This window comes from Urocampus carinirostris, chromosome 12 (genome assembly GCF_059441175.1).
Source record: "Urocampus carinirostris isolate Australia breed hairy pipefish chromosome 12, RoL_Ucar_1.0, whole genome shotgun sequence".
Lineage (NCBI taxonomy): Eukaryota > Metazoa > Chordata > Actinopteri > Syngnathiformes > Syngnathidae > Urocampus > Urocampus carinirostris.
Window position 1 is genome coordinate 29,720,028 of NC_142360.1, and position 105,102 is coordinate 29,825,129.

The 105,102-nt window shown below is 39.6% G+C and overlaps 4 protein-coding genes across 6 annotated transcripts; 3 read left to right on the forward strand and 1 right to left on the reverse strand.

Moving 5' to 3' along the window:
- Positions 1-3,128: 3,128 nt before the first annotated feature.
- On the forward strand, positions 3,129-25,969 carry acot11b (acyl-CoA thioesterase 11b). Of its 2 annotated transcripts, XM_088350302.1 has the most exons (16): positions 3,129-3,281; positions 7,861-8,044; positions 10,426-10,495; positions 10,695-10,755; positions 10,838-10,939; positions 12,685-12,820; positions 12,884-13,037; positions 13,580-13,699; positions 13,850-13,988; positions 14,102-14,157; positions 18,523-18,589; positions 18,661-18,744; positions 18,803-18,936; positions 19,008-19,139; positions 22,315-22,441; positions 25,377-25,969. In XM_088350302.1, exons 2-16 carry the CDS (start codon positions 7,870-7,872, stop codon positions 25,569-25,571), a joined length of 1,752 nt encoding a protein of 583 aa, XP_088206428.1. In that variant the 5' UTR covers positions 3,129-3,281; positions 7,861-7,869; the 3' UTR covers positions 25,572-25,969. The 2 variants fall into 2 exon arrangements, with proteins under 2 accessions (XP_088206428.1, XP_088206427.1); XM_088350301.1 differs by having other exon boundaries at positions 12,685-13,037.
- A 3,373-nt stretch (positions 25,970-29,342) lies between these two features.
- Positions 29,343-35,726, forward strand: fpgt (fucose-1-phosphate guanylyltransferase). Of its 2 annotated transcripts, XM_088349606.1 has the most exons (5): positions 29,343-29,479; positions 29,627-29,794; positions 30,966-31,058; positions 33,290-34,709; positions 35,346-35,726. In XM_088349606.1, the coding sequence occupies exons 1-4, from the start codon at positions 29,386-29,388 to the stop codon at positions 34,687-34,689; spliced, it is 1,755 nt and encodes a 584-aa protein (XP_088205732.1). In that variant the 5' UTR covers positions 29,343-29,385; the 3' UTR covers positions 34,690-34,709; positions 35,346-35,726. The 2 variants fall into 2 exon arrangements, with proteins under 2 accessions (XP_088205732.1, XP_088205731.1); XM_088349605.1 differs by lacking the exon at positions 35,346-35,726 and having other exon boundaries at positions 33,290-34,759.
- tnni3k (TNNI3 interacting kinase) lies at positions 34,877-67,695 on the forward strand. Its single transcript, XM_088349607.1, has 25 exons — positions 34,877-35,406; positions 39,209-39,317; positions 39,396-39,481; positions 40,801-40,898; positions 40,969-41,079; positions 41,139-41,237; positions 41,303-41,441; positions 44,316-44,460; positions 44,524-44,628; positions 44,691-44,785; positions 46,222-46,371; positions 48,190-48,273; positions 48,352-48,408; positions 49,901-49,993; positions 50,278-50,335; positions 50,411-50,605; positions 53,599-53,703; positions 53,772-53,824; positions 53,972-54,024; positions 56,322-56,454; positions 57,467-57,576; positions 63,663-63,722; positions 63,901-64,070; positions 64,175-64,254; positions 65,238-67,695. The coding sequence occupies exons 1-25, from the start codon at positions 35,367-35,369 to the stop codon at positions 65,315-65,317; spliced, it is 2,508 nt and encodes an 835-aa protein (XP_088205733.1). The 5' UTR covers positions 34,877-35,366; the 3' UTR covers positions 65,318-67,695.
- A 277-nt stretch (positions 67,696-67,972) lies between these two features.
- erich3 (glutamate-rich 3) lies at positions 67,973-91,795 on the reverse strand. Its single transcript, XM_088349516.1, has 14 exons — positions 91,653-91,795; positions 86,538-86,631; positions 82,863-82,988; positions 82,706-82,777; positions 79,826-79,951; positions 77,246-77,392; positions 76,943-77,164; positions 74,735-74,915; positions 74,456-74,642; positions 72,340-72,488; positions 72,133-72,273; positions 71,717-72,007; positions 71,244-71,381; positions 67,973-71,170 (listed from the first exon to the last, which is right to left on the reverse strand). Exons 1-14 carry the CDS (start codon positions 91,670-91,672, stop codon positions 68,121-68,123), a joined length of 4,944 nt encoding a protein of 1,647 aa, XP_088205642.1. The 5' UTR covers positions 91,673-91,795; the 3' UTR covers positions 67,973-68,120.
- Positions 91,796-105,102: the final 13,307 nt, after the last annotated feature.

Consider the following 105,102-nt stretch of genomic DNA (forward strand, 5'->3'; position numbering starts at 1 on the left):
ACTGAATGATTTATAGGAATTATAGGCTGATTAAAAATTTTTTTTAGGAAGAAATGATCATGTATTTGAAGTTAGAACTCAAATATCCTAGAAAATCCCAATGACCCATCATTAGTGAGCTATTTTCAGAACTGAGGGATAATCAGCTCTTCTTAAGGGCCTATTTACTACTTTGGTGACTACTGCTGTACCTTCTACTCAAATTGGTCTGAATAAAATGTGGTATCGAACATCCCTGTAAACTCACCGTCCCCTTGAATTAACCCACTGTACAAATATTTAAAGTGTGTGTCATTTAGCGCCTCCTAGTGGTAAAAAAACAATATTGATCTGAATAATAAGCAAATTATCATGTCGCATTTGTTTAAATACTCCATTGTTTGTATTCTTCCTTGTGTCTTTCAGCACGCATATTTGGTGGCACGACACAATACAATAACATTTAGTGGTCAAATAGTTCACAGTGTCCCTAAACACTGTACCTTAAAGGGACACTGTGTACTATTTGACTACCACATGTTGCTGTATTATGTAGTGCAATGGAAAAAGAATCATTTTTAAAGATACACGAGATGGTGTCTGTCCAGTGATTTTTTTTCCCCATTTTAGCGAGTTATCACTTGATAATCTTACTCAGCTGGTGAGTACCACCAAACCGAGTACTTGTCTGTTTGACCCACTTCTGTGCTCGCTGATTAAAGATCTTTTTGGGGTCTTTGGACCTTCAGTTATAAATTTTATCACCATATTGCTGTTCTCAGGTGTTGTTCCAGCGACTTTTAAGCCCACTGTCATCAAACCTACACTTAAATGACCCAACCTTGATCCGGAAAGCCTGTTATTACAAAACTTGGCCAAACTTATCGTTTCTTACTGAAGTTCTTAAAAAAGTTGTGGCACAACACCTTTATTAATCTTTTCGAATGTATTCAGTCAAGATTCCAGGCTAATCACTCTACTGAGACAGCCCTGGTTAAGGTAACCATTGATCTCCTCGTGGCAATGGACTCTGGCGTTTCATCAACGTTGCTCCCGCTGGACCTCAGTGCGGCCTTCGACACTGCAATAACATCTTACTGGATCGGCTGGAAAAATGGACTAGTCTCTCAGGAACTGTCCTCTCATGGTTCAGATCCTACCTCTCGGATAGGACGAATTGTGTTAGATATGGTGAAATGATATCTGAGCCCTTTAGTGTTACCTGTGACGTTCTATGTGGCTCAGTACTTAGTCCCCTTCTTTTCAGCATTTATATGCTTCCGTTAGGTGACAGTATTCGCAAGTATAGTATCAGTTTCCTTTGCTATGAAGATGACACTCAATTGTATCTTCTAATGGAGGAATCTACCCCACCTAATTTTCGAAATTTGGAGACCCACCTCACTGAGATGAAAAGATGGATGCCACCTGACTTCTTGCGCCTAAACCCTGAAAAGACTAAAATGTTAATTATCGGTTCATCTAAATGCTGTGACTTGTTCTCAAACACTGTTCTTAACATTGGCAAATGTATAATGGCCCAGAGTGACTCAGTCAAAAATCTAGGTGTCATATTTGACCCTAATCCGTCCTTCCAGTTGTATGTTAAGATGAGTACTAGAACAGCTTTCTTCCATCTTCGCAACATTGCTAAAATTCGCCTTATGCTGTCCCAGTCTGATGCTGCGATTATAATCCATGCTTTTGTTACCTACCGTCAGGATTACTGTAAAGTACTACTTTCCGGTCTCCCAAAGTCTAGCATCAAGAGCCAGCAGCTGGTACAAAATTCTGCAGCGAGGTGTTTAACTAAGACAAGAAAGTTTGATCACGTTACTCCAATTTTAGCTAACCTGCATTGGCTCCATGTTAGCTTAAAATGGGATTTTGAGGTTCGGTTGGTATTATACAAAAGATGCATGGACTTGCCCCCTCATATCTTTCAGATTTAATTTTTACCTATGTTCCTGCTCGGAAACTTCGTCTGGAAAATTCTGGTCTGCTAGTGGTCCAAAGAGCCGAGAAGAGATCCGCAGGTTCAAGAGCGTTTTCCATACTGGTCAGAGTGCTGTGGAATGCTCTGCCCTTTGAGATCCAATTTGCAACATCAGTGGAACTGTATAAATCTAGACTTAAAGCACAATTATATAAAAGTAACTAAGAAACGTAATTATTCTATAGTAAAACTAACTAGTTAACAGGAAAAGTAACTTTTCGTTATATAAAGAAAAAAGTGATTATATGTCACAGAATTTGAAATAATACTGAGAAGTATTTGAGTCAGTTGAATAAAGAACAGTTTTGGTTGTCTCTGCGACCGTAGTATAGATAAGCAGCGCAGAAAATGGATAGATGAAGTTTGGTTTCTGATGATGGAACCATGTGGGTGAGGCAGGAACTGCAGGCAGAGGTTCTCAAAAATGAGCATAGTAGTTCTTCACAAAACCAGGACAAGAGTACCAAGAAAACAAGTGAGCACTAAACAACAAAAGAAAAGAAAAGAAAAGAAAAGAAAAGAAAGCAAAACAAAACAAAACAAAGCAAAGCAAAGCAAAGCAAAGCAAAGCAAAGCAAAGCAAAGCAAAGCAAAACAAAACAAAACAAAACAAAACAAAATACAAAACAAAATACAAAACAAAACAGAAAATCAATGAAACAGCGCGCTGCTGAAAACGGCTTCAGATTTCGGCGGCATGCCGCCGTTGCCATTCTTCAGCCAAAGTAACGTACCACTCTTGACCGCCAGTAACGGTAACGGCGCTGTAACGGCGGAAAAGAAACATAGATTACCCCCTTATTAAAAAAAATGCCGTTACGTAAAGGCGTTATTTATAACAGTGTTATCCCCAACACTGTACAAATTTAAATATTTTACTTCAGATAAGATACATTTCATTATTATATTTTTTGAATAGTTTGGGTTTATAATCTTAATGTGGATGTTATTAAACGTAACAAAAAAAATTAACAAAAAGACCGTTGTCACTTTATTTTTTTGTGCAAAATTCCACCTTAAAAATGCTTGGAGCTGTTCGCAGTTAAAGAGATAGCCCCTCCCATTCCTGTTTTTCCTCCCCCTTTCTCTCTTTCTCTGTCTCTCTCTATGTCTCTCTATCTCCCTCTCCCTCTCTCTCCTCTGTCTCTCCTTGTGCGTGCTTGCATGTGGTGTTGTTACTTAAGAATGGGGAAATGAAGAACTCCGTTCCTGGTTGTCGCTATCTCTATCCTACTCGATTTTCCGCCCTTAATAGGACTGTCAACTCATTTTCCAAGACATATACTGCAGTCCACTTTGACTGTCGGTAAGTTGCTTTTTACTTCTCCGTGTCAAAAGTACTTTTTCCCTCCTCCTTACCAGCACGCTGAATGTTTACAAACAAACACCATTGTTAAGCCGGAATGACACCTGAATTCAGATGAAAGGTCATTGCTTAGGAGAACGGCGAATGCATGACCTCTCGAGTGCAATTTATGCTTTGTATTCAGCAAGTTGATGAAGTCACAACCTGCAAATGAGGTGACATTCCTTTGCACATGAATAACAATGAATGCGAACTCGAAACGACCTAGATCAGTTGCAAGGTTAAAAAATGTCTGGTTGTGAAGGCTCTCTGAAGTTTTACCGGAGACCTCTCAGACTTATAAAAAAAACGGAATAATTCCACGCACTTTTCCTTTAAACACTAGTTTAAAACAATTCCAAACATGCCCCAAAAAGTACTCAGGCTTGCCACAACAATGCGGGTGTTAATTGTGGTTTGAATGTTGCGGACATATTTGCATAACAAATGTTTTTTTTAGTTCAAGGCACTTCTATCTTCTCTCGGTTGGCCTGTTGCCTTAATATGGTAACAATTAAAATAATTACCGTAATTTCGGGACTGTAAGTCGCACTGACTTTAAGGCGAAACTTCAAAAATAGCACTTTTGCGAAATATATTTACCATATAAGGCCCACCTGACTATGAAGTGCATGAAATTAAAACTAACTTTTCCCAAAAGTGCAAACAAGTCAGAAAATAAAAAGTTATTTCAAATAATATGAAAAAAATGAATTCACCCCTAAAATAAAATGATTCATAAATGAATGGTTGCGATTATTAGTAGCATTTCATTGCACTGTTGCATTTTCAATTTGATTTAGGGATGATTCCTTTTTTTATTTTTCAATATTTCTTGTTTTTGTACTACTACCCTTAACTTATGATTTTAAATGGTGGACTTATATCTTGTGAATTTTCTTGCACCATCAGGATGAGACTTGTTAATTTTGTTGTGCTTTTGACATGTTACAGTAACAATTCTATTGACTGCACTTTCCGACAGCGCACCGGATTATAAAGTGCACTCTGAAATTCTTGCAATTTTTTTTTAGGTTTGACTTGTAGTCTGGAAAATATGTACCGTATTTTCCGCACTATAAGGCACACCTAAAAGCCTTTATTTCTTTCAAAAGCTGACCATGCGCCTTATAATACAGTGCGCCTTATATATGGATCAATATTAAGTCGCAAAGTCTTGCAACTAAGGCAAGCAGCCGCCGACTAGATTTTCCCCCGAAGGCGAAGTAGTCCGCGGTGTATGCTGGGATTTATATACCGGCGTTTCATTTCCTAACCAATGTGTCAATCATCATTTGAATCGATCACTATTGGCTAAAGTTATTCGGAGGTAAAGGGGGCGGATCCTTTTTATCATTTACAGGCTCGCATAGGCTAAAGGGGCAAAACAAACCCTTCAATTGGCCGAAAAAGATGTGTCAATCATCAGTTGAATCGATCACTATTGGCTAAAGTTATTCGGAGGTAAAGAGGGCGGATCCTTTTTATCATTTACAGGCTCGCATAGGCTAAAGGGCAAAACAAAGCCTGCAATTGGCCGAAAAAGATGAATGTGAATAGCATGTTGGGTTGACGGCATAGATAAAACAGTATTTTACTATTCTGTACTGTATTTGTAAATATTTTACTCTCATGGATTTACTACACTCACGGATATAAGAAGACCATGGTTGCACATTATTATTGAACACAACGACTTCGGTGAGCTACTCCGGCTATATATTTTCCCAGTATCTTGTTTCAGAGTGATATCGATGTTTCTGTGATGGGTCTTTTTTTAAATTAAACTCAATTCCAAGTGTTTATTGTCATATGCACAGTAAAGTTGCGAGCGAAAAAGAAAATAGAAACTAAGGAATGGTTGGCATTTCTTGAATCCCAAGACTTTAACCTTCCGAATGATATTTGGAACGATGCATTTGAGTGACATCGTACGGACACCGCATCCGCACGTGTCTACGACACGTATTTGCTTCTTTGCAAGCTTTGGGAATGTTAAGGGGGTAATAAGTTTGACTGAACTATCTGACTGTTTTGTCCACGTTCCCATTGTAGCACCTTATAATCCGGTGCGCCTTATGTATGAAAGATATAGGACCAAAACTATTTTTTGGGGGTGCGCCCTATAACCCGGTGCGCCCTATAGTGCAGAAAATACGGTAAGTTAAACAAATATTTGACTATCCCCCCAATTTTTTTTAATCATTCCGTTTTAGAAATACAGTATAAAAATTATTAAACCTAAAGACCGTTAGCAGGCTGTGTTTTCTGAAAGCAGTCGTATCAAATTAATGCATGCGTTAGCAACAGTGAGTGAACTGTTGTTTCAAATCAGATGCAATGAATAAGAGCATGTGACCAAGATGACATAATTGTGAATCATCTGGTTAAAATTAGAAGAAGAAGTTTGAGGAAAAAGTAGCAATAAGCTGCTCACACTTTGGAATCCCCAAAGCGGAACATATCCTGTTCCTCCTAATTGGTTAAGATAATTACAGAACAATTGTTGCTTTAGTTGATGAATATCATGTGAGATTTTTTTCATTATCAATTTGTTGCCAGTATGAAACATGTACACTCTGATAACTGTGAAAGGGAATTTTAACTATTATATAACCTGATCTCTGTTTTTAATTATACGATTTGCTCATGCAACAGACTATGTATCGCTTCTGTTCTGCTCAAGGCCTCCTCAAAAACAGCAAAAGTACGCTTTATTACATTTTTGGTGCTTGAAATCAATAACAAGCATTCTGCTCTTTATCGTGTATGTGCCTTACCCACCTAACACAAAGATGATCAAAATTGCTTTGTAAGCTACATTACTGTTATTACAGATAATCATTTTTGGGAGAGGATAAAGAATATATTCCTGAAAGTAATTTTACATGTGTCAGTCTAGTCTTCATATGAACCTTTAACATGACTTGCACTGGTGTGGTTGGTATCCTCTGAATACATCCACTTTTTCCAAGAGCGTGTGGATACTGACTGGGGGGTATTGCATGAGATTAGCGAATAAACCGGGATATGTTTAATAACAACATTTAGCCTCAGGTCTTTGTGGAAAAGCAAGTTAAATTTAGCTTGGCTCAGTTACTATGGTGATATATTTTCTACAATCAGACTAAGAGGATCTCCAGGGATACATTTGGCACTTCTACTGTCAGTCGTGTGAAGAATAATGGATTTTGTAGCATATCCATGGACTTTCTTAATTAGTTGCATTTTTAAAAATCATCTTGCATAAAATCTTACATTTAAGGCTATATAGTATTTTCATTCATCTCTGTTAACAGCAACATTCACTATCTAGTCATTTGTGTAATACTGTAAATATATTGCTGTCAGGCCAAATTACCATCAGAGCTATAATGAATAACTACAATATATTATAACTGTTGTTGTGAATTGTTTGCAATATTATCTCTCTCTCTCTTTCTACTATAGCCCCGATTCCCATTGAATGAATGAATGAATTTACTTTTATTGTCATTCTTTGTAACAATGCACACAGAACGAAATGTCGATACACCTGACCCGTACAGTTAAACTGTAGCGAGCCGATGCAGCCGCAGCCAAACAGGGCGCAGCCATTTTAGTCATTAGGTGACCAAACCTCCCAATTCTAACCCTTAATGCTGAGCGCCAAGCAGGGAGGCAATGAGTACCAATGTTGTAAGTCTTAGGTATGACTCGGCCGAGGCTTGAACCAGCGACCTCCCAGTCTCAGAGCGGGCGCCCTACCATCTAGGCTACCGAGCTGTTGTTCCTATGTCAAAGAGAGAGAAGTTTATTATATATGAAGGATTAATTAAATGAAGCAAACAAAAAACCTAAAAACAGATAAGAATTCAAATTAGAATAGCGTTTACTGTCATTGATAACCATCCACTCAAGAAAAATATGGAATAAAACACTTGAAAGAAGAAGAAAAAAATATGTTTTGATGCATTGATTGGGAATCAAACCCGGGCCTTCCGCGTGCCATGCAAAATCATACCTCGATACCACTAAGAAACTTTATTTTGACCCACAAATAGCATACATTTTGACTGAGCCGGTGTGCAACTGCTAGGCTTCCTCGATTTCTATAGTAACAGTGCCTGTGTAACCTTTTTTATCATAACTTTTGACATTTTCATAAAACACCTGGGGAGCTGTCATTCAGCAGATGCGAAAGACCGTGGGCGACACTTTTCCATTTTCTAATCCATAATCCTGGGGATCTATTTGAAGATGCTGTGAATGCGCAACTATCACAAATATCTAGAGCTGGCTTGACAAAGCCGTGCCATCTCATCCTGGCCCGGCAAATGTGCAACCGATTAAGCTAAAATGCGCCTGCGGACTAAATTAAACTGCGCTTTTTCAGTAAGCCTGGATTTATTGATTCCACTTTCGTGCAATCCCTCCAGGTTTTTTATTTATTTATCTTTAGTGTTTTTTTCCTTTACCCAAATCATCCACTGTAACAATTGCAGCAAGACATCAGGTGACTTCACTGTGACGCGCCGTCACACATTTCCTGTCTACGCAGGAGTGAGTCATGACGTCTGTGGAGGGAAACGGTGGCCGGGTAGCAGTAGAGATCGGCGAGGCGTACAGGAACCCAACAGAAGTGAAAATGAGTCAGATCGTGATGCCCTGCCACTCAAATCACTGCGGCGAACTGAGCGCCGGACAGCTGCTCAAGTGGATGGACTCTACCGCTTGCCTCTCAGGTGGGAAAGTCCGATTCGGGAGGCGATGCCTTACAAGAGAGCTGTGCTGATTCCCACAGAGTAAAATTAACAGTGTTACTTTAAGAGTGTAGATCAGGGTTCACCAACTTTCTTTTAGCTGAGAGCTACTTTTTGTTTCTGATCGGCGTGAAAGGATGTCCTTTTGATATGCTTTTCTAAAATTAGAGCTAGAAATAGAATTCACGAGAAAATTGCAATGACTCATTACTGGTAAACTTCTCAGAACCTGTCAGGTGTTCTGAGGGGGGCTACCTAGTGCCTGTGGGCACCACGTTGGAGAGCCTTGCTGTAATACCTTATTTTCACCGAGGTACTGTAAAAAGATCACTTATTTAAGTGTTGAATTAACAGTATTTCTGAGTACACCCAAAATAACCAGTGTCAAACCTTTTACACCACCAAAGTGTGTTAAATTAACACTGCTTATTTTACTGTGGATATTTGTCAGAAGAAGATTCTTATAACTCATTAATTTACCTTTTTTTTTTTAACTTGTGAGGTTCGTTAGATGCTTACAATAAGAGGTGCAAAAAAATCATTAGTAATTGACAACTAATTAATTATCCATATGATGTCTGAGTCCAAATATTTTTTTAATAATCAATTAGTCATTTGGAATTATATATACATTTAAGATTAGAATTATTCTTTCTTTTGAGTTTGTATTCAATGATAGGAGACCGATTATCTTCATAGAATTTAAAAAAAACACTGACAAAAAAGCCTTTAAGTGCCTGCACCTGAGCCAGTGACTCATTTACTTAAAAATATGACCAAGATTTCCCTGCATGTTAGTAGAAAAAAAAATCAAATAAATTATAGATGTTCTTCATTTTTATTCCTTTGAAATTGAAAAAAGGAACCATCTTCTATGGTGCGACCAAACCTTGTGCAACCTTCGTTACCAAATAAAAAATGTAGTCACACCAGTGCTACCATAGAAACCTCATTGATTACAATATGGTAAATTCTCATCTTTTAAAAAAAAATCTCAAATCTATACTAAAAAATCTTCCATATACAGTTGGTGGGCATGCGTCATTTGTATATGTTTGATCCCTGAGAATCTAAAATTATTTGTTGAACAAATACTCTTTTTTTCAGAGAGTGATTATTAAGGTTTAGTTGTGGCCAATCACAAACAATTGGTTTTATCTTTGGGACATAATGATTAAAATTGGTCCCCGGTTCGAGACCAGGTGGGAACATATGTTGGCCTCGAGGGATGAGCCCCACCAGGCTGTACTTGCCCAAGACCACCACAGGAAATGGTGCCCCTACTAACCTAGTCGTTAAGGGAACCAACCAACCAACCAACCAACCAGACTCTCAAAATAAGGAAAGGAGACATATATTGCATACCATATATTACAAGGAGAACAGGAGACGACTCAAATTTCAGATATGAAATGCCATCCTTTTCTAAAAGCTCCCCCTGAGCACTTTCTTTTAATAAATCTTGGTTACAAAAGCAGCTACACGCTTATGTGTGTGGAAATAAAAGAACAGCAACGTGTTTGGTCGATAGTGCCAATGATGTAAACAGTGCATAATAGTCAAAACAACAATAGTAAAATTTTTGAGCTGGCTTCCTATGCAATCTCCTTTGCTGGTGTCGAATATTAAAAACAGAATAAACTTAGCAAACTTTATGGTCATTATTTCAAAATCAAACCAGTAATCAAATTATGACTATTTTATATATTTTTTTGTATAATTTTCAGATAATGTTCATTTTTAATTAAAATAAGTCATTGACGTTTTCAAAAAGTCATTTATAAATCAGAAAATGAGTTTCAAGAAAAACATTTTAACAATCAGAATTCTTTACTCTGCTTCTTGGTGTTTTCAGAGAGAAAAATCAGTATTTTTGTCCTTGGTATTAAAGTGTCAACGGGTCAAAAAAGTCAAATACATACATAAGCAAAAATATAAATCTGTTGATTCTAAAAGGTACTATGTAAAATTATCGGAAGAGTACATATGTGTGAATGGTGAAAATAAACTGCAAAGAAAATGAATGAAAGCATATTAAAAGTACAAAACTGATAACACAATGAACAAATGTAACCTGTGTTTCTTTGTTATTTTCAGCGCACTGCTCAAAACGCATCATCCACGTGCAACTCTAAATTAGTCACCTCAGTATGCAGGCAAAGTCAATGTATGAAAAGCTACAACAAAAATCTAGATATATATAATATATTGATCCTGACTTAGCCTGCACCAATCCTATTAGAATAAATACGTTCTTCAAATTGCAACCTTCCCCTTGTAGAACATTTATTATTACTATAATGATAACTGTTCAGCTCTAGTTTGTGATGACTCACTCTGACCTAAAGTGACCTCTTTCTCAGCTGAGAGACATGCCGGCTGCTCCTGCGTCACCGCCTCTGTTGACGATATCCACTTTGAACACACCATCGGGTAGGAAACAAACTCTGCCTCACTTTCTTGTGGACAGCGGGGAAAATAACTGTTTTGGTTAAATGGGCTGTTACAAATTTATGACACTCTAGTTTTACTGTGCCTGGATACAAACAATGAATTTCGTACAGTCGGCAAATGCGTTTATCAATTTTTTTGATGGTATCACATCTTCAATGCGGTATGTTCTGTGTTGCAGGGTGGGAAATGTAGTCACCATCATAGCCAAGGTCAACAGAGCCTTTACATCCAGTATGGAGGTTGGTGGTATCACTGTTTTTACAATTGAGAATATTCAAATCAGCCAATGAATCATTTGATGTATTTTATTCTACATTTGAGGTTGGAATAATGGTGACATGTGAGGACCTCTATACTGATACCCACTGGAAGGTTTGTCAAGCATTCGCCACCTTTGTCGCCAGGAGAACGGAAACCGGCAAGGTACATAAGTATGCAGGGGAAAGAGAATATTGACTGAAATATTATGACTTATGCATTCATCCATGAGTGATTGAATTAACTAGTCAGATGTGGTACACACTTCATAATAATAACCCCCATGTGTATATTAGCACTATTTGTTAAAGTCTACTAAAATCAAATAAACCTAAAATTTAAAAACTGATAACTTTTAGGGATATATTCTTCCTCCTCCGCGAAGAATGCGCTTTTTTACCACTGTTTTATGGTCCTTCCCAGAGACATCTGCAATTTTTATTCTGAAGGCTAAGTGAAGAAAAATGATATAGATTTATTACTTCCCTAATTTTTATGAATTATTTTTGTATTTTCAGATCCTAAACTCTTTCACTGCCATTGACTAACATTGGCTATTAATGTCAAATATCTATTTTAACAGGTCTCGTAGTAAATGAGTTTAACCTGACTTGACTAAACCTGACTTAACCTAACATAACTTAACCTGACTTGACTTAAGTTGTACAATTTTGAGTTTCTTTTTCTAGTATATGCTGTGTGCTGCTGACAAATCCCAGGCTGTAAAACCCCCCAGGCCATAGTTTAGGAACCACTGGTCTATACCATAGCTATGGACTCTATAGCTAGATAGTTTCTTTTTTTTTTAATTTTTATGAGCATTTTTTTTGTTAGGCATATGAATAAGAATATAGGTTTTTTACACTGTTTACCCCCCAAGTAATACTGATAGATGCTCCTCTCTTGATCAGTCTTTATTGTTGATAACAGTGAATGATACCACTTATATTGATTATTACCACTTCTCCCCTAAACACTGATATAATAAAAGAGAAATACCTTAATAAAGCATTATGTTGATGCCATTTTGATATTAAAATTGTTTTTTCTTTCATATTGTAAATTAGCCACTAGAAGGCACCCTATACTGGTATGACTGGAAAAAAAGACAGTATAATTTTGTCCCCATTGTCCAATCAATGTTATAGGTGTGTGCTGTTACAAAATAATGTCACGTGATGTCGAACAGACCCAAATGTGGGACACAAGGAGACGAAAAAAAGGGGAAGTGATCAAACTCCACGGGTCGTTTATTCAGTAAATAAAATCTGAATTCACTAATGAGAAAGGAGAGTGGACTGCTGGGGAGGGGAGACCTGGGAGGGTGCTCTTGGAATGGCGAAAGTCTCGAAAAGAAGATTTGGGAGTACTTTGAAGAAAATGCCTGGAGAAGAACATCTTGGGATGAGGAACAGACTGCTAAAGAGGGGAGAATTGAGAGAGAAACTTTGGAAGGTGGTCTAGGGGGGGAGTCTTGAAAAAAAAGATTGGGGAGTACCTTGAAGAAAACGTCTGCAGAAGAATGTCTTTGGTGTAGGAGGAAACTGACGAAAAAGTAGCTTGTCGTCTTCGCGAGTGAATCTTGAGCAGGGTTCAAAGACAAATCAGCTAAGTAGAATGGGAGGCTGGAGTATTTATAGTAGAGATTGGCTAATTGGCTGATTGGGAGCACCTAGACAGGGGAGTTGAGAGGGCCACTGGGAAATGGGGTAATGCTGCCATCTCTTTGAGAAGCGGAGGGACTGCAGGCGCTGAACAATGACAAACAAAGCACAATAAAACACTTTTTTCCTGTTATGAAAAAGCTTATCCCTTGCTGAATCATAGTTACATGTAAGGGAGTCATCACATGTACCTACCTGTAGGTTCGACCTGAGTTGCGTTGTGAATGTGCTCGTGTGTGTGCACAGGTTCAACTGAAGCAGCTAATTCCTCAAACACAAATGGAGCAAATGGAGTATAGCCTGGCAGCGGAGAGAAGAAGAATGAGGCTCATCCATGCTGAAATAATCACAGACCTTCTGAGCAGCAGCACAGCACAGCTGGGTACACTGACTCCCTTCTCCCTTTTACTTGTTTTTTTTTTTTTAAAACTTTTTCTCACCACAGGAGAATGCCAGGAGTACAAGGACGCCGTGCCGGCCGAGCGCACCAGAGTGGAGAGCGTGGAGCTGGTGCTGCCGCCGCACGCTAACCACCAAGTCAGCACCTTCGGGGGCCAGATCATGGCGTGGATGGAGAATGTCGCCACCATTTCCGCAAGGTGGGCGCAGACCAAACCGTCGTTGAATGACGCAGATATCCTTTTTGGATTACAGAATAAGAAAAACGTTTTTACACATTGAATTTAACCTCTTCTCCAATAAAAATACATAAGGGAAAAAAAGCTTTTATACATGTGTTCCTGTCTTAAGGAATACTTTTGTATTTCACTTTGAGGCATTCACAAAGAAGACTCAAGCCAGTAGTTCTCAGAAATGAAAGGTCAAGTGAAACGTGAAAAGACATGCAACATTTTTCTTACCCTGTAAGTTTCATGTTCCGTTCCCAAAATCATAAATCTCGTTCATCCCACTTGAGTAGATATTTTTGGGTTATTTTGTTTGAAAATACGCTACAGTGTTTTGGAAAAGAAAACCCTAATAGCTGGCTAAATTATAATTAATTTGTGTTTTCCAATGTTTATTTTTAATTGTGTTTTTTTTTCAGTTTACCTGTTTATTTGACAAAACACACCTAACAATAACAATCATTTGCAGGTCTTTTGATAAAAAAAAACTATCCTCTCTTTCCTTGTGAATGTAGTCGCTTGTGCAATGCTCATCCCACCCTGAGGAGCATTGACATGTTCCATTTCCGTGGCCCGTCCCACATCGGCGACCGACTGGTACTGAAGTCCATCGTGAACAATGCCTTCAAGCACAGGTAATTCTTCCGCCGATATGACATCATAACAGTGACAAAATCTTTATTTCTTTTGTCGATTAGGAGCAAGTATGTTTACCCTCTTTAAACAGGGTGCGCACAATTTCGCAAAGTCATACTCTCACTCATATCATTTTTGTTATGTTGTAGCATGGAGGTGGGAGTGTGCGCCGAGGCCTACCAGGGAGGAGAGCCCCAACGTCACATCAATAGCGCCTTTATGACTTTTGAGGTACTGGACGCTGATCGGAAACCTCGCACGCTTCCTCGGATAAGACCTGAGCCTGTGGTGAGTTCAAGCCGTCATAGGGCGAACTTGACCTGACTTGATGCCCCTTTGTAGACTGTCACAATTAGTTGACAATTCCGTTGTTGTGTAAACATTTGAAAATATTTTTACAGGACGGGAAACGGCGTTATCAAGAAGCTATCGCTAGGAAGAAGATCCGCCTTGATAGGTGAGTTAAAATGCGGAAAAGAACTTCTCAAATTTATGATCAAAATTGTCCCTCAATGGCTTAACAAATAACTATTTAAAAAGTAACATTTTTCTGATCTGTCAATCTTATATTGATTGGTGCTTTCGTGTAAAGAAATCTCTCCAGAATTAATTTTTGGGGGAATTATATATGGCAGCGATGTAGTGTTTCTGAATCAGAATTATCCCAGCTCATGCTGCAATAAAGAAAGAAATACATTGATTATTTTTGTTAATACATATTGAAAACATTTTACTGTTTTTTCATTTATATAAGCCTTCTATCCATCATTTTCTGTCCCGCTTATCCTCTGTGGGGTCGCCGGGGTGCTGGAGCCCATCCCTGCCCTCTTTAGGCAGTGGTCAGGGGACACTCTAAATTGGTTTCCAGTCAGTTGCAGGGCTAATTTATATAATTTTTCTGTTTTTAACTTGTTACTTAGCCTTTGTTGAACCATTTAAAGGTTAAAAAGTGAACATATTTTAATTTTATTTTTTTATTGAAACAAATTGGATGCAAATATTTTTATCAAACTGATTATTGCTATAAATAATGCGTGAATTGATTATATCATCAATAATAATGATAATAATGATACTATACATATACATATAAATATCTAATTTTACAGAGGGAATAAAAAAGGAAAAAGTATAGTCTTTTATGTTATATTATTTTAACATTCATTTAATTATTATTGACAACGTAGGTTACATTGCCTTTGTGGAACAATTTAAAGGTAAATGTGAACAGAAAAGCATTTATAATGTGTAATTACCTTAAAATAAATGTAAATATTTGATTTAAACTCATTATTTTTGATAAGGAATGAATCAATTATCTGAGATAATATTATGAATATATATAATTTTTTTTTCTTATTATTTTCCTAAGAGAATTAAAGGTACAAATATTTTTTTAAATTTTACTTAATTATTATTTATATATTAAATTAAGGTTACATTGCCTTATTTAAGTGGGCAGCACGGCGGCTGATTTGTTAGTGCGTCCGCGGCACTATTCATAGGTCATGAGATCGAACTTTCCTGTGTAGTGTTTGCATGTTCTCCCCGTGATTGCGTGATTTTCTTCCGGGCACTTGGGTTTCCGCCCACATTCCAAAAACATGCATGTCAGCACCCCCGTGACCCTACTAAAGATAAGCGGTGAAGATAATGGATGGATGTATGGATGCCTTTGTTGAACAATTCAAAGATTAAAACGTGAACACAATAGTAGTAGTAATTTGTTTTTAAATACATTTAATGTCAACATTTTAAATACATGTATAATTATTAATAATGAAGGAATTACTAATTAATCAATAATATATATATATATATATATATATGTATATGTCGTATGCAAATGTCTGGGCACCCTTGATCATTTTCAAGATTTTCCTTTATAAATCATTGGTTGTTTGGATCAGCAAGTTCAGTTAAATATATCATATAGCAGACAAACACAGTGATAACTGAGAAGTGAAATGAAGTTCATAGGATTTACAGAAAATGTGCAATAATTACTTCAACAAAAGTAGGCGGGTGTATAAATCTGTGCACCCTTGTTGTTTTATTGATTTGAATACCTTTAGCACTAATTATTGTGCCACAAAATTTGTTTGGTAGGCTTATTGACCCTTGAGCTACATACACAGGTGAAGCCACTCATAAGAAAGGGTATTTAAGGCGGCCAGTTGCAAGTTGTTCTCCTCTTTGAATCTTCTCTGAAGAGTAGCAACATGGGAGCCTCAGAACAACTTTCAAGTGGCCTGAAAACAAACATTGTTCAACATCATGGTTTAAGGGAAGGATACAAAAAGTTAGCTCAGAGATTTCAGCTGTCAGTTTCCACTGTAAGGAACATAGTGAAGAAATGGAAGGCTACAGGCACAGTTCTAGTTAAGGCCCAGAATGTCAGGCCAAGACAAATCTTAGATAAGCAGAGGCAAAGGATGGTGAGAACAGTCAAACTCAACCCACAGACCAGCTCCAAAGACCTACAAAATGATCTTGCTGCAGATGGTGTCAATGCGCATCGTTCAACTATTCAGCGCACTTTGCACAAGGAGATGCTGTATGGCAGAGTAATGCGGCAGAAGCCTTTTTTGCGCACATGCCACAAACAGAGGTATGCTAAAGCACAATGTATATCTAATTTATTATTTCTGGCCTGCTTTCAATGAGGATTTAAACTGTTCCCCCTTTACACAATGTGTCGTTGCGATGCAGCCGAAGTCTTTTGTGGGGCACGCTCGTAACTGCATGCGACCCCCTTTTTTTCTTTTCTTTTTTCTTTTTGCAAGAAGTTGCCGCTGAGCAGAGCTCGTAAGGCATAATACGCACATTGTTCCATTGTCGAGCAACCGGTTCTAATCTTTATTCAGCGAAAACCGCTGCAAGAATGTTTAAATTGCTTTTCTTTTAAGAATGAACAGGCAGCAAACACAGTCTTGGTGTTTGAGTGGGGAACATTTTTGGTTTGAATGTGTGAGAGGGTTATTTTTGTTGTATGTGTTTGTCTCTAGGTTTTATGTTTTATGGAGGTATTTTGCTCTTAGGACTTTTTAAATAATTTTTAGGGTGAGTGAGTTTTTTTATTTTTTAATATTTTTTTTGGGGGGGGGGGGTTGGTTTGGGAGGGTTTTTCATTTTTTGGTTTGTTTATTTGTGTTTAAGTTTCTATGATAGTTTTGGGGGGATCTCTGTTAATTTTATAACCTCTTAATGACTTACGATGTCACCAGTCACATAAACACTTCATGCCACATTTTATTGGAAGACTTAAACTCTTGGGATTCAAGATATACCGTATGTATTTCAAAATCTACTCATCACAGAAACATCATGATCATTTAGAAACAAAATACCTAATAACTATAAAGCTTGGATGGCTCACCTATAACTCCCTTAGTAGTCAATTCATGAGATGATTCTCTGCAAACATGGACTTGTTACATCCAAGACCGTCCAGTGAATCCAACCGTGTAAAATATTTACTCCGAAATACACGATAATGCAGACAGATTAAAAAATCCGCCTAAAAGCATTTCTGCAACGTTGGATGTTCCTTGATGAAATCTACGACTTAAAAGCAACTGTAATTGGATTTGATGGGGATTTGTTTTTGAACATTAAAATCATCAATAGTTAAAACCACTGCTGGCATGCGTGCTATAGGTTGCCGACCACTGGTCTAGAGTATTCCCGTCTTTATGAGTGGGCACATGAACTATTTCATTAGAACCAAATGTATCAATGAGCGACTTAAAAGCAACTGTAATTGGATTAGATGGGGATTTATTTTTGAACATTAAAATCATCAATAGTTGAAACTTTATCTGCAAATGTTACTAAATCAGTTAACGGTTCCGAAGATCCATTCCAAAAATTTGAATATGGTCCAGGTGTGCGAAACACAACTACTACATAAATTGATGGAGACATAGAGGACCTCACAACAAGTGAGAGTTTCTTAAAGGTCTGTGTGGCTTTAAAACAAAATTCGAGGTTGATTTAGAGGTTTGTGAGATTTTTTTTTTAATTGATAAAATATATACACTTTTTTACTGAATGCTACAGAGCGTGAGATGTTTTGGAGATTTTTTTTGCATGCTAATTTAATAGTTTTATATTTCTGTGAAGTTACTGTATTCCCTCGTATGTGCGAAACAGAACCCGTCGTGATGTGCGAAAAACACGCGAAGTAGCCCCTTACACCTATTATTAAAGGAACATTGTGTATTATTTGATCATTAAATGTCGCTTTATTGTGTGGTGGAACTGAAAATTAGTACTAAAAAGCACAAAGAAAAATAAAAACTACTTCTTCTAATTTTTTTTCCTGCCTTTTACGAGGTTCTTGGCTTTTGGGGGTACCCTTAGCAGGAAGATAGTGGAAAATCACGTCAGCGTCCCTTAAATGAAGCCTCATATTATGTATATTAAATACACATTTCTAAACCTAAGAATATTTTTAAAAATGCATGTTTACATGCTGTACAGTAACAAAGTTTTTCCCCGTGTTTTTTTTCATGTTTCTATTTGTTAGTGTATCTTGAAAATGGTAAAAGTCATTAGAGGCCTTCATTAACCACAGTCCATAAGCCAACCCAAACCCCAAGAAATATGAAAAAAAAAGAGTTTATTTGAGCATGTCTAAAAATTGCATGCACGCGCTCGCATCATGAAGAGCTTACAGAGGCTGCAATGATGATACAATCCAGGAGATGGTGGCAGCGAGTAAAAACATCCCAAATTATACAGCTCCTTTAAGTATCCCAAAAATTCTACTGTATTTCTTTGTAGCGATGGCACAGTAAATACTTGAGCGTGTCCACAGGAAATACATCATCTCCTGCAAACAAAACGAGATGCCCCTGTCTCTACCCTGGGATCCGAGTAATCAGGTATTTGTAATTAATAAGGCACAGAAGACTCAATCCACCTCATAGATTTAGGGATATTCTTTCCTTTTTAGATGTACTTGAGCTACAATAACGTCTCCGCACTGAAACTGATGGATACTATCAACAACTGGGTGCTGACCTCGGAAAAAAACAAAGTGAGTTTTACTGCTCCATTTGCCACGATAACCCTGACTCACCAAATCCCAATTTTAGGTGAGACTGTACACACTGGAGGAGAACCAAACGCTGTGCTTCAAGGTGGAGATGAACGTGAGTGTCTCGGCCGAGCAGACGTTCCACCTGCTCTCCGACCTCACCAGGAGAAAAGAGTGGGACCGCCATTATCAGTCAGTTGCCGTCGCCCCTGTTGACTTTTTTCGTGTGTTCGGCTACGATCCAAATTGTCGGCCTCCTGCAGGGCCTGCGAGGTGATCACGCAGGCGGACGAGGAAGACACCATATATCGCGTCAAGACCCCCTCCGTCCGAAAAGGGGGCAAAGGACAAGACTTTATCTTGTTGGCCTCTTGTCGGAAGCCGTGTGATGTCAGGTACGTTGTGACACATGTCCAGCCATAAAAGCACACCTAGTAGTGGAATTCATGGACGGACTCAGTAGGCATGTCCAAGGTCCTGCTTGGCGGGCCAGTTAAGGGCCGTGATCATATTTTCACTGGCCCTTGGCCCAGGTCAAAAAAATGATATGTGGCCCGCTAGGAATGTTGACCGCAGGATGAAAAAAATTTGTACCAAACAAATTTCACAATTTTACCAGATGATGGCAGTGGCCCTTGACCACCTTGCCCTTGGCTTCCCGTGAAAATTTTAGCTCACGCCATGTTCCCACATGGCGACTGTAAATGACATAAGGAAAGTTGACTGTGAGGGCTGCTGCTTCCAGGAAAAGTGTGGAATAACTGACTACTCGATGTTGCTGTATTGTGTCGTGCAAACGAAAAAAGTGTATTTTTCTGCCGAACGAATTTTCACGCATCATCTCCAAACGGAAGAGCAGCTTTGGCGACAGACTGCTGTCACAGTCTTGTTCCACGGACAGACTGAGGAGATTATTTCTATCTCATGCAATGAGGCTCTTTAACTCCACCCAAGGGAGTAAAAGCCCACATTAAACCACACCCCCACATTGCATATTACCCTATTTTTATTACAGTGTGTATTTTATGTAGCACCATTTAATAATAATAATAATAATAATTTCCTTGTATTGTCATTCTGTGTAACAATGTACACAGAACGAAATGTCGATTGCACCTGACCCGTTGTAGCGAGCCGATGCAGCCGCAGCCAACAGAGGGCGCCGCCGACCACTTTTTAAGTCTTAGGAATGACTCGGCCGGGGCGCGAACCAATACTCTACATAGAATAGAATAGAATAGAAAATGCTTTTATTGTCGTTGTTACAACAAATTGGACGACTCTAGGTCCACATTTACAAATATCAACACGTTACATTGGGTATTTATGTATTATATTCCTTTTACTTTGTTATTGTTTTGTTTTCAACACGGTGATGCTGCTGGAAGTGTGAATTTCCCTACGGGGATGAATTAAGTATCTATCCATCTATCTCTCTATCTCTCGATCAATCTCTTTATCTCTCTATCTCTCTATCTATCAATCCTAAGGCGCACATAAAAGTTTCCGATTTTATTCATAATGCAGGGCGCGCCCTCTCATGCGGAGCGGAGCACGATCAGCTCGGTGGCTTTAGGATTAGGCACCAGCCTCCAAGACTAGGAGGTCACAAGTTCAAACCTTGGCCGAGTCAAGACTTATGACAAGTTTCGGTGAAATCCCATGTTTTTGTAAGATTGTTCACATTCCCAACTAAATGCAACTTTTTTGCGTCTCCTGTGACTTTCAGTGGTTTTTTGTTTAATTGCCATCATATCCGACTTGCGCAGAACAGAACGCATGACGTCACAATCAATGCATTGTTAGCGGAAGTGCTCATGGATGCTAATGCCAAAGCGTATCTACCAATTTGAAAGGTTTTGTGCCACCGGAGGCTAAAGAAAGTTGTCCGCCCAAATATGAATGAAATCCAAAATCTCACTATCCCTCCATTGAATGCTTTCTGTGTTTTTTTCCATTGTGGTGTGATTTCTACGCTACGCAAAAGAAAATGGAAACTGAGCAGCCGCCGCGAGTGAATTCAAGATTAATTAATCGAAAGTTCGCAAGTTGGAGTTTGCTAAAAAGACAAGCTTTGACAAGTTTTTATCCGTGTGTTTTACTTTGTAATCAATACTTAAAAAAACCACAACCAAATTCAGTTTCGCTACCACTGCTTTTTTTAATTAGCACACTTGTCTGCTTGTCTGCATGGTTGTAGGGCGGCCGCGCGGCAGTCGAATGAGTTGATGAAAACCGAAATAGAACCAGCTACAGAGAGTGTGCCTTTTAACACAGTGCTTAAACGGTAAATTTCCAAGAGACTGTGGCTGTTTTCAAATATCAAGAGGCACTGCCAGACCAAACATGCTGACTATACCAGCTCAGTAGCCTAGATGGTAAGGCGCCCGCTTTGAGACTGGGAGGTCGGTGGTTCGCGCCCCGGCCGAGTCATTCCTAAGACTTAAAAAGTGGTCGGCGGCGCCCTCTGTTGGCTGCGGCTGCATCGGCTCGCTACAACGGGTCAGATGCAATCGACATTTCGTTCTGTGTACATTGTTACACAGAATGACAATACAAGGAAATTATTATTATTATTATTAAAAGATAACTGAAAACAAATGTTGTGAAAAGGTAAAGCAACTGGAAACTGTTTTACCAGCACAGTAGCGCTTTTTCACAAGACTCTTGCAAGTCAAATGAAAATGCTACTAAGGTGAGCTCCAAGGTCACGACTCCGATCGCCAAGCTCTGCAAACCTTTCCCGGATGGTGAATTTATTAAAGATTGTTCAAAGAATGACAGGCTGAATAGTTGGCCCTCACACATTTTCAGCTGACCAAATCTGGCCCGCTTTCTCAAGAGTCTGGACAAATCTGGACTACATAGTTCTGATTGCCAGCATTGCTCAGTAAATTAATTGATAAGTTTTGAGGACACTCATTTCTACTCTGAATGAAAACAACTGTGAATCAATGGTTTGAATGTTTTTTCACCAATATATTTATGAGGAAATTTTAAAGACCATTTTCTTTTTCTATGTTGATATTTCCTTGAAATCCAGTCATTATTTTCATTTCAACTATTGAGTTATAATTATTGAAGTAGTATTTTTTTCTATTTACAAGTTTGTCCCCTCCACTTACTATATTCTGTGATTTATCAGGTTTTTATTATGTCCTTCTCATATTTTTGCCTGAATTGGACTGAATACAATTCAGGGGGAAAAAAAATCTAACCCATTTTTTTTGTGACTGTAAATCATCTCTATTCATGGAAGTAATATCGCTACAACCATAATAAAATACCCGAGAGAACGATAGAAAGAACAAAAGTAAATATTCTTCAGAAATAGTAAACTTTACTAGAGTATTAATTACAGTAGGTATGTGTAAAATTGGGGATTTTTATTATTATTTTTTGCTATTCTGATCTTAATTCATACTTTTCCTTTTTCATTGTATTCTTATTTTTTGACTGAGATTAAGGCATTTTCGGAATTCACATGAACGAGTGATGGATTATTTTTGTATTTTTATTCATTGCAATAGTTTGGACACCCCTGACATTTCCTGTTTTTGTCCCTTCTAGGGACCCGTATCTGATCGCCCTCCGCTCCGTGACACTCCCCACTCATCCTCCAACTGCGGACTACAACAGAGGGGAGGTTCTGTGTGCCGGCTTCACTATCTTGGAAGAGACTTGCGGTGCTACCAGGGTTTGTTATGGTTTATTTCCTGCATGGGAACTTCTGGAAATAGTGTTGAATAAAATTGTACCGGCAGAGTACTTATCTCAAGTGAAAAAGAGGTAAAACGGCAGTAAAACAAACCAAAACCTTTCCCTCACTGAAGGAAGCAAGTATTAATGGTACTGCTACTCTTACTATTATTATTTATTTGCATTATTTATTATGACTTATAATTATTTCATATTTATAGATCATATCCATCCATCCATTATCTGCACTGCATATCCTCAGTAGGGTCGCAGGGGAGCTTGAACCCATCTCAGCTATCTTCAGGCATGGGCAGGGGACACCCTGAACTGGTTGCCAGCCAGTTGCAGGGCACACAGAGACAGACAACTCACTTGCTCATTCACACCAAGGGACAATTTTGACCTGCCAATTAACCTGACATGCATGTTTTGGGGAATGTGGGAGGAAACTGGAGTGCCCGGAGGAAACCCACGCAAGCACGGGGAGAACATGCAAACTCCTCACAGGAAGCTTTGATCCCATGACCTCAGAACGGTGCCGCACATGTGAAAACCACTGCGCTGCCGTGTTGCCTTATAAATAATATCTGTCTATCTATCTACCATGGTCATATTCCTCGAGAGGGTTGACCCTCAAACACGTACACAAAAACAAAGAAAATAAGAAAAGGGAAAAAGTAGCGATAAACACACAAAACATTTTTTGGGACCATGGCCAACTCAAATACCCAAACACTCAAACAAGTTAAGCACCTCGGCACCCATGCTTTCGTCCCTCCAGGTGAAACGCGACACAAGAAAGCGGCCATGTAACTCGGGTCAGGGTGACACAACACATTCTTCTGATCAACAGCAGGGCCCGACAGCTTTCACTGGTTTACCCCTGCCGCATTATACAGGTGCCCTGCCCATCCCCTAGAACACGTCTAAACATCCCACTATCCTTTTACAACACCATTCCTATCACCAACAAGAGCTCGAGCTTCCACTACATTTAGACCTCTTTCCTCCAGTGCACTCATAACACCATCCATCCACATCAATCATGGCCTTCCTCTTGGTCACCTTAAATTTACTTCTGCTCTGTAGATCCTCTTCAACATTCGCTTCTCATCCACCCTCTCCGTGTGTCCAAACCAACCGAGTACTCTCTTATCCACACGCTTGCTCAGTTCCACTACTACTTCAGTTCTGTCTCTCACAATTTCATTTCTCAGTCTATCCAATCTTGTCACTCCTAACATACTCCTCAAACACTTCTCAAAAACATTCAACTTCCTTCTTAAATCTGCGTTCAGGCTCCAGGTCTCTGCACCATATAACACAGTCGGCACAATCACACTCTCATACAGTCCCCTCTTAACATCCATACTCATACTCTTTTTGCTCATCACTCTCCTCAGAGCACCCAAAACCTTGCTTCCTTGATCCACTCTGTGCAATACCTCGCACTCCATTCCACCAACTGCAGCCAGATCACAACCCAAGTACCTAAAGCTTTCAACTTCTTCCAGCACCTGTCCATGCAACCTTATTTCTAACACCATCCCCACTCCATCCAGTGAACACTTCATCACCTTACTCTTCCCAACATTCATACATAACTTACGCCTATCACACACTCTTCCAAACTCCATTACCAACCTTCTCAATGTTACATCAGAATCAGCCACAAGTGCTCTGTCATCTGCAAAAATAAAAAACATATTTAATATAATTATTTCTTACTTTTAATTCATCGGGATGAAATCACAACCTTAGTTACCATCTGCTTTCATCATTGCAATTAAAATCGTCTTTATTGTCTGTGACATGATTGTCCGACACCCTGCTGACACGCTGTGCCGTGTATCAATGACCCTTGCTTGTACGAGACAGTACAGTGCCATTTATCCATCCATTACCTGCACTGCTCATCCTCAGTAGGGTCACAGGGGTGCCGGAGCACACCCCAGTTGTCGTCGGGGAGGGGGTACCCCTAACTGGTTGCCAGCCAGTCACAGGGCAGACAACTCACTTTCTCATTCACACCTAGGGATAATTTTGACTGGCCAATTAACCTGACGTGCATGTTTTTGGAATGTGGGAGGAAACCGGAGTGCCCGGAGGAAACCCACGCAAGCACGGGGAGAACATGCAAACTCCACACAGGAAGGCTGGTAGCTGGATTTGACCTCGGAACTCTGCCGCTGACGCGCTAACCACTCTTTCGCCGTGCTGCCCGGTGCCATCTAGTGGTCAAATATGACAAATTGGGGCTTTACGCGATTATAAAAGGTATAAGTTGTTAAAGGGACGGTGTGAATTGTTTAACACCTCCTGGTGTCGAAATAACGTAATTCCCTTTTGTTTTTTTTTCCCTTTTTATTTTATTTTTCTGTTTCTTTCCTTTCTCTTTTTTTTCTTTTCATTATTCTTTCTTTCATTTTTCTTTTTCTCTTTTCCTGAACTTTTCATTTTTATTATTTTTTTCTTTCTATTTTCCATATTCTTTTTTTTCTTGCAAAAGGCTCTGGAAAACAGTTTGGGAAAAATTGTGCTTTTGGTCTCCATTGTTTGTATCCTTCCTTCTGCCTTGTAGCACTCGTTTTTCGGTTGCACGACACAATACAGCAACATCGAGTAGTCAGTTATTCCACACTGGCTATTTGAGAGTGTTTTTTAAATTTACCATATTTTTACTTAAAGGTGGACCTAAAAACCAAATATGTGGGAAAATTTTTAAAATGAACCTTAATATCCAGTGCGCCTTATAGCGAGGAAAACACAGTAAATACAATTTTCAGTATCAGGGCAATTAGAATACAGTATTTTCTGGGATTGTAAGGCGCACCTAAGGATTAAAATGAGTCAGAAATTCAAAAGTCTGCCTTCTGGAACGGAAAATACGGTAGTTGGTTACCTCTCACTCGGATCGCTGTTTTTGCTTTCAGGTGACCTATTACAATCAGGCGACTCCAGGAGTTGTCCCTTACATCTCAACAGACATTGTTGGACTGTCGTCCTCATTCTACAGCGCCTTTTCCGCCTGCAGTGACTTCCTTGAGGCCAATAAGGACAGCTTGACCGCGCCCACTCAACATGCTAAAAACGAAACCCATAGGCCCCCTCTTCAAAAAGAACCATAGTACTGTATTCTTTTTTTTGCCTTCAGATTGTGTGTGTATTTTTTAATATGAACTTAGGAAAAGTGGCACTTTTTTGTCGCTTTTCACCTCAGTTGCGGGCATTTGTCATAAAGGGCCAAGGAATTGCAAATCAGGTACTTGAGTTCAAGGACATAGGATAAACGGTTAGATTGCACAAGGATGTTAAGCCTCTTATGGTTTTATTACAACTGACTGGAAGTGTGGAAAACAGTGCAATATTTTATCATGCAGTAGATTCTATTTTCCTATGATTTTTTTTTTGTACTTTTAGACAACTGTTGTAAGGACTTTTTGCACTTTTTATTGACTATCTGTGCAATTTGCGCCAAGTCACGGTGTTGATTTGTCTGCAACAATAAATGCCGGGCAACCTCGTATTTTTGTTGTTTTTTTTGTACTATGAGAAATTGTTGACAGGAAGCAAAATGTGAGTCAAACTTTCAGGTATATAAATGAACAAAAAAATCTGTCTTTTGAGTTGAAATACCTCATATTCTTTAATAGACTAACTTAAATGCTTTTAACATGTTCATTCATTTCAAATGCTGATGCTAAATGAGCTCCGTTTATTTATATAATTATAGTGACGTTATACATTTGTTTTTTGTGTATTTAGAAAATATATCGTAGTTCATTCTGTAAATAAGATTGTAATTTAATTAGTCCAAATAAAATAATTTAACTAGGCATTTAAAAGCATTTCATACACGTTTCAAGTTCGTCAAAAGTGAATCTAAAATATCTCCTTTAAAAAAAAGTTACTATTTATATGTATTTTTATTAGGATTGAAAAAAACGTTTCTTTAAAATTTATTTAGTAATACTCTTTGTGTAGATCTTAATATGTAAAAGAGCTTAATAGAAATAATCACCATTTTGTTTTAATATTTTGATTAAAACCCATGATGAATTTAATTGTAAATAATAACATAATTGTTTAAATGTATTAATGAAATGAAGTGATCTGCATTTATATAGCGCTTTTCAAGTCAATGACTTCCCAAAGCGCTTTACATTGTGCTTCACATTTCCCAATAGCGGCCGTGATGTGTGCAGCCATGTAAGGCGCTAACCTGCTTATTGGGGGTATTGGGGGTTCAGTGTCTTACCCAAGGACACTTCGACATGTAATACAGACAAGCCGGGATTCGAACTGAGATCCCTTAATCCTAAAACGATCGCTCTACCTTCTGAGCTACTGCCGCCCCAACTTACTATACTTACTATTACTGCAACCGGCTGTTGCCATCCCCATCAGTAGGAATGAGTTTCCCTCCGGTCTCTTTGCTCACATGGTTAGTCTGTGTCTTGCCATCATTTTACTTTTTAATTTATTATTATTAATTTCATTTTTATTTTACAGTTGTTTGTACGTTCTCAGGATGGACAGTAGGCCAGATTTTTTTGTTCTTATTATACAGTTACTGCCTTTACACTGCACTTGAGTTCCAATTTGTTGCCTGAAAAGTGCCAAACTAATACATTTTTATTTGATTTTGAACATTGAAATACATTTTAAAATGGTTTAAAATAGGGAAAGTTGTTTGAGTGATAAAACTGTATTATACAGTACATGTATTCAAAAATGCATACTTGTTGATTTGAATGATGAAACTGTGTTTTTGAGGTGTTCATTCATTTCAATTAATCTGGTTTTAATCGTGTTTATACATTTTCAAATAGTTTTCAATAAATGTTGATTCATTTTGATGATGGTTAACGGAAATTTATTGACTTGTAATTTGTAAATTATGAAAGCCTCAGTAAATCGTGACAATATCTGTTACAATTGATTTAATTCCCTCCAGTGTCTTCACACACATATTCAATTCGACTTTTGTCTGGGTCCATCTTAGAGGTCGTGGGGCCCAAAATAGGTGTTTATTTACTCCAGATGAGCTGTACACAACAGTTGCATAAAACTGCATGCCTCCCGGTTTTATAGTAGTGCAAGTCAAAGCTTTAGGAAGCAGAGGCAAGACAAAGGAGGTGATCGGGAAAGTTAATTTGCCCTTGTCAGAATCAGAATGAGAATCACGTTGCTTATCTTTGTGTTTCCACTGTGAAATAGTTGGCCAAAAATACACAATCTAAAGACTGATTAATAGAGAGATGAATATACATATATATATATATATATATATATATATATATCATGTATACATACATGTGTGTGTGTTCACCTCTAGTCTCTGGTATAAAGTATTTACATCTCAATAAGAATTATACAAAGAATTATACACAACCAGTATATTGTACTTAAAACGGGTGAAATTGCACTCAAAACTGTAACAGTCAATGTGACAACTGAAAAATCTCCCATTGCACAGTTATGGAAAATGAAGTCAAATGTAAATAAGTAAACTACAATGTAAAAACTTTTTTCTTTTGTACTATTCAAGTTAAAAACGGGCAGCACGGCAGCGCAGTGGTTAGCGCGTGTGCGGCACAGTTTTGAGCTCATGAGATCAAACCTCCGGTGCTGAGTTTTCCACCGGGCACTCCGGTTTCCTCCCACATTCCGAAAACATGCATGTCAGGTTAATTGGCCGGTCCAAATTGTCCCTAGGTGTGAATGAGCAAGCGAATTGTCTGTCCCTGTGTGCCCTGTGATTGGCTGGCAACCATTTCAGGGTTTCCCCTGCCCACTGCCCGAAGATAGATGGGATGGGCTCCAGTGCCCCCTCAACCCTACTGAGGATAAGCGGTGCAGACAATGTATGGATGGATGGATGAAGTTAAGAACTTTTCTGCAATAAGATACTTGCTAAGCTAATAAAACACTTCTTACGCATAACTGTTTTAGAATTAAGTCAAGTGCATCTTAAGTTAAAAAACAAACAAACAAACAAAAACCATAACCAGGATATTGTACTTGAACTGGAATATTGCACTAAAAACTGTCACATCTGGAAAATCTTCCATGCACAAAGTTATGGAATTTAGGTAAAGTGTAAAAGAGTAGAAAGTACAATGTAAAACCTTTAAGAGTACAGGTCGTGGTTATTTGTATAGCCCTTCATCGCAAGAAGTCTCAAAGGGCTGTGCAGACGTCAGACTATTTTTACAGCATCCCTTGATCTAAAACCTACACACATGAGGACCACACATAAAGTAATCCCCCTTCCAGGATGACCAGGCTGCAATGGATGTTGCAATAAAAAGAGTTGAGAACTTTTCTGCAATAAGATACTTCTGTAAATAAAATACTTCTTCTGCATAACTGTCTTAGAATTAAGTCAAGAGCATTTAAAGTAAAAAAAAAACTACATAACGAGGATATTGCTCTTGAACCAGAATATTGCACTAAAACAGTAACAGCCAGTCACATCTGAATTATCTTCCATGCACAAAGTTATGGAAATGAAGTCAAGTGTAAATGGATAAACAGCACAATGTAAAGAGGACAAAAATAGATAGAGTAAAGAACTTTTCTTGTTGCTCTTTGACAGTGACCTGTTTTTTTTTTATATATATAGCACTCCGGTTTAGGCTCCTTCTGGGCTATTTAAGGAATGTTGGGTGCCTCTACAAGGAATCTTGCACATGTCAGCCCACTTCACATAAAACCGTGACATAGCACGGCACACATGCATTTTTATTTTGAAACAATAATGCATTGTACTGTTTTCAGTTAACATTAATTTAAAATACCCACAATATTTAATTCGCCAGTTTCTTTGTAACAATAGCTGACAGTCACGTGTATTGTATCAAAGTCACGTGACCAAAACAGGAAACACAATAAAGACTGAAACCAGATTCACCTCAACATAATTTACACTCGTAAAATATGCACTTTGGAGACAACAGCGCAAACCAAAATTATATTCTGAAGTTGCAAAGGGCAACTAAAGAAAAACTGAGAAAATTCAACGCTTTGCGTGGTACGTTTTTGACGAGCTATATCACAACGTGTTTCACTGCTGATGCTCGACTGCCAGATTAGTTCTCATAGGAACCAATATGATGCTGTAACAAAATAAAAGAAGAAATTCAAATGTATTGTCTAATTCTACCCTGCCCACTTGAAGGTCGAGAGGTTGTGCTTGGTGAATTTTGGGACGTGGTGGTCGTGACTGCCGCGGATGAGAAGCAGAAAGACGCCTACGAACTTCAGATCAGAGACAAATTGGATATGAAAGAGCTTCCACTTGGAGTGCACTATAAAGTTTTCTCAGATCCCCCTGGATGTAAAATCGGTGGGTATGCTGTATACGTTGGTGTTTTTATTTAGAACTTAAATTATTGGTCTACGGGCGGCACAGCACCGCAGTGGTTAGCGCGTGCGTAGCACAGTTCTGAGGTCAGGGGTTCAAATCCAGCTACCAGCCTTCCTGAGAGGGGTTTGCATGTTCTCCCTGTGCTTGCGTGGGTTTCCTCCGGGCACACCAGTTTCCTCCCACATTCCAAAAACATGCATGTCAGGTTAATTGGCTGGTCCAAATTGTCCCTAGGAGTGAATGAGCGAGCGTATTGTCTGTCCCTATGTGCCCTGCGACTGGCTGGCAATCAGTTCAGGGTGTCCCCTGCCCACTGCCCGGAGATAGCTGGGATGGGCTCTAGCACCCCCGCGACCCTACTGAGAATAAGCGGTGCAGATATAGATGGATGGATGGATTATTAGTCTATTGACTAAGTCAAGTCACATTCATTTGTATAGTCCCTTATCACAAAAACTCTTTTAAGGAATGCACAAAAAACCTGATCTGATACTGCTTTAGAGCAATGAAAAACTAAAAAAAACTCAGTATAAAATTGAGAAACTTTGAGAAGGGGTTGCGGGGTAATTCCCCTTCTACGATGACCACGCTGCATGTTGAAATGAAATGATCTGCATTTATATAGCGCTTCTCAAGTCAAGACTTCCCAAAGCGCTTTACAGTGTGTTTCACATTTCCCAATAGCGGCCGTGCAGCCATGTAAGGCGCTAACCTGCATATTGGGGGTATTAGGGGTTCAGTGTCTTACCCAAGGACACTTCTACATGTAACACGGCGGAGCCGGGATTTGAACTGCGATCTCTTGATCCCAAAAGATCCCAAGACGAGCGCTCTAACTCCTGAGACACTGCCGGACATCAACAAATAACACACAGTCAACATCAACAATAAACATAAGTAATAACTAGTTGCGCAAAATGTCCAATTGACAGCAATGTCAAACTACCTTTCTCAAAATCTTGGTCAATGCAGCAAATACTAGATGATGGCATGCAGCAGGGGGCGGTCTTATGGCACAGAATGCATGCACGATGCAACATCCTGGCTTGTGGTGACATTTATAAGAGGAACACATTTACAACACCGGCTCAGACATTTCTAATTTGTCTGTGTGTTTGGTGTTGATTATGGTATTATTTATGTTTTTTAGGCAATGGTGGCTCCACACTGCACGCTTTGCAGCATCTCAATGAAATCTACGGCAAGAATCTTTCCAGGATGAGAGTCATCCTGATCCATGCAGGTAGGGGATAATTTCCCGCAAAGGGTGGAAATTGCCGGTAGTTTTTCACATAACCAGTTTTGTAGTGTTGATTTTGGCAGCACTACTTACAATATTTCTAGAAAATTGTAATGTGTCCTGCTTCATGATTATATGAGTTCTTCATTTATAACAATTTTAAAATTTCAATTATTTATAACTTCTCCACTTATTTAGTCGTACTAATTATACTTTAATTCATGTATTTGAATGTAATTATTTACGTCTTGATACAAATTTTGACTTCTTGATGTATCCATTTATTCAGTAGTTATTTAGTCCCTATATTGTTTTAAGTAGTGTTTTTCAATTTGTATTTTCAGTTTTCAGTTAGGATAAGACCTTGAATTTTATCCGAACTTGCCATAATTGCTCGAACGTCTTTATTACTGCAATCCAAATAACTATCCAATCAAAAGTACTGGAACCAGAATTTGTCAAAAGCGCTCAATTCGTCTCCATTAAACTTTATTTTCAAATATGTTCGATCAAGAACACGGCATCAAAAGTACTCTTAAAATGTGTGTATTTCACTGCTCAGCGACGATTGATCTCTTGTAATGTAATGTAATTATCTGCATTTATAGCGCTTTCCAAGTCAATGAAGACCTCCCAAAGCGCTTTACAGTGTGCTTCACACTTTCCCTTTTACACACACTAAATAAGCGTCAGCCATGCAAGGCAACTACCTGTTAATCGGGGGAATTAGGGATTCATTGTCTTGCCCAAGGACACTTCGACATACACTGGAACCTCAGTTCTCAACCATAATCCGTTACAGAACCCTGTTCGAAAACCGATTTGTTTGATCACCGAAATCATTTTTCTCATTAAAAAAAATGTAAATCATCTTAATCCGTTCCAACACCCTGAATGTTTACCTTGAATGTTTAACGTAAACATAAAAATCAGGTCGTGTACAAGTCATTTAGCACCCGGGTCTCCACAACAAGTGGTGAGCGGTTCATTGGAAAGGGGGCTCCGTTCCAACACCCTGAATGTTAGGCTCCGTTCCAACACCCTGAATGTTTACCTTGAATGTTTAACGTAAACATAAAGCCAACCCAGGCTAATCGCACGTTCGCGTTATCGTAATCTTCCGTACGAAAGATTACGCTAACATGAACGTGTAAAAATAACAAAATCAGGTTGTGTACAAGTCATTTAGCACCCGGGTCTCCACAACAAGTGGTGAGCGGTTCATTGGAAAGGGGGCTCCGTTCCAACACCCTGAATGTTGGGCTCCATTCCAACACCCTGAATGTTTACCTTGAATGTTTAACGTAAACATAAAGCTATCGTAATCTTCCGTACGAAAGATTACGCTGACATGAATGTGTAAAAATAAAAAAAAAGGATAAAGAAAAGAATTATGAATAGGATTTCTTACCTTTGTGGTAGTCAGCAGAAGGCGCTCGCACACCTCCTTTATATTTTGCTATTCTTTCTTAAATGCAATAGTTGTACGCACTACTTTTCTTTTTTCACCTGTAGCAACTTTGCTGCTTGCACTGACTTCCTTCAGAGGCATAATTAGGGGCTAAAACACTTGGTACACCTACATTAAAAGCGAAAGCAAAACGAAGCACGTCCGCACGAGATAACAGTTGGTCACGAAAAGAGCAATCTACACCCGTACGCCGCTCAGCATCGCACCCTAGCGTACGCACTCACGCATTACCGGCGTTCGAATTCCGATTTTTTGACCGAACAGTGAAGCAAGAATTTCTCTAAATTTTTGGTCGGACTCCGATTTGTTCGAACTGAGAGGCGTTCGAAAACCGACGTTCCACTGTATAACACAGAGGAGCCGGGAATTGAACCTGTGACCACTTGACCACAAGACGAGCGCTTTACCTCCTGAGCTACTGCCGCCTCACATTAAGCATGATTGATCTCTTAAAATACGAGGCATTAAATGTGCATCCCTACCTCGTCTCAAGCTGGTAAAACATAAGGTCAATCACATAGGATAACTAATCCTCTACGGTTTAAAATTGTTGGCCCATGTTTTGTTACCCCGCTGTCATCTCGGTCCGGCTTGCCAATTGTTACTGATCTTGTAACGATACAATGCTGAAACTGGAGATTAAAAGTAATTAATAATTTTGGTGTATCGTTGCTGTCTTGCTCGCCGTTCCAAATACCAGATTTACAATTTCCTGGTGTTTTATTTTCAACAAGAAAACACAGTTTTTAATCTTTTCCACCAGGTGGCTTGAGTCAGCGTTTGCCCAGTGCCAGCGCGCTGGGTAAGATCTTCACCGCTGTTCCGCTCGGCGAGCCCCTCTACCAAATGCTGGAGCTCAAACTGGCCACGTATGTGGATTTCCCCGACCACATGAAGCCTGGCGCCCTGGTGACCTGTGCGGATGACATCGAGCTCTACAGCATTGCCACTGGGGAAAGCCTCTACTTCGACAAGCCCGGCTTCACCGCTATAGCCCACCCCTCGCCTCTTTCCATTGGCACCACCCACGGCGTGTTTGTTCTGATGCCGTGCGAGGATAACGAATGGTCGGAGATGGAGAACAGAACCTGCTTGCGTTTCCTCCACAAACCGAGCATTGCCGGGATGCGAGAGTCGGGTGCCGTTTGCTGCCGAAAAAGCGACCATTTTCCGTTACCTGACGCTGAGTTTGTCTACACAGACAGCACCTATTACGTGGACTTTGAGACGTCTCAGCGTCTCCTTGCTGTCCTTAAGGATGTGGCACCGTTGGAGTGTGAGATTGATGCGTATGGAGATTTCCTCCAGGCATTGGGCCCACACGCCTCCATTGAATACACCCGCAATACGGCTAACGTCACGAAAGAGGATGCCTGTCTTGTGGAAATCCGCCAGAAGGTTTTCCACCTTCTCCGAGCAACGCCGCTGAACGTGATCCTACTAAATAATTCCAAGTTCTATCACATCGGGACCACATCAGAATACCTTTTCCACCTCACCCAGGACAATGCTCTGAGGAGCGAGCTAGGCCTCATGTCTCGTGCTTTCAGCGTGCACCTGAAGGAAAATGAAGAAGCGTCGACCTGCGTGATGCACAGCGTCCTTAAACCCACTTGCTCGGTGGGGGCCGGCTCTGTAGTGGAGTATTCTAGATTAGAGGAGAGGGTTTCCATAGGCCAAGACGCTGTGGTTAGTAGCTGCTGGGTCAGTTGTCATTCCTGTGTGCCCGACAGGGTTTTCATGCATACGCTGTGCGTGAATCACCAGGGGAAAACCGGCTTTGTGACCGTCGCCTTCGGGATTCACGACAACTTGAAACGCTGCGTGGAAGCTTCCACAGCAAAAAAAGCATTGACTTTTTGCGGCATGACTCTGGAAACCTGCATGTCCCTTTGGGGTCTCGACCCGTACAAGTTCAGGTTCTCCGGTGATGTGTCCGGCTGTTGTTTGTGGACCGCTTGTTTGTTTCCTATCTGCCAGGACCAACAGCGCTCATTTTCAATGTCGCTAAGCATGTTGCAAGCAGTTCTGGGCAAATGTGCCTTCACTGTACCTGAAAGTATCAAACTAGTATCCATGCATGAAGCACTACAATGGAAGAACTTGCAAGAGATGCTTAACTTCAGGAAGGGACTCTATCTGGACATCACAGCAGGCTTATAAAGCAGTTTACATGAAATAAAGTAAGTACAAATATGTAATATCAATGTAAATAAAAACAACAAATCACCCATTTATTAATGCTCAAACACAATAAATCATGAGTTGTCAAAACAAATGGAAGGCAAGATTAGGCCGGACTGATCGAATGTTGAAACATTTTCAAATGACACATGCAATCTAGTGAACCTACTGAAAGATTTACAAATATATTCCAATACGAGTAGATCAATAAATGAGTATTTTCTATTGGGTTCATCAGTAATCTTTAATTTTATCCCAATCTTTGCCTTCTACTCAAAAGCTTTTCTGATTGCGTTGCAACACTGTCATCTATAGGCCACGATTAGTCAGTGCATTCATTTACTAACACGAAGTTCACATGTTCCTTCAGAGGTGACTTTTTCATTAATGGTAGGTGTAATAAAAATGCTCCCATGAAATTTACATATTGTTCGTCCTCACTACAGGAGAATTACCTATGTTGCACTCGCACACAATCACATGTCACGGTGACGAAGGGAGATCAGTTGTTGGGAGTTTGTTCGGCTGTTATTATTTTTAGCCCCCTGCCATGATCCCCTCTTTATCTGGACTGGTGCAATTGTGGCAGTGAGAGCAATTGTATGACTGACTTTTTACTCACTAACATCTTGCAGCATACTGAAACTCACTGATAAATGGGGAATTACAAGTCCAGACCGTCACAGACGTGTACAGGTAAGTGTATTTTGAGTGAGGCATTTGGTGTTAATATTTCTATAATTATTCAACAGGATTGTTTCTTCACTGGCAGATTCATGGTTTCTGGTTTACATACCTGTCAAGCTCCAGGGCTCCATGCCCTTACAAAATGTTGTATTTTCCCTTTCAAAATACAAAATAATCTTACACCACATTTTTCTTTCAAACGTGTTTATTTATGTCGTTTAACATGTTATATTGTACATGTGTTTGGTTATATCATATATATTGTTTGTTGTGGGATACTGAGTTGCTCGACATGAATGAGGTTTATTATAAAAAAGTTAAAAAATTAAGTAGCTTGGGCGTTCACTGTAGAAGGAAAAAATACATGCAAATATAATTAAGTACAATAATACATTTTCTTATTCAAATTATGAATTTATTTTGTGCATTAAGTTATGGTTGGTAATATACTGATTAAAGGGATAACCACAAACCTGTCTTTTTTCATTTTCTCCTTCTATACTTCCTTTTTTTTTTCTTAACTTCTTTATACAACAATTATGATTCGTAATGTAATGCATCAAAGCAAGTGAGCCGTTTGCGAGCCGGCTCTCATTAATGAGTTGAGCCGAAAAAGCCGGTTCTCTAAAAAGAGACTGACTTCCTTTCACTACATAACTACCACATGAAATCCGAGGCGACAGATGCATACGCAGAGTAGCATCAAACCACTCGCTTCGTTTGCAACGAAAAAAACGATACCGAGATAGAGGCTACCGCGGCGAACTCGTTTGACTTGATTGATTTGCCGTTTCGTGATAGTCTGTGTATACCGGATGGTACCCATAATTGACAAATTTGCGTTTTTCCGTACAGATTTTCTTGTACGTCGTACACGTCTTAAAATGCATAATACACGTACTAAGTATGGCAAAAACGTACAGGTTGACAGGTATGGGTTTAGCTTTTCTGCCTCAAAGTTTTGAAATTCAGGATATATTCTCAAAGTATTTTTAATGTTGAGGTTTCCCCTACATATTGTAAAGCTGGCCTGCACCATTCCGGCCAAAATGGTAATCACAGTAATTGCAGTTGTTATCAACAAAAACGACAGCAATTTTTGCTGCTCTACTTTTACAGTGCAAAAGGTTCAGAGGGAACATTGTATTCCAAAACATAAAAAGTAATTAACATATTTACCAATAATATTTTATTGCACCACTGGCAGGTAATTAAGCACGGAGGCTGGGTGGTTAGCGCGCAGCCCCACCGTGCGGAGATTGCATGTTCTCCCCGTGCCTGCTTGGGTTTCCTCTGGGCACTTCGGTTTCCTCCCACATTCCAAAAACATGCATGTCAGGTCAATTGGCTTGTCTAAATTGTCCCTAGGTATGATTTGAGGGAGTGAGTTGTATATCTCTGTGTGCCCTGCGGTGGGCTGGCAACCAGTTCAGGGTGTCCCCTGCCCACTGCCTGAAGATGACTGGGATGGGCTCCAGGACCCCCGTGACCCTACTCAGGATAAGCAGTGCAGATAATGGATGGATGGATAAGAGTTGTGATTCTCAGGTCTTTTTTATCAAGGTTCTATAGGAGTTTTTCCTTGCCTTCATGTAGGTTTTAGATCCGGGGATGGTGTAATAATAGTCTAATCTGCACACACTTTTGACACATAAGAATCACATGATTAAGGGCTATACAAATAAACATGACTTGACCTGATTATTTGTGCTAAGATACAAATAAAAAATAAATCTTACTATTTCTTGTACAATACAATTACTTAAAATTGGTTGTAATCAGTGTTCCCTCTAAGCTGCGCAAATTGCGCACTGCTTGCACATTCTCGGCGCACAAGAAAATCTAGCCAGTGCACAAAAATGAGGGCTCAAAATTACTCATTAAGGAGCGACTTAAGTCAAAGTTACAGTAGATGAAGGTAAAAATACACGGGTTCCCCTGACGTTGTGTCCTAAATGCGGTATTTTGAAGTCAATGTCGAACAAAGTTGAAAAGTAAAGTCAGTAGAGTTTGTCGGGAACCGGCTTCTTCGGCTCAGCTCACTAAAAGGAACCGGCTCTTTCGGGTCCTAAACGTCTCTTCAGGTTGTTTTTGCTTCTTTAATCCCAACATGACCAAATATTATGTAAAATTATGCACAAAATGACTTAAAGGGATGCGGGAATAGAACAAATAAGAAAAAAATGCCAAAATGAAAAAGTAGACCAAAAAAAAGACAAGAAAGAAATGTAGGAAAAAAGTAAATCGAGAACAAAAAGAAAAAAGTAACAGCTCGGAAAAAATCAACACAATGAGATTTTTTTTAAAGGAATTTTAAAAAAAGTTGAAAAAAACACGGAAAAAAGAAGAAAAAGTTTGTGTTGCATTCAAATAATTTCCAATTATATCAAGTGAATCTTGTTGCCAACATTGTACTTCCACTAAAAAATGTGATCAAGTACAGTTCTGTATCTTACAACAGACTAAATAAGTCCCCAAAAATGTTAATATTATGCGATAAAACATATCAGGAAATAAAAAGAAATGGATATCTTGTGAAAGAATTGTAAGAACAAACGACGTTTGTAGGCCGTACAACCTTTGCAATAGTACATGAGTCAATTCATTCAAAAGAGAAAAATAATTTTGCAAAATTTAACTTGATGTCAAGTTTTGGACATGTTTGATAATCAATCTTGCCACACTTGGGATTATGGTTGCTCACTGTTGTTTCAAGCGTTGCTCACCGACTTTGTGTGAACGCTCAGACCCGTGGAAAATTAGAGGGAACATTGGTTGTAATCTGTAATTTTTAAAAACCTGTAAATATAAAATTACTCATATGGCGGATACACTTGCTTGAATATTATCTAAAAATAAAACTTATTTCTTTTAAACATGTATGAGTTATTTAACAAAAAAAGTAATGAGATACAATACAATACAAATTCAGCTCCAATTTTGCTGTACTTTCTTGCTCTTCCAATGACTACTACCGTTGACGATTATAGAGGTAATTTGCAATGAATAACATTCAATTAGGGAAATTGGAACATAATGGAGAAAAAGAAAAGGTGTATATGGTTCAATCCAAAACACGGTTTCTATGTAATTTGAGAATTGAATACAGAGACCCCTCTCTACTTAGTTATCGCTGGTCCGCTCCTTCTCAGGAAAAAAACATTTAATTAAAAAAAAAAAAAAAAAGATTAACTCAGGAAAAAAAACAATGTATCCATCCCGCACCAACAAGGAATGTTTCGGGCAGCCAAGAATCAAGCCGATTGGCCATTCAAGTAAAAACAAAATAAAACAAAAAACACAAGGAATGCTTCCCATACCTGTGAAGAGCGTTTTAGACAGCCAAGATTCACGGCAATTGGCCAGGACCCCTTGACTTGAGATCTTCGATGCCGATTGGCCAATTCATATCACAGTGTCTTTCATACTGAACCGGACCAGACACCTGCTCTGCATTTTTCTGCATTTTGCTGAGTAAAGTTTGTGTCCTGCTCCTTTTTTCATGCCGCTTTAACAATGCATCTCTCTCTCTATCCTTCGTTCTGTAAGCCAGCAAGTCTCATTAATAAAGGCGAATGCCCCATAAAACAATTACATAATGTCTAATTTTTAAAAAGTACTGGGTTTCAATTTGTTCTCGCTCTTAGTCGGCAAGTCCGCTCTAATGAAGGCCACCTTCCCCCCCAAAAAGGTGTGACACTACTTTGCAGATTTTTATTTTTTGCGGGTGATTCTGGTCCCTATTAAACTCCTTAAACTGAGGCTTTTTATATTAACTGCTTTTGGTTGCTTGCCCTTATTCTTGCTCAAGATGAGTGGAAGAAAAAGGTGAGCGAGTCGTACTCTGCTATCCTGGAAAAGCTTGAAGATGACCTCCAACTCAAAGAAAGCGAGCTTGTCGACCTCAAACTGGCGTTCAGGTGCGCGCTTTGCTGATTTTACTTTTGGAGCCCGACGAGATGTTGACAATGTTTTTTCTTGTCCCTCACGTGACTCAGCTCGGACGAAGCGTTTCAGAAGGTCAACTTGAACTACCGGACAGAGAAAGGATTGTCCCTGCTGCATCTCTGCTGCGTATGTAAAGGTATGTGCAGCCGCCACAACCCTATTAATAACTCGTCAACAAAACACTATGAGGGAGTGGAAGGACGGATTATGAGTGACTTATCTGCGGACCACCTTTTTGGTGTTAAAGTCAGGCCTATCAAAAGCCTTTTCATACAATTGAAGAATGCCACAAAATGGTCATGTCCAGGTTTTAGAAAATTAGTAATTCATGTCCAGGGAGTATGTTGAAGCGAATAATCTTGAGAGTTGTTAGCCCAAGTGAGGTTCCACTTCATGATAAATCGGATTCCCACAAAGCTTCTGAACTGTATCGCGTGTTGAAAACCCCTAATTATAACCTGCAACGCTTATCCTTAGTAGGGTGGCAGGGGTGCTGGAGCCCATCCCAGCTATCTCTGGGCAGTGGGCATGGGACACCCTGAACTGGTTGCCAGCCAGTCGCAGGGCACACAGAGACAGACAACTCACTCGCTCATTCACACTTACGGACAATTTGGACCGGTCAATTAGCCTCACATGCATGTTCTTGGAATGTGGAAGGAAACCGGAGTAAGTCAAGTCACATTTATTTATATAGCCCTTAATCACAAAAATGTCACAAAGGACTGCGCAGGATTACAATTACACAATTACCTGATCTTAAACCAACATGCCGGCAAGGAACAACTCAAAACCTCAGCGTGAGGAAAAAGAGAAACCTTGAAAAAGGACCTCTTTGAGGATGACCAGGGTGAATCACAATTTGCATTACTATACACAAGCATAGTAAACACTAGGTAACATGTTGAAAATTTGTCCGGAAAGTGCATGACAACAGCGATGCCCCTAGCCTGTAAACTAGTCGGGAAAGTCTATGACGGCCACGGCGCAGTTTCCCATCTCTGCCAGCTGGTCCAAGCAGGCGTTCACATGCTTCAGGTCCAACGCTGGTCCACTGACACATCTCCAAATCGTCCTTCTCCTTCGTATCACCACCAGGCAGGCAGTTGGAAAAAGACAGGACAATACAGAATATGAGGTGGGCATCAATCATAAGCTTTGGAATAGAAGTGTGTCTTAAGCCTCGATTTAAAAACTTCCACTGAGTGCCCGAATAGGGAAGTAGGCTTCCTAATTTTACAAAGTTGTTTTCTTCGGGCTTTTATAGTTTCTCTTTTTCAAATCCACATGCTTCAGTTTAATTCTAAGCCACGACCTCTCGTGGTGAATTATTGCACACTGCCACTGTGTGTGGAACAATCGCCTTTTTCAAGTTGAAAGGAATAATGAAATGTTAATTGCAATCGATCAGGAGTGTGTGAACTTTTTTTCTAGCAGAGTATTTTTCTTGTCCAGGTAACAAGGGACACATCAGCTCTCTAATGGTCAAAGGTCTCCGTCCATCCAGATTGACCAAGCACGGATTCACTGCACTCCACTTAGCTGCGTACCAGGTTAACCAATACAGAAAATGTTGGTCCTCATTTCTTTTCACTGATGGAAAAAATGTAAATTCTTTTTCAGGACAACGGCGAGCTTGTCACGGCGCTCCTCCATGGCGGCTCGGACGTGCAGCAGCTGGGCTACGGAGCCCTCACCGCCCTGCACGTCGCCACGTTGGCTGGACACATGGAGGCGAGTGATCACTGATAATTTTATGCACCAGTTTAGTTGACAGGCTGCTTTGCCTGCAGGCGACCGATATTCTCCTACAGCACGGCGCTCCCGTCAGCGTCCAGGATGCAGTTTTTTTCACCCCGCTGCACATTGCTGCGTATAATGGCAACGAGCAGGTACGATGGGTTGAAGTTTTTTGTTCGGAATGATAATGAAAATGAATGACGATCCATTTGACCAGCTCACCAAACTGCTGCTGAAATTTGGCGCTGATGTTAACGCCAGTGGCGAAGTGGGCGACCGGCCTCTGCATCTTGCTGCAGCTAAGGGTTTCCTCGACATCATTGCACTCCTGGTCGGGGAAGGGGGAAAAGCTAATGGTGAGAATAACTTTTGGCATCGCTCAAATGAAAAACTTAAAGCCAATGGTTTATAGGCTCCAAAACTGTTGAATCGAGTTTTGTGGAAATTCACACAGTAGTACTTTAGGCCTTTGGGAGTGTCTTTAGCTAGGTTTCGTGTCAATAAATACACATACAAATCGATAAATATCTGCATTTGTGTCCAACCGGCTTTGGAGCTCCATGTGGTCATACTGCTCTTTGGCACTTCCTAGTAGCTTCCTGGTACTTTTTCAACAAACCATGGCCGCAACAACCCTGCTCAGGTAGAATGCACCACCAAGGCCTTGTTTTAGTAAAATTGTTCTTCAAACGAAACATCCAACCATTTATCCTCACTAGAGTTGCGGAGGGTGGAGCCCATCCCAGCCATCTTAGGCAGTGGGCAGGGGACAACCAAAACGGGTTTCCAGCCACTTGCAGGGCACCCAAAGACATTCAATCCACTCGCTCATTCAGACTATAGGGGCAATTTGCACCGTCCAATCAACCTACAAGTTTTTGGAATGTCGAAAGAAACTCACTCAGGCACGGGGAGAATATGCATACTTTGCACGGGGAGGCCGTGGTAGCTGGAATTGAATCCTGAACTCCGCACCATGGGGCTGCACGCTAACCACCCAGCCGTATAATTTTTAATACGAACATATTATCTACAAACAGAACATGGATTTTTATTTTATTTATTTTATTTTACTCTACTTTTCTTTCACAATTGGACTTTTTTGCATTCTCAGGCCAATTAAACTAATTATGATGGGCACCATGTATTTATTTACAATATTCATACCCTTTATTAGGAAATTACGTAATCATTTTCAACATGTTTTTAGTGATCGGAGCTAGTTTCATGTTTACATTAAACTCAAAGTCAAAAAATTGCTTTGAATTTTTATTCTTGACAAATAGGAAGAATTTACAATTGACAAGTCTAAACTGTTCAAGACACTATATTTATCCTGATTGAGCTAACTGAACAGTGGCAAGATGGCTGCAGCGAAGCCCTGAAAGGAAAAACACCAAGTATCATGAACTGGTCCAACAGTGCAGGGACAAGGGATTGCAGAGTGGAGGTCGGGTGCAGGGGTTTACCAGCCCAGTCTGTATGGGACACATTGACAGCTCTGGGAATAAGAGGAAGGGAGAGGAAGGCACACGCCCTTAGGATGGGGGAAGCCGCGGAGAGAACCTCTTGCTGGCTCTGAAAAAGGAGGGAGGAGTTTAGCTGGGGACCAGGAGAAGATGGGCAAAGACTGGCCATCACTGCGGGCCCGCCAACTCGAGGGTGCTGTGGTTCAGGGTGGAACTGTCCAGTGACAGTTGGACACCACCTGCTGACATCTCCTGCTTGAAGGCTGCAGTCACTTTTTGAGTGACTGGCAAGTTTACTAATTAGTATTGTATTGAATAGTTAAAAAATATTTTTCTGTGTTTAAAATACATTATACAATGATTTGTTTTTCAAGACGACCATTATAACATATGAAACATAACTATTTGAATTTGATATTATTTAAATGATGCAATATATAACACACAATTGACACAAAATTTAATTCTTTATCAATTTGCAAAAAGTACGTTCTTGCAGAAAGGAAGAACATGAGCTAATTGAAAAGGTAATCATTCAATTTTTCATTTTTATTTTTTCATTTTCAATTTTGTATACCGTAAAATCCGGACTATAGAGCACAACTGATTATAAGCCGCATGCACCACATTTTGCGGACATAATTAGTTTTGTCCTTACACAAGCCGCACCCGTATATAAGCCGCATGTGCCAACATTTAAACATGTAATACAGTCACAAGTTTAACCCAAACCTGACTTTAGGTGACGCGATTTTAACTGCAGATATAGTACACAATCCATCCAACACATTCGGCAACATGATCGGAAAATGATACCGGTAGTTAGAATTTAATGCAAACCTTTAAAGTCCAGGTCCCGTTGAAAGTAATCCAATGAAAGAAATGTATATTTCCAAAGTTAAGGGTGGGAAAAATATATATCCACTATTGTCCGCTGCAACAACAAAGAGATTTAACTCAGCTTTACCCCACTTCCCGTCAGCCCGCGTTTGCTCCGCCCCTTCTTTTTGATTCGCTCGTAGAAAACATACCACAATAAGTCTCTAAAATAAATACATTACAAAAATATACAGTTGCAAATACATATTATACATGGTTACACATATTTACAAAGAAAGACGGTACACCGAGAGAGTTTTTAAAGCTTTAATAATAATAAGATAACTTTCATCCCAAACCATGCCTGTGAAAGGTACCACCATGCTACTCCTTACACGCTTGCAACGCATAAAGCGCAGCTGTTAAAATAAAACCGCACCGCATTTACGAAATTCACGTTAAACCGTCTTAGCTTGGCCTTTTGGCTGAGAATAAGTGTCCCGGCTCCTAGGCTTTGTAGCATATTATGAACTGACCGATAACGGATAATGGATAATGAATAACGAAGATAGAACAATAACCCTTAAAAACCCCAAACCCCGTTAAACCGTCTTCAGCTTTCTCCTTATATCTGTCGCCATCAAGGGCGTTTTCCTCACAATCCGCACGAACCTTTGTCATACGGACAACATAAACTAAAAGGATGCAGATGCAGTCTACCTCGGCGCACAATTCCACTGGTCTAAATCTTACCATTTGTACTTGAGTGCCGGTGGTGGCCGTTAGAAAAATTTCATAAATTGGCCGCTTCACTGAATAAGCCGTAGGGCTGAACATTTGGGAAAAATTTAGCGGCTTGTAGTCCGTAATTTACGCTAGTTTGTCTACGTCAAAGCTGTTGAAAAGCAAGCATATGTCAACATCTGTGTGTACTGTCCCCAGTGAACGCCCAAGACAATGAGGACCACGTGCCTCTCCACTTCTGCGCCCGCTTCGGTCACCATGAGGTTGTGCGATTCCTACTTCAGGGAAACTTTGACGTTCAGGCGCACGCCACCAATATCTACGGGGACACGCCCTTACACTTGTAAATGAGCCCTCGATAATTTGAAAATCATTGGACAGTTTGAAATTTCGTGTAACTTCCCAGGGCCTGCTACAATGGCAAATACGACGTGGTCAAGGAGATAATCCAACTCTCCGGTGCTGAGAGTCTGACCAAGGAGAACATTTTTAGTGAAACTTCACTGCACAGGTATCAATATTTTTGTCTCAAGTTATGGCAAAGTCGGTCTTAATAAATCCCTGGTGGTTCAGTGCCTGCACCTACGGAAAAGATCTGGAGATGGTCAAGTTTTTGTTGAGCCAAAATGCCATGAGCATCAACCACCAGGGCAGAGATGGACATACAGGTGAGTTATTTTCTTTCTTTTTTTTTATATTTCTGTCAGGCGATAACAGGAGGACAAAGTGACCACAAGCTTTGTTGAGATTGGAGAAATAAAATCAAAAATACATGAACCATCATATTAAAGTGCTTTTTTTATATACTCATAGGGCGAGAAATTTGTATTTATTTTTCATAACATGAGCCTCACCTAAAGGGATTTGACATTATTGTCTGCCATCTTGAGGCTACGGGTAACCTCCAAAAAACAAAAACTTTGTAAAAGGCTGGGCAAAAAAAATGAGAAGAAAAATGGTGCGTTTTGGTCACTTTGAGTCTTTTTAGTTTGTATTCTTCCTTGTGTTTTTTTTGCACTCATTTTCCATTGCACTACACAATACAGTGACATCTAGTTTTTGAATATTACACACCATCCTTTATTAAAGTAAAAATAAAATTTGAAGCAAAAATTAAATTATGAAATTCACTAAACAGGAAACAACATAAAAAATCTGACAAAAATAAGTGAAACAGTAAGAAACTGATTAGAAAAATGTGAAAAAAATAAACTAAACCATGACTATGAAACTATGATAATATATAGTATTTTGATTGCTGTCAGCAAGAGACCCATGTGTCTCAAAGATAAGGAGCATTGTTTAAGGCGTCCCTAAAAAAGTTAAAAGTTCATATTTTCTTTATTAATTATGTGTTATCAATGCTCAACTGAGTTCAAAGAGCCTTCAAGCTTTTTTCTAATGCGCTTATCTGCTTTTACTTAAGCAAAGATATTTGGTTTGTAACTCATTAGGTGGAATGGTGAGGACAGAGTTGTGTGGAGATTGACATTATGCTTGTTGCCACTTGTTTTTGGTAGTGTAGCATGAAAATGTTGAAAGTAAGAAGAGGCCCGATTAATGTACAGTCCAAATACCGAGCCAAACCCCAAGAAAAATTAAATATGACGATTTCTAAGAAATGCACATAATTGTTTGCGCATCATGAAGGAGCTTTACAGAAGCGGTAATAATGTGGAGGGCACAAGTAGAATAGTTCCAAATTCTTTCCAGCTTCCTTAAGCATAAAACAAACACATATTTTTGAAGTTTTTATTTTTACACTGATATTCTCATTATTAATGTATTTTTGTATTTTTTAACATTTATTTATTCTGACCCTTGTTTTTTTATTAAGGTATTTATTGTTTTTTACTTTTATTGTATTATTATTCATGAATTATTTAATATTTTTTGTTATTTTTCATTTTAATTTAAACATTTCATTGCCTTTTTTGTTTATTTTAGATATGTTTTTATTTTAAATTCTATTTATTTAATTCATTGTATTGTTTTTTTTTTTTTCCCCTTAAAGAAGAAACCCTTGCTGACAAAAATACGTTTTACGTATGCACTATTCATCTTTTGCCACACAGCTGAGATGTTCACCTTGTTTGTCTTCTAGCACTTCACAGCGCCTGTTTCCATGGTCACATCCGCCTGGTGCAGTTCCTGCTGGACAATGGGGCCGACATGAACTTGGTGGCCTGCGACCCCAGCCGCTCCAGTGGGGAAAAGGACGAACAGACCTGCCTTATGTGGGCTTATGAAAAAGGTAAAGAGTTTAAAAAAAAACGAATTGCATACATCGTCTTTACAACTATAACATGTGACTCAACATTTAACTACAAAGTGAATAAAACACAATCAACTGTGAATTATGAATCCAAAACCCATGATGTTAAGTCCTTGTTTTTCCCTTTACTGTTTGTTAAAATGAAATCAGTATTTCACATTTTAAGTGCCTTTTAGATGACCCTATTGCTTTGATTTACATAAGCAAGTAAACTATGCTAGCAAATCATTAAAAATGCCATTTATGGGCTAAAACATCAAAATATTATAACCCCTTAATTTAAGTATTGTATTTTCATGACCATAAGGCACACCATACTAAAAGGCAGAATCTGCCATTGCTGATGTAACACATAAGGTGTGTATCAAAGGTGAACTTGATGATATGGTATATGCAAGCCGCGCACCCACACTTCCTCCTTTAATGTTCTCATGGTGTCCAATCCTGTGTCCACTTTACAACAACAACAAATAGAGATAGAGCAACAAAACATTGTTTTTAACCGGTAATCATCATCAATAACACCAATGGCATTTATACTCTTTTTCTGAATTGAACACTGAGTTGAACAGCTGTGCCATATTTTGAACTTAACAGGTTTTCCTTTTTTCACTCTGAGTCACTTTTTGTGCCTTTTGGCTCCTCGGAAATGATGCCGGTGCATAACGCAGATACCTGTTCTTTCATATACAGCGATACCTCTGCTTATAAATTTAAGTCGTTCTGGGAGTATCTTCGTAACCTGAAACCTCTTCGTAGCTAAATGCGACAATCAGTTGCAAGCCCTGCAAAAGTACAGTATATTTTTTCAATAAGTCATAAAAGAGCATCAGAACATGAAACAAATACATGTTTACTGCATAGTAATTATAATAATAATAATAAAATAACAAAGAATAAAACAATAAAAATTTCACTTCATTTACCTTTTAGCCTCGCATTAATTGAAAAACTGATCCAATGACGATTGCTTTTGCTGGCTTTTGACAGTCCGTCCGAAATGCGCAATGCAGGCTTAGCGATAGCCTGATGTGTCGACACTTTTTCTGGGTGATTCCTTTACACAAATTCCGCAAATTCATTGAATTTTGCGAAAGAGTCTTTACTTTGGGCTGATTGAATGATGGCTAAGTCTTGCCGGGAACCCTCCTTCTCCTCGTCTGTAAACTCTGAACCGTGTCGGTGACACAAAGAAAATGCTGGGAACACTGATGTGCACTGGTTCTCGGGCAGATTTAAAGCGATAGCCAGTTTGTATACGCTCGGGAAACTCTGGAAGCAGCAAATAGCAGCACGTACTAGACTGTATTTTTGACTTCGTAAATAGAGGCAATCTTTGTAATTAGATGTAATATTTTCCTGTTCAGGTACGTCGTAACCTGAAACTCCCGTATGTAGAGACATTTGTTAGTAGAGGTCCAACTGTATAATCAATGCCCTCACGGCTCCATTTAATGTTCTCATGGTATCCTGTACTATGTCGCCTTACAATGACAACACACACTCTCATAGGGCACATTGAGGTGAAGGACGCACTTCACATTTGAAAGAAAATCGAATATTTTTAAATGCGCCTCATAGTTGTAGAATACGGTAAATTTAAGCACAACCAGTGGAGTGACTCATGTAGGTGCATAACAGAACAATAAAAAAGGTGTATTTTAAGTATCCCCTGCCAAGAAAAAATACTATTACAGTATATTTCAACCACAACAATGCAGTGAACACAGTACAAGAAAGACATTTGCCCAAGCTAAACTAGCATTGTGGCATTTCTACACCTATTTCCCACCGCAGGTCACGATGCTATTGTGACTTTATTGAAGCACTACAAACGCCCGGACGACTCGCCCTGCAACGAGTACTCGCAGCCAGGAGGGGGTGAGTCCAGAAAATTCAACACAGCCAGCCGCAAGAACTGTCACGTGTAAGTGTTTAAATCCGGCAACTGTCTTCCAGATGGCTCGTACGTTTCTGTCCCGTCTCCTCTGGGGAAGATCAAAAGCATGACCAAAGGTAACCATGCGGGATGCATTTTCACACATTTTCACACATTTTCACTTTCCTGTCATCGGAGGAGACACACGAACATGTGCATCTGGATTTTGCTCAGGAAAAGTGATGTCAACGCAACAACTCCGAGAAAAGGGAAGATATAGATCTACTAATGCAGAGAGACGTTTAAACGTTGGTCGCATTTTCTGGACTATAGGGCGCCCTGGATTATAAGGCACACCTTTAAGAATAGCCGTATGTGAAATACTTTCCATATATAAGACAAACTGGTCTATTGGATCCATCCATCCATTATCGGCACCGCTTATCCTCAGTAGGGTCGCGGGGGTGCTGGAGCCCATCCCAGCTATCTTCAGGCAGTGGGCAAGGGACACCCTGAACTGGTTGCCAGCCAGTCGCAGGGCTCACAGAGACAGACAATTCACTCGCTCATTCACTCCGAGGGACAATTTGGACCGGACAATTAACCTGACATGCATATTTTTGGAATGTGGGAGGAAACCGGAGTGCCCGGAGGAAACCCCACGCAAGCATGGGGAGAACATGCAAACTCCACACAGACGGTTCGATCTCATGACCTCAGAACTGTGCCGCACACGCGCTAACCACTGCGCCGCTGTGCTGCCCGGGTTACCTACAAATCGCCCTAAAAACTATTCCGGTCTATAAGTCACATCTGATTATATGACATACGTTAGAATTTCAAGTCCAGATAATACAGCATTTGATATCCACTCAATCCAATGTAATGTGCTGTTTGTCCCTGACAGTTATCAAAGTTTCAAATTTTTCATCATAGTTCGTTTCTATTTTGAATACATTGGGTTTTTAAAAATTAATTTAGCTTTAATTTTTTTTTTGAGCAAGTTTGTTAGTTTCATTATTTCATAGAAACATGTTTTGCGTTTGTCGAGTGCAAGATACAGCAAATGTCTTTTCCAAAAATATATATTTTCAATGTTTTGTGTTTAAACTATAATATAATTTGCCCAACAAAATCCAACTTCACTTTTTCTGCATTTTTTTTACAAAAAGATAACAATTGAAATAATTAAAGTTAACCCTCGTTTATCGCCATGATAGGCAAAAAGTATAATACTTTTGTTTGTTCTTTTAATTTATAATCCAATTAAATCTTCTTTTGGTCTAACTAATGAAACTACTGAACAGTGTCTAAAAATTTAGTTATCAATGTGAACTGAAAGTCGAAAGACTGTTTCGCAAAATGCAAAATTCAATGCACAATGCAAATCAGTGTAGCAGTGAGACTGTGAAAAGTGAACTGCATTATAGCAAGGGTTCACTTTTTTATTTGAAGAATTGGTGAAAAGTAGAGATTAAGTTCAAATATGTGAGAAATTTCTATAATCAAAAATCAATACTAAAACAAATAAAAATACATTATTATCCGTTTAGTTATTTTTTTTCTCACGATATTCATCCCCTCATTATTGTTGAACTGTATGAGTGAATGTTGATTGTCTCATTTCAGAGAAAGCAGAAGTTCTTCTACTTAGGGCCAGTCTTCCCTCTCATTTCCATCTTCAGCTCTCAGAGTTGGAATTCAACGAAATCATTGGATCCGGTGAATGCATTTATTTTTTATCTAGCTATCTATCTCCTTCTTTGCATTATCCCAACATATTTTGTAATGGTTTACTTTTTTGCCCTAATGAGATGTTTATGACCCAATTTCTTTCGTAGAATGACCAAATGTTTTCTTAAACGTATGTTTGACAGTTGTTCTTATCCAACGTGGTCTGATTTACATTCCAAATATTGCACAAATGCAGAAAAGTAAAACAAATGGCAAAAAATATAGTAGTGGGGTTTTTTTTTCACATCATTGGTAATCTATTTTGCCCACAGGCTCCTTTGGCAGGGTTTACAAAGGAAAATGCCGTAACAAAATAGTCGCGATCAAACGGTAACAATCAACAATCTGCGCTTTCCTCCTCCACTTGCATGTTTTGCTTTCTGACCTTTCGGCCGTCATCCGCAGCTACCGGGCAAACACGTACTGCTCCAAGTCGGACGTGGACATGTTCTGCCGAGAGGTGTCCATTCTGTGTCGCCTCAATCATCCCTGCATCATCCAGTTTGTGGGCGCCTGTCTGGACGACCCCAGCCAGTTCGCCATCGTCACGCAGTATATTTCAGGAGGCTCGCTCTTTGCACTTCTGCATGAGCAGAAGAGGTGAGTTTCAGTACGTGCCGTCATTGAAATGACTTTAGTGATAGGGATGGAATTTCTATTAAGACATCCCTCCACTTACCGTATTTTCCGCACTATAAGGCGCACCTAAAAGCCTTTATTTTTTTCAAAAGCTGACCATGCGCCTTATAATACAGTGCGCCTTATTTATAGGGTTCAATATTAAGTCGCAAAGTCTTGCAACTAAAGCAAGCAGCCGCCGACTAGATTTTCCCCCGAAGGCGAAGTTGTCCACGGTGTATGCTGGGATTGATATACCGGCGTTTCATTTCCTAACCAATGTGTCAATCATCATTTGAATCAGTCACTATTGGCTAAAGTTATTCGGAGGTAAAGGGGGCGGATCCTTTTTATCTTTTACAGGCTCGCATAGGCTAAAGGGGCGAAACAAAGCCTGCAATTGGCCGACAAAGATGAATGTGAATCACACGTTGGTTGGGTTGCACTACGGCATAGAGAAAACATTTTTTACTATTCTGTATTTGTAAATATTTTACACTCCTGGATTTACTACACTCACGGTTGTAAGAAGACCACGGTTACGTATCATTAATGAACGTGAAGGCTGCAAGAGAACTTAGGTGAGCTATGCGGATTTATATTTTAACGGTATCTTGTTTTAGAACGATCTTGATGTTTCTGTGATGAGTCTATTTTTAAACTAAATTCAATTCAAAGTGTTTATTGTCATATGCACAGTAAAGAACCCCGTTTCCCTGCACAATAAAATTCTTACTTTGCTGTCCACACAGTTGCCAGCAAAAAATAAAATGAAAACTAATAAATGTTTGTTTGGTGACATCGTACGGACACCGCATCCGCACGTGTCTACGACACGTATTTGCTTCTTTGCAAGCTTTCGGAATGTTAAGGGGGTAATAAGTTTGACTGAACTATCTGACTGTTTTGTCGACGTTCCCATTGTAGCGCCTTATAATCCGGTGCGCCTTATGTATGGAAAATATAGGACCAAAAACGATTTTTTGGGGGTGCACCCTATAACCCGGTGCGCCTTATAGCGCGAAAAATTCGGTATGTTTTTATTAAGCGAAGTATAGCTCGGTAGGTAAAAAAAAGGCTGCCAGTCAATTTGGGGGATTTTCACTCTTTTTACAAGGATCGTGGATCGCTGTTTTCAGAAACTACTGAATTATGGATTTACATCTTTTAAGTCGTAGTTTTAAATCAAAATAAACAGAACATAAGCTATTTTAGATAAAAAAATATTTACGATTTAATGGTCATAATAACCTTTCTGCCAAAGATTTTCTATTTTATAATTCCTTTAACATTTGAATACTCTTGTAATTTTGATGCATTTTAAGTAATAGATTGCGCTTGATTAGCAATTTCAAAGCAAAATAGGAAATTGGCTTTTTTCGGATAACATAACAATCATTTGATGGATCTGGTTACTTTCATGCTAAACATTTTTGCTTTAATGAGTCCTTGAGTATTTGATTAGTCTTTTTAGTAAATAAACACTTCAAACATGAGTAGCAGTAGCAGGAAAAGCCTCCTGAACTGACTCAGATACAGCGCTTTCATCATCAGGTCACTGTATATCTGAAATTCAAGTATATAATTAAAATTTGAAGAATCAGTCAACGAAAAATTTTAGGTATGTAAATCAATTTTCAAAAATAAGTTTTAAATCAGCAGCACGGCAGAACAGTGGTTAGCACGTGTGCGGCACAGTTCTGAGGTCATGAGATCGAACCTCCCTGTGTGGAGTTTGCATGTTCTTCCCATGCTTGCGTGGATTTCCTCCCACATTCCCAAAAAACATGCATATCAGGTTAATCGGCTGGTCCAAATATTCTCTTGGTGTGAATGAGCGAGTGACTTGTCTGTCCTTGTGAGCCCTGCGACTGGCTGGCAACCAGTTGAGGGTGTCCCCTGCCCACTGCCCGGAGATAGCTGGGATGGGCTCCAGCCCCCCCGAGACCCTACTGAGAATAAGTGGTGCAGATAATTGATGCATGGATGGTTTTAAATCAATTTTAAATTTGAAAATATATATATATTTTCAGTTGGTGGACCACGCAATTCCTCTAATAAAAACATACTGTTTGAAAAACTGGAAGAATCAGTTAGAGCAGGGGGTCTCCAACGTGTTGCCCGCGGGCTCTCAGAACGCCTAAGTAGCCTGTGTACAGGTCCTGAAAATAGTTCACCAGTGATGGGTCTTTGTCATTTTCCAGGGAAATTTGATTTCTAACTGGCACGATGTTTAAGTGGTGCACCTATTCTAATAACTACAACCTGGTAGTTACATAGTAATTACATGATAAGTTTTCATTTTAGAAATGCATATCAAACTGGTAGCCCTTTGTGCCAATCAGTAACAAAAAGTAGCTCTCAGCTTAACAAAGGTTGGAGACCCCTCAATTATAGATTGGTCAAGTCCAGTCGTGTTTATTTGTACAGCCCTTAAGTCTCAAAGGGCTGTACAGACTAATTCTACATCATGGTCCATAATATATGGTCTCAAATCTTCAGTAAACTGCCCTAATATCAATTGCTTAATGCAGTGTTTGAATGCTTTTTTAGCTTCTTCTAAGCTCGTCAATGGTATTTTGCATTATTTGTTAGCATTAAATTAAGTGGGCTATCCAAAGGCAAACTACATTATGTGTTTCTTTATTTAATTGACACCGAGTAACTCTTTTTGTTTTATGCTCTGTTAGTAAACTTTTACTTGTCATGACATCCCAAGAACTATCTTCTAGTTTTCGCAACAGAGCAGTCAGCTGGTGTCATTATCTTCCCTGGAAGCAACCGCTTGCCAATTCCTTCACCCTAATCGCAATAGCTATCGATCTGGACGGAGTGTTGTGCTAACCGTCTGCCCACGTGCACTCGGGTTTATCGACTGACGGATGTAAAGAACCGTGCGTGTTTGTGATTGGCAAGGGGCGGGGCATCGATCCTGGGCTAAGTCACTGCCTCTTTAATGATGTGTCAATGGACAGACTTATTGATCTGCAGTCCAAGCTTATCATCGCCATGGATGTGGCCAAGGGGATGGAGTACCTGCACAACCTCACCCAGCCCATCATCCACAGAGATCTTAACAGGCATGGGTCACATACATGTACATACGTGAGACCCAGGTGTGGTCAATGACGCATTTCTTCTTTCGCAGTCATAATATTCTTCTTTATGAGGACGGACATGCGGTGGTGGCTGATTTTGGAGGTAAGACATATAATAGTGTGATAAAGTTCTTCACTTTCTGTAATGCACTTAAAAGATGTCATACATTCTGGATTCATTACAAATAAACTATAATATTGTAACTTTTTTATGATTTTGAATATTTCTGATCATGGCTTACTTCTGCAGAATCCAGATTCCTGCAATCTGTGGATGAAGACAACATGACCAAGCAGCCAGGTGTAAGTTGCACTTTCTATTTTGTCTTGTTTTTTTGACCAAGCAGAGTTGAGCTTTTATTGCCATTTGCAATAACATCTAGCCACGGTCTTCTTGAATAGATGTGCTGCCCCATTTTTATAAACTGCCTAGTAAAATTGTATTTTTGTTTGCGGTTTAATTTTGTTTTTGAACGCTTGGTTTCTACGATCACCCTATTGGCATATCATTTTGCTCATCGTTACGGATTATTTGTTATTATTTGTGCTTTTCTTCGTATGGACAAAATGTGTAAAATGAGAAAATTATATGCCAATCTTGCAGTATGTTGCAATTGTTCGCTGCAAAAATTTTGTTTTCACCCCATTTGTAGAAAAGGTAATTTTTCCCACTTTACAATTATTTGTCTTTCACAAACAAAATTCGAACACATATCTCTAGAATTACAAAAATTATTTTATCTAGCTGATTTGAGATCTCATCTCATTAGCTGCACCGCTTATCCTCAGTAGGGTCACGGGGGTGCTGGAGCCCATCCCAGCAATCATCGGGCAGTAGGCAGGGGACACCCTGAACTGGTTGCCAGCCAATCGCAGGGCACACAGGGACAGACAACTCACTCGCTCATTCACACCTAGGGACAATTTGGACCGGCCAATTCACCTGAAATGCATGTCTTTGGAATGTGGGAGGAAACCCACGCAAGCACGGAGAGAACATACAAACTCTGCACAGTAAGGCCGGTAGCTGGATTTGAACCCACGCAGGAGGTTCCCACGACCTCAGAACTGTGCCGCACACGCGCTAACCACTGCGCCGCCGTGCTGCCCTGATTTGAGATATTTTATAAAAAAATATATTTTTTGCAAAGACTTTCTGCTATTTTCTGCTAAATAAGATCATTTTCATTATTTTAAGTATACATTTGATTATTTTTCTTGAAAAACAAGATTATATTATGTATCTTCAAAATAAGCTAGTAAATTGTAGTTAAAATTGACGTTAAATTTTTTTGTAGTGCAGAAACAATACAATTTTACTGTGTCTTGTATTTATTATTCAATTAAAACAAGAAAAATTATCCTTTAAAAGTGCCAATTATTTTTTCATTTGGACAATTTTAAGCCCTTTTCAGTTAGACATATTTTCAATTTATTCTTCTGATAAAATAAGAAAACAATCATCTTTAGAGTAAGCAAAATGAATTATGGGAAATTATTTTGCCCATTTTATTTTGTTTGAAAATAGGAAAAGTAATACTCAAAATTTGGTAACTTATCCATCTGCCAGAGAAGTTGGCTGAATTACTTTATCGTGAAAATCAATTGTAAAACATTACAGTAAAATAAAACAAATATTGAAAATTACAAAGCAAAATTAAAAAAAATATATAAAACATTTCAAAGTATTTGTTCATTACTAGAAACTTGAATAAGACATATACTGATTGAAAAACTACTTATTAAAGTTAAAAAAATATCTGCCAATGGCGTGCTTTATTAAAATAGTTTTGCAGTGCATGTTCTCTAAGGAACACTTTGTGATATTTGGCCACTAGATGTCACTGTATTTTGTAGTGCAACGTTCTTCAAAGTACAAGGAAGAATACAAACTATCTAGACTCAAAGTGACCAAACTGCATAATTATTTTCCCCTTTTTTGCCAACCTTTTCACAATGTTTTGGTTTTGGGGGCTACCCATCGCAGCAAGATAGCAGACAATCTTGCCTGCTCACTCTAGGTGCAGATCAAACATTCTTGACCTACGAGTATTAAGAAAATGCACATTTATATATTAGTTCATGTGTTTTTGCCTTCTATCCTAATTAATATAGTTTTGTTTTTTTCTCGAATTAATGTAGGTTTTTTAAAAAAAATCAGTTCACGGATCCCTTAACCACCTGGACTGTAGGTGCACCACTTCCTTTGGTGTGTCTTGGGCAAGAAGGTGTGAAGTAGTACACAATGTCCCTTTTAGTGTATAATGTAGTGCCTGGTACCAACTATTTGGCCCACCCCTGGCGTTTCATTGAGCTCAACGTGTAGCTCTGGCCTGCCTGCACCTGCAATCAATTACGGGGCGGCACGGCAAACTGCCTTCTTGCAGATTTTGCCCGCTTTGTGATGAATCATCACGACCTGAGATGCTTAGCCTGCAGTTTGGTGGTAAAGTGTCTCTGGAGAGCCGCCTGTTGTAAGAAACCAGTTACCTTGACTCAAACCCTTTGTTTGCCGTAGCAACTGCACGCTGTTTTGAAATATTCTTTTTATTTATTTTTTTATGTGACGTCTGTCTTTGTGTGCATGCATGCATGTAAAGAACCTGCGATGGATGGCTCCAGAGGTCTTCACACAGTGCACACGCTACTCTGTCAAGGCAGACATGTTCAGCTACGCCTTGTGTTTGTGGGAATTGCTGACTGGAGAGATTCCCTTTGCACACTTGAAACCGGGTAATTTTTCCCTCGCTTCATATCTCTCTGCGTCACCCAGGCGGTTAACGCACACTCCCGGGATGCAAACGAATGCACGTGATGAATCCAAATACAGTACACCCCAGGAATACGATATTAATCCATTTTAAGGTGGGGATCACTAAGGGACATTTCTGTATGGCAGGGGATAGGAAAATATCGTAATTATCTAATTCTTTCCAAACCCTAGATAAACATTCAAATAACATACTAGTATATAGTAAACACTACATGAATGTAAAATACACGCATGTGATTATATACATGTAAAGGAGACATGGAAATTTATTTACCTTTCGTGTGACTTTCGTTTGAATTTGGTGCATTCTTAAGCATGAGAATCAATTTGTTGTTGTATAGTGGGAAAAAACGCCCTAAGGGACTGGAAAAAACATCATAAGGTAAGGACACCGTACCCTAGGGGTCAACTCTAATTAATAGATTAATCAAGTCAAGTCACATTTATTTGTATAGCCCTTAATCACAAAAATGTCTCCAAGGACTGCACAGGATTACAATGACACCATCACCTGATCTTAAACCAACATGCGGGCAAGGAAAAACTCAAAACCTCAGCGTCAGGCAAAAAGAATCCTTAAGAAGGGGCCTCACAAGTGGTAATCCCCCTTCCAGGATGACCACGATGGAATAGATTTAGCATTGTGTCACAGTACATAAACATAGTAAACATCAATAAATGAGAACACTAGGTAACATGTTGAAATTTGTCCGGAAAGTGCATGACAGCAACGAGGCCTCAAGCCTGAAAACTAGTCCAAAAAGTCCATAACAGCAAGGAAGCAGCTTCCCATCTCTGCCGGCTGGTCGATGCAGACGTTGACATGCTTCAGTAAAAAAACATATCCACACAAAAATCTACCTTAGAGCATCACCTTGATTTAAATAGCTTTCCAATACAGTTCTGCTATATCTTAAGCACCTGTTACATCACTGGTTTCGTCACAGTTGTCTTGTCTGTTGCTGTTCTCAGCCGCCGCCGCAGCAGACATGGCTTACCATCACATCAGGCCTCCAGTTGGCTACTCAATCCCGAAACCCATCTCCGCCCTTCTGATGAGGGGATGGAACGCATGTCCAGAGGTAACGCTGCCCAAGGGCAGATATAGTACTCAACTGCAGCTATGAATATCGTGCAGAAAATGATGAACAAAAAAAAAAATCACAGTCATACAAACAATGCAAACTGTTAAATAAAATAGCCAATAAAATGTTTGCGTGCTCTTTTCTAGTTAATACATTTGAGACAAAGGATGCTGAGTCAGCTGCAAATACTTTCAACACTAATGGCATGTTCCTATTTCCCTGTTAATAGAGCAGATCAGGGGATATTTGGCTCTTTTCATGAGTACATATGGCTCTGAATTATAGTATAATTTGCGTATTTAGCTAATGTATTGTTACATTTCAGTATATGTAAAACACAATTGTAGCTACAGTTTAAAGTTAAGGTGTCACACTAACAGATACCCTGCTTTGGCTGTAAATCGCTAAATAATCCTTCATATGGACCACATTAATATGGGCTCATTAAGCAATCCATGTTCAGTGTTGAGACACTTTATGGTGAAAAGCCACATACTTACTTACTTACTTACTTATTGCTCCAGCGAAGGTCGGGGGGTCCCGTCCCTGTGCGTTGAGCCGACCAGATGAACCAGGTTTTTCCAATGCTGGCGGTCTTGTGCCAGCTGTTCTGCATCCTCTACGGCAACTCCGTGTTGTTGGAGGTCGCCCGCAACGACGTCGAGCCATCGAGTGCGGGGTTTCCCTCGTGGTCGTCTCCAGCCTGCGGCCTTTGGGTCAAACTGGAGAATGGCTCGTGTCGGATGGTCTGGTGGTAGACGAAGGACATGGCCAAACCAGCGGGTGCGGCGTTGTGCGACCAAGGAAGATGCTTGGGGCTGGCACGTGCGGGCTCTGAGCTCTTTATTGGAGACTCGCTGGGGCCACCTGATGTTCTCGATGGTTCTGAGAGCCCTGCTATCAAAACCATCGATTCTTGTGGCCAGGGTGTCGTTCAGGGGCCATGTTTCTGAGCCATAAAGCAGGATAGGGAGTACGGCGAGGTTGTAAATGCGGAGCTTTGTCTTGCGTGCGATGGTCTGGTGCCGCCAGAGTGGTTTCCAGAGAGACTGCAGAGCAGATGCTGCCAGGGCTCTTCTGCGGAGAATCTCTGGTTTTAGGTCCCCATTGTCTGTCACCATGGACCCCAGATATACAAAGCTCTTGACAGGCTCTACGATGTCGCTACCAATTTGGATGGGAGGTGGATCTGGTCCATCACCGACATACATGAACTTGGTTTTCGTCCAACTCACTTGCAGGCCAAGCCGCGCTGCCTCTTCGCTGTAAATGCCCAGAGCGTCTCTCAGCTGGCTGTAGGAAGTGCTGAGAATGATGGTGTCGTCAGCATACTCCAGGTCAGTCAGGTGGTAGTTGCCGAAAGACACTCCGGGGATGCGCTCACTAACCCTGAACATCAGATGGTCGATGATGCAATTAAAAAGGTCGGGAGCAGCCACACAGCCTTGGCGAACGCCGCTGGAGATAGCAAACCAGTCGGAGTCAATGCCGTTGATACGGACACAGCTCTCTGTGTTGCTGTAGAGCAGCTTGAACAGGGCTATGATCTTGGGTGGTGCTCTGAGAGCTTGGAGGATGTTCCACAGTGAAGAGTGGCAGACGGTGTCAAAGGCGGCCTTCAGATCAATGAATCCGATATATAGATGGCGATCTTTACGGAATTCACGGGTCTTTTCTATCAGCAAACGGACGGCAGAGATGTGGTCCGTTGTGGAGCGGTTGGGCATAAAGCCAGCCTGCTGGGGACGGCGGCAGCTTCTGATTGCTGGAAGGGCACGGCTGAGCAAGATCCTGGTAAAGACCTTGCCCGGGATGGAGAGTAAGGTTATGCCTCTGTGGTTTCCACAGACAAGCCTGTCGCCCTTGCATTTCCAGAAGGGCAAGATGACTCCTCTGGTCCAGTCGGTGGGCAGCTGCTCCGATTCCCACACCTGGTTGAATAGGCGGGTTAGCCACTCCACCATGCCATCACCGCCGGCCTTGAGCATCTCGCCGGTAATGGCACAGATGCCGGGGGCTTTCTTGGTGTTCAGCTTCTTCAGAGCAGCTCTCACTTCCTCGGGTGTTACGGGGTCTGTGCAGCAGGTGTCGTTAGGAGGTGCTGTGCTCGCAGCCCGTAGGAGGGTGGGATCAGCCGGGATGGTGCTGTGCTGCAAGAGGAGGCTAAAGTGCTCCTTCCAGCGCTCGAGGCAGTTGGCTTCTGTCATGATGAGGTTGCCGTCTGAGTCCTTTACCAGGGCTGTCTTTATGTGTGGGCCGCTACGGGCTTGGCGTAGTAGACTGAATACGCGGCTCATGTTGTTGTTGTTGGCCGCGGACTCAAGCTGTTGGGCTTCTGCCTGCCAAAACCTCTCCCTATCTTCAGCAATGGCCACATTGCGCAGGCGATTCAGTCTCCGATACTCTGTGAGGTCGCCTCGGAGTCGGGCCTCACGCCGCTGGTCTATGATGTTTAGTGTCCTCTCTGATATCCAGGGCTTTCTCGGGGAGGATCGCGGGCGTCCGAGGACATTGTGAGCAGACTGGAGGACACTTTCCTTGAAGGCCGCCCAGTCTGTCAGCTTGTCAGGAGCCAGGGTATCAAGAGAGCGGCGGATGGAGCAACTGAAGTCTCTGGCGATGTTGGGGTCGCTGAGTCGGGAGGAGTCGGGGCGAGGCAGAGTCTTGTGCTGGTTGGCTCGGAGCTTTAGCTTGAGCTGGGCCACCAGCAGACGATGGTCTGTGTTGCCAAGCTGTGCTCCTCTGAACACCCGGCAGTTGGTTACAAACGACTTCCAGCGTCGTGATATCAGGATGTGGTCCAATCCCTTCCTGGTTCTGCCATCTGGGCTGTACCACGTCCAGTGATGGATGCATTTCCGGGGAAACCAGGTGTCAGCAACACAAAGGTTGTTTTGGTGGCAGAGGAGGAGGAGGCGGTTGCCATTGTCGTTTGTTGTGCTGTCAACGAAGGTGGTGCCGACAGGTGAGCCGGGGGACCGATCAATGCTGGATAGAGTGGCGTTGGCATCAGTGAGGATGATGGTGACGTCGTGTGGTGGGGCTTGGTTGACAGCCTGGTGGAGTTGGTCAAAGAACGCGTCCTTCGCATCCTCATCAGCGACATCGGTGGGGGCGTAGGCGACGATCACTGTCATCTTGCCGTGATGGTGGAGGAATCGAGCAGACAGTAGTCTGTCACTTATTGGTGTCCAGCTGATGAGGGACCTCCGGAGGGCTTTTGGAATGGCAAGAGCCACACCGTAAAGGCCGGTCCGACTCTCGGGGCCACTCCAGATGTAGCAATGGTTGCCAGCTGTTGTTTCACCATTGCCTTGCCATCGTACTTCACAGAGCCCTGCCATGGTGATGTTATAGCGACAGAGCTCTCGGGACAGCAGGGTGGCAGCTCCGGGGCGAAGGAGTGTCTGGACATTCCAGGTGGCGACACGGGTCTTATGACGAAGATCGATCCGTACTCGTTGGTCGGGGGCAGGCTGGGGTCCGTTACCGTGTTGGTCAGTCCGGCTTCTTTCTCTGGTCAGTTTCGTAACAAAGTGTGTTTCTCCTGGGTGAGTTGTTAGCCCTCCGCAGGATAGTCGGTTGGTGGGGCTGCCACCTCACAGCGTACCGACACGCTGGGGTCTTTGTTTGTCTGGAACCTACCCCGGAGACCGGCCCGCCATGGGTGACCCTACCAGGAGCAAGCTCCCGACGGTATCGCTCTCCAGGGTCACTGGAACACGCAAGCCCCCTCGCCGCATCAAGGCCAGACCCATCCGAGGGGGAAAAAAAAAAAAAAAAAAAAAAAAAAAAAAAAAGCCACATAACAAACTTTAAATACCCAGAAGCACTAGCAACGAACCTATATTAATTGGGTGAGCGGTAGGAATGAGCGCACTCCTTCTCCTCCTTGCCCAGCATCTGCCCATCTGCACTGAAGGTAAAAATGTTGGTATTCTTGTTTGCATTATTATGTGATGTTTTTACAAAAGAACATTGCTGGCACCTTGTTTTGAAACTATTATTTAGGAAAAAATTAAGTCAAAATGAGCCTCAACACTCCTATATAGTTGCGGTAGGGAGACCAATTTTAAGTGGTATATTTACATTCATATCGGACACATGGTCTGGCATTATTATTATTTCATAGATTTTACCAAGTAATCATTGAATTCAAACGTGTTGAAGAAGTAGCTTTTCTCTGGAGAGCAGGTATGGTGGCTCTGCTAAATTTTGTCTTAAATATCTGGTGTGGCTCTCCCTCCAAAAAAAACCCCAAACACTTTCTTTTATTGCTTTTTGAATCAAATAAGTACTTGACACCTTGCAATAGAGCATTGCTGTGGAAAAACGTCAGGAGCACATGACCTTTATGATGTACCTTTTAGGAGCAATTTCCCTAACCTCTTCCACTGTGTTTCCATGTCCATGCGTTTATGGTTAGTGTGGTAGGGATTATTTTGGGGGTTTGGGATTAAGGTTTAGGGTTTAGGGATAAAGCATGTTACACCATAAGACACCAAATTTTGTGTGTGGTGGAGCCTGGTTTTCCACTGCAGCATGTTTTGGCCGGACTAACCAATCAATACTGATGTCCTTGAGGGGCAGCAGACTGTGAGGACAAATTTGAAAAATACAGATAGCGGAAATAGTTAAGGGCAAAAATGTAAAAAACATACTTTTTGGTACAAATTTATTACAATCTTCATGAAATGTATGTAAATTGAGGCTGTCCAAACCATGACGCAGGCCGGGTAGGCAATCCAAAATGTTGAAAGAGCCAAATTGGACCTAAAAAAAAGAAAAACATGTTTGAAGCTGCAAAAAATGACAAGATTAATATAAGCGTTATATGGAACACATATTGTATATCTCTATATTAAATGGAAACTGTTACTAATGTTTTTGTCATGTTTGTCCTTCAATAAAAACCATAGATTTTTCAATTGTCAAACATTTTTCAAAAAGCGCCAGGGAGCCACGAATAGAACCCAAAAGAACCGCGTGCAGCTCCATAGCCGCCTGTTGCTAGCCCCTGCCCCAAGGGCTATATTTCACTCTTCTTCTCATTTTCAGTGCCCTGCACCGTATGTTAAATAAATAAATACACACACACATATATTTTCTTCTGCAACAAAACATTTTAGTTAAACCAGTTCTAATGGGAACAGAGACAGAGTGGGAGAAAAGGGGTAGAGAGAGAGAGAGAGAGAGAAATAAATAAATACAAGTACAATGTCTTTGTTCGAGGCACCTGGCTTTGGCAACATCAAGTTGACATATTTCAACCTGCAGCTTGGTTTTCTCTTGCGCTTCTCTGAGTGTTGGGTCAGGTTGGGTCAGGATTGTATTAGCCTTAGGATCAAATAGCAATTACAATTATGTTAAGTTTAGGGTTAACAGTGTGCTTCTCATTTCCCAATAGCGGCCTTGCAGCCATGTAAGCCGCTAACCTGCTTATTGGGGGTATTAGGGGTTCAGTGTCTTACCCAAGGACACTTCAACATGTAACACGGACGAGCCGGGATTCGAACTGGGATCCCTTGATCCCAAGACGAGCGCTCTACCTCCTGAGCCACTGCCGCCCAAATGAAATGATCTGCATTTATATAGCGCTTTTCAAGTCAATGACTTCCCAAAGCGCTTTACAGTGTGCTCCACATTTCCCAATAGCGGCTTCGCAGCCATGTAAGACGCTGATCTGCTTATTGGGGGTATTAGGGGTTCAGTGTCTTACCCAAGGACTTTTCTACATGTAAGACGGACGAGCCGGGATTCGAACTGGGATCCCTTGATCCCAAGACAAGCGCTCTACCTCATGAGCCTCATGAGGTGGTCAAGGTATAAACTTAGCCAATAATTTATTATTGACTAACAAAATGATTAAAGAAAATAGGTGGATATAAATAAAACAAGCTTTAAAAGCAAATGTTGCTTGTTTCACTTTCTACTCTATGTCAAAGTGTGATTCAGGAATATGAAAATTTTCTTGGTTTATCGATTTTGTGGTTGTTAACTCAAATGAAAAGATTTTCAAGTGTCCCTTTTGTGTGTGCAGCCCACAATAAAAAAAACAAAAACGTTTTCACATCTCATATTAGGACCGTCCAGAGTTTTCCGAAGTGGTCACCAATCTTGAGGAGTGTCTATGCAACGTTGAGGTATACAACATTTTTCCGGTGTTTGGCAAACAATTGCTTCTATGCTATTTTCTATGATATGGGAAAAATAATTGAAATATTTATCTGGTCTCTCATTGATCATGTCTTCAAATTGTCATTCCAATTTTTCTGAATCTCCTTGCTGTTTATCCTGATTTTCCCATCTATACGTCCGCAGTTGATGTCACCGGCCTCCAGCAACAGCAGCGGCTCCTTGTCACCATCTTCGTCCACAGATTGCCTTCTGGCCCGGGCCGGGCCCAGTCGGGGTCATGTGGCGGCGCTGCGCTCCAGGTTCGAGCTGGAATACGCGCTCAACACTCGAGCCTATGCCTTCTGGAGCCAGAGGTAAGAAGCCGTCACCGAAATCTATAAACCGATTGGTATATCATGTGTTTTATTTGCACTGTGGTGATATTATCCAAGCCAGGGATTTGTTTTTGAATTTCCAGTGAACAGAGGCGAGCTTCTGGAGGCCTTTCATTGGAGGAAATAAGAAGAAGCATGCAGTTTTCGCCCATTGATCGCAATGGTGTGTGGAGTATTTTTATAATGATCTACCAGTGAAATAACAAGGCCAGAGCCTGTGTCCTACCACTTCAAATTTGTCTCCCTCCCGCAGTTACTTAAGAGTGTTAATCCTCTTTTTGACTGTCATTTTTGACATAAATAATGGTTTCAAGGTGCGAGCAAAGTTCTTTTGTAAACATATCACAAAATTCTGCCAATGAGGATCCTGACGTATTTACCTTGGACGCAGCCGGTGCTGTGCGAGGGAAAAGACTGCGTGCGCCCTGTGTATAGCTCAGCCCATTTCTACCGCTCACCCAATCAAATTGCTCTGGCATTTTGGCGTATTTATAGTTTGTTCTGTGGATTTTCATCATAAGCTGTCTCAACAGTGAACATGGATTATTTAATGAGCTTCCATATAAAGGATTTCTTAGCGATATACAGCCAAATCGAGTTTCTTTTGGCGACTTTGACTGTAAACCGTAGTTAAAAATGTGGCCTATATATACTAGACAGTGGATTTTGTGTGCACTACAACAGGTTTCGCTCACTTAAAATTGCATGGAATCAATTTTATCTTCAAGCCATATGTACTCATGAAAAGAGCCATCCATTTATGGCTCGCGAGCCATAGGTTACCGACCCTTCTAAGATGCCATTGATTTATTATATTTTATTTTAAGGTGTGCATCCATACTTTTATGGCATATTTAATGACTTTATGTTGAAAAAAATATAAGCTAATTACTTATACTGAGGCTGTTTTTAGCAATCTGTTTCACAATCAAGTATAACTGTAAATCATTATTGGTCAATTTGTTTAATTTTACATTAATATTCTTAACAAACTGCATGTGTAGTTGAGCTAACAATTTTAGTCATTCAATTAATTGTTTCATCCTTATATTCAATACTAATAAACAGTGACACATATCAATTGAAGATTTTGTGAAAAATCTCTGTCCTTGCTGTTACCTTATGTCTTTTTTGTTTTGTTTGCAGGTTATGTATCTGATCCTATGAGCACCATGCGATTCTGCTCCTCCTTTAGCAGCAATGGAAGCTTTGAAGACAGTAACTAATAACTTTTTATTCCCTCGGGATGTTGTATATATACTTTTGTGTGTGAGAGTAAAGGTTTTTGTTAGTTTTGTGATTCTATTAACAGTTGATTTTTTAAACTAATTTTGCCTTTAACTTTATCACTACTTCATCTTTAATCAAATACTATTTGTGATAACTGCAGTTTGTGTATAGTGTGCATTGCAGATTCGTATTGTGTCATTTAAAATGTTTTTTAACTGTATACAGGGTGTAGTACCAAATTTTGCCACAACACGTGGAGCAGCAATGAGCTCTATGGTAAAGAAATGCTACTTACCGTAAATTCCGGACTATAAGCAGCTACCTTTTTCCCAAACTATCAACCCTGCGGCTTATTCGGTGATGCGGCCAATTTATGTGATTTTTCTAACGGCCGCCAGCGGCGCTCGAGTACAAAAGGTAAGATTTAGACTGCAACTTCTTAGTTTGTGCACAAATTAAATTAGCGTAGACATATCCTCATCATGCAAATTGCTAAAAGAAAGGCACATGACACAACTTTCAAGCTAAACGCGATCGATCAGTCCGGTATTGAAGGAAACAGAGCTATTACACTTTAACCTCACTTTGCGAGCATGTTGCTAGCATGTCATTGAATGAGGGAGCGTGGGACGACGTCTAAATGACAGTCTCTTTCCCATACTAAAGAAAGACGACTTTGATGAAGTCAATTATAAGGAGCAAGATGAGGACGGTTTACCGTGGTTTTTACATGTACGGCAGGTTTTTTTTTAACAGACTCGTCAACTGTGTTGCGTGTTTCTTGTAGCGTTTTGCTACCCTTCACAGGCAAGGTTTGGGATGAAAGTTATAATGTTATTATTAAATCTTGGAAAACTCTCAGTGTACCGTCTTTCTTTGTAAATATGTGTAACCATGTATAATATGTATTTGCAACTGTATATTCTTGTAATGTATTTATTTTAGAAACTTATTCGAAAATGTTTTGCACGAGCAAATGAGAAAGAAGGGGCGGGGCAAACGCGGGCTGACGGGTAGTAGAGTAAAGGTGAGACGTGTTTGTGGACGTGTCCGACAATAGTGGATATATATTTTTCCCACCCTTACCTTTTGGAATATAATTTTTTTTCCTCGGATTACTTTCAACGGGCATCCGGACTCTGAAGGTCTGCATCATACGTTAAGTATCGGTATCATTTTCCGTTTATTTTGCCGGCTGTGTATTTTTGGACTGTGTCGGGCATGAGTTAAATTTGTGTTTGTATTGCATTTTTCAATGTGGGCGCATGCGGCTTATATACAGGTGCGGCTTATGTATGCACACATCGGTTTTCCTCCCGAAATGTGAGTGCGGCTTATAATCAGGTGCGCTCTATAGTCCAGAATTTACGGTAATTAAAAATACAAGACGAGACTTATCAGCTGGATGTTTAAAAGTGTGTACAGCACGTGGGAATTAATTCAAAACATAGATAAATGTCGTAACGTGTCATTTTTATTCCTTCCACACAACTTACAAAAAGCAGCATTTATCAACCCACACTTGTTGATGAATCATATATAAATCAATTAAATAGTACATTTAGGAATATAGAAGTAAACAGCATTTACACTGTTTTGCTCATTTTGTTGCAAATATATATATCATCCTACCAAAATGTACACATAAAGCGATGCAGGACACCAAAGCCCTGGGAGATCAGCCTCTGTGAATTATTCAATTTGTGATTGTGTGTGAGCAGGAGTATCTGCTTGCAGGTAAGAGGCTATAGCACTCGATACCCCCACATTAACTAGGCCACTTTGAGAAGAGATCTGCTTTTGTAAATACTGCAGTCACAACTTTCCATGAAGCTTCTCATCAGTCATTCATGCATGAAGGCTGTCGTGGAACCTGGGTTTCCTTGGACTTTGAACATGAACTACGTTTACATGAAGGAAATAGTCTGACTGGGATCAGAAGTTGGATTTGTATGAGCTATACAAACGGTTGCCTAGAGACAAATGAATAACTCTGTATACAATGCGAGAGGGAACTTTTTTTCTGTATTCAATTTTTGAAATTAAATAAAGGATGATTTCATTTTTGTCACTCAAAAATATCAACAATATCAGTACCATGCATGTTTACCATGCTCCAAAATTGAGTTCTGTTGCTGCATCCTGTGTGTTTACCAGGGGTGCTTGTATGTGGCTTGCCAAAAGACTTACACTACATATAGTTGGATACAACTGTGGCATCCGCTATATATGGACTTCAGCTTTTCGTTTTGGGAGCAGGAAATAAAACGTAAATGTCCTTGGGAAATCAACCGATACACATGAAACTTTTTAGCAGCTGAGCCTCGTCAATGTACTACATTCAAGATTGTATTCCAGAAAAAAAAAAACCTGGATGGAGGAACTGTGCAAAGATTAAAGGACTAACCCAACAATTGCAATCGAAATATTCGCAGTTGGACTTTGACTTTTCTGTTCTTTTTAACGTGGCCGTACATAATCTTAATTCTGGCAATAGTCCAGATCCAATCGGATATTCCCGGCCTGTAAGAAAATATCTGTCCAGTTCAAGGTGAATTTTTAAATTCTTCCAATTAAATCAGAAACATTTATTTTTTTATCCTTTGGACCTCCTCAAAGCTGGAAGAATTTAGAACCACTAAGCACGGTTACTCTGTATTACCGCTTGAAAAGTCTATGTTTATGTAAAGAATCATGCTAGCATGTCAGTCAGTCTATGTATGCAAACTTGTGCAAAATAACCCCTTGTTTAAGCAACAAGAAAAGGGTTTCCAATGTAAAAGTTGAAATAAATATTTTCTAATGTCCACTTTCGGTTCTTGCCGATGCCACCAAAGAGTAAGAACTTGGACCAAAGAGAGTTTTGTTCATCGGCAATACATTCAAATGATCTTGATTGTCCTTGTCATCCATCAACTGGATGCTCCTGTTGACGGATAGTTTGTCCCCAACACCAGTCTGCCTTCCAATATCTGACGCTGACGTTTTTGACCAACGGTTTTCACTTGATACCTGACTTTCTTTATCTATGATCTCTTCTGGAGATGCCTGTTTGTTGACTTTCTCGTGAGTAGTATAATGAGGACCAAGGATGCCTTCAGTTAATGTGGGCGTGACAACTGTGTGAATTCCATTTTCCAGAATTTGTGCCGATTCAGCTTTGTCTTCAACAAGAGACGCTGTACCGTTAAATTTCTCGAGCTGTGTTTCGATTATTGTGTTTGGAAGGACCGATTCCCCATCATCCTCAACTTCTTCACTTGGAAAATCCCGGTCATCTCTAATGAAAGATTTCTCAGGATAGGACTGAGCATTCCCTTTGGTGTTACCTGTCCCCAATGGTCTTGGTACAACTTCGTTTTGGGATGTATCTACAATTTTCAAAAGCTCTGAAGTTTGACTTGCCTCCTTGCTGGTGCGCACATTTGACTCTTTGAGGTCTTCCAGTGGTTCAACAAAGGTTTCAAAGAAGTTGGACGTTTGGTGCGCTGTGATCCAGTTTGTGACAAGCTCTGCACTGCTTGTTCTGTCCAGTGCATCTGGACTTTCCCTGTCAGGGAGCTGTTTGAAAGATGGAGAGTTTGTTTGTGTTTGGAGAAGGACACTTCCACCTTCCTCAGAAGCCTTGCTGGCCTTTTCTGTTACAGGTTCAGCCACTGTGGATCTTTTGGAGACCATATTTTGTGCTAGTTGTTCAGAAGAGCCTTTCTCTTTTGGGAACTCTTCAGCGAAGTTGTCAGCTACTGAATTTGACTTAGCCATGTTTTCAGGAGTTTCTTTGCTTTTCCTGACTTGGTGGTCCGGCCAACTTCTCTTTGGATCATCAGTGTCGAACTCCTTCATTAAATCAGCTCTAGATGCCAGAATTTCTAATTCTTTTTTATCACACTCATCATCAGTACCATCTGTTGCAGTTGCCTTTTTCTTTACACCCAACTCGTCATCGGGCTCTTGTTCTTTTGTAAAATGCTCTGGTATATCGATAACCCGTTGGTCCTGGAGTGACATACTTTCTGCTTGAGTGGAGGTATCTCCTTTTTTAACTTCAACTTGATTCCTTCCGGTGTTTTCAATGACCAGAAATGTGTCCACTGTATTGTCTTTTGTCGAGTTTGATCCATTTGGTACTTGAAAGACACCAATGTTTTGCTCCACAAGAATTTTCTGGTCTACATTATGTGAGATTGCCTTTGATATTTTCTCCGGTTCTTGGGAAAGGTTAGATGTTTGTAGTCTTTCCTTAGTGTCCCAGGCGGATGTCTTCTCTGCAGCTTCAATAGTTGCAGTTTTGATTTTTGGAGTTATGTTGACATCTTTGAGTCCACTTTCCTCAAAATTGTCAGTTAGGGATTTATCTATTTTGTCAATTATCTCAGTCTGAAGAGTAGTTTCCTCGGTTTTGTCTTTGACGTCATTTTCTTCAGCTTCATTCTCATCTTTCTGTTGCTCTTCACTCTCTTCCACCATATCAGCTATGGCTTTGGTCAATTCTTCACTGTTGCTGGGATTCACAATCACGGTTTCTTCATTGTCGGTCACATGTTTACACTCATCCTCTAACTGATCCTTTTCAATCACTTGAGGCTCATTTTGACAGTCACTGGTTACTTTTTGAATTTCTCCAGCTTCTTTGGTCTGATCATTAACAATTTTCTGTTCTTCATCTTTGTCTTTACTTACATCATCCATATTTTCGTCTTCTTTCACTTGTCTTTTTTCAATTGTTGCTTTGTCAACTTCTTCTACTTCCAGGACTTGAGGAGAAACCATTTTCTCCTCGTCTTTATTTGTCAGCTCTCCAATTTCTTCAGCTTTATTCTCAAATTTTTCCATAGCTACAGTTTCTTCCTTAACATCTATAGTTGCCCTGAGGATTTGTTCAATTTTTATATCCTCACCATTGACATTTTTATCGTCTTTATCCTTATTGTTTACATGCAGCATATAGTCCGACACATCTTTACTTTCCTCCATGTTATCATTGGTTGCTTTTTTCATTTCTTCGCATTCATCGGTTTGGTCTGAAATTTTTCCTTTTATTTTGTCTATCCGAACTATACTCTCTTGAGTTTCTTTCTCCACTTGCTCCGTTGTTTTTATAATTTCTCCATTTTCCATGTTAGTTACGTTAACTTCATTTGCTTTTCCCTCATGTACATCGAATGCATTTGTGCTCATCACATAGAGACTTTCTTTCTTATCGATTTCAACAACTCCATTTTGAGTCAGGGATGCCATTTCTTCTTCTTTGGAGATAGCATTTTCTATGGTGTTATTGATTTCATTAGTTTGACTTCTGTCTTCACTTTCCTTTCTAGAGTCATGTAGTTCATGATTTCCATTTGGTTCTTCTCTTTCACAATGTTCCTCGCATTTTGGAACTTGATCATTTTGCGCTTCACCAGCAGTCTCGGTATCCCTTGATTCGTTATCCATTTCTTGGACTTTGATGGTCTCGTCCTTCAAGTTTTCTCCATCAGAAACGTTTGCATCCAATAAGTTACTTGGTGATGCTTTTAATTCTTCTCTTCCTGAAGTCTCTTCTCTTTTTGTTTCTTGCATTTCAATGTCCGGCTTTATATCTAAATCAACATCCACATTTGTCTTGTTGACTGAGATAGCTGAAGCATTATCTTGAAAGTCTAAAGTCCCCTCCCCTTCCTTCATATTCTCATTTGAATCACCTCCATCCTTAGCTCCCTCCGCTTCCTCCAGCTCGTTTGCCTTCACGTCCTCTCCAACTTCCTCATTGGAGTCATCAATCTTCACATGAGGTTCTTCTTGGCCTGCTTCACTGTGTTGTTTTAGCCCAGATACTTCCTTTGATATCCGTTCCACCGGAACAGTTTCTGCAAACACGCACAAAAAAACCCGTCAACCAGCTTATCAACAGTGTTTTTAGAGGCAAAATAATGTTGTTACCGCCAGTTTTCTGCTTCTGGCCTTTGTCTGTAAATGTAACCTCCTCTTCTTCAGTACTGGTATCACTCAGCTCCGGCTCAGTGCTGCACCGCGACTCCTTCATGATGGCTGTGACAAGCTTCACCTGCATAGATTTGGCTTGGGAAAGAAAGATGCATAGTAATTCTAAATTGTCAGCCACTTATCAGACTTACCAGGAGGTTTGGAAAGAAATGAGCAATAATTAATACAAACATTAGCACAATTAGATCTTTAATTAGACAAGAGGAAAACAAATAAACAAAACATTAAAAAGTATGCACACTGACTGCATTTGATTATAGGGTTCAGGCTACACAATAGTAAAGAGTAATAGAAGAAAACAAAAAGTAAAAACGTGTCACTTCGGGTTGAAAACTGTCGGTTTTGTCCACAATAGTTTGTCATTGTCGCCAGAGACAAAGGTTTTTGCAAAGTGTCTACCATTTACTCACCCCTCTCCGGCTCCTCAGACTTGCTACCGTATCCGGTCTCCCAGCCGTCTGTTTTCTCTCCTGATGTCTCTGTGCTGAACTGTCCCTCACTAGTGTCTGAGATGTCCAACTTGGTGCTTGACTCAGTGGCAGTGTATTCTTCGGGGATCAAGTGGTCTTTCTCCTCCTCACTTTCCTGTTGGCTCACCTCCTTTGGTTCTTGTATTTCATCCTTCATTCTGGAGTCTCTGTCAAAACCAACGTCACTTTCGCTGCAGCTGGAACTCGAACAAGACCTCGTGTCGTCGACTTCTGTGCGGGATGGTTGGTAGATTTTACGATCGTTTTGATCTGTCTTTAATTACCTTAACCTATACATGGTTGAATTTTGACCAATAAGTTATTTGATTTGTTTTTACAAACTAGCGTCAACCCACCATGCTTGTTGTCATCTTCAGAATCAGATGACGTTTCAGCTATAGCCTCGGCATCGATTCCATCTATTCGAGATGAAGCTTTCTTTTCATTGGAGTCTTCTACAGGGATGTCGTCGCCTCCTTCAAAGTCCTCCTTGTAATCTGCTCAACGGGAGTGTCATCTGTCAGTCCTTTTGTTGTACGTATTGTTTATCATCACTATGATACCATCTTGGTGTTTGTCCTCTTGTTGAGGAGAAGTGCTCTCGCGTCCTGAGTGAGGCATCCTCCTGACCTCCTTGAGCCTCATTCCGGCGTTTTGGACCTTCTTGGGTGGAGGAGCAGGCTTCTTGTCAAGTCCCATTGTTATTATGCACCTAAAGCACATTAGATCAAGGGTGGAATGTGTCAAGGGCTTCATAGTCTTATTTTTAGTAGAGTATCTCTCAAGTAGGGGGATTTTGGAAAATAGTAAAAGATGGTGTTTATAGTTTACTACACATTTAATGGTCCCTCAAGGCAATTTTTTTTTTCTTTCCCACTCATTCCAATCGCTCAACCAACACGTAATAATGAGGCAACCAACTTAAATAATAAAGCACAAAATAACGAATTAACTAATTTCTTGGCAGCCGTCTTGGATGGAAAATGGAGGGTTGAAATTGAAATGTATATGTATCAATGGTACTGTATAAAATGATTAAAAAGTCAAAAAAAATTAGGTGATTATAAAATGTATGAAAATCTATCATATCAATACTCAACAAGAAATTAACATTTATTTCACTGTGTCAATAAAAATACAAACCTAATCAAACATATACCGGTACATGTTTTATGTTTATTGTAATGAATCAATTGGAAACATCCATCCATCCATTATCTGCACTGCTTATCCTCAGTAGGGTCGCGGGGGTGCTGGAGCCCATCCTAGCTGTCTCAGTGGGCAGGGGACACCCTGAACTGGTTGCCAGCCAGTCGCAGGGGCACACAGGGACAGACAATTCGCTCGCTCATTCACACCTAGGGACAATTTGAACTGGCCAATTAACCTGACATGCATGTTTTGGGAATGTGGGAGGAAATCCACACAAGCACGGGCAGAACATGCAAACTCCACACAGGAGGATCGATCTCATGACCTCAGAACTGTGCCGCACACGCGCTAACCACTGTGCCGCCGTGCTGCCCCCAATTGGAAACAGAATGCAAGAAATATACAATTATGATGCTTTGTTTTTACATTATATAATAATTAAAACAAAGTTCAAATATGAACTCATGCAGTCCGCTCAATTAAAGGGACACTATATAATGTGAGTACTAGACGTCGCTATATTGTGTATTGCAATTAAAACAAGTACTACAAGGCTCAAGGAAGAATACAAGCTACGGAGATTCAAAGTGGACAAAACACATTTTTTCTTCTCAAAATTTTCCCCAACCTTTGACAAGGTTTTTGTTTTTTGGGGGTACCCGTAATGTCATGTCAGCTCCCTCTAGATGAGCCTTATGTTATGGAAAATCAATACAAATTCTCAACGTCGAGTTTTTTTTTTTTTTAAATGCACATTTATAAGATTGTTTGTATTTTTCCTTAACATCCAAATCCTTTTTTTTAAATGAATTAGGTTTTTTTTTTTACCATGGAAGGATTTTATACATTTGACTATAAGGGATTTTGTACGATCAAATACAAATTACATGTAATGCAAAAGAAAATCACTGAGTGGGCTTCAGGTCGTGCCGTTCCAAGTGCGGAGTGTTTTGATTGGGGAATTTTCATAACAGAACTCTGACGCAGACAGCAGGCGATGTTTGGAGAACAAAGCCCTGATGACGTGGAAACGCTCGGGGTCCAGACATCAAGGCGAAGAGGTGGAGCCCACACAGGCTTTCCTCTCCTGCCCATGGGAGGACCCGGCACGCCAGCTTGGGAGAGACGTGGGTCGAGAGAAGAACTTCAGAAGATCGGAGATCGAGAGGGACAATCGAGAGAAAAAGCTCGACGAAGACTAACTCGGCTAATTCGATGGAGTTCACTTAGTTAAATACTTTAAGAAATTAAATCTGCCCCCGTGTGGAAATGCCGGTTTCTTGTCCGTCTTTTCACAAAAAGAAACGAGCATGCATTGTTAGGTGAATGAAGGTTATGTTTGATTAATGGAGTCGGATAACTAATTCGATCAATTTGGTAAACGTTACATTTTGATATATTTATTTCCTAACACCACGATAAGGTGCAAAAAATACACAATGTCTTTTTGAATAATGAACAAAACTACAGACATCTAAATGAATAACTAAACAAAATGAATAAACGCCGAAGTGTGGACGCCCTCACTTGTAGCACGGTGAGGCCCCCTCTACGGCTCTGAAGCCAAAGTGGCCGTGCCGTCCACCCAGTCGGGGGCCACGCCTATGCTTGAACTCGCAGCACGAGCTCAGTCGCTCCACTTGGAGCCCGTTCAGAAAGAAGGTCAAGCTGAAGGGGAAGCCGCGATGGCGCCTCGACACAAACTGGAACGATTCTGTGGTGAGAATGGCGGCACGAGTTGTTTTAGACCCCTTGAGAAAAAAATCAGTAAAAAAAGTCGTTGTTTTGTCCAAACCTGGCACTGACCTCCCTCATGGAGCTTGCCCTTGTAAACACACAGATTTTCGCCTCCGCAGTGCTGCTGAAAGACGTTGACCTGGTCCCGCGGGTCCTCCGAATCGTGGGCGAGGTGCACGGATTTTCCAAAATACACCATGCTGATGACGACTTTGCTCTGGGGCACAGAACTTCTTAGAAAGGGCTGCTCCTTTAGGCAGAGAGAAAAATTTGCTTGTACAATCAAAAACATTTAGTCAAAATAAACCGAATTGGGTAAAAAGGGGAAAAAATCTTCTTCATCCCAATCCATTTTCTTGATTATGTCCAAAATAATAATACAACTATCTGATTTTGGGGAACCTTTCATTAAACAAAAGTACTGTTTTTTATTTCATTTATCTTGAAACAAAAAAAAACAAACCTTTTTAAGGGGAAATGATCTTCATTTTTGCTTTTAAATGAAAGAAACCAATTTTGGAGAATTTACGAAATGTAAACAAAACTACCCATTTTTGGTTGGATTGTTCATTAAAAAAATGTTTTGTTTTTGTGTACGACTTGTTTTTTTTCAAATAGGAAAAAGGCATTTCCAATGATATCAAGTGAATCTTGTTGCCAACATTGTACTTCCACTAAAAATGTGATTAAGTACAGTTCTGTATCTTACAACCGACTAAATAAGCCCCCAAAAATGTTAATATTATGCGACAAAATATATCAGGAAATAAAAAGAAATGGATATGTTGTAAAAGAATTGTAAGAACAAACGACGTTTGTAGGCTGTACAACCTTTGCAATAGTACATGAGTCAATTCATTCAAAAGAGAAAAATAATTTTGCATTGCCGGAAACTCAGCAAAATGTAACTTGATGTCAAGTTTTGGACATGTTTGATAATAATTATCTTGCCACACTTGGGATTATGGTTGCTCACTGTTGTTTCAAGCGTTGCTCACCGACTTTGTGTGAACGCTCAGACCCGTAAGGAAAATTACAGGGAACATTGGTGGCCACACAAAATCTTGAACTTCAGGCACTTTTACTACAGAGTGTACTCATTTTTTTAACCAGTAGTTTAGCTACTGATGGCTATATTTTGAGTTTTTTGAGGGGAAAAATAAATTTACACTGCTACATGAACTTTACACGGACTACCTTTTATTGTGTCAAAGCAATGTTTTTTCAGTGTTGTTAAAGGAAACATTATGATCAAATCTCTGCACAAATGTGAGGAGTGTACTCACTTTTGTGATTTACTGTACAGTGGAACCTCGGTTTTCGAACGCCTCTCATTTCGAACAAATCGGAGTTCGACCAAAAAATTTGAGAAATTCTTGCTTCGCTGTTCGGTCAAAAATTCGGAGTTTGAACGCCGGTAATGCGTGAATGCGTATGCTAGAGTGCGATGCTGAGCGGCGAACGGGTGTAGATCGTGACCAACTGTTATCACGTGCGCACTTGCCTCTTTTTGCTTTCGCTTTTTATATTGGTGAACGGAGTGTTTTAGCCCCTAACTATGCCTCCGAAGAAGGTCGGTGCAAGCAGGACAGGTGAAAAAAGAAAAGTTGTTCGTACAACTATTGCCTTTAAGAAAGACATGATAGCTAAATATGAAAGAGGTGTGCGAATTTCCGATCTTGCTGGGGAATACAGCATGCACCTTCTGCTGACCACCTCAAAGGTAAGAAATCCTATTCATAATTCTTTTCTTTATCTTTTTTTTTTTACACGTTCGTGTTAGCGTAATCTTTCGTACGGAAGATTACGATAACGCGAACGTACGATTAGCCTGGGTTAGCTTTATGATTCGAGGTAAACATTCAGGGTGTTGGAACTGAGCCCAAAATTCAGGGTGTTGGAACGGAGCCCCCTTTCCAATGAAGCGCTAGCCACTTGTGGTGCTAAATGACTTGTAAACGACCTGATTTTTTTATTTTTACACTTTCATGTGGGCGTAATCTTTCGTACGGAAGATTACGATAACGAGAACATACGATTAGCCTGGGTTAGCTTCATGTTTACGTTAAACATTCACGTGTTGGAACGGATTAAAACGATTTACATTATTTTTAATGGGAAAAAATGATTTCGGTAATTGAACAAATCGCTTCTCGAACAGGGTTCTGGAACGGATTATGGTCGAGAACCGAGGTCCCACTGTATTTATCTATTTATTCATCTATGTTTTCGTCTTTACTTGTCAGAGACAAATTCTGCCATTTTAACCTGGCGGACCTCGTCGGTATCAACTCCGGTGAAGGTTGTGGCAGGACGCAATCGGCGGCGGCTTCTAATGCTTGGCGTCCCTCTGGGAGCACAGCCAGGGCCCTCACTTTTCCGTTTAGTAGCAGGAGGCAGCGGCGTGACAAAGTTGTTGATAACAGGTAGACAGTAAGGCGAGACGCTTGGCGGGTGATCCCATATGGTCGGCTCAGGCCTCCTGGACTCTCTGTCCTTCTGCGGAAATGTGATTATTTGTGGTTCTTTTGTGACTTTCTAGCTCAAAAGCGGTCAAAGATATTTTTGTTTTGGTCTCACGGTGCAGTTGAACGCCGGACGGCTGTCAATGAAGGTCTCCTTGAGTCTGCGAGAGGAACTACTTTTATTATTGCCGCTACGTATCTGTTTCAGACGCGCCGGCCACTGCATCTTTCCTGGAGCCGTGTTGGGTCGAGATGAACTCTGCTGTGGATATTTAGTAAAAGAATAAAATTCAATTAAAAATCGTATTATATCTTGTCCGTTCCGCCAAATGATTTAAAGAGACACTGTAATATTTGACCACCTTGTCGCTGTGAGGTGATGTGCAACCCAAAAATGAATGCTAAAAAGCACAAGGACACTCAAAGTCACCAAAAGTGCACCATTTTTCTATGATTTTTTTTCCCCCGGCATTTCAGGAGTTCATTTTTTTGTTTTTTGCAGGTTGTCGTTATTGTATTGTATTATTAAAATGTATAGTTTTATTTTTTGTTTTTTTTTACCACTGGGAGGTTTTTGATAATACACATTGTTCCTTTAAGGAAAATTTCTACAGATAACTTTGACTATTTAAATTCCTTGATTGTATTTTCTCAAAAGTAAATTAGGAAAAATCATCTTTCTTAGACGCATTTTCATATTTAGCACTGTATAATTTTACTTATTATATGTACTTTCTTTCGGTCCAAATTTTACGATATTTATAAAAAAATTCACTAACGAAAGTTTTTTTTTCTGTTCTTGTATAACTTTTCTAAGTTTTATTTGCTTTGCCATTTTTGGAAATGCATTAATAGAAAAAATAGGATTTCAATTGCAATCATTACATACATTTATTTTCCTTTATTGGTATATAGTTTTCTCATGTCTAGTTTTACTTATTTTATGTACTTTCTTTCGGTCCAAATTTTACGATATTTATAAAAAATGTCTTTAACGAATGTTTTTTTTCTGTTCTTGTATAACCTAAGTTTTATTTGCTTTGCCATTTTTGGAAATGCATTAATAGAAAAAAAATAGGATTTCAATTGCAATCATTAGATACATTTATTTTCTTCTATTAGTTGATAGTTTTCTTATGTCTAGTATTGAATTTTTTTTATTTTACTACTTTTTATCAAAAAAACATGAAAAATGATAATATTTCCAAAGAAAATGGTCTTGATTTAATGATTATTCTTCCCATTTTACTATTTTTAATTCTTCATCTTTATTCTCTTCATTGTACCTTTGTTTAATTTCTGCATCTCAAAACTGAAAAAAAACTGCAATGAAATTAGACAAAAGCATACAAAAGTAGTAAATTAAGAATAATAGTACTTAGAATAAGCCAGTTATCCACCAACTGAACACAGTTTTATTTATTTTGTTTAATATTTTAGTGGGTGGGTGTATCCCCCTAACCACTAGGCCAACATATGTTTCCACCCGGTCTCGAACCGAGGATGGGCGTCACCAGGCTGTACTTTCCCAAGACACACCACACGAAAGGTTGCCCCTACGGTCCTAGCGGTTAGGGGATTGGACTGACTGACCAACAAGAATGTAGTAAAGTTCTTTCCTGGTGCTGGGAGCAATGTTCCCTGTAATTTTCCTTACGGGTCTGAGCGTTCACACAAAGTCTGTGAGCAGCGCTTGAAACAACAGTGAGCAACCATAAACCCAAGTGTGGCAAGATAATTAATGATCAAACATGTCCAAAACTTGACATCAAGTTACATTTTGCTGAGTTTCCGGCAATGCAAAATTATTTTTCTCATTTGAATGAATTGACTCATGTACTATTGCAAAGGTTGTGCGGCCTACAAACGATGTTTGTTCTTACAATTCTTTCACAAGATATCCATTTCTTTTTATTTCCTGATATATTTTGTCGCATAATATTAACATTTTTGGGGGATTATTTAGTCGGTTGTAAGATACAGAACTGTATTTAATTACATTTTTAGTGGAAGTACAATGTTGGCAACAAGATTCATTTGATATCATTGGAAATTATTTGAATGCAACACAAACCTTTTTTTAAATTCCTTTTAAAAAATCTCATTGTGTTTATTTTTTCCGAGCTGTTACTTTTTTCTTTTTGTTCTCTATTTACTTTTTTCATACATTTTTTTCTTTTCTTTTTTCTGGTTTTTCTCAAATTTTTTTCCTTCTTTTTTCTCTTCCTTTTGTTTCTTTTTTTTCTCAGCTTTTCACTACTTTTTCATTTTGGTATTTTTTTCTTTTTTGTTCTATTCCCCCCGAATATTTGGTCATGTTGGGATTAAAGAAGCAAAAACAACCCGAAGAGCCGTTTAGGACCCGAAAGAGCCGGTTCCTTTTAGTGAGCCGAGCCGAAGAAGCCGGTTCCCCGACAAACTACTAACTTTACTCAACTTCGTTCTCCTTCGACTCGACTTCAAAATACCGCATTTAGGACACAACGTTGGGGGAACCCGTGTATTTTTACCTTCATGCACTGTAACTTTGACTTATGTTGTTTCTTAATAAGTAATTTTGAGCCCTGATTTTTGTGCGCTGGCTAGATTTTCTTGTGCGCTGAGAATGTGCGAGCAGTGCGCAATTGCGCACGCGCGCAGCTAAGAGGGAACACTGGCTGGGAGATCTTTTCACATCTGATTTCGCTGGTCTTACCGATTCTGAGGGCCTGTAATGACTGGCCGCAGGGCCTGAGTGTTGTTTTTTGAAAGTCCTGTCGCCCACGGGTGGACGTGGGGGCATCAATCGGATGTGTTCTTCAAATCGCTTTGTTTGTGTCACCTTTAAAAACAAAAATGTGTACATTAAGCTACGGCACATTTATACTTAAACTCAAGCTTGTTTATTGCAAGGATACACTTGCAATACTGTAGAGTATATACTGTAAATACAATATTCCAGCTTCTCATAATATGCATACTTGCCGGTTTCGTTTTTTTCCTTTAAAATCAATGTTTTGTGTTTCCATACTATCTATATTTACAGTAAATGTCAGAACGTTTGAGAAATAAATCAAATTTGTAAATGCCCTCTATACTCTCTGTAAGATTATAGAGAGTCATCAACACAGCCCAGAAAATCATCGGCTGATCTGCTGGAACAAATGAGAGATTCTTCCTGGTTTGTTTCAATTGTTTTCAACTCACTAGCCTTATTTTCAGTCAGTGATGCCCCTGCTTCTTCTTTGTAGTTAGCGTTTTCAATGGTTTTATAGTTTTGATCTGTTTGACTTCCCTCTTTTTCACTCTCCTTGTTATTTTCATTTGGTTTTTCATATCCGTTTGTTTTTCACTATATTCCTCACAATTTGGAACTGGATCTTTTACCTGACAGTCGCCTCCTGGTTTTGCGGTTTAATATTATTTAGATTTGAATGTGAGTAAGTGTGAGAAATGCAACACATTTTAAAATGCTTTTTATACCCTTTATGATATTTCTGCGTCATCAACACAGCCCAGAAAACAATTGTCTGCTCTCTGCCCAGTCTAGAGGACATTGCCAGCTCATGCAAACATTAATAACTTTTTTAAGGATTTTAATATTGGCCAACACTTCTTTGCTATTCTGCCCTCTGGAAGACACTACAGGTCCAATAAAAGAAAGACTAACAGGTTCAGAGACAATTTATTCCCCAGATCTATCACTGTCCTAAATAGGCACACAAAACTGTGAAAACCATATCTCTCCAATGTATAGAATAATTTATATTGATATTTTATTCTTTATCCTTACAGTATTTTTGCACTTTTGTGCCATGTCATTGCACTATTACAATGCACGAACAATTTAGGCCAGTCTACATTGCCTATCCAAATATCCATCTTAATCTTGTTTTCATTTCTCTAAAGAGTTATTTTTATGTTTATCCTGGAGTGCTGCGTCTAATCTAATCGTAAACACTATGTTGTAATTTCATTGAATTATCTTTATTGTCATTGATACCAATGTAGTGAACACTGTTAGCAATAAAATTAGAGATGGCACTCTAGGATAAACACGTAATAAAGACTTAAAAGTGAAAAATACGATAAAAAGTTCGAGTTAAACAGGCAAAAATAATTACAAGGCAGTGCTTGGGGACTGGCCCAAGTAGTATTAATAGTGCAATGAAAAGTAGAGCATTGATATTTAGCAGGAAAAGAAAAATCACATAAGTGGATTAATAAGATATGAATACCCATTTTTCCTGAAATGGGCAAGAGAAATACTTTTCACAGTTCAGCACTCATGTCTTCTAGCGCTCTGAACATTGACAAATGTAATATCCTCCAGAGTGACTGAGTCAAAATTTTAGGTGTCATATTTGACCCCAATCTGTCCTTTTAAACACACGTTAAGACTATTACTAGAACAGCTTTTTTGAATCTTTGCAACATTGCTAAAATTCGCCCTATGCTGTCTGAGTTGGATGCGGGGATGATGATTCATGCGTTTGTTACCTCCCGTCTTGATTACTGTAATGCACCACTCTCCGGTCTCCCGAGGTCCAAACTCCAGAGCCTTCAGCTGGTACAAAATGCTGCAACGAAGCTTTTAACTAAGACAAGTAAGTTTGATCACATTACCCTGATTTTAGCTAACCTGCATTGTCTCCCTGTTAACTTAAGATGTGATTTTAAGGTTCTGTAGGTATTAATAATAATAATAATAATAATAATAATAATAATAATTTCCTTTGTATTGTCATTCTTTGTAACAATGTACACAGAACGAAATGTCGATACACCTGACCCGTTGTAGCGAGCCGATGCAGCCGCAGCCAACAGAGGGCGCCGCCATTATACCATATACAATGGACTTGCTCCCTCGTATCTTTCAGATTTAATTTCCCCCTATGTTCCGGTCCGGAGCCTTCGCTCTGAAAATGCTGGTCTACTAGTGATCCCAAGAGCCAAGAAGAGATCCGCAGGTTCGAGAGCGTTCTCCATCCGGGCCCCGGTGCTGTGGAATGCTCTTCCCCCTGCAACCTCAGTGGAAATGTTTAAAACTAAGCTTAAAACACACTTCTACTCTAGCATATGAATAATCTATATTTTATATTGATAATATGTGTATTATTTGCCCTCATGCAGATTTTAGATGAGGGGATGGTGTTATAATAGTCTGTAATAATGATTTGCAATAGTCTTTGATCTGTGCAGCCCTTTGAGACTTTTTGTGATTAAGGGCTATACAAATAGGCATGACTTGACTTGACTTTATAATGTTGAAGGGTCTGCTGTGTTGTCCTCCAGACTGGACAGAGAGCAAACGATGATTTTCTGGGCTGTGTTGATTACTCTATGTATGCTTTTCTTTCTGCGGTTGTGCTCCCAGCATAACACACCATGACACTGTATGCCAGAATGCTCTGCACCGTGGTTTTCAGGACAAAAATAAATAATCAATGACAACCAACTCGGTTCTGTCTTTTTCTACTCTATACAGCGCGTTTAGCCAGCGTGTCCAGAAAATATCCCAGTGTGAATCAGGCGTTTGCGTTCCCTGTTCCAAATTAAGTCAACACGAAGCGGCATTATCATGCAAATGACTCACCTTCATCTTGTGCACTCGTTCCCTCCTCGCAAACTCCTCCAGCTTCCTTTTTATCTCCATCTGATGGAGACGCTGCAAGGTGAAGCAAATGAGCAGGGCTTGTGAGGCCACTGACGTCAATAGCATCTGTTTTTGTGTGTGTGTGGAGCAAACCCACTTCCATCTCCAGAACCTTGAGGAATATAGCCTGGGCGAGACATTCTCGGACATGCCTCTGGTGGGCCCTCCGGAGTAGTTTGTGTTTGTACTCCTTTTCGGGAACGATGCGACCACTCCTTGTGACCTAATGGGCAAAACGGTTGAGATAAAGAGGGGTTAGGGGCAATGTTCCCTCTAAGCTGCACGTGTGCGCAATCGCGCACTGCCCGCACATTCTCAGCGCACAAGAAAATCTAGCCAGCGCACAAAAATCAGGGCTCGAAATTGCTAATTAAGAAGCGAATTAAGTCAAAGTTGCAGTGCATGAAGGTAAAAATACACAGGTTCCCCTGTCGCTGTTTTTCTGAATGCGGTATTTTGAAGTCAATCTCAAAGTCAAACGAAGTTGAGTAAAGTCAGTAGAGTCTTTCGAGAACCGGCTTCTTCGGCTCGGCTCACTAAAGAGAACCGGCTCTTTCGGGTCCCAAACGGGCCTTCAGGTTGTTTTTGCTTCTTTAATCCCTACACGACCAAATATTATGTAAAATTGTGCAAAAATGACTTAAAGGAAGGAGGAGAAACAGAACAAAAAAGAAAAAAATACCAAAATGAAAAAGTGGTGAAAAGCTGAGAAAAAATAAACAAAAGGAAGAGAAAAAAGAAGGAAAATTTCAGAAAAAAAACAGAAAAAAAGAAAGAAACAAAGGAAAAAAGTAAATAAAGATCAAAAAGAAAAAAGTAACAGCTAGGAAAAAATAAACACAATGAATTTTTTTTAAAGGAATTAGAAAAAATAGAAAAAAACAGGGAAAAAGAAGAAGTTTGTGTTGCATTCAAATAATTTCCAATTATACCAAGTCAGTCTTGTTGCCAACATTGTACTTCCACTAAAAAAATGTGATTAAATACAGTTCTGTATCGTGCAACCGACTAAATAAGCCCCCCAAAATGTTAGTATTATGCAACAAAAGGTACCAGGAAAAAAAAGAAATGGAATTCTTGTGAAAGAATTGTTGTAAAAACAAATGACGTTTGTAGGTTGTACAACCTTTGCAATAGTACATGAGTCAATTCATTCAAAAGTGAAAAATAATTTTGCATTGCCGGAAACTCAGCAAAATGTAAGTTGATGTCAAGTTTTGAACATGTTTGATAATGATTTTGTTGCCACACTTGGGATTGCCGTTGCTCACTGTGGTTTCAAGCGTTGCTTACCAACTTTGTGTCAACGCTCAGACCCGTGGAAAATTACAGGGAACTTTGGTTAGGGGTTATTGTTATGGGTAAGTGTTTGAGGTTAGGGTTTAGAGTTAGGGATAAGGGGTAAGGGATAAAGCTTATATTTTCTTATTTTACAATGTTTTAACTTATTTTGTTAAACCAATAAGTTAAATCATGCTAGAATGAATGAATAATTAAATGAATGAATAGCCTTTAGTGTCATCATACAGGTATAACACGAGTATTATTATAATGTGGGCTTCTCATAGAAATATTAAAAAAAAAACTATCATTATATATAATAAATATGTGCACATTCACAAAAACAATTGTACAGAATATTATGCTCATGGACGCTGTAGATCATGGGAGTAATAATAATTCTTAAAATGAGTAATATAAAGTCCAAAATTTGTTTCTTGTTTTAATTTAAATTAAAAAAAACACTAAAATTATTCATATTATCACTACCAGTACAAATAAACAGGACTTGACTACCTATTATTTTTTTTATTTTATGCATTTTTTTATAAAGAAAAAAAAAGTATATTATGTATAAAATATTTAAAAGAGGAAAGTTTGCCGACTTTTTTTTACTAATATATGAAAATGAATCTGATCATTTAATTGATTAATTGATTTTCCAATTGTTTTAATTGATTTTCCATTTTTTCCCCATTTGAAGCATATACAATTACAATATCAAACATGGCAAACATCATCTAAGACTTTAAATAAACAATGGAAGCAGATATAATTTGTTTTAGGAATTTTGTTTCAGTGATTTTATTTTATTTACTTTATTTTTTAATTGTTTATTTTCTTTTAAATCCCCAATGAGTAATATTTGACCACTAGATGGCACTGTGTTGTATGGTGCGAGCAAGGGCCAGAGCCTGCCGGACATACATGGTAGGAACCTAAATGGGGATTCCACTGTGTCAAACAAAAACAAATTTATTGATTTATGATCTTCTTTCTATAAACAAATAACATTGGTATGATAGTTCATGTATTTTTGCCTAGCATTTGAGTAAATGTTTTTTTTTTTTTTTTGCAATGAAAGTTTTGTACCACAAGGGGGTGCTAAATATTAAACACGTCCCTTTAAGGATATTTTTTTTAAATTGTATTTGTAAATTATTATTTTTGTTCGACTAATAAAACAAGTTAAAAAATGACAAAACATGGTCAATCGAGATTTATAAATAATAATCAATGGAAGAGTATATCATTTATTCAAGGAATTATTTTCCACCAAAATAATATCAATAATCCAATCTTTTTTTTCAATTTATTTCTTATTTGAAGATTATTTTTTAATGTTGTAATGGTAATCCATGTTAGAAATGTTAATTGTATTCGTTTGATGAAAAAAGAAGAAGGTAAGAACTGGCCAAAAAGGAAAATGAGACTATTGAGTTTTTCCTTGCCCTCATGTAGGGTTTAGATCAGGGAAAGGTGTCATTATAGTCTGTAGTCTGTAAAAGTCTGTACAGCCCTTTGAGACTCTTTGTGATTAAGGGCTATACAAATAAACATGACTCGACTAGTAAGAAACAATAAAACGAGATTTTTTTTTTATTGGGGGTTGTGGTGTGGCACCATCTAGTGCAGGGGTGTCAAACTCATTTTAATTCGGGGGCCACACGATAGAACAAACATTCTGTCGGGGGCCGGACTAGTAGATTAAAGAGAAAGAAAAAGAGATAAAGAAATAAGAGAAAAAAGGGGGGAAAAGGAGAGAGGGCCGGACAAAGAAAGAAAAAGAAAGAGAGGGAGAGAGCATGAGAAACAAAAGATAAAAAGTCGTGAGAGAAGGGGAAAAGAAAAGGAGAGGAAGAAAGAAATCCAAAGAGTAATAGAAAGACAGAAGGAGAGGAAAGAGAAAAGAAAGCGCAAAGGGTATGAAGGGAAAAAGAGAAAAGAGAGAAAAGGAAAAAAGGAAGTTAGAGCAAAAGAGGTTAAAAGACACAGAGAGAAAGAGACAAAGAGCAACAAAAGTAGAGAAAAAGAGGGACACAGAGAGTGAAAGAGACAGAGTGGGAGAAAAGGGGTGGAAAAGCGAGAGAGAGAGAGAGAGATAGAAATAAATACAAGTACAGTGTCTTTGTGAGAGGCACCTGGCTTTAGCAACATCAAGTTGACATATTTCAACCTGCAGCTTGTTTTTCTCTTGCGCTTCTCTGAGTGTTGCCTCGCGGGCCGGATTCAATCCCTTAGCGGGCCTGATTTGGCCCGCGGGCCGCCTATTTGACACCTGTGATCTAGTGGCTGACATTGATTTTACACTTAAAATAAACCTATCCTAGAGCAAAACGGTTTACCCTCCTCGAATGTTTCAACTAATACGTTTCAGAAATTATAGTTTTGTCTGAACAACAATGACAAACTGGCATCAATATTTTCCACAATATTTGGGGGATAAATCAAGTTTTTGAGCAAAATCACATATTTTAAGAGAGTTATGTACCAGTCCGGCTCTTTGCAAGTGCCTCCGGATGTGAGTACTGCTGAAGTAGCCGGCCAAGTTTTTGTCCATCAGGCTGTTGTAGGCTGAGATAAGCCTGAAAATGAAACAAAATCACTAAAAAAGACAATGCTGGAAAAACACAATGGAGCATCCGTTCTGTTTGTTCAATTCCAATCTCTTTTCTCGAATTTATTTTTGGTCTCCCGGGTGTCTGATTCCAAGTGGGTATATCCACACACTTGACCCTGTCGGCTTTGCTATTGTGCACCTGGAGTGTTTTTAATGCACTGCTGTGTCTCGCTTTGGATGACTGCATGCTCTTTTCACACTCTTGTTATTGGAGCGTGAACTTCCAACAGTCCACATCCTGTTTCCAGTCGTCTCTGTCTTTTACATTTTTATTTGTTTTTATGGTGCACACGTTTTGACTGTGCAATATTTGATTTTTTTCCATCTAAATGGCGTGACTTGTTCTCTAAAACAGCTCTGAACATTGACAAATGTAATATCACCCGGTGTTGTCAAAAGGACCAGAACAGAACAGGAAACCCCAGAGCGTTCGTTACGGTTCCTTATTTAGGGAAGCGTACAGGGCTAGCGGGAGACGCGATGGGTGTCGGACGTCAGCAGCGGAGCCGGGAAGGTAGCTTCGGAACACGTAGCCAAATCGAGTGCGGAAGTCTAGCAGGTCAAGTTTACCGGGACTGGAGAGAAGATCGTAGCGTGGGACGGAATCAGGTCGGATCGGAGGCAGGCAGAATCAGGTAAACAGATCAAGACGGAACAGGTAATCGGGAGAGTCATACAGGGTACAAATGTAATCCTCAGACGAAGAGGTCTGGGCGTAGCGTGCTTAAGAAGGGAAAATTAGCCAATCAGAGGGCGTCCACGTGATTGCTCCAGGTGACTCGAGTTAGCAATCACGACAGGTGTGACTCAGTCAAGAATTTTGGTGTCATATTTGACCCCGATCTGTCCTTCCAAAACACACGTTAAGATAATTACTAGCAGAGCTCTTTTCCATGTTTGCAACATTGCTAAAATTCGCCCTATGCTGTCTCAGTTGGATGCGGGGATTATAATTCATGCGTTTGTTGCCTCAAGTCTCGATTTCCGTCATGCACTACTCTCTGGTCTCCCGAAGTCCAAACTCAAGACCCTTTGGCTGGTACAGAATGCTGCAGCGAGGCTTTTAACTAAGACAAGTAAGTTTGATCACATTACCCCGATTTTAACTAACCTGCATTAGCTCCCTGTCAGCTTAGGATGTGATTTTAAGGTTCTGTTGGTAGTATACAAAATCATGCATGGACTTGCTCCCTCATATCTTTCAGATTTACTTTCCCCCTATGTCCCGGTCCGGAGACTTCGCTCTGAAAACGCTGGTCTACTCGTGATCCCAAGAGCCAAGAAAAGATCCGCAGGTCCGAGAGCGTTCTCCATTCCGGCCCCGGTGCTGTGGAATACCCTTCCCCCTGAGATTCGATCTGCAACCTCAGTGGAGCTGTTTGAATCTAAGCTTAAAACACACTTCTATTCTATAGCATATGAATAACCTACAGTTTATGTTGACAATATCTGTGTATTTTTTTGCCCTCATGTATGTTTTAGATCAGGGGATGGTGTCATAACAGTCTGTGGTTTGTAATAATCTGTGGTCTGTGCAGCCCTTTGAGACTCTTTGTGATTAAGGGCTATACAAATAAACGTGACTTGACTTGACTCACTGCGGGAAAAAAACTGAGTCATCATCATCAAAATCATATTTCATGTTTTTAGTTTTTTCCATATAGATTATTTTTTTCAGTATAATAAAACAAAAAAGGAATTTAAAGTGGTTGATTTCAAGTATCTGATAGCAGATTGTTAGCGCCGATATAAGAAAAAAACAACACTTACAATAAAGTTATTTGCCATAGGATACACTTTAAACAGGTGTTTAATATATTTTTTAAATTATCTCTTCAGTAGAGTAAAAAATACTTAAAATGAGTAAATTCATGTGTCCAATGCCAGGTTATTTTGCTAATTTAGATATTTATATTTTTTTATTAATATAAAAAAAATACTTAAAACGAGACAAATTATTTGCCCTAAGTTACAATTTAACTTAACTTATCTTTCTAAAATTTACTCTGGCAAGGTAAGAAAATAAAATCCCCCAAAAGAGTAATTTTTACTGTTCGTTTTATTTTGCTGATCCAAATAATTTGCTTTTGCTAATCTCGGGTGAACACATTCCGATGAAATTGCTTCATTATAGTACCAACTCCTGGTGACCAAGACTGCCGGATGTGTTCCTTTTTGTTTTTGTTTAAGAGGACAGTGTGTATTATTTGACTTTTACATGTCGCTGGATCGTGTAGTTCAACCAAAAAGGAGTGCTAAAAATCACATAGAAGAATACAAACTACGGAGTGACCAAAATACCCCATTTTACTTCTCATTTTTTTAGTCTTTTTTGAGGTATATGGGCACCCGAAGCAGCAAAATGACAGACAATTATATCAGCTTCCTTTAAGTGTTATCTAAATGAAATGCTAATTCCCTGACCGGCGACTATTTAAAAAAATGCATTTGTAAATGTTAGTTTGTGTATTTTTGCCTATTAATTGAATCAATATTGTTTTTTATGATTTTTTTTTTAAACACTAACAGGCATTAAATAATACAAACTGTCCCTTTAAATATCAACGTGTTGTATCGGTGTTCTCCAGAATTGAATACCATGGATCACAGCCAGATAAATGAAATGAAATGATCTGCATTTATATAGCGCTTTTCAAGTCAGTGACTTCCCAAAGCGCTTTACAATGTGCTCCACATTTCCCAATAGCAGCCATGTAAGGCGCTAACCTGCTTATATATTATATTGTCGAATCAACGTGCGTCCCCGAGACGCAACTTTTTTGACATAAAATTGTCATTATTACCCGATTATTTTTTTTAACAAAGATTTATCGCACTCCAAACTTTTCGTCAGGCAGATCCGCCATTGTTGTTTTGGCCTCGCGGTTCGAGTTTTCGTCTGCACGCCGATCTCGGCCAACGAGATCTCGTTGCTTCGAGATGACGCCATTGTTGTGATGCTTGTCGTCGAGGGAAGGTGAAAATCAACACAAAATTGGTAATTTCTTCAGTGTCGGTAATAAGTCGAAACATAATGCAGAAAGTGATAACAACGGCAATAATTCCGGCACGAAAAAACGGTGGAAAAATTCTTCAGAAGACCGCGAAGGCAAGGAAAACACGTGTTTTGAAGCGAACGATTCGACGAAAGAAAATAAAAGAATACTCCTAGCAAGAAAAGGACTTTTCTGCCAAAATGGACTATTGTAAATTATATTCCTGGTTATGCTATGAGAAGGAGGATAATGGAGGCTACATGTTCTGTGATGCGTGTACCCAGCGTGACAAAAAAACTGGACTGCATAAATCAGTTTGCAATACAAACTTTCAGAAAAGCACATTGGATCGGCACAACGACAATGAAAACCACAAATTAGCTATGGAAATTCTGTTGCTGCAGGAAGAGAGAGGCAAGTATGAACGGATACGACATCAAAAAGAAGACTTGGCCTTGCTTTCACTGCTAAAGATAATTAAGAGGATGGCAGTATTTTCAGTATTTTGCATAATGTACAATATTGTGAACTGAAAAATCTGAAGCGATAACTGCTTTGTATTACCAATTATTTGTGATGATTACAACTGAATGAAAATATAGATTTATATAATAATTTCAGCAATATTATTTTGTATAATTTATAATATTGTTGTAAACTGAAAAATCTTAAAGAGATAACTGATTTGTATTACCAATAAACTGTGATGATTAAAACTGAATGAATATATAGATTTATATTACATGTTTGTCGCCGATTTACAATTTCAACCTCGATAACACTAAATTTTGGGGAACCATAGATCTCTGTTGGGACCAGTGTTCCCTCTAAGCTGCGCGCGCGCGCAATTGAGCACTGCTCGCACATTCTCAGCGCACAAGAAAATCTAGCCAGCGCACAAAAATGAGGGCTCAATATTACTAATTAAGAAGCGACTTAAGATAAAGTTACAGTGCATGAAAGTAAAAATACACGGGTTCCCCCGACGTTGTGTCCTGAATGCGGTATTTTGAAGTCGAGTCGAAGTAGAAGGAAGTTGAGCAAAGAGTTTGTCGAGAACCGGCTTCTTCGGCTCGGTTCACTAAAAGGAACCGGCTCTTTCGGGTCCTAAACGGCTCTTCAGATTGTTTTTGCCTCTTTAATCCCAACATGACCAAATACTATGTAAAACTATGCACAAAATGACTTAAAAGAAGGGGGGAATAGAACAAAAAAGGAAAAAATACGAAAATGAAAAAGTAGTGAAAAGCTGAGAAAAAAAAGAAACAAAAGGAAGAGAAAAAAAGAAGGAAACATTTAGAAAAAAGCCAGAAAAAAAGAAAAGAAAGAAACGTAGGAAAAAAGTAAATAGAGAACAAAAAGAAAAAAGTAACAGCTCGGAAAAAATAAACACAATGAGACTTTTTTAAAAAGAATTTTAAAAAAAGTAGAAAAAAAACACGGAAAAAAGAAGAAAAAGTTTGTGTTCCATTCAAATAATTTCCAATGATATCAAGTGAATCCTGTTGCCAACATTGTACTTCCACTAAAAAATGTAATTAAGTACAGTTCTGTATCTTGCAACCGACTAAATAAGCCCCCCAAAATGTTAAATGTTAAGTTTTGGACATGTTTGATAATTAATTATCTTGCCACACTTGGAATTATGGTTGCTCACTGTTGTTTCAAGCGTTGCTCACCGACTTTGTGTGAACGCTCAGACCCGTGGCAAATTACAGGGAACATTGGTTGGGACCCATAGATTTTTGAGCATGCGAGACCCCGGGACCCATCACTTTTCAGAGGTAAACTGAACACTGCAGTTAGCGCTACTTATGGGTGTCAGTAATCTGCGGGGCAACGGAAATACTTTCTGAATGAAGTAACTAGTAACTGTAACTAATTACTGTTTTTTAGTAACGCGGCTAGCATCGCAACTGACTGAATTTAAAAAAGTAAGCCAGAACTACTTAACTCCCCAATACAGAGTATCAAATGGAGTGGAACATACCCCGGGTTGAAGTGACTCATGGTGCCAGCTGGTTTCTCTTTCAAATCTTTCGTATTTTTCTCGGCTGCCGAGCTTTTCTGTACCCCTTGGAAGGCGACTTGAGCGGTCTCCGGAGCTCCGAGTTCTCATCTGGTCCCGATCCGAGTCTCCGTCTGACTTGTGCAAGCGGTGACAGTATGCGGTTGCTATGGAGACCACCTCACAATGCTGACAACCATGCTTGGTTTCCACTTACACTCTCAAACTCCTGGCATCAAACTCAACGGCGCAACCACTAATCTACATTGACCATTCGAATTCTAAGGTTTATTTCAATTATTTTTTTGCAGAAACTTCCTTTTCCTTTATCTTATGACCATTGTTTTTTGATCCAATGTGTATATGTGTTTTTTTTATGTGTTGTTCTTTGTTTTTGTTTTTTTTCCAGGGCCTAAACTAACCCATGCAATGTAACTTTACAGTGCCTGGCGAAAGTATTGGCCCCCCAAGAACTTTTTGTACTATTGCCACAGTTCAGGCTTCAAACTTACAGCTAAAAAAAAACTGAAACTATTTTCTAAGAATCAACAACATGACACGATTGTGAAGTGAAAGCTTTTTTTCCCCCAAAATTCTATGTTTACAACCAGGGTTGGGTAAAGTTACTTTAACTGGATTACTGTCAATGACTTTTGGATTACTCCAATACCAAAAATGCTAATAAAAGACAAGAGGAACTAATTTTCTGCTGAATTTTGTCATGGACCAGAAACAGACAAAGGACCCAATAGCGCTCGTTTACTCAGTTTTATTAATAAAGAGGGAGAGTAGGGCTTGCTTCCACCATCCGATGCCTGACAGACAAGGGTAGCAGGTGGCTGGAGACGCAGTAGTGGCACTTCCGTGTCGAGCAAGGATGGCCGTAGATTTGCAGGAATACTAGTCGTTAGCCGGGACGGGAGAGCAAGGGCGGTATCGAGTTCTGAAACAAGGTCGGCAACAGGTGTCAGGCAGGTAGCGGGGCAAAACAGGTCGGATGTTGGGATGGCCGAACAGGGCAGAATCGGGTCCGGAAACAGGTTGGCAACGGGTATCAGGCAGATAAAAACAGGGCAGGAAAAGTGTCTTAAAGTAATAGCTTGCCGAGCTGGGAGCATCGGTTTGCAACGATCTGACAGGGTTCTCTTGAAAGCCGGGGGTTTAAAAAGAGTCTATAAGCCAATCAGCTCTCAGGGCTGTTGGCGCCAATTGGGCAGTCACGGGTGCCTTGAATCGGCAATCATGACAGAATTCTACAAGAGGCGCAGGTTCACCTCCCAACTGGACAACGGCTGTAAACATAAAGCAAAATTACATTGAAATGCTTTATAAATAACAATACAAAAATGATAAAATGGCCAAGACACAGTCCTGACCTTAAGCCTATGGTACATTTGTGGAAAGATGTGAACCATACTGTGCACAAACGATCACCATCAAACTTTGAGGAAATTGAGCTGTTTTTAAAAGAAGGGGCAAATATTTGTTTCAAGATATGCAAAACTTATAGAGACATACCCTAAAAGACTTGTGCCTATAATCGCAGCTAAAGGAGGTTTTGCTCAAAGGGGGCCAATATATACTGGAGATCAAAAATAGAGTACAACTTATAAAAAAAATTAATAATTTTGAAATAATAGTACTGTCGCTGTTAAATGGTTAAATGACATTTTATTTTGTCTATATCATGGTACTACAACACTCTTGTCACAAAATGACTATAGGAATTTTTACAATTAAAACAATTTTCAGAAAACATTCTAATTAAAATTGGAGAACACATTGATCAAAATTAGAGAACAATGACTTTGGTATGGAAAAAATCCGAAGGTTACAACGGTCAGTAATTAGTAAGATGTGTTCAGGCCTCTGTTGAGAATGACTTTAGCACATCTGTGGCCGCATATTGCTCTGGTGTGATTTTGGACCATTCTTCTTCCAGCCTCCTCCACTGTTTGATGATTGTAGTCGGTTTTCTTGACCATAACTTTGTCACCAAGGATTTTCTGGAAGTTCTCTATTGGGTTGAGATCAGTACTCTGGGCTGGCCATGCCCTTAAGTCAATGTTTTTACCTTCAATAAAATTATTTAGACATTTTGATGGGTGACATGGAGCATTGTCCTGCATGAAGACTGCAGGCTGATTGGGCGAGGAAAGCAAGTAAGGAACCATGTGCTGTTAAAGAAGATTTTAGTGGCACAGTTCTGAGGTCATGAGATCGAACTTCCTGTTTGCATGTTCTCCCCATGCTTGCTCGGGCTTTCTCCGGGTTCTCTGGTTTCTTCCCACATTCCAAAAACATGCATGTCATGTTAATTGGCAGGTCCAAATTGTCCCTAGGTGTGAATGAGCGAGCAAATTGTCTGTCCCTGGCTGGCAACCAGTTCGGGGTGTCCCCTGCCCACTGCCTGAGGATGGCTGGGATGGGCTTCAGCACCCCTGCGACCCTACTGAGGATAAGCGGTGCAGATAATGGATGGATGGATGGATATATGTGATAGAGAGAGAGAGAGAGAGAGAGAGAGAGAGAGAGAGAGAGAAATTGTATATGTAGTAATTACTCTTTATGGTTGTATTATTGTTATTCATATTATTTTAAGTTTTATTGTTATGATTATTAATGAATTATAACGATTTTAACGATTATTAGGATTATTTGATGATTTATCTTATTTGATTTTACAGACTTATTTATATTTCATTTGACTGTATTATTATTATTATTTATAATAATAATACAAGTAAAAGTAGTTTGATATTGTATTATAAATACACAGTACCTACCTGAGTTTAGGTATGGGTATAGATTGAATGTCCAACGAGGCCCTCAAGCGGACATAGGGAATATTACAGAACACCTCCAATTGATACAATATACTGAATTAATACGCAAATTCTGAACTTTGAATCCTGGAAAACAGGAACAGAAGAGGACAATTCTGAATGTATTTTCTGAGGATTTAAAAGTAGTTGTGGCATACAGTAAATACTAACATTGGCCAGTAGATAATTTTAGCTGTTTTACTCATTTTGTTTGAGCTGCAAATAAGAAAAAAGAAAAAAAAAAGAAATAACAAATGCTCGTTGTCAATTCCATGCAGTTTGATGCGAAATAAAATACAATCATTAGACTATCAAATAGAATTGAATGTTTTAATAAACGTGCTCAAAACTAATAAATATATATAACCGCGGTGTACCTGTCCCACCAAAGATCCACATTCACGCTGGACTGGAAGATGAGGTTTTTATTACAGTTTCTGCAAATGAAATGAGTCACAACATTAGCCCCTCTGCTGGCTTTGATCTCTTTGATCTCGTTGGCAGCTCGCTCTGTAGACTGCCCAAAGCATATCAAAGAGCTTTCTTTTCAATTTACATAAAATACATTTTAGAATATCACAATACATTTTTACATCTTTACATTTTAACAAGATACTTTTAACAAGAGATCGTATAATGGTTTTTTAACGTTTACAATGAATTCAACATATTTTTCTTTAATCTGAATTTTAACCAACATCATCCTTTTTAAATATATATGAAAATAGAAATAAGAACAATAATGAGTATAAAAACAGGTACAACATGTGACTAGCTTCTCCGCTGGCTTTGATCTCTTTGATCTCTACAAGGGGAATTAACATTTTAGCACAACAGAAACAAAACAAAAATCAATCCACAACAGCTTGACAACATCAATCACATTACTGTGCAGGTTGAGAGATTTGTCAGCTGTAGTTATAATGTTTAAAATTAACTTTTTTTGTGAAGCACCAAAAGATGTGTCTTACCCTTGGCAGCTCGCTCTGCCGAAAAAACCCCGCCTTCCGGTCACATGTCAAAATCCAAAACAAACCATACCCCATACCAGCAGGTAGCACTGTTGGACTCATCATTGCAGGACACTTACCAAAAACTATACACATATTTCAGCAGGAATTTCAATAAAACAAAAGGTATTATTACACCCGTTACATATAAAATGGTAAAACTTGTACAAAATAAAATGGAGTACATACATTTTTGTTCATGTGTGTATCTACGTGTAATACTACTCTTTACCACAAGTGTATACAGTGTATTAAAGGGAGAGAAGTGTAAGTATTTTAAGCAAAAACAATAAATCAAGTTGTTCATTTCAAGTAACGTCTCTCTTATTTTACCATATTCCCCAATTTATTTATCAGGTAAAATAGCAGAAATAAAACTTGATGCCAGGTTAGTTCCATTTTAAATTGTAATTGCAATGAGGAACGATTCTAATGGCAAGGTTGTCATGTCCTGCACAGTTGTCATGGCGCCCAGCTGGCCCCGCCCCTGGACACCGGCTGACCTGCGTTTCCCGATTACTCCTATGGGTACTTTTGGAACTGCCCTTGGCCAGATCGTTGTTTACCGTTGTTGAAAACCTGTTCATGCCTGTTTGATACCTGTTTATTCTTGAACTTGTTGGACTTTGTTGCACTTCGGTGTAACATTCTGAGAGATTCCTGCGAGAAGTTCTGTTTAATCCCGTTAAATGCCTAGTCTGTAGTTTTGCCTGCATTGGAGCCCGCTTTGTTTTGTTTTTGGTCCGTTTGTGTGTTGGACAACTTTTCTTTCTCAATTAAAGTGACAGATCGTCTACGTAAATGAGTTCCAACTTCTTGCTTCCCGACCCGCTTTGCGACAAAGGTTGTTTTATTTCTTTGATTTTTTTAGTGAAAATGGGAAAATATGATATGAAAAACATTTAAAGTTTACTAAAAAAAAAATTCAAAATTACTATTCCACCTCTTTTTATTCTGCTCGCCACAAAGAATGCTTAAAATGCTAGGGTAGTTCTATCTTGACTATTGAACGCTTGCAAAGATTGCCTATAATGCCGCTGTTGGAATATTATGGTTTTTTTTTTTATGAATAAAATTTGTATTACTATTTTTTATTCTGCTTGCAATAAAGAATGTGTAAAATACCAGAGTAGTTTCATTTTAAATTCTTGCATGCTTGTAATGAAAAAATGCTTATAAATCCAGGGTTGGTTCATTTCTTTGATTTTGTGAAATAAGAAGAGAAGTGTCGTGAACCAGTACAGGATTAGGACCCAAACGCATAACGTTTCTCACACAAGCCTTTTTTTTTACAGGGAATGGGGAGTCATGCACATTAGGCAGCAGTCTGGCGTGAAGTGATAGGAAGCCAGAGGTCGACGAGATCGATACCAAATGCCCGAGTAGATGTGCAAAGCCACTCCTTTGCACATCTGTTCTTCTCTGCACTACCGTACTCCATTGTTATTGTTATTGTATAGTGACTTGTTTACCTGACAGCCCATTTTGCACATCTGTTCAGCTGCTCCTCTTGCACTCTTTGCACTACTGTACAATACTCATAGCTATAATTATTTACCTACCATTGCACATCCATATTTTTTTTGTACATTATATGACCCCCGCTTGCGTGTTTCACTCTACAATTTTTTTTTTTTTAGCACTGTTGTACATAAAATCCCTTTTCAATACTCCAACTAAATACTACATATCTGTATATTTAAGGAAACTTTGCGGGTCAGATGGATCAACATTTTGTTCTGTATACATGTGTACAAGAATGACAATAAAGTATATCTGAATCTGAATTTGAATCTGAATCATCCATGTGGGAGCTTAACTCCCAAGGGGTGGACTGTTGTAGAATGTGGATAATAACTAATGATAAGTATGTAGGCATCTGGTGAAGGTCTTGGGATGACGTTGTTGCCGGGGCGGACGACCTTCACGGGTTATCTTAACTTTATTTGAGAACATATTAAAGCCAATGTTGAATGTCTTGAACTTTGAACGTGTCCTGAATGTAATAAAGCGCGTTCCCTTTTTGCCATATCTTCTCTCTGCGTACTTTTGGGGACGACGCCCAAAAATACCGGACAGGACGAGACAGACTGAATCGATAATGAAACAGGATATTGAAATAAAACAGGACAAAAATAGATGGGAACGAAACTGGAGACTGATATTAAACAGGACAAAAATAAACGGTAACAATACCGGACAGGAAAAGCCAACAGGAAACAAGACCGAGTCAAAACCCATGTCTTGCGGGGCAGAGGTTTGTTGACGGACTGACAAACGAAGAGTGAGAGCACTGAGCTTAAATAGACGGAAAGCCAATCCGTCAATAAGCCGCAGCTGGCGCCACACGGGCGGGGCCAATTGGGCGCCATGGCAACTGTGACAGGAGGGGGGGATATGCTGAGAAAAAAAATGTCATGTCCATTATACATTTGTCAAAATGAGTGTTACTTTTTTTTCTACTTGCAATGAAAAATGCCAAAAATGCCAGGGTTTTATTATTCCTTTGTTTTTGTGAAACAAAAAGTGGTGTTATGATAGGAAATCCATTTCATCTATGTTATTCATTTATCAAAATGAGTGTTACCTGTGTTTTTGCTATGCTCGCAATGAACGATGCTTCGAATGCCAGGGTAGTTCTATTTTACAGTCTTCTGTTGTCCTTGAAAACTCAAATTTCATTAAACTCTTCTCTCCTTATTTCAAGCGGCTGTTAAACTATAATCTTGTCAGTTCCTATAAATGACCTAAGGCAGGGGTAGGGAACCTATGGCTCGGGAGCCATATGTGGCTTTTTTCATGAGTACGTATGGCTCCGAAATAAAATGTAACTATTGCACATCTTTCTGTGCCGTTCCAAAGTCAAGCGATTTCATCCCGATTTTGGTCCGTATAAAGCCAAAGCAACTTAATGCAGAAGTTCGATAAGAAACCATTTCAACTGACTTTGATTGGGTGAGCAGTACAGGTGGGCGTATCCCTGCACACAGCGCAAGGCACTTCCTTCTCTCTTTCTCACTCAGTGCAGTCTACACCCAAAGTGAATATGACGATATGCTTATCGTTTGCAGTCGTTTGTGACATTTTTGCAAAAGAACTTTGCATGCACATTGTTTTGAAACCGTTATTAAGGACAAAATTCATGGAAAAAAATGCCTCATCACTTAAGGTGGAAGACAAATTGTAAATGTCATATTGACATTGATTTGGGACACAGGATTTGGCATTATTATCATTTCATACATTTAATTAAATCATCCAATGACACACAGTGAAATAAAATGTGCTGAAGAATTAGCTTTTGTCTAGAGAGCTTGTTTTGTCTGAAAATATATGATGTGGCTCTCTCAATTTCATTTTAAAACATGTTTTGCTTTTATGGCTCTTTGGCAGGGTTGGGTAGGGTTACTTTAACTGGATTACTTTCAATTACTTTTGGATATACTCCAATACCAAATAGCCTAATAAAAGACTAAAGAAACTAAATATGAATAAAATGACAAAATTTTGTGCAGGCTTGGGGAGTAATGGAATACATGGAACGGCAAAAATGATGTTGGCAAGCAGTTTGGATTTTTTTTCATTTTGTTTCTGTCGCATTTTATGTTAGTTTTGCCGGAGAAAAAAGAGATCAAAGCCAGGAGAGAAAGCTTACCACGTGTTGTGAGTCATCATTTTATTCATATTTAGTTTCTCATCTCATCTCATCTCATCAGCCGTACCGCTTATCCTCATTAGGATCGTGGGGGAGGTTGGAGCCCATCCCAGCCATCTCCGGGCAGTGGGCAGGGGACACCCTGAACTGGTTGCCAGCCAATCGCAGGGCACACAGGGACAGACAACTCATTCGCTCATTCACACCTAGGGACAATTTGGACTGGCCAATTCACCTGAAATGCATGTTTTTGGAACGTGGGAGGAAACCGGAGTTCCCGGAGGAAACCCACGCAAGCATGGGGAGAACATACAAACTCCGCACAGGAAGTCTGGAGCTGGATTTGAACCCACGACAGGTTCCAGTGACATGAACTGTGCCGCACAAGCGCTAACCACTGCGCCGCCGTGCTGCCCTATTTAGTTTCTTTTGTCTTTTATTAGCATATTTGGTATTGGAGTATATCCAAAAGTAATTGAAAGTAATTCAGTGAAAGTAACCCTACCCAACCCTGCTCTTTGGGTCAAAAAGATTCCTGACCCCTGACCGATGGGAACGCCACGCTTCGGGTCGGCGAGCCTTAAAATAACAATTAGCCACCAAAAAGAAGGAACCATTATAAATTCATGTCAGGGGAGGATTAAAACCAGATTCTCAATCGTCGACGGGGATGAATGGCTGGGTGTCCTGCGGTTTTGGCGATGGAAGGAGGGGGGTTGAGTTTTTTGCAATCAGCGTTAAATAGAGCCGTTTTGTGTGTGATTGTCAAGTGGGCCATTACTTGTTGATAAGAGCGCTTTCCTTTTTTTGCCCTGATTGGGACCTAGCATGCCGCGTCCCACTCGCTCCGTCCCGCCGCAATCAGGCACCCTTTTTTCAACCCGTTGCCATTTTCACTGCTGTGATTTCCCCCCGTGCACCCCCCCTCACTATGTTCTAAGCCCCCTACTCTGCCTCCTTCAACCACTCCTCCTTTTTAGATTCAATGAGTAGCCGTTTACAGCAAGGAGGAAAGGTCACGCTAATCGGCGAGTGTCAATCGGAATCCAACCCGTCACCCTGATTTCAATTAAAGGCAAAGGAAGACATAAAGAGGAGTTGCAGAGGTCAAATGCACTTTGCTTAAGGGGAAAAAAAATACTCTCACATTCTGAGAGTATTTTGATGAGTTTATTCTCTTTTTATTATTAGACACCTGCAAAGGAGATTTGTTATTTTAACTATTATACTCTACTGTTTTCTGTTGTTTGGACTATCATGCACTGCTTACATCATTGTCACAATTGGACAATAATGTTGCTGTTCTTTGATCTCCACACCCTTAAAGGCTGGGGTGTTAAACTGGCGGCTGATTGAATCCGGCCCACGAGACAACGCTGAGGGAAGCGCAAGAGAAAAAGGAGCTGCAAGTTGAAATATGTCCGCTTGATGTTGGGCAAAGCCAGGTACCTGTGCTTGTATTTTTCTCTCTCTGTCTGTCTCTCTCTCTCTCTCTCTCTCTCTCTCTCTCTCTCTCTCTCTCTCTCTCTCTCTCTCTCTTTCTCTCTCTGTCTCTGTCTCTGTCTCTGTCTCTCTCTGTCTCTCTCTGTCTCTCTCTCTCTCTCTCTCTCTCTCTTTCTCTTGCTCTCTCTCGCTTTATTTCTCTCTCTCTCTCTGCCTCTCTCTCTCTCTCTCTCCCTCTTGCTTTCTTTCTCCCTCTCTCTCTCTCTCTCTCTCTCTCTCTTTTTTTTTCTTGCTTCTCTCTCTCACTCTCTTGCTTGCTTTTCACTTTCTCTCTCTCTTTCTCTCTCTTTCTCTCTCTCTCTCTCTCTTTCTCTTGCTCTCTCTTGCTTTATTTCTCTCTCTCTCTGTGTGTCTCTCTCTCTCTTGCTTTCTTTCTCCCCTTCTCTCTCTCTCTCTCTCTTTCTCTTGCTTCTCTCTCTCACTCTCTCGCTTGCTTTTCACTTTCTCTCTCTCTTTCTCTCTCTCTCTCTCTCTCACTTTCTTTCTTTCGCTCTCACTTTTAACTCTCGCTTTTCACTTTCTCTCACTTTTTGATCCCTCTCTCTCTTTGCTCGCTTTCTCTCTCTCTTTTGCTATCGCTTTTTTCTCTCTCACGCTCGCTTTCTTTCTCTCTTTTGCTCTCGCTTCTCTCTCTCTCTCGCTCTGGCTATCTCTCTTGCTTTTTGCTCTCGCTATCTCTCTCGCTTTTTGCTTTCTCTCTCTCACTTTTTGCTCTTTTGCTCCAGCTTTCCGCTCTCTCACTCTCTCTCTCTCTCTCTCTCTTGCTTTTACTTCTCTCACGCTTTCCTCTCTCGCTTTCCCCTTCTCTCTCTCTCTCTCTCTCTCTCTCTCTCTCTATTCTCTCCCTCTCTCTCTCACCTTCCCCTTCTCTCTTTCTTTCTAATCTACTAGTCCGGCCCCTGAGAGAATGTTTGTTATATCGTGTGGCCCCCGAGTTAAAATGAGTTTGACACCCCTGCTTTAGAGCATGTTTGCCTTTGTAACATCCATCCATCTATTATCTGCACAGCTTATCCTCAGTAGGGTCGCGACGGTGCTGGAGCCAGTCCCAGCTATCTTCGGGCAGTGGGCAGGGGACACCCTGAACCGGTTGCCAGCCAGTTGCAGGTGAAGGATTTCATACATTTGACTATAAAGGATTTTGTACGATCAAATACAAATCACATTTAAATGCAAAAGATATCACTGGTTGAGCTGTGGGGCGAGGTCAATGTAACGTAGTGGAGAATGATGTTTACAGCGGGGAACTGGGACAAAGAGCTGATAAGATAATCAGCACTTCTCGACGCAGACGGCCCTGGTGACGTAGAAACGCTCGGGATGTTTTGACCATTTCAGACATCGAGGCAAGGTGTTTGGACCCCAGGTGGCAATTACTTTTGGATTACTCCAATACTAAATATGCTAATAAAAGACAAAATAAACTAAGTATGAATACAATTATGACTCACAACACGTGGTAAGCTTTCTCTCCTGACTTTGATCTCTTTGATCTCCGGCAAAACTAACATAAAATGCGACAGAAACAAAATGAAAATAAATCCCAACAGCTTGCCAACATCACTTTTGCTGTTCCATGGATTCCGTTACTCCCCAAGCCTGCACAAAATTTAGTCATTTTATTCATATTTAGTTTCTTTTGTCTTCTATTAGCATATTTGGTATTGGAGTAATCCAAAAGTCATTGAAAGTAATCGAGTTAAAGTAACCCTACCCGACATAGTGCACGACAGCATCATCCAGACGTGATGTCACAAGTTAGCCGGAGGAAGTATTTTTTTTAACTTTTGTTGACGTTGTTGTGGTCTGCTCCACGTCCCTTAAAAACTTGAACCCGCATCCGATGGCAATCTGGACAACGTGCAGGCTCCTGCGAAGATGGCGAGCTCATAACTTCTTCGGCTGCTTTTGATGATAAAGCACTCGATTCCGTCACTCTTCGACCTCCCGATCCGAGGTGGGCTTTAGTAGGGAGGGAAAGGTTTTATCTGATGGCAAAAAATTATTCATGGGCAACTGTCGGAACGAGACGCACGCTAGGACTGCAGGGAAAGATGATTCGATACCCTGGCTCGTGGAGTTTCATGCAAAGACCTCCTGCAAGGCAATAAAGACAGAGCAAAACAAGTCATGATATGTTATCTCCTAAGGACCTGATGTTTGATGACAGCGTGCTGCGGGAAATTGTCTAATTCGGGGATGCATGGCCGTAACCAGCCTGTTTTGGGGAGTGCTCGAGCACCACCCAAAAATATAGCATTTTGAAAACTCTATTTTCCCTAATGAAGGAATCACATACCTGTGGCGCTCCAGGGCTCCATGCCCTTACAAAATGTTGTATTTTCCCTTATAAAATACAAAATATTCTAACACCATATTTTTTTCAAACGTGTTTATTTATGTAGTTTAACATGTTATATTGTACATGTGTTTCGCTATATCGTATATATTGTTAATTAACATTTTGTTGTGAGATACTGAGTTGCTCGACATGAATGAGGTTTATTATAAAAAAGGTTAAAAAAGGAAGTAGCTTGGACGTTCACTGTAGAAGGAAAAAAATACATGCAAATATAATTATGTAGAATAATACATTTTCTTATTCAAATGATGAATTCATTTTCGGCATTATATCATTGTTGGTAATATACTGATTAAAGGGATAACCACAAACCTGTCTTTTTGTCATTTTCTCCTTTTATACTTCCCCTTTTTCTTAACTTCTTTATACAACAATAATGATTCGTACTATAATGCATCCAAGCAAGTGAGCCGTTTGAGAACCGGCTCTCTTTAATTAGTTGAGCCGAAAAAGCCGGTTCTCTAAAAAGAGACGGTCTTCCTTTCACTACATAACTTTCCACATGAAATCCAAGGCGGCAGTTGCATGCGCAGAGTAGCATCAAACCGCTCGTTTCGTTTGCAACCCAAAAAACGATACCGAGATAGAGGCGTCCGCGGCGAACTCGTTTGACTTGATTTATATACCGTTTCGTGATAGTCGGTGTATACCGGATGGTACCCATAATTGACAAATTTGCGTTTTTCCGTACAGATTTTCTTGTACGTCATACACGTCTTAAAATGCATAATAAACGTACTTTGTACGGCAAAAACGTACAGGTTAGAATCATCAGTTGACCAAATTATCCTCACAATTTGCTGGATTATGTCTAAACCATTTACTATTAAAAACGGTTATGAATCAATACTGATTTACTGAATTCTTATCTTCTTGGTAATAAAACAGATTGCGATTGAGAACATAGAGGTAAATTAATTATTTATTATTCATTACGTATGTAAACGCTTGAATTAATCTTTTTAATGACTGAAAGATGCTTGAATGCATTTGATAGGGTGAGAGATAAAGAACATATCATAATCTAAAAAGTTCCATGCTTCTGGTTCTGTATGCGTATTGTATTAGAACTAAATGATTAAAAACTGGGTATGGCATAGTAATAGTGTTTCAGCTGATCGAAAAGTGAAATGTGAGGTTCACAAATGGAAAGTGAGACTCATGAACAGTGTTGAATGATCCTGGAAAACATAAATAAATAAAGCCAGACAAGCAAATTGCTAATTAGGAAGCGAATCAAGTCAAAGTTATAGTGCATGAAGGTAAAAATACACAGGTTCCCCTGACGCTGTGTTCTAAATGTGGTACTTTGAAGTCAAGGTCGAAGTAGAACGAAGTTGAGTAAAGTCAGTAGTTTTTCGAGAACCGGCTTCTTCGGCTCGGCTCACTGAAAAGAACCGTCTCTTTCGGGTCCCAAACGGCTCTTCGGGTTATTTCTGCTTCTTTAATCCCTACATGACCAAATATTATGTAAAATTATGCAGGAAGGGGGGAAATAGAGCAAAAAAGAAACAAAATACCAAAATGAAAAAGTAGTGAAAAGCTGAGACAAGAAGAAACAAAAGGAGAGAAAAAGAGAAAAAAGAGCAGGAAAAAAATCAGAAAAAAAGCCAGAAGAAAAGAAAGACTCAAATAAAGGAAAAAAGGTAATAAAGAACAAAAAGCAAGAAAAAAGTAACAGGAAAAAATAAATTCAATGAGATTTTCTTAAAAAGGAATTTGAAGATACCAAACTGTATTACGATACCAAACTGTATGTAACATCCTACATGCCGACATTTCTTGTGTAAATATTGTGTAAATTATAACTATAACCTTATCCTCCTTGTTTTATAACCTTATCTTCTCTGTTCCTTTATCTTCTTGGCTTTTTTACCTCACTGTGAATGTGTGAAACTGGAGTGCCATGCCCAATTTCGTTGTCACAATATGTTAACCCATTTTGTAACAATGACAATCAAAGTATATTCTATTCTATTCTATTCTAAAAAAAAAGTAGAAAAAGACAGGGAAAAAGAAGAAAAGGTTTGTGTTGCATTCAAATAATTTCCAATTATATCAAGCCAATAATTGTTGC

Coding starts and splice junctions, on each gene's coding strand:
- acot11b (XM_088350301.1), top strand. CDS start 7,870: ATGACGTCTGTGGAGGGAAACGGTGGCCGGGTAGCAGTAGAGATCGGC. Junction 10,496..10,694: donor CACTTTGAACACACCATCGG/GTAGGAAACAAA, acceptor TCTGTGTTGCAG/GGTGGGAAATGTAGTCACCA. Junction 14,158..18,522: donor AAGAAGATCCGCCTTGATAG/GTGAGTTAAAAT, acceptor GCGTGTCCACAG/GAAATACATCATCTCCTGCA.
- tnni3k (XM_088349607.1), top strand. CDS start 35,367: ATGGGGAATTACAAGTCCAGACCGTCACAGACGTGTACAG. Junction 39,318..39,395: donor GACCTCAAACTGGCGTTCAG/GTGCGCGCTTTG, acceptor CACGTGACTCAG/CTCGGACGAAGCGTTTCAGA. Junction 44,629..44,690: donor AGTGAAACTTCACTGCACAG/GTATCAATATTT, acceptor CTGGTGGTTCAG/TGCCTGCACCTACGGAAAAG.
- erich3 (XM_088349516.1), bottom strand. CDS start 91,672: ATGAGTCACTTCAACCCGGG. Junction 82,778..82,862: donor TCAAGGTTCTGGAGATGGAA/GTGGGTTTGCTC, acceptor TTCACCTTGCAG/CGTCTCCATCAGATGGAGAT. Junction 72,008..72,132: donor TGAAGATGACAACAAGCATG/GTGGGTTGACGC, acceptor CATCCCGCACAG/AAGTCGACGACACGAGGTCT.
- fpgt (XM_088349606.1), top strand. CDS start 29,386: ATGCACTTTGGAGACAACAGCGCAAACCAAAATTATATTCTGAAGTTG. Junction 29,795..30,965: donor TCCCCCTGGATGTAAAATCG/GTGGGTATGCTG, acceptor TATGTTTTTTAG/GCAATGGTGGCTCCACACTG. Junction 31,059..33,289: donor AGTCATCCTGATCCATGCAG/GTAGGGGATAAT, acceptor CTTTTCCACCAG/GTGGCTTGAGTCAGCGTTTG.